The sequence below is a fragment of the Rhododendron vialii genome, chromosome 3a (assembly GCF_030253575.1).
Source record: "Rhododendron vialii isolate Sample 1 chromosome 3a, ASM3025357v1".
NCBI classification, from domain to species: domain Eukaryota; kingdom Viridiplantae; phylum Streptophyta; class Magnoliopsida; order Ericales; family Ericaceae; genus Rhododendron; species Rhododendron vialii.
This window is the reverse complement of record NC_080559.1, coordinates 30,097,779-30,231,233: the sequence shown is the minus strand read 5'-3', so window position 1 is coordinate 30,231,233 and position 133,455 is coordinate 30,097,779. Positions and strand designations below refer to the sequence as shown.

The window sequence follows — 133,455 nt, the reverse complement described above, 5'->3', positions numbered from 1 at the left end:
TTTTTCTAATTCAATATTTCAAGGTGATTGATATTGGCATTCTAAAAATTGATGCAGAGATTTCAAAATTAGTATGATTTCAAAGCCACTTTCCTTTATTTTTTGAAATGCCTCTATTAATTTTTAGAGTGCCAATATTATTTTCGTATTTCAACCTTCGCCTAACATTGCTCGTTGATTCAGATTCAATTTTTTTTTATAACACAGATGTCTGGACCACCATACGCTTATCTTGACTGATCCTAGGACTTAATTCTACCTCCCACGTGTGTGGAGTCCAAAATTTTCAAGTTGTCTAAAAAAATCAGTTTAATCATTATTTTTAATTTATATTTCTAATTCTAAATAAAAAATTAGACAATTGCCGTTCAGAAAAAATTAAACAATTAAATCAGTTGGAAATTTATTCAGATTTGAAGACCATTAAATGAAGGAATGAATAATTGATTGAAGCGCTTATAATTAGTTCATTGAGTTAATTTCTTAAAGTAACTTTAAGAAATTATTTGACAATTCAAATTCTTTGTGTGAGATCAAAGGGGGGCGAATAAGGGGATCAATACTTCACGGACCCACTCAATTTTTGAACGGCTCCGTCGGGACTCTAAAGGGTGATTTGGATTGAAAAGTAGAACAACAATATTTTTTTGTCTCTATTAAAAAAAATTGCATTTATTAGTTTTGCATCAAACTTTTGTGAATTATTGATTCGTTTCGGTGAGAAGAATCGAAAAAGTAAAAAAAAAATTGACTTATTGACTTATTTTTGTCTTTATTCAAAAAATTATGAGTTTCGATCAAATTTTTTTACTTTTTCGATTAAGTCACAAAATTTTGACACAAAATAAACAAATGCAATTTTTTTGAATAAAGACAAAAAAAAATAAGTCACTCAACTTTTTAATCTAAACCCACCCTAAGTGACCTTACCTGCCCATCGGTACTGTATGAATTTCGCCAAAGAAATTGATTTTAGCACTCCAAAAATTGATGGACAAACTCCAAACGATGATATTTGTGTATCAACACAGTTTAGTTTTGAAGCCCCTCTATCAATTTTTAGAGTGTCAAAATCACAATCCCTTCACCAATTCACTTAGTAGTATAAGATTAACATGAAAGTAAAGGGTATTGTTGTCAATTCAGAAGGAAGAGGGCATGTTTTAAATATGGTAAAAGAAGACAGAAGACTGGGGCTATCAGTTGTACATCTAAGAATGCTACTCAGGGAAAAAATTGCTCTCAACCCTATCTCTCTCTTTTCCTCTCTCAACCCTAGCCACCACATCTTCTCGATCTTCTCCCTTCCCCTCCCCCCCCGGGTTCCATACACGTGTGCGGCGGCGAGAGGGGGAGGCCATGGTACTACCGACTCAATTTCTTTGTGTTTGTTTTTGTTTTATTTTTTTCATTATGTCTCTCCAGATCTACGACTTGTCGTCTGATCTGTGAGAGTTTTGTCTTTCGTTCAACGAGAGTTATTAGTTTCGTCGTCGGACGAATTTTGTCTACAGATCAGATTCTCTCAATCGAGGTATTTTCACAACGATATCTATATTTCAGCGTTTTATCCCTACATGATGTCTTTGGCGAGGCAACCCGTGGCGGCTTGGCAGATTTGTAGTTCTTGGGAGTTCATTGGTGCGTTCATACTTGGCTGGAGTGCATCTGATCGTCTGGGTATTTAGTGTCTTTTGTCTTTAACTTTGCACTTTTTCTCGTTTGAGACTCCTAATTGGTTGTTAGGCAGTTTAAAAGTGTCGCTATTGCGTCAGGCTATGTCTGGGTTAGGATGATAAGACATCGATTGCCTTGTGATTTATTTGTTTTCTATTTGTTAGACGATTAGTTTGGCTTTGTCCAAATTCTTTGTAATGATCTTCGTTTTGTAAGTGTCGCTAGGCGTTTAGTAATACAATCTTCTCACTTTGTCAAAAAAAAAGAATGCTACTCATATAATGATTCAAACACAATAATTTATACAATCTTTCATATACATGTGAGATTTATATATAAGGGGTGTTTAGACAAATAAATTAAAGTGGCTTATTTTTCGTCCTTATTCAAATTTTTTTCGTATCATTTGACTTATCCTCATTTTTTTGGAGATTATTACATTCTCATGACGAGAGGAATCTAAAAAGTATAAAATTTTGATCGAAATCCAATATTTTTGAATAAAGACGAAAAAAGTGGCTTATTGGCTTATTTTTGTTTTTATGTGGTTTATTTGACTTATTTTTAACGGAAAATCCAACGTCTTTATTAAAAGAACAACCTCATAATAATGTGTGTAGAACCCATATATACGTAAGAGATTGTATTTGATGTTCTGTAGTATCATTTTTATTATGCATCGGTGGACGAGAAAGTTTAATTTTAGTCATAACAGCGCAACCGTTTAAAAAAATACAAATGTCAGACTTCAACACTTTAATGATGTACCTAAAGGACAACCAAAGTCAGAGTACCAGCCCTCTCTCCCATTGCAGCAAAAAATTAAAATATACGGAACTCTCATTCTTAAGCTACGCCCATTGGGTTGACGTTAGCGGAACCGAAGGATAACAGCCACTCAACTTTAACTCCAAAATAAAGTACTGTAGCCAAGTCAATGCCACGGGCAATCCAAAACGTAAATTGCTTTTCCCTCCCCGAACCCACGCCAGTTTACCGGAAATACCCCACCCCCTCTAAATACCCCCGCCTTTTTAATTTCTTTCTTTATTTAATTATTTTTATTTTATTTATTTAATTTCTATAAATATACCCTTTCTATATTAAAAAATATAATTCAAAAATTAAGTGCTCCAATTTTTAATTCAGTTGAACCGGGGCGAAATCGTAATTTTTTTTATCATTTATTCTAAATGGTCATAATGAATTTTTTGCTCTAAAACCTTTCAACAAGCACCCTAAGACTCATTATTTAGTTTCAGGGTTCTCTTAGGATGTCCATGGAAAGGCCTTGGAACAAAAAATTTATTACAACCATTTAGAATGAAATGATCAGAAAAATAACATCTTTGCACCGGTTTAAATGGATTGAAAATTGAAAGACTTATTTTTTTTAATTATATTTTTTAAAATATATTTATATAGGAAAATCAAGGAAAAAAAAGTCGGATTAATTTTTAACTATATTTTGTAAAAATATATAAACGGTGTAAAAAATAAGTATTTCAATTTTCAATCCATTTGAACCGATACAAATATGTTATTTTTCTAATCATTTTATCCTAAATGGTCGTAACTAATTTTTGGCTCCAAGACCTCTCAATGGGCACCCTAAGAAAGCTTTAAAACTAAATAAAGAGTCTTACGGTGCTTGTTGAAAGGCCTTAGAGCCTAAAATTTACTACGACCATTTATAATAAAATGATCAAAAAAATAACATCTCTGTACCGGTTCAAAAGCATTGAAAATTGAAATACTTATTTTTTTAACTATATTTTTTAATATATATAGGAAAATCCAGGAAAAAAAAACAGTCGGATTAATTTTTAACTATATTTTTTAATATATAAACGGTGCAAAAAATAAGTATTTCAATTTTCAATCCGTTTGAAACAGTACAAAGATGTTATTTTTTTGATAATTTCATCCTAAATGGTCGTAATAAATTTTTTGCTCCAAAGCCTCTCAATGGGCACCCTAAGAAAGTTTTAAAACTAAATAAAGAGTCTTAGGGTGCTCGTTGAAAGGCCTTAGAGCCTAAAATTTACTACGACCATTTGTGATGAAATGATCAGAAAAATAACATCTTTGCACCGATACAAACGGATTGAAAATTGAAAGACTTATTTTTGTAACTATATATATAGGAAAATCCAGGGGAAAAAAGTCGGATTAATTTTTAACTATATTTTTTAATATATAAACGGTGTAAAAAAATAAGTATTTCAATTTTCAATCCGTTTGAACAGGTACAAAGATGTTATTTTTCTGATCATTTCATCCTAAATGGTCGTAGTAAATTGTTGGTTCTAAAGCCTTTCAACAAGCACTCTAAGACTCTTTATTTAGTTTTAGAGCTTTCTTAGGGTGGCCATTGAGAGGCTTTGGAGCTGAAAATTTGTTACGACCATTTAGGATGAAATGATCAGAAAAATAACATCTTTGTACCGGTTCAAACGGATTGAAAATTGAAATACTTATTTTTTTACACTGTTTATATATTAAAAATTATAGTTAAAAATTAATCCGACTTTTTTTTTCCTGTATATATATATATATATATATATATATATATATATATATATATTAAAAAATATAGTTAAAAAAATAAGTCTTTCAATTTTCAATCTGTTTGAACCGGTGCAAAGATGTTATTTTTCTGATCATTTCATCCTAAATGGTCATAATAAATTTTTTGCTTCAAGACCTTTCAATGGACATCCTAAGAGAATCCTGAAACTAAATAATGAGTTTTAGGGTGCTCGTTGAAAGAAAATAAATAAATAAAAGAATTAAAAATCAGAAAATAAAGAAAAAAAGAAAAAGAGAAAGATTAAAACCGGAAAGAAGGAAGGGGAGGTGTTGGGGTTAAAAAGGAAAAGAAATGTGTGGGGTCGGGGGGGGGGAACACCTCTCAATCAAAACCAATGGACATTTCAGGGGGCGTTCGGACAAATAAGCCAAAGTGGCTTATTTTTTGTCTTTATTCAAATTTTTTTCGTATTACTTGGCTTATACTCATTTTTTTGGAGATTATTGCATCTTCACGACGAGAGGAATCTAAAAAATATAAAATTTTGATCGAAATCCAATATTTTTTGAATAAAGACAAAAAAAATGGCTTATCGGCTTCTTCTTTTTTATGTGAATTTATTTGACTCATTTTTTTGCGAGAAAGTCAATAATTTTTTTTAGAAGGACAAGCCCTCAATAAAGGTGCAGTAGTCACATCTTTGGATAAGGTATTGAAAATGTGTAGTTTTGACAAGTCTCAAAATTGATTGAAAGGCATGTCCGAAAATGATTTGGGATATTTTCCCGGCATCTTGGTGGGACTTTGGGGGGCTGCTGTCCCAAGGGACAGCAGCGTACTGTCCCAGCCGAGGGGGCCTCGCTCCGGTCTCGTTTCGACGATCGGAAACGTTTATTTCGTAGAGCTCATTGAGTTAATTAAATACGTTAAAAATCAATTTGATCGGATATCATTAAGTACCTAATCGAAACCTTTTTGTCTTGAAAAGAATGGATCCGAAACACTGGATCAAATCTACCAGAACCCATTATTGACAAGTTATATGTGTTTCGATCAGGCACTTAGGCCCTGTTCCAGAAACCTTCTTAAAAAATAAGTAGCTTATTTCATATTTTTAAACTCAAAAATAATGTAAATGAAAAATAATTTTTAAATTTTTTTTGCACCGTATTAAAGTTCTTGATGAAATCTATTAAACAAAATCCATATTGGTAAGAAAATTATTTGCGTAAACACATTATTTTTGAGCTTGAATGCCTTTTTAAAAAATAAGTACTTATTTTACGTTCCGGAACGGAGCCTTAAAGATATCCGATCAAACTGATTTTTTGCATACTTGTTCAACTCGACGAGTTTTACGAAGTGAACGTTTCCGATCGTCGGAGCGAGACCGGAGCGGGACCCCCTCGGCCGGGACAGCACGCTGCTCTCCCTTGAAGGGACAGCAGCCCCCCAAGTCCATCTTGGTGGGGTTGTTTTGGAAAACCGTACGCTAGTGTTTCTTGATGATAATTTTTGCGTCTGTTTTAAGTTTGCACATGCTTTAACTAGTCTAGAACGACCAATCTCTATTATAAAATAGAAGGGTGTGAGCACAAATTGTTGGAACGGTTTAGATTCGTTTGATCCAAAGGTTGTAGTGCATTCTCTCACTTTTCAGTTAAGTGCCATGATTTTCACTTAAATCACACAACTGCCATCCCCTTCCAATCGGGATGCGTAGTGCCGTAGGCACGGGCTAACATTAGTTTTGGAAAATAGTACGCTAGTGTTTCTTGATGATAATTTTTGTGTCTGTTTTAAGTTTGCGCATGCTTTAACTAGTCTAGAACGACCAATTTCGTAGTCCATTAGCTGGGGCTCCAACTAAGTTTAGACCGAAGCTCTGCGTGGGCTAATCCCAAAAGAATCAATAACATCATGATTTTGAATCTAAAATTTAAGGAGGAAGCAAACTCCTGAATTATGGCATTGACCATCAGGTCCAGTATTGTACTATTGTTGCAGAGGCAGAGCAATTTATATAGATGCTGATTCCAGAGTACTCCGGAGTATTAGGCCCCGTTTCATATTCTTAAATAAGTATTTAAAAAATAAGGACTTATTTTCAAACTTAAAAATAATCGGTTTACGAAAATAATTTTTCAATATTTTTTGTAGGATTTGATAAATCTCATCGAAATCTATCAAATAATATCCACATTGCATTTATTTTTTAATTTTAATAAGCCTATTATTTTTAAATTTAAAAATTGTAAATAAATACTTTTTTTAAAAGTAATTTAGTCAAATTAAGGAGGGCCATCCCATTCCCACAAAAGTCTTGTTTGGGACCCAACTCAGATTCTTGAGAAGATGGGTTTGGCCTTTGGGTGGATGATTCCAAACACGTCATCATTTTGGGGTTTCAAAATTTCTCGACATGGTTTTTAATAAATTTTCTCTATCTCTCTCTACTTATTACTTTAAAATAATTCTCTTAAAACTCAAACCGAATAGGATCCCTTGGAGTATTATGTGGGTTCTTCCAAACTTTTTTTTTTCCTTTGTTTTTGTGTGTTTCGTTCGGTTTTTTTTTAGTTTGTGTTATGTTTTCTGAATTAATCATCCATCTCGACGAGATAAGTCTAAAGAGTAAAAAATTATGACTAAAAAGAAAAAAAAATCACTAAAGATCAAAAAAAATATCAAACAGCAGTTTTTTTTTGTCTAAAGTGTTGTCTTATATAATTTTTTTTAACATTGTTCATATTTTATACTTTTCTGAAATTAACTCTAAAAATAATGACAAAAAGCTGAACAAAAATTATAAAAAATAAAAAATACTGAAATAAATTCTAGATAAATAAGCTTACAAGAACGCAGTTAATGGCCCGTTTACTACTCTATACTCTCTTCTTCTTTTTTCAAAAAAAGGAGCAAAGTTCTTTGGCAATCCAATTACTTATCCGCCGTTTTTATGGCAAAACGAGTTTTAAATAAAATTTGAATAGCCGTATCACTATTTTGGACTGTTAGAATATTCGCCAACCGCCAGATATGTGATGATCATTTCGGATACGCTAATCTAATACTTATATTCGGTCAAACAAATGGGTCTGGATGACGGGTGGAAAAACAAAACTATATATATTAAGGCAACAAATTTGAAAGCAAAAATCCGTACAAATTTTTTATTCGTTATTTTTTACCGCTAGTTCATAATCTAAACGCAATCTCACATGATCTAAACACAGTCTTTAGTCTGCAAGTTTCTCCCGCGTCGTTGTCTCTTGATGTTATATGGTTTGATCAAATATAGAAAAACTGGGTAAAAAAAATTAGAAAATTTCCGAGGAAAAAGGCATGGATAAGAGCAAGGAAAATTAAGAGAAAAAAAAAGAAAGTCATCTTCACATGTTTTATTTTTTACCAATGAAAATGAAAATACATCACCATCAATCAATGTTTATAAGCGCTTTTAGTTGCACGTAACTACGTAAGTATCATGTGAGAGACATAATACTAGTAACAAAATAAAAAAAGTCAAAAGCGATGATGTCCGTATAGGCAAAAAATTGAAATTTATTTTTAATCAGAAATAGCATCCCTTCGGCCCAAAATGAATGATAATTTTTGAAACTCGTGTTATTTTTCATCGCTTATATCTTTCAATTTATAATGTTTTTCATGTGTTTGAAAATTTTGTATAATAGAACTAATCGAGAACTATCAAATAAGATTCATATTGCATATTTTTTGAGATTTATATTGAAAGATATAAGGAATTGAAATTGACACGGATACCAAAATTTGACATCCAATTTGGGACGGAGGGAGTATTTTATTTATTTTTAATAGCATGGTATAGAGAGAGTATTAATTTTATTAAATTTTTGATTTTGATCTGTATCAGTTCAAGTCTTCAAGAAGCCAGTATGGAAGTTGCATTCTAAAAAATCATCTAATAAGCGCTGATGAAACCAAACTTATGTAGATAGAATCAGTTGCCGGCTGGTAGATCGATCTAATTTTTTCTAATTAAAAGACTAGTTGAATTTATAAGTCAAGTCCTAATTGGGGTGTCGTTATTCATCCGAAAAAAGTCCTAATTGTGTGTTAAGTGAGGTATCCATCTTCGATTACTTGTAACAAACCTTGTTATAAAAAGATGATTATCTAGAAGAAAAGAAAATGCTTGGAAATTCAAGAAATCAACATTTTTTTAAAGTTTTTTTTAAAAAAAGAAGAAAGAAGTGACCTAATTAAAGCAACAACTAAAAAAAGTTAAAAGTAGGGGTGTACAAGGTCCGGATTGATCCGGTTCTCTAGAAAACCAGTAACCGGAACATTTCCAACGGTTCTAGGAAATTGGGAATGAGAACCTAACCAATATATGCGTGGAACCTAACCAGAACCAAACCGGAAAATCGGTCAGATTTTGGTTCGGTTTCGGTTATATCCAATTAGCATCCAAACACTTATTCACAAAATATAAACTCATAAAATAAAAAATTTAAAGCATCAAATAACTCATAAAATAATAATAGACATTTTATTAAGAATCAAAACCCAATATGGTTCACAAAATACTTGACACTTGACCGAAAAACATTAACGAAAACTACCAATAAAGTAGCCAAAATCACTTATGGAATAATTACAATTCAACGACAGAAAAACATTAATGACCCATTATATTTAGGACTAAAATTAAATCTATATCATAAACTATAAAAAGGACTAAAATTAAACCTATACTATAAATATAAAATATAGTAGTATGTCTTGAAGTAAAGAACATCAACTTCAATGCCCAAAACATCGCTTAAATTAGCAACATTAACTTCTTCCATGTTCAAAAAGTAGACCAATCTCTACACATATATTTATTTTTATATAATTATATATTAGTTCTAAACGGTTCGATTCGATTCTAACCACGGTTCTTTAATTGAGAACCAGTAACCGAACCAAAATTAACGGTTCTTATTTTTTGGAACCATAACCTGGCCGTAGAACCGCAGAACTAAACCAAATAGGACGGTTCGGACGGTTTTAAAAGTAATGTATGTAGCATTCATGTTATTCCTCATCCACTAATATAATTTGGGAACGCATATCTACGTTGGGAAAATAGAAATTTAAAACATGAGATCGGAACTCATAAATACAGCAATAAGTCTGACAATGTGTTTATTGATATTCGATCGACATTTGACAATGTGTTTATTGATATTCGATTGGCATTAGTTTTAGCATAAATCTTACTCGAAAGATTTGAACTTTTTACATTTCAGTTAAATTTTTTTTTTATATTTTTCTGATTCCTTTTGTTGAGATGAATGATTAATAAATTTTTTATTATTATAAACAAATGATAAAAATCATATTGCAAACAAATATATTTAAATTCCAAAGGGTTTAGTCAAGTGGGTATTGAAAAATTAATACTATTGTTTTCGATAAGGTCACCTGTTCGAATCTCGCAGAGACCAAACATTTCAAATCTTAAGGTAGCTAACTTTAGGAATCAAAATTAGTCGGGTGTGCAAATTGGCTTGATTATAAATAAAGGAAAACAAACATACAAATTAGTTGAGGCCAAATTCTATCAAATTTGAATCCAGGACTCGGCAATGTATGGCTGCGATGTATTTTTAATTTGAATCATTAATTGATGAGATTTGCGCCGCATTATAATTCTTGCAAGACGCTCCGCCTTCCTACAGGATCCCGGGGGTAATACGGATACGTGGGTACAGTCGTACAGACGTATGCCAAACCAAAAAGACTATTGCTGGAAGGATAGTTCACAGTCTGTATCTCTCTCTCTCTCTCTGTGTCTGTCTTCTGATAAACAATGCGCCAAAACGGTGAGAAGAAAGCGAAAGCTTATTAGAAAACAAAACAAGTATACAGTCAACAATAGTAATTAAGTAGAATTGCAAGTATATATAAAGAACCCACAAGAAAGCGAAGCAAAGATCAACAATCCCAGCCTTCCCCGGATCGCTCGCCGCACCGAAAAGGTCAGCTCTCTCTCTCTCTCTCTCTCTCTCTCTCTCTCTCTCTCTCTCTCTCTCTCTCTCTCTCTCTCTCTCTCTATATACTTTTCTGTGTATATCAATGAAGTGCGGTTTTTGTTCCAAATGCTTGCTTTACTTTCTTTACCCTTTTCTGGGTTTCAGTTTAGTTTCTTAATTCTTGTTCTCTGATGTGCATGGAAGCTCTGTTTCGTCGCTGAGAAAAAGCTCTCGCTATTAATGAACTGGAGATTTTTTATGGCTTGTGTTGTGTATTGTTCTAATAAATTGAGTTCTAATAATTCGAGATCCCTCTGTCGGCTGATCTTAAGGATTGTTGAGAGCATCTGAAAAAATACTTATTTTTTTAGGTTTCTGCATTTCCACCCCCCCCCCCCCCCCCCCCCCCTCTCTCTCTCTACACATTTTTAGGTTTCTGCATTTCCCCTCTCTCTCTCTCTCTCTCTCTCTCTCTCTCTCTCAAATGGGCGATTAAGTTTGCCAAATTTTTACCTCATTCAAGAATTACCTTTTGGAAAACAATTATGGGGACATAATTTTCTTTTGCAAAATAATTATCCTTTTTTCTTGTGTAAGACCAAATGATTAGTGCTTCGTTGATCCCCAGTTGTTGATCTAATTGTGTACTTTTTGTTTTCTAAAGAACAATGTCCCTCTTTAAAATTCTGAGAAGAAAAGTTTTGTGGTTTTATTGTTTTACCCTTTCGTTGTCGAATCAATAGCAATAAAATAAAATAATCTTTGTCCCCTTTCTTTCAGCCTCGATTCTCCTGTGTTTTTCTCGTTTACAATAGTTAGATGAATAGTTTTTTTTTATTTTTTATCACTAATGGTCCTTTTGAATCTTAATTAAAGCTAATGAGTGTATGAGATTGCCTAACAATCCATCTGCTTTTTCCTTTTAAGGTTTCTCCTTTGGTACTGTGTAAATGAATGAGATTTGATCCCAATTGGATTCACTAATTAATTAATTTATTTTCATTCTCAGAATTGCATATTCTTTTTTTTAATGCTCGAGTTACAGTCCCCCAGTTGTTTACATACTAATTTTTTAGGAGTTAGGAAAAGTCATACAAATTTTTTTTATTTGATAGGCTATAAATCGTGCATGGTTACGCAATCGCTAGCCAATATCATTGGATAAAATAATTGAGCAAAGTGTACAAGGATGTTAAAGATTTAACGTTGTTCGGCTAAAAAGCACATGTTCACGTACGAAGATCAAACGCAGATCCCATTATAGGTATAAGAGAATAAAATTAGCCGCCCGTGTCTTGTATAAAGTCTCACGCCAGTCTTGTCATTCACGCAATTCCCCCCTGCACTGCTCTCTGAGCCCTTTTGCCTGCTACCAGTTTCCCGAGGTGTTGGAAATCCAGACCACCTCAGAGGCTCAGAGCCGGAAAACCCTCCCTCATGTGTACTGAGGCTCATACGAAGAAGTGCGTCGGGTCTACATAATCGGGTTTCAGACAGGTTATAATCATAGTCCAGAGACCACTCACAAGCAGTCCTTGGAAACAAGGCTGGGTCTTAGGTGGTCATGACTTTTTAATAGGTAATTAGCCCACCAAAATGGACAGTACAAGTTGATTACGACTTCCACTTGTGTTTATTGTTTCTTCTTTTGTCTCTCATTTTTCCTTGTTTCTTTTTGTTCTCTCTCTCTCTCTCTCTCTCTCTCTATTGGGTTAATTCTGTATGCTTTATAAAAAAAGTTTGTTAAATATCTCTTGGAGGCGTAGAAGTCAGATGAAAACCGTTTTGATTTGTGTCAGTTGGCGAATTCCTCCTGTTTTTCATGTGAATGAGTAGGTTGTGTTGTTTCAGTCTTGGTCTCTAGTTGCTTTGGATAGCTTCTTGCTTCCTTAGCTAGCTTGTAACTGGTTGTTTGGTCTACCAAAAAGTCTTGATACACAACCATCCAAACACAACCCCTCACATGCATGTAGGATCCACACACTAGTGCGTGTGGGCCCCACATGTATGTGGGGTTGTGTTTTGTGTTGCTCTACAAGGGTATGCCATTGGTTCTGTTTCGGTTGTTTTTTCTTAATGGAAATTAACTTACCAAAAAAAGGGTTTGTTAAATTTTTCTCGAAACAGAAATATTAGTGTAGAACAAAGTCACAAACTATTCTCCACATATTTGTAATTGGAGAGAAATTGTGTACCTCTATGGGGAGCTGCACATATGTAAATCTGGCTAAGCCAGTTGCAGAAAAAATGCTTTTGTTTGGTTCAAAGGTACTACTTTGCAACAAGGGATAATGACAGTTTCTGAAATGCTTCATCAGATTGCTGTGTTTGTGGTGATAATGAAAGTCAAAGTCATCTATCAACTCATTCTTCTCATTGTATGCCTCAGGAATTGGATCTTTTGTATGACCTAACACTTGCAAGGGGGTGTGTTCAACTTTTGTTTCCTTGTCTTTTTTTGTACAAGAACAAGACCAATCCACCAATCAACTCATTGGAAATCGCTCTGCTTACTTAGACAGGAGCATATACGAGAATCTTGTTCTCTTTTCACCTTTGTAGTTCCTCCGGCCGCAGGTGTATTAGGTTTGCACCTGACGAGATTGCATGCCAAGGTCACACACACACTCATACTTACGTGCAGTTTGACCATTAAGATTTAGCTGTTCCTCTTTACGTCATGTTTAGATCATGGATTTGCGGAGGAATTTGGAAGTAGTAGGGAAACTAATGGGCGAAACAAACGCTTCTTCATTCCATTGTCTTCATGCCTTTTCAGATACCTTTACAGTCCTGCATAATCCGTCTACAAAGCTATTCCATGGCAATCTCAAATCTTGTTATTTTGATACTATTGTCTGATGTTCATTTAATAGTATTTGCAGATGTCCATTTTGCCCAATGTGATTTTTGAACTTTATCTGCACAAGAGCAACAGATTTGATTTCGTTTAGTTGACATCCTGTAATATAATCTTGAAATATTATGTGTCTGTTAATAAAATCAAATCACGAATAGAATGGTGCGTTTCCTAGAATTTTCATTTGTGTAAATACCTTTTCTTGTTGATTGGCATTGGCAGGTGGGTTTCTCACTATATGCATTAGCACGAAAGAAGAGCTTGTCAACAAAATCTCTACATGCTTTAATGGGCTGCTTATGCTCAAAGAACACTAGGTGGACACCCGGATACGAGGAGCCCACAGTTCTTGCGGCTGAAACACCTTGTGAGTATGCATTACTCACAAACATATTCTTTTCAAAGCGAAGGCGAATTGCTTGGATACCCATTTGCATAATTTTTGTTAAGAACAATGACGTTTTCTCTGCTATGTAGTCTTTGTTCAACTGATCTGAAATCGGATCGTAAGCTATCCAAAGTTCTGACGATCAAAACAATTTTATTTTCGTTCATATTGCAGTTACCGTGAGTGAAGTAGAGGCCTTGTATGAGCTATTTAAAAAATTGAGCAGTTCCATTATCAATGATGGGCTTATTCACAAGGTATGTCCATTATAGGCATGAGATTTCTGTTGGTTATTTCTATCAATCTATTTCTTTTACAAGTTTGATTTAACCAACTGAGATGAATAATTAGTCAATTTGTGATGTTTACAAATTATATTCATAAATTTTTTCTTTGCAACTTCGCAATTTTTTCATCAGGAAGAGTTCCAGCTCGCACTCTTCAGGAACAGAAATAAGAGGAATCTCTTTGCGGACAGGGTCTGTTTCGGCTCCTTCCATTTTTTCAATATTAAGTGAAAAGTTTACTGATGTACTGAATGTCATTCTGTTTGTCTACACTTGGATTATGTTTCCTATTTTGACTAGTATAGTCTCTATGTCTTGTGTATGCAGATATTTGATTTGTTTGATATCAAACGCAACGGGGTTATTGAGTTTGGAGAGTTTGTTCGTTCATTAGGTGTCTTTCATCCAAATGCATCAGTAGCTGACAAAACTACGTGTAAGGTTCCTTTATGTTATGGTTTCCTTTGATACTTCTTTCATGTGGGTTAACCCTGAAATTTGTTGCAAGAAAAGTCTTCCGTTTCTGTTCTAAATTAAGGATACTCATTTGCAGTTGCATTCCGATTGTACGATCTAAAGCACACTGGGTTTATTGAGCGAGATGAGGCAAGTATTGCGAACTGTATCTTCCTTGTTTCATTTCATTGCTTTACATCGCACAGTAATTCAGATATTCTTTCGTACATTTGAAGAGAGGGAGTTTGCACTTTTGCTAACTTAGGCGCCTTATCTTTATGTGATGCCAATAGTTGTGTGGTATGTGGCAGTTGAAGGAGATGGTGTTGGCACTCTTACATGAATCTGATATCGTTCTTTCGGATGACATTGTTGAATTGATTGTGGATAAGGTACCACTATAATTCTGCCTCGTTTCCCCCCTCCCCTTTCATGGTTTTTACACTGGATGATCCTAAGATGGTCTTTTGCCACAGACATTCAATGATGCAGATGCAAAAGGTGATGGGCAGATCGATCAAGAGGAGTGGAAAGAGTTTGTATCAAAGAATCCGTCTCTGATCAAGAACATGACTCTTCCGTATCTAAAGTGAGTAGCGATTTCATTGCTAGCTTATAATCAGTGAATTTCAACGATTTGGATTTGCTATTGTGATTCATTGCATTATCTTTTAAAAACTTGTTTTTGTTTACTCTCTGTCTCTAATTGGCCTCTTCCTCTTGATGTTTAAGCCAACTGTCAAGGTTTTTCCCCGACAAATGATCGTGTTGGGACTTTTGAATCAGTGGATCATGATTTACACCTGTCAGCAATATTGATTTCCCTTGTCATGCTTCGTTTTCATTTCGTTTTTTTCCAGGGACATAACTTTAGCATTTCCCAGCTTTGTGGTGAGCACTGAAGTTGAAGATTCAGATGTGTAGACAAATAAAAAACAGTCTATGAGTTGTTCAGATCCTTAGTTTCTCATGCGGTGGACATCTCGAGTTCGACTGGAGTGGTTCTTCTCTGGTTCTGATTGGCTATGAAGACACGAGAAAGAACTTTCCTCGATGACAGCTCAAAGCAGTGTCGTGAAGCCAGACTTATCTTTGCAGCTTCTACATGATGTTTGTTCTCCTCATGCAACAGCAAATATAAAGTTTTGTAAGTCCATGTCTGCGGTTTCAATCCGTTTTTGGAGTACTATAGGTTGTTTCGTTGGCTTCACCAGCAGTTTCTGAAATTAGAAAGTAAAATACGCCTATAATGAGACACGGATGTTCATGTTCTCGTTCTTTGATGTTACTGCACTTGATTTCCAACACATGATGTATAAAGTTTGGAGGAGTTGGAATTGATGCTTTCGGTATGCGTTGAGGACTCGTCAGAAATATTTCTGAGTTTCTTGATTGATCTAGTCTTTCGGATCTTTATGCAAACCTTCCTGCGCTTTGCTAGGCAAGGCTTACAAAGATAACGACCATATCACATTTTCTATATTGGTTACAATGAAATCAGCCGAGAACCTCACCAAAACTGGAGCTTGTGTTGTGAAGATAGAAAGTGAAAACCCCTCGGTGTTATGTGAACGCACGTATTTTCGGCTTGAAAAAAGGTTATTCCCGAGCCCACTTTAATCATCGGGACAATTCAATTTTTTATAAGTTATCCGCAGCATCAAGCATGTTGATCACATATCGTACGGTATGATTTCGGAACACATCCCAAAAAAAAAATAAAAAAAAGATTGAAATTGGTTTTGATCTACTGTTGAGATCTTTTTTTTTTTTCCCAAGATAAATGTGATTCAAACTCACATCAAATGATATCTTAATCAATTTTAAGTTTTCATGAGCTTGATGTTGTCAATAAGCATAAGGAAATGAACGGATCCATAATTGAGATGAACCTGGAAATAATCTTTTTTATTTGAGAAATTGTACAGTATTTCCAAGGATCGGAGAAGAGAGAGCTCGATCTATCATCTCATCATTGTAAATTTGTAATAGCCTTGGGAATCATTGTAATAGCCTTGAGATTGAGCTCCCGTCCAGTCTTACCTCCCCCTTTCAGTTTGGGCTATTTGTGGGTCTTTTTCGGGTTTGATCAGAATTATTCACTTTTTAGAGCTCGCAGAGAATATCAAAAATCATATTGATCGGGTACTGATTGATATGATTTGAAAAATGAATTAATCTTGTTAAAAAAAAATTACAACACTGAATTGCAATCCATTTGACATAATTTGGTCAATGATATATTGTTGGTGGGTCTCCTTCACCTGTGGTTGAAATTGGATCATCATGTTGATATTATGGAACACGTATCACCTGTGGTCCCCTTGCTAGCTTAGCCCATTCAAAATGTGCCAACACAGCAAATCCACATCTATATCTATATCTTACAAAAGCTATGATGATAAGAGGGAGAAATACGAAAGCTAGGGGGTGACTTCTAATAATAGGACTCGTGTACAAAAGATTGAGAGTATTCAATAACTCGCTTGACGTACTGTGATCGAAATTTGGCAACCTTTTTTCTTTGTGATCGAAACTTGGCATCGACTTATTATTCTGTGTCGATCGGTAAGACAAAATATATTTTCTTGTAATCTTTCCGTTGTTCTTTTTTTCTTTTTTCAGAGTAACTTTTACACTTCATTACCATCTTGTCGGTAACATTCTTCTCCTTTTTTTTGGGAGCAATATTTATTCATTTTTTCTTAATAAAACTTCATGCGATCACTTCTCACGATCTTAGCCACAAGTTTTTTTTTTTATTACTCAAATGTACGAGTCCAGCTTACGCACATTTCGATCGTAATTACATGTTCTTACTATACTGAATTAGTTCTAATCTTATTTTTATTTTTATTTTAGAAAGCGTGACTAATGTTGAGTTTAAGCAAGAGTTGTTATGAAACTGCAAATACATAAGAAATTGGTGATATAAAAAGATACATAAAAAAAAATTAACGAGTAGTAGATCACTACATAAGATAAAAGAATTTCCGGGTGGATTATCGAAAAAAAAAAACCTAAAAAGGAAAACTCCTCGAAGAAGAGTCAACAATAATTTTATATACCCATAAAAGATACTATCTCGAATGAAAAAACTAACGTTACAGATTCACAGAAAATCTGAGACGTTAATTTCTCCATTCGAAATATTTTCGAGATGCCTTTCATGATGGGTACCTAACATTGCGAGTCAAACCACTCAAACCAACCACTTTGCTCCAAAAACCCACGTGACAACCACATTTCACCGTGTTTCCTTTTTCTGTCAGTACTTTAAAAAACCAATATTCCGAAGTATCCAAAAAAAAAAAAACTGAGTACTTAAAAAAACCAATTTCCATTTCCTTTTCTGTCAGGCTTTTTTTCATAGTACTACGTAGTGTTGTCCCCTACCTATTTTTCTTCAATCCAAATCTCATTTTCCCCAAAAGTCGAAGTAGAATCATACGATCTCGACGTCTCCGAGCATCGATTCCCCGATACCCTTTTCCCACCCGAATCCCTCCGTTTCCCCACATACCGTCAAAATTTTCCATTCCCAAAATGGAATCTGTACGAAAAAATCGGATCCCTTTTCGCTTTCATGGCCGATCAAACCTTCCCCCTTCCCAGGTCCTTCGTCTTTACTTGTAAACACGCCTTTGTGCATGTGTATCTATTGCGTACTATATGGGCATATGTATTTTTTGTGTATGTATAATTGAATTCGGCTGGTTAATATATTCGTTGATTTGTTGCGGCTATCTGGTGCCTAATCGGATTGTTGTTTAAATGTTTGGCTATCAGGATTCGGTATCCTGTACCTTATCCGTGGAAATTCGTAGCTGGTAATGTGTTGTAATCAAATCATACATTAGCGAAAGGCTAATAATGGTATTAGGCTGAGTTAGTTTGCAAATCTAGGTTTTTATTTTGGGTTAGTTAAAACTTTATGGCTAAAATAACCTAACTTTGATTGCGCGTAAGTTGGTCCTGACACCCTAGTTTTTTTGGGGAAAAAAAAAAACTTTTTGGGATAAGGTGGGGTTTTTTCAGAAATGATTTAAGGGTGAATTTGATGCTGCCTATTGGAGTGCTTTAACTAATTAAGTTTTGTGTTCAATTTTTTTTTTTTTAACTCATTGTTCATTGAAATAAAGGGAGTGAGACTCCATTTGAATAGCTGTGGATTTCGATTGAAGGGATTCGACGTTCAACTTGAGGAGAAAGAAAGTGCTTTTTAATTTTATCTGTAGGTTGTGAAACTGGAATGAAAGATGGATTAGAGGTAGAAGAGATGCATCTTATTGGGATCCTTGAGTAACAACATTTCTTAGGATGGAGGTTTTTGATAACTCCTATAAATAGTCATTTCCAATCCAGGAAGATAAAGCTCTCAAACTCGATACCGGATTCCATGTGTATATTATATAACCTAACTTTAAGCTGTTGTTAAGGAACAATACGGGCAAATTGGTTGATTTGAATCCACAGCTATCCAAACGTAGAATGGGGTTTTGTGGATGGTCTAACAAGCATAGGCTTTGAGTAGTTATATTATGTTGGTCTCGTTTTTTTTAGTCCCAATTGATTAGTTATTAAGTTTCCCATTTTCTGGCAGATTCTTTTTTTGATAGGGGCTTCGTTTGCAAGGATGCGTGCGTAAATTGCTCAGTTTTGGCCACTTATTTCTAATGCAATCCACTGAGACAGACACAAGGAAGAACTTGAAGCGTTCGAGATCATTTGCCTGCGAGATGCCATTAACTGATACGACTGTTTCAAAAGCTCTCGATGATTGCATTCCTTTTCCTGTTGAAGAGATAGTGCAGTACCCGTTGCCCGGTTATGGTGCACCGACTTCCATCAGCTTCAGTCCTGATGATAGTCTGGTATCCTATTTGTTCAGTCCCGATTACAGTTTAAATAGGAAATTGTTCACATTTGATCTCAAGACATGTAAGCAAGAATTGTTTTTTAGTCCCCCGGATGGTGGGCTTGATGAGAGTAACATATCAGCTGAAGAGAAGTTGAGGAGGGAGAGGTTGAGGGAGCGTGGGCTGGGCGTAACCCGGTATGAATGGGTGAAGATGAGCTCAAAGAAGAAGACAGTCATGGTGCCGCTGCCTGCAGGGGTAAGTTTCTCTATCTCTGATCTGTCATTATTTTTAAGTATTATTCAATTATTATGATGATATGGCATTGTACTATCATCAATGACTTGGAGAAACCAAATATATTGGTTGTACGCTACTACATATATTAGTGTGAATTTGATATCGTTCATTTGACAGATTTATTTTCAAGATATGTCTTTACAACCAGAGCTTAAGCTTCCAAGCAAACCATGCTCTCCCATCATTGATCCCCATCTGTCACCAGATGGTACCATGCTTGCTTATGTGAGGGATTATGAGTTGCATGTGTTAAACCTCTTATGCAACGAGTCAAAACAGTTGACATTTGGTGCTGATGGCAATGTTCTGGTAAGCTTTAGTTTTACATTTCCATATATACTTGCTGGATTGCTTTCTTCCTGTTTGCATATCAGATACTATCAACAGCATTATAAAGTACAGATAGAGAACATGCCTTATGAGACTCTTTTAACAGATGCACATGTGTCAGTCTGTGAATCACTGAATGTTACAGTATGCCCATTTGTTTGTGTTCCTAGTATTTTAGTGCCTGAACAATTAGAAACATAATAGTTTATTTGTTGTATCTCTTCAATATAATGGTCTTTTTTCAGCCACCGTGTTTTTCTGAATATTTTGAAGTCGCAGGGTCTTAAGTAACCCAAATGAGAGTGGCAAAAAAGGGAATTAAATTTCTCATTTGAAATAAGATACTTCACAATCATTTTGATATTGTTCTTTTTTAAAACATGAACGACATGCGTGGTAAATCCATAGAGTTCTGATTAGCTTTTGAGGACCCACATTAAAAATTGGAACATGAAGACAAATCATTTCCAGTTCTGTTAGTTGATACTTTTCTTGGTTCCATTAGTTGTAGTTATTTCTTAGGAGTTGGAACTGAGAGAGTAATGGTGTATGGAAGTTTCGGCAGGATGATCAAAGGTTCCGATGAAAGATGATATTCAAGGAAAATAGATCCATTAGATGCTGACCTAGTCCTGAGTGAATGTTGTCAGCATTTGTTGAATGAGACATTGTGGAAAATGTTTCACCTGGCTTGGTGTTTCAAAAGTTAAATAACTTGGTCGAAGTTATTATGATATTCATATCCCGTGACGTGTTTGTTGGCATGTTTGTGGTGTTTGTGAGCTCTTTCATATTTCTCGCTGGATATGGCAATAATTTCTCGTTTTATATTTCAGACTCATGGTCTTGCTGAATACATAGCCCAGGTGCGATATTTACTCCCTCCTTTCCTCTTGTAACTTGTGGTTCCATTTTTTAACATCCTAAAAATGATGTACCTTGTTATTAAATAAAACTCTTCTCTTTTTAGAAGAAGAGTCCAAGAAAAATTCTGGAAAAAGAAAGAGAGCATTATAAAATTTACTGAGCACATGATTCCTTAATCAATACTTTATACATGTGTGTGCTGACTGTAGGAAGAAATGGATCGGAAGAATGGGTACTGGTGGTCTATGGACAGCAAATTTATAGCATTCACACAAGTTGATTCATCTGAGATACCTCTTTTTAGAATCATGCACCAGGGTAAAGGTATGGTTGGTCCAGACGCACAGGAAGACCATGCTTATCCCTTTGCTGGGGCTTCAAATGTCAAAGTCCGACTTGGCGTGATTTCTGCCAATGGAGGCCCTGTAACTTGGATGGATCTTCACTGTGGAGAAGAGAATCTTCCACATAACGATGAGGAATATTTAGCAAGAGTCAACTGGATGCATGAAAATATTCTCACTGCTCAGGTTTTGGACAGATTACATTCTAAACTAAAGATCCTCAAGTTTGATATCCAAACAGGTAAAAGAAAAGTTATAATGGTCGAAGAACTAGAAACATGGGTTAACCTGCACGACTGCTTCACTCCTTTAGACAAAGGGCTTACGAGATTGTTTTCTGGCGGGTTTATTTGGGCTAGTGAAAGAACAGGATTCAGACACCTTTATTTGCATGATACTGATGGTGCATGCGTGGGATCTATTACCGAAGGCGACTGGATGGTTGAGCAAATTTCTGGTGTAAATGAGGCTGCAGGACTTGTATATTTCACGGGAACTCTAGACGGATCTTTGGAGTCTCACCTTTATTGTGCTAATCTGTTCCCAGATGGGAGCTACCCGCTGCAGGCCCCACTAAGATTGACTCAGGGGAAAGGAAGACACGTGGTTGTGCTTGATCATCAGCTGCAGAGATTTGTTGATATTTACGATTCGCTAAATTCTGCACCTAGAATTTCACTTTGCTCGTTGCAAGATGGAAGCTTAATTGTGTCTCTATATGAACAGCCATTCCCAATTCCAAGATTCAAAAGTCTTCAACTTCAGCCCCCTGAGTTAATTCAAATACAAGCAAGTGATGATACGATTTTGTATGGGGCGATATACAAACCTGATGTGGAAAAGTTTGGACCTCCACCCTATAAAACCATGGTCAGTGTGTACGGTGGTCCCAGCGTGCAACTTGTAAGTGATTCTTGGATAAACACCGTTGACATGAGAGCTCAGTATCTCAGGAGCAAAGGCGTCTTAGTATGGAAGGTGATTAAATACTGAACATATATCTTAAAGTCTTGCTTTATTCTATTAAACTCTAGTTTAATGATCTTATAATTTGATTAGTACTTCTCTACCTTCAAGTTTCCTCCACGCACGCAACTTATCAAAGGCTGCAGATTTGGAGCCTCCATATATTTTCTGAATCTTCCCATTTGATTGGCTTGGGAACTTTAGTGTAATGCTATATTTGTGCTATTTGTTGCTTATTGCTGCTGGGCACTGTGAAATACTCTTAACTCCACTGTCTACTCCTTTGATGATGAACTGTTGAATTATGGAAATGTTGACGGTGGATCCTAAATTTAGTTTATCATTTTCCTCTTGTTCTCTACAAATATCTATGATTCGGCCTCTGCCTGCAACTTGGTTGGAAAACTGAAAGAGTCTTCATCCAAACTTTGCATTTTGCAGTTAGATAACAGAGGAACTGCTCGGCGCGGGCTCAAGTTTGAAAGTGCCCTGAAGTACAATGCCGGTCGCGTTGATGCTGAGGATCAACTGACCGGAGCTGAATGGCTCATCAAACAAGGGCTAGCAAAAGTGGGCCACATCGGTTTGTATGGATGGAGCTACGGCGGATACCTCTCTGCCATGACATTAGCACGATTTCCTGACATCTTCGCCTGTGCTGTTTCTGGTGCCCCTGTCACATCCTGGGATGGGTACGACACTTTTTACACAGAAAAGTACATGGGTTTACCCTCGGGAAATAAAGAAAGTTACAAGATAGCCTCAGTGATGCACCACGTGGACAATATCAAAGGCAAGTTGTTGATCGTGCACGGAATGATCGACGAGAATGTGCATTTTAGACACACAGCGAGGCTGGTGAATGCGTTAGTGGACGCCAGAAAGCCTTATGAATTGTTGATTTTTCCGGACGAGCGGCACATGCCTCGCCGGCTCCGCGACAGAATCTATATGGAAGAGAGAATATGGGACTTCATAGAGAAGAGCCTGTGAAATGGTCTCACGTTTCTGCTGTGTTTGCTTTCTCCTTGGAGGCTGGTTCCCTTGAGGCTGAGAGAAGAGCCTGTGAAATGGTCTCACGTTTCTGCTGTGTTTGTTTTCTCCTTGGAGGCTGAGAAGATCATTACAGCTCTCATTCTTTCGAGTGTTCAAATTTTATCGAAGTTTTTTTTCGTTTTTTCCCCCCCAGGTATTTTGCAATGAAAACTGGAAGTTCGTCGTTGTGACTCAGTTGAGTTCTGCTTGTCCTAAATGGCTTGAATCTCATTCTCTTGTTACTTGCTCTGAATTGTACAGAAAAGTAGTAATCGAGATGTACTTCTGATGCTATGTCCAGATTAACGACATTAGCTGTTCTTTTTCTAATGCCTTTAGTACTTCATCTGACTAAAGGATCTGAAGCATATATAATGAACTTCAATGTGTGCAAAAAAGCAGTGATTTTTGTGGATTGGGGATGCTGCCAAGTGGTCTTTGCCAAGCGCTATACCGTCCACAAGTGTTTTCAGCGGTCCGGATTAAAAACAAACTCTTCAAGGAAAGAGTTTATTCAAGGCCTTGGAAGAGTTTGTTTTCAATTCGGACTATTGATTGCAGAGATGGACGGTTTAGATGCGCTCAGCAGGGCGCTTGGCAGCATCCCGAGGTCCCTTTTTGCACTATCTTTTTACCGTCTCCACTCTTTTTTTTTCTTACTCCGGTAAACAAGTATGCTACATACAAAACAATAAACACAACCTTTCACATACATGTGAATAGTAAAAAGAAAAGAATACAAAAATAAATTCTCGTGCCAAAAAAATATACTCCTACAAGCTAACAGATATTTCCCGAATTACTCTTACCCGAAGTACCTGAAGAAGAATCAGTTTTCTTTTGTAGATTTTAGTTTCCACCGACTAAATTTACAGTGTTGGCCACCCTCCCCGTGAGTTTTCAAATTTTAGTTTCCACCGACTAAATTTACAGTGTTTGCCACTCTCCCCGTAAGCGAAAACTCGTGGGAAATACTTAGTTCGAAAGAGTTGTGAGATGGAGTTTGACTTGTGGTGCGGCCACGCGATTTAAGGTTGCATTGTTGAGATTGGTTTCAAATTATCGAAACAAAGTAAAAACATTACATTCATACAAAAGACACAATTTTATAGGCCTTGTTTGGATAAACCTTGCGGTTAACTTTTAAATTTAGTTTCCAAGTTTTGTATAGGCAATTCAGTCAATATTCTACGGATGGTTAGTGGGTCTTTTTTTTTTTCTTTTGACAGAAGATATTTTATTTATTTATAACAAGATGTTTGAGCCACGTTGCGAACATCTCAACTAATTTAGAGGCTCCGAAGTTAACAGTAGAAAAGCTTAAAGGCTTAATACATGTAGAAGGTCAAAAAAGATAACCTATTGAAAAGAAAGTTGATCCAAACAAGGCCATAAATAGGAGATGCTGCCCAGCATCGCTGCCAGTGCCGAGTGGCCGGGCCGCTCGGCCGCTCATCTCAGCATGGACGGTTTGGATCTAATTTGAATGGATAAAAATCCAAGATGTCCGTTACTCGGATGAAGATCCGAACCGTCGATTGTCAAGATGAATGACTGAATTGGCCACTCGGCACCGCTACCAAGCTGGCTACTTGACCTCATCCCCGGTTTGTGAAAGATGCTCTCAATTTCACATAAGTACCTTTTTTTGCATTGTCTTCGTCATCACTTTGCTTCTGTCTTCATTTTACAATTTGGTGACCCCAGACCTTACTAGATGAGCATTTCGATTTGTTGACCTCCACTACTTTGTGGTCCTGAAATAGCCCTTTTGGACGGACCATGGGCTGAAATTCCAGAACAAGAAAAACTTAATGGAAAAAAACCAGCTATTTAAACGAAAACTTGTACCGAAAACGACTAATGTGGCCTGCCTCGATTGGGGACCATGTGGAGGGGGTTATAATAATTTTATTAGGACTAGCGTCCAATCTCAATCCAACATGTCACTGTTACTCTATGGTTCAAATTTAAATTAGCTTGAGTCAGCCACGTTGGAAACATTATTCATTGCTCTCGGAGCACGACCAAAGACATTTCACAATAATTTGCAGAGTACGATACGTCCTATAGTAGTGCTTGTGTCTTCTGCCCTTCCGGAAGGAGAAATTATCGTGCAAGCGAGAGGAAATTTCTCCTTCTGGAAGATGGCCATTCCTGCAAAATTCTCATTTTATAGCAGCAACAAACCAGCAAACGCCCAAAACCAAATGTGGAAAGGAACAAAAACCCAGCAATATATACAAGACTACAAGTAATAAATGCCTCTCATTTTCACCATCAATATTCCATGCGAAAGGTTTGTGCAATATCCTATTTACAATTAGAGGAAGATGATTAATACTACTAAACACATCGAGACCTTATTATTATTCTTCAAAGTTCTTTCAGGATGGTTGTCGCCAGCTCGTGTCGTAAGATTTATTTGACACCAATTGTTAAGGGAGGAAGACAATGATAAACAGAGTTCCCAAATCCAATTATGGATTCAGAGTATCAATAATCCCCTATATGTGTATATCACATTTCTAAATCAAAATTTTTACACCGATAACCCGGCTATGAACGCCACCCCCGTGGAGGGCAACCACGACGACCCGTAAATAAATTTGGCCACCGTGAACTTACTGGCCTCCGAGGCCAATGTGATAACCTGGTACCCTGGCCACTTTACCCGTTGGCTCACCCCCGCCCCGGGTCCATTATTCATGTACTCGCCGTAATATAACGTGTCAAGGGCAAAATCGCCATTCCACTCCAGCCACCCGCGGGGGTCCACGTGGCCACCAATGGAGGACAACATGTACACGGTCCGAGAGTACTTCTTCCAGGGCCGGCCCAGGTAGGTCTGGACGGCCCCTTTGGAGGCCTCGAGGTCCGGCGTGGCGAGGATCTTGCACGCGTGGATGGAGATGCCGGTGTTTTGGTTCGGGTCCTTTCGGTTTTGGGCCGTGATGGTGTTCTTCTGGGAGGCCATGGGCTTTCGGGAATATATGTTGCAGTTTTGCAAGACCACTGCCGCGTTGCCGAATATGAAGTCCACCGTCCCGTAAATGTCGCATTCGCGATAGAACTGGCGCTGGGAGTGGACGTAGAGCGTGTCTTGGTATCCGAGAATTTCGCACCGGTAGACCACGGCGTGGTCTGCGCCTATGCGCAGAGCCACGGCTTGGTGCTTGCTTGGTCCAGCGGAGTTCTCGAATGTCATGTCACGGGCTATGAAACCGTTGCCTGTAGCCGCTGTAGATCAAAACAAAAAAGAGACCAAGTACTGAGTTAAGATCGAGCTAAGTGTTCTAAGTCCGCACGTGAACGTACGATTGTAAAGTGGTCCAGAGTACCACGTGGCGGTACTGCCGGATTATTGAATAATTACTCAAAGAAGAAGTAGATTGATTGGTGTGTTTCATTTGTATGGTAGTAAAATACCAAAACCTGTTGGTGTTAGCGAAGACACGAATTTATTTCTTTATTTCGGCTGCGTTTGGCTTAAAAAGTCACGTGACTTTTTTGTTCGTTTTTATTCATATATTTTTTTGTACTTGTTAGTTTTGGATCAAACTTTTTAACTTAGGAATCGGAAAAATACAAAATTATGATCAAAACTCATATTTTTTTGAATAAAGATAAAAATAATTCAAAAGGACATTCTTCTTTTTTTTTTATACTTATTTTTGTCTTTTTGAAAAAATTTGTGAGTTTCAATTATAATTTTGTACTTTTTCGATTCCTCTCGTCAAGATTAATCAATAAATTATAAAAATTTGACGTAAAACTTATAAATGCGAAAAAAATTTAAATAAAAAAGAAGAAGTTAAATTGACTTTTTAAGCAAAACCCACATTCATAACACTACAAGTCAAAGCGCCGACAGGTTAGGTGAGATTAAAATCCACATGACCTTACGGCGGTCAAAATACTGAACTTGGCCCGCATGACTTCCGCCCGAACAATGGGGCATTGGTTATTTAGAATGATTGATGTTCTTTATGGAGTTGCAACAATTTATGCGGGGCCGCATTCTGGAAATAATCATTCTACCATCACATTCAATTACAAACTTAATCACATATCTCTATTTCAATAGGAATAAAGCTCGTACACACTATACATTCAGTGTATATAAAACCCACATTTATTGTGAGTGTGTGTATTTGGATATATGTATAGTTGAGTATGGTGTTAGAATTATTGTTCCGGAAAAAATGCCAATGGAAGTCATGGAAGATAAGGAGATAGGAAGATATGTGTCAGAGAGAAAGAGAGAGAGAGTGAGGGGATATGGTTTTGAGAATGGAAAATTGGAAGGGCAGTTATTTGAATCAGACAAACGCTAAATTACAGGATGTGGGTATAAAGAATAAAAGCAACCGACAATCTTGAAAAATGACAGGCTAAGGAATTCTTACGGAAAAAATCTACTTTTGCAGGGATCTGGATCCTCTATACGAGGATTCTTCCATGTGAAAGATCGTATAAGAGTTTTCAACCAAAAATTTTTTTTTTCTTAAGTAATTCTATTCACAAGCTCGTCTGTAACGTATTTACTATCGAAAACAACTTGTTATTTCTCAACAACTTATTTACTGTCGAAAACAACTAACAACTTAATTGCGAAAAATTCTCTTAACAACTTATTCATTAGTGGAAACACCCCCACTCAATATATGATAGTCGATGGAGGAAAAGTTCACTTTGAACCTAGGTCACATAATTATTTTCAGTAGTATTTTTCTGCTCAGGTCGTAGTTCTCGTTTTATGGAATTTAATAGTGTAAGGTATTTTTAGACAACGCTCTTTCACTACTCGCCTTCGCTGTCGCTCATGCCCTTTGACATATACACATTATGACTTAAATCTGAAAAAGATTAACGTTTTCTTTAATGAGACAAAAGATCGGAGAAATGAAATTTACCGAATGACGCAGTGCGGAATGTCGTTATCTTATCGGCTACACTTTTGCCGCCTGTAATGACGGTTTTGCCCTTTCCATCCCCTATAAACATCAAGTTGGTCTTCTTTCTCCCCACCTTCAAATCCTCCTCCTCATATCTGCCCAACAAAAAAAAAAAAAAACAAACAAACATTAATGAGTTTGTTCCATCTTTTTCTCGGCCGTAGTAATTTGACTATTACGAAAGAAAAAGAATTTCGTGCCACTTGTCTTATAATAATCTTTTACTATGATGTGAATTTTTAAACCTAAGTACTTTATACTATATTACTAGGCAGTATGTACATTCTGCACTACAGGATCCTTGGCTACGTAAAGATGACTATATAGTTCACGTGAGATTTAAAAAAAATTCCACAACAACCGATCGACGTGGAGTCAATAACTTAATCGATGGATTCGATGCGAAAGCGAATATTAGTACAGTATATCATAATCAAGACTTTATGCCATAGTCCAAACTCAAATGAGGATTCGGGGGGGAAAATGATCGGTGCTATTTTCATCCTTTCACATCGCCAAAGGGAAAAAGAAGCATAAAGGTCAAGTAAACAATATTATCTCCGTCCTAAAATATTTGTTCGGTTCATAAAAAAGAATACTAAAAAATAATGTATTTCTTTAAAAAAAAAATTCAATTTTTTTTCATAAATTAAAAGAAGTTATTGATATCTAGTGAATTGTTGAAAAAAAATTAAAATTTTCTTGCAAAAATTATATTATTTTTACGTCTTCATTTTACGGACCGGACAAATATTATGGGACGGAGCGAGGAGTACAATATTCCCACTTTTCACTTACTTTCCTGCCTTGACGTAGATAATGGTCCGCCGATCGCTATGCTCTGGAGCCTTCTTGATCGCCTCCATGATCGACGTATACGTCCCGCTCCCGTCCTTCGCCACCACTATATCCGCCTGCACCTCCGCCGCCGGCATCTCCAGCAACGCCCTCTCCCTCCTCCCCAACCACGCCGGGAAACGACGTTGCCCCTGATCTCTGGCAGAACTCATTAGTCTCCTGCGATTCTGTGTCGGGATCCCGACGAAATCCTCGTCCCCGCTCGCCGCCGCATAAATCGCCAGGCTATTGCTCACCAGCTCCGACAAGTCCTTCAACCTCTCCTCCATTTGCTTCTTCACGCTCCCGCTCACCTGTTGCAACAGTTCAATGAAGCTATATAATTTAGCATATTTTGACCATCGTAAATATATCGAGGTTTAATATCTTTCCGTTATGCCATTAGACTTTTGGCCTAACCGTAATCTAACTATTCAAGTACTGAATTTCGTTGATCTCAGGAAACGATAAATGGAAATAATGATTCTAACGTCACCTCTTCCAACCCTTCCGCACACGTGTCTTGGTTCGTCATTGCAGCGCTCAACCACGTCACCACGTCCTCAGTCGACCCGGTCGGCTGGGCATTGCCTTCGGCGACGGCGATGAGGGAGCGAGCAAGGTGGTCGACGGAGCCGTCGAGGAGGTCGAGGCAGTCGTCGTAGGCGGACCGCACGTGGAGGTCCATGGCGAGGTTGTTGATGTCGGAGGAGGCGGAGAGCGCCCGGCCGACGCGGCGGAGAGTCATGTTGACGGAGATGTGCACGAGGTCGTGCTCGTCGGCGGAGGTGGCGCCGGGGAAGTCGAGGAGCGAGTTGATGCAGAGGCTCTGGTACCGGGTCCTGCTGCAGGTCCGGGATATGGCCACCGTCGGTTTCCGGTCGCCGCTGGAAACACCCGAGGCCCTGGCCCGGATCCCGACCACAACCGAAACCGATACGGCCGACGCGACCAGGAAGGCCAATGCGAACACCAAAAGCAGCTTTATTCTGTACCTTTTCGCAGTGGTTTTCGGTAGTGACGTGGCGTCGTCTTGTTGGTTCGGGAGTGGCTCTGATTTCGATGAAGTAGGCTCGGTCTTCCCGAGCCTGCCGTAGTCCATTGGTTGCGCTTAAATTATTCAGAAAGTATATATAAAAATCAAATAAAAGGCAGGGAGGGAAATAGTAGTAGGAAGACTGTTGAGAGAGGAGAGAGAAAGGAGGGGAAGGAATAAGGATGAGGAATGGGCAGAGAGAGAAGTGGGCTAACATATAGGGGGCGGTGGATAGCTAGGAGATAGAGAATGGACATGAGAGAGAGAGAGTGGACTAATGAACCGATGATACAGATATGTGTGCACAGATTCTCAAACAAACATAAGGGTGTTTCAAAATTATTCGATTCAAGCATTAGAGGATTTCGAAAACTTTTACATGTGACGGACAGTGTCGAATACATTTGTGTTCGGATGTCCGCGCAAAAAGTTATGGACGCGAATGCTTTGGGATTAAATTAGGGTTAATAGGAGGAGGGGTTGGTGTGGAGTCAATGTCGAGGACATGAGCTGTACTCTACTTTATGAGGCACTAGACATTGGAGCATTGTGAGATGAATGGATGGATGGATAGGGAAGTATCTGTTCTCTGTTCTCTTAAACCAACCTCAAAAATCAAAAGCTGGATTGATTAAAGTTGGAGAATTTAATATTCCGAAAAACCGGAACAAAACGCTAATCAAGGACCAAATGATTCGGGGATTGGATTCCGAAGCAAATCTACCTCGGGAATGATGTTTGTTCCCCTTTTACGTTTTTGGTTTAGGGAATTCGATTAAACAATGATCAGGATTGGGAAAATTTAGAGCTTAATTAAGCTCTGATGAAAAGGATACGCGCTTTTACTTTATTATTAGATATTATTATTACTAGTTTTCTGCCTTTTTTTTGCTCTTTAATGTGGTTATAATTGTGAATAACGACCCAATACCTAACTTCTACTACTTCCACTTGGCAACTTTAAAAGCTTCTCGAGGGTGATGATGTTCTCTCTCTCTCTCTCTGCGTAGGAATCATAGTCGTAGATGTTATGGGGAAAGTGAAAACATAGATAAAGTTTTAAAGAATGATTAGAACAACGGTAATGTTACGGACACGGAAATGAATAATGACGTTTTCAATTGACATTGGATGTGTTAAATTTTTTGGAAGATTTCAAACTAAAACAAATTGACAATAGGTGAAGTAACCTTTAGATTATATGAATCATGTTTGAGTGACTTAGATGATGAGCGATGTGGGACAAAAGTCTAACACTTCCCCTCACGTGCTGTCCGAATGCACGTGAATTTGTGAATTGAGTTGTTAACATAACATTAAGAAATATTATGTTGCCATATTTTTTAAGATTTATTATTATGTTTCCAGTTTAGACAAATTATTATTTATGTTTCTTAGTTAGTCTAAGTTTCCTTAATATACATATTTCCTTATTATGCATCTTGTAGCCTATATAAAGGCGTGCTAGGTTATGGTTTGAACATAAGCAATAATACATATTTCACCTTTATTAACATGGTATCAAAGCTATAAGGTCTAGATCCTGTGGAATTTTTGCTCTCAGTGAGTAGCCTAAACTTCATTGCCATCTGTCGGACACTCGTAGTAATATGTAACTGGCTCGTACACTCGAATTTCACCTCAAATCTCTACTGTCATGGCTTCTCTCGCTCATGGCTGTTTTTGGCTCTCCTGGCCGTTTCTCTTTCATGGCTTCTTCTAGTTTCTCTTGGCTTGGCATGACTGCTCCTAATTTCTCTTGGCTTTTTTCAAATTCAAGTTGATAGACCTACTTGAATTTAAGTGAGATGTTATTTATGTTTCCTAGTTAGTCTAGGTTTCCTTAATATGCTTATTTTCATGTTATGCGTCCTGTAACCTATATAAAAGTGTGTTAGGTTATGGTTTGAACAGAAGCAATAATACATCTTTCGCCTTTCTTAACATGATGATATGATTGTTCGATTTGTGTTCCCAGCTTCTTCTTCTTGTTTTCTTTTTTTTCCACAATAAGAATTGTTAATCGTTAGGAACTTTTACGTTAACCTTGGTGAATTGTGTTCAAAGTTTATCACCGCGCTCCCGAGCATTTTTTAACCAGCTGATAAAGCGTAATGAAGGTTAAAGAATATGCACTAAAGTTGCAGATAATGAGAACATGGAAAATATTTGGGAATGGGTAGTGAGAACGAATCCAGGGGAGGTGCTATGCAGGTTGAATTACCGAACGGACGGTTCAGATGCCGCACAGTACTGTGCTGTGCGGCTGATCGGTGCACAACACCATCCCCAGTTTGATTGGGAACTCGCAGTGGCACAAAACACCAAAGCCCAACATGTGCTGAAATGTGCACGACCAAAATCTGTAAACTGTACTTTTCTACTCGTAAGTACTATAGAGATGCTAAGGGTAGGGCACTGCGCTAAGAGCATGTACACTAAAATAAAAAGTATTTTAGCTACCTAATAATCTAATCTCTTTTTTTAATTTACTTACTTAAATCTCTCTTAATCTTACACCAATACTTTCTATTATCATCTCTATTCTTATAAAATACTATTCAATTGCAATACTAATTTTTTTCCCCCTCTCTCCACCGTTCTCTGTCCAAAATCAGATGACCTAAACCCACAAATTGACTACCATAAATCAATTAACCCAAAATTTGAGCTGTACAAAATTATTCCTTGCAAGGTGGGGTTAGGAAGGGGGAGGTGGAAGTGCTGTCGAAGTTGAAGTTTCGTGGGGGGGGGTGTGGTGAGGGTATCATTATGAAGTGAAGGAATTAAGGGGAGGTTGGGAATTTTGGAGATGGAGATTTGTTGTGACAGAGAGAGAAAACTACTGAAGAAGAACGAAGAACAGGAGAGAGAAAGAGGAGGAGAGAGAAACAATACGTAATTGTTTAAGGAATTCTTCATGAACAGTGACTTGGTAATAATACCGAACTTTTCCATCTAAGCTATTATACCTTTGTCTTTTTCTACTCTGGTGTAGCTTACTTTTGTCACTTTCATTCTTTATTTTAGCTAATATAGCCCATATACCCATACTGATGTACATGCTCTAAGGGTGCGTATTATTCCACCGTAAAAGCTATGGGTAGATATATAAGCTTGTACATACTATGTATATATATGAATTCGTGGGGTCCACCCTCGGGTTGCACAAAGAAAATAGGGTATAGCTTTGCGGGGAAAATGTATTAAAAAAAATGTACGAGTACATACTAAACTTGTATAAATACTTTGATTTTGATTGTATCTTAATCACCGCTTTTGGTCAGTCGTTAAAAGGGTCGTCAAAATGTCACTCCCTTAATGTTTTTTTGATAGGCCAGGCATCCCTTACTTAATGTTAAAGTCATGCGTTCCATAGAAGTACATATCGGCCGGACACTCACTATTGCATTGAAAATTAAACCAAATGGGAAAACCATACATGTGACATGCACAGCCAAAATTGCATCCTGAACAAGTCTGTGTTACTTCGAATTGAAGTCAACAAAAATAACAGTGGAAGCCATGTGACAATCAGCATCAGCATTTTCTTATGGACTTTATTGCCTTTATGTGAAGAATTTGGTACAAAAGAGGGCATTTGCGAAGCCACTGCCTAAAGAAAGAAACACAAACTTACCAATGAAGATTAATCGAGGTGCATGCGCGTAAATTGAATCGAACACCTGAGTTATGAAAAAAGAAAAAGAAACTTCTGGCCAATCCTTGTACGTTGATTTTGAACCTTTAATAAATCTCAACCTTTCAAGAAAAGGCATATGCAGTTGCGATTCCGCCACGTTCTTTGTGACTAAAGAAAGAAACACAAACTTACCAATAAAGATTAGTCGAGGTGCGCGTAAATTGACCCAAATTCCTGAGTTATGAAAAAAGAAAAAGAAAAGAAACTTCTGGCCAATCCTTGTACGTTGATTTTAAACCTTTAATAAATCTCAATCTTTCAAGAAAAGGCCTATGTAGCTCCGATTCTGCCATGTTCTTTGTGACTAAAGAAAGAAACAAAAACTTACTAATGAAGATTAGTCGAGGTGAGCGTAAATTGACCCGAACACCTAAGTTATGGAAAAAGAAAAAGAAAAGAAACTTCTAGCCAATCCTTGTACGATGATTTTGAACCTTTAATAAATCTCGACCTTTCAAGAAAAGGCCTATGCAGCTGCGATTCCGCCACGTTCTTTGTGAATAAAGAAAGAAACACATACTTACCAATGAAAATTAGTCGAGGTGTACGTAAATTGAACCGAACACCTGAGTTATGAAAAAAGAAAAAAAAAAAAGAAACTTCTGGCCAATTCCTGTACGATGATTTTGAACCTTTAATAAATCTCGACCTTTCGAGAAAAGGCCCATGTAGTTGCGATTCCGCCACGTTCTTCGTGACTAAAGAATCAACATCGATCCCATCTGCCAAATTAGATTCTTGAATTGACTGGAATACTAAAGAGCCACCAAAAAAGCGGTATGCAATAAAGCATAGATCGAATCAAGTTCAACAAAAGGCTATAATGGAAAGTTTCGTGTGAAAGAAAAAAGAGAAGAAAAAGGTTGGTGTTGATTAGTAATTTAACCTACAACGTTGTCTCGTCAACCTAAATAATAAACAAAAAAAACATCAAAGGGGAAAAGACGCATCTCAATGGCGGAGCTTAAATTTAGATCTGACATAAATAATATTAGTCGGCAAGAAAAGAGTAAAGCGAAATGAGGTAATTTAACACAACCACCACGTATTTAATCTGAGTGGAAAATAATTTCTTGCTCCCAACTATATGCTATCAACAATTCTTTAAAAAAAAATTACCAAAAAAAAAAAAAATCTTTAAAAATGAGTGGAGTAAATTTTCGGCTCTCATTAATTTTCTGAATCCGTCACTGGGTGTAATACTAGAAAGAGAACGAGTGGGAAAATCTCTTGATTAACAAAAATGAGAAACATGCACCTCGGTCCCCGTAATTCGTTAAGGCGTGCGCAAGCTGATCCGTCCGCTTGATTATAAAAACAGAGAAACAAGAGGATGTAAATGCCCAACGAACACATTAAATAGACATGTGATGGGGGACAAAGACTAATAACAAGTCTACTAGCCCTAGCTGTATCACATGCATGGTTTGTGATACACATTTCTTGTCAAGTACTTCTAAATTCATTTCATTTCAAAAAAAAGTACTTCTAAATGAATTTAACTATTGGATACAGTTCCCTAATGTGGACCCTATAGTCATTTTCTTCTCTTTAAAGAAATGCATAATTTGATCAGACAATGATAATATCTGATCGACTTGATTTTTTCGTTACACACGATCTATATACTAAGATCTATATAAAACGACGGTTTAAATTGTTAAAATTAGGATTGATCTGTATAATTATGTGACACACTGTTACGCTCGTGAAAGCCTTCGCATTATGTCTTAAAAATATTTAATTGTACGAAAATTCCTTTAGGTTCATTACACCTCGATCCAGTTATCAAATTCATGTTTCCTTATTCATATATCCGTCGCCTTTATATTTTTTTCCCTACCAATTTTGGTTATGTTTGGATAGTACTAGGTAAATTGCGACGTGCAAAGCACGTTTGTCATGCCCGTTGTAGAGAACAATTTTGTGTGTTTCTAAAATCATAAATGTAGTGTAATAGAAGTTGTCCACGTAAGTTTGAGCCTCTGTAGGAGAATTCAAATTTACTTGGATCACAGATTCCGTTCCCATTCTACGCACTTATTAGAAAGGGCCGGAACTAAGCCACAGATATGGTTAGAGACTGGAAAATAGATGCTGATAAGGACATTACCAGAACTTCAATCAATCAACAACAATAGAGGATTCAATGAGCTGTTTTAAGTATGAGAATGATATGATGGCACTGCAGTAATGCATGGGATGGTACTGCTTGACAACTTGACTAATCAAGAACTTGAGACTTGTAAGCTGGATTCTAGTATCTAAATTTTTTCCAAATTCTTCAGAGTAGAGGATGTTTCCCATGTTAAGAAAGGTAAAAAGAGTGCGATTTAATAAAAAAAAAATTGGAGAACAACATATTAAAGACTGAATATTTTGAGTTAATTGTGCAAAACAAACTTGCTTCAGTTTAATAATATAGTGTGCAGTTCTCTCACCGATTTGATTTATTTCTCGGTCGGCTGATAAGATGGAATTCTGCTAATAAGTGTTTTGCTTCCTCAATTAAACCTATCCCAACACTGGAGCTCAATCCAACTCTTGCCTCCAAATTCACCTGAAAAATTCAGCCTCTTTTAGCATAGTCAGGTTGTCAATAATTTTGCATTTTACTACGAGGTCAAGGGTTCGAATCTTCACAATTTTCACAATTGCATTTGACTGTTATTTTCTTTGTACTTATTTCTCCTAATAATGGGGGCTAGTAGTTGGGTTTGGCTTATAATGATTGAAAGTTATTTTCAGTTTCATGTAATTCTTATATTTATATTTTCCTACAGCATAACAAAAAAAATGAGCTAAAACTCATAAAAATATGTATTTCAAAAAATGTCATTCTCCTCACATGCATCAACTAAATGTTCATTTAGTGGAAACAATTTGTCTAAAGTTCTTAAACTATAAATATTTTTTTTAGGAAAACTCATCCATACTTAAACAAGAAAGTTTTACGCTTGCGCTCTAGCACCCCCTCTGTCCGCGCATTATGTGACTTAGGGTTGACCTCATATTTATGCCCATTTTTTAACGATGACAAAAAAAATAATCTAAAAAGTCATGAATTATTTTTGTCTTCAATGTTTTTTTTTAGATTTTTCTCGCGGAGACAGATCACTAATCCAAAAAAATTTGATACAAGACTCACAAATATGAAAGAAAATTGAATATGCCCCTACATTGATGGCCCTTAGACAACATAGATTAAATAATTCAGTCTTGGCATTCCCAGTACACGCAATCTTATTTGCAAAAGTTACTTTCCTCTGGAACTCACAATAGGGCCATAGGCCACTCCACCACAAATCGACTTGTTCGATAAATCTTTTTTCTTCAAGTAAGTTTCAAATCGCACTGTTGAATCTCATTCAATAAAGATAAGGTTCCTGACCGGAAGGGATACCGACCAACTCCCGACGGCACGCCAGGCCTACTCCGGCCACCAAACAGCTGATTCGATCCGTCCAAAAATTCTATAAAAAAAATGAGTGGACCCACGCAAGAATCAACAGCATCCGATGTGTGTAGGTGCTCGATCTAAACACTTAATTTTTTTGTATATACACATATATTAAAAAAAATGGAGTGTTTGGATTGAGTACCTATACACATCGAAAACTATTGATTCTCGCGCAGGCCCACGCTATTTTTTAAAAAAAAAAAATTGGACGGATCGGATCAGCAGTCCGATGGCCAAAGTGGGCCTGGCGCATCGTCGAGATCCGGTCTGTATCCCTTCCAGTTGGGAACCGTAGCACTATTGAATCTCATTCACCCCAGCACACCACGTAACCAAGTAAATGGAGGAAGCCAAATGACAATTTTGCCCATCTAGCCAAGAACAACTGTCCAACAATTGAGGGGCACAATTGTTCAATTAAGTCTAAAATTGGCTAGTGAAAATCTGTCCCAACCAATGTTCTGAATACCGTATCGGCTAGGATACCAATTTTTTTACTAGTACGGTACGGTACCGGTCAAATACTGGATACCGTTTCGGATTTACCGCAACCACAATATATATAATAATTATATATAATTATAATTCAAAAAAATCTCTCATGCCATGTAATTCATCATAAAATACTTATATGTTTGCCTCTTATCCTACATTGCTTAGTTATAAAACTCTTTTCCATCTTAAATGACTTTGCACATTAGTAGGCTTGTGAATGAGGACCCAATAAGAGGTCTTGCGCGCTCAAAAAATAGGCCGTGGCCGAAGGCAATTTAGAAAGCCCGTGTTTTGCTAAAATTCTGAAAGGACAACCTTTTTTTTTAACGTGACCAAAAAAAAAAACGCTCTGCAAAAACGTTTTTTGTTTTTGGGTTAAGATAACGTTACAAAAAAAAAGAGGGTAAATTGAGTAGGAGGACATACTATAAAAGTTTTTGCCATGATAAGGATATAAATATTTTTCTCTAAAGTTTAAAGGACATTGTGTCCAAGATTTACAAATAACCCCTTCCAAAGTTGACCGGCGTTGACCAAAGTTGACCGGCGTTGACTGACATTGACCGGCGTTGACCATGGTTGACCGGTGTTGAAAGTGCCTAAAACCCTAGGGTATCCTATGAAAGTGTCTAAAATCTTAGGGTACCCTATATATGAAAGTGCCTAAAACCCTAAGGTACCATATGAAAGTGCTTAAACCGCTAAACCCTATAATAGGAAAATGAACCCTAAAACCCTATAAAAGTGCCTAAAACCCTAGGGTACCATATGAAAGTGCCTAAAATTTTAGGATACCCTATATATGAAGGTGCCTAAAACCCTAAGGTACCCTATGAAAGTGCCTAAACCGCTAAAATCATATTATAGGAAAATGAACCCTAAAACCCTATAAAAGTGCCTAAAACCTTAGGGTACCCTATGAAAGTGTCTAAAATCCTAGGGTACCCTATGAAAGTGCAACAAGATCGAAAAATACGAAAAAAGACATTTTGTATTAGCCAAACAAGACCCTTGTCTCATTTAAGATCATTTAAATTAAAAAAGACATTTTTTGTGTTAGCCAAACAAGGCCCTTGTCTCATTAAAGGCAATTTGGTCTTTTCACGGACCTTAAACTCTAAAATATTTTCATTAATAGACTTTACACATCACTGAAACTTAAGCTGGACTAAATCTAATTTGGGACCTCTTCTTTTGGACTTTATACCAATTTGCTGAAAAAAAATACGCTCTGCAAAATTCCGGCCGAAAATCCCGGTAACCTTGTCTCGACCGGTATTTTCCGAAATGGCCAGTACCGAGCGGTAAGGACCGGTATTGGGGGAATGGAATTGAGGGTTAGGGTATCGGTTATTTGTCAAAACGGTACGTACCGGCCGGTACGGAACGACATTCATAACTATAGTCTCAACTGGTTCTTATTATAGAGGAGAGGAGGAAAATTTTGTTGAGGGAAATGGAAATAAAAAGAAATATGAAGCAAAAAAACTACTTTTGCTCTTGGCCGCAAAGAATTACTTTTTGCCACGAATAATTACTCTTGGCCGCATAGAATTCTCTTAGTCTCGAAGAATTGCAAGACCATAAGTCATTCTTCGCTGCCAGGAGTAATTTTTTGCGGCCATAAGTAATTCTTTGCGGCCAGATGTAATTCTTTACGTCCAAGAGTAACTCATCACGGCCAAGAGTAATTCTTCGCGGCCATAAGTAATACCTCGCGGCCAAGAGTAATTTTTTGCGGTCAAGAGTAATTCTTTGCAGCATGAGTAATTATTCGTAACCAGAAGTAATTCTTCGCGGCCATAAGTAATACCTTGCAACCAAGAGTAATTTTTTGCAACCACGAGTAATTCATTGCTGCCAAAAGTAATTTTTTGCAATAGGAGTATTATTCGTGACCAGAAGTAATTTTTTGCGGCCATAAGTAATACCTCACGGCCAAGAGTAATTTTTTGCGGCCAAGAATAATTCTTTGCGGCAAGAGTAATTGTTCGCAGCCAGAAGTAATTCTTTGCAGCCATGAGTAATTCTTCGCGGCCAGGAGTAATTTTTTGTGGCCAAAAGTAATTCTTCGAGGCCAAGAGTAATTTTTTGCGATAATGAGTAATTCTTCACGGCTAGGAGTAATTTTCTTTGCGGTCAATAGTAATTCTTCACGTTAGATTCTTTTTCTTTTTAACTACTAGGTAAGAGAACAAAATTGTTGTTCAATACAATTTGAACTATTGGTTTAGATAATTTGGAGTTTCATGATCTGTTTGGGATTGAAAATTGTAGGTTTTTTGTTGGAGCCTTTTGGGTAGATAAAGTTTCAAACTCTACTCCTTACTTGGTTATAAATAATCTTGGAACTATTTTACTATTCTATTTTTCTAGGTCAGTTAAAGAAACAAGTGCGATAGGGGTGTCAATTTTGAGTGAGTGGATGTTCAGAAAATTGAATTCAAGTTGGAATCTCGTATGATCATACATTCTTAACATCTCTGATGATATCCATGAATGCAATTAACGGAATTAAACAGATTTGATAACATTTGTTGTGTTAGACTATTTTATGAATTTGGTTAGATGGATTCTGTTTGAAATTTATTCTTAAAATGAGATTTTTTGATAGATTTTATTGGGAGAAGATTTTTTTTCTTCTAATTCACGGTTATTTGTAACGCTCCTCTCGTATGAGATGGGACAATATGCATATCCGAAACTCACCTTATGTAAGATGACGTTAAAAATAACCATTATAGTATAAAAAAAATCTTCAAAAAAGTAAAATTTGATACTTCATGAAAGCACAGACAATTACTAGTAGATTTATATGCTTTACTTATAGAGAATGGCAACGACTTCAAAAGTCTTGATGCGGAATGGCAATGACTTCAAAAGTCTTGATGCGTGCAAGAGCTCCATAAACTGATGAAATTATTACTCTCCGTCCCCAAATGTTGCTCCATTACGAAATACTATCATGTAAATTTTAGTTAAAAATTAGAGTATTTATGTGCATAATTGTTTTGTCTTTCACACCAATTAAAATAGCGTATTAAGATCTTTGATTTCAGTTATTTTATCTTTTTCGAAAACTACAAATTTCTTTTGTAATGATCAACAATATATGGAACGGATAAAATAAGAGAAACTTATTCACAGCGGAGCCGTTAATAAATTGTTTTTAATCTGGATCGTCGAAAACACTTCTGGACGGCCGAGATTGAGCGCTGTAAATCTTATTCACAGTTCCTCAGCCGTAAATAAGATTTTCTCCAGATAAAATATGTCAAAATAATCACTTAAATCACTTCATTTCCAGAAAACAATCTAGTTTCACCTTCAAATAAAGCTTTTCGGTCCCCTTTAAGGGGCCAGTCGTTAAGTGCTATGGGTTTTGAGGAAGGGTTTGTGGTCTTTTTAAAGTGATGACTCTCTCTCTCTCTCTCTCTCTCTCTCTCTCTCCTTTGTTCGAAAGATCAATCAGGAGACTAGGGGCCACTCCCATTTAGAAAATTATAGGTTACGTCCTCATGTCATTTTGGGCCTTGTTTTATTATATATTAGTACTAACCCGTGCCTACGGCACTACGCATTCCGGTTAAAAGGAGATGACAGTTGTGTGATTTAGGTGAAAATCATGAGCACTTAACCGGATGCACTACAACCTTTGGATCAAATGAAACTAAATCGTTCCAACAATTTATCCCCACACCTTTCTATTTTATAATAAAGATTCTTGATGTCTAGCTTACTTCATACGCATCTCCGTTAATTTGTAAGGAAACAATCACACCATACTTTATCATCGATGGGGCATTTAAAGCCAACCAAACTCTCGTAGGGATTGACCCCACTGTGTTTAGACATGATACTCCATCTACGATATATGTGAACGAAACAAGATAAATTTAATGTTCGCCCAAATTACCTGAACATCTTTTTTGAGGTGTGTTATCCAACTTTCGGTTGGATGTGTTTGTGTTTTTAGGTGCCTCTAAGCTCTGTAAGCTTAGATGTTTTCCCTCGATGTAACCCCTTCGAGTTTTATAAAATGTTTCGTTTTCTGAGAAAAAAAAAATTACCTGAGCATACTCTTTAAAAGAAAAAAAAAAGTTAGAGAGAGAGAGAGAGATTTCTGAAGTCTTGACTCTTCTCCGTTCGGCTAAATAAGCCACTTTGGCTTATTTTTTGTTCTTATTCAAATTTTTTTCGTATCACTTGGCTTATAGCCAATTTTTTTGAGGATTATTGCATCCTTACGACAAGAGGAATCTAAAAAATAAATTTTTTTGATCAAAATTTAATTTTTTTTAATAAAGACGAAAAAATTGGTTTATTGACTTATTTTCGTCTTTATTCAAAAAAAAAAAAATTTGCCGATGAAAAAAAACAACAACATATATTATCCGATTTTACAACTGAGCTTCATTCTAAGTTCAGTCAAAGCCCTAACACATCTTACGGGTTTCAACTTCAAGCTAAGTCACGTAATTCGTGCGCGCATGTGGGAACCCGATCAAACGTGAAAGCATCTTAAAAACACATCCCAAACTACTAAAATTCGTGAGAATAACGATTGAGATCGCGAGTGTAGTGTGAGGATTGAGAGCAATAATAGCCCATAATATTTTGAAGTATCATGTGACTAAAGGGTTCGAGTCCAGAATATAGATGTGCCTGAAAAGGGGAGTGATCTTCGCACTCCCCCAATTGTTAACCATTGTTAACCGCAATCTTCTTGGAAGTGCGAAAATCAAGTCCAAATTTAATTTATGCACTCTCCCGGGGTGCGGTTAACAATTTCGGAGTATTTCGCTATCAAGTCTTGGGCCCTTGGCCCATTACCAGCTAAAATGAATCGATGGATGCTCTCGGACGTACCCAATAGGGGCCCATTGTGTGTACCATTTTCTAATGATCGTTGCATTATTAGAAAACAACAATTTACCATCTAAAGCCAATTTTATCTCCACTTTCCTTTTCTCATTTTCTTTCCTATAGAGAAGATGGGTATATTTCTAACTCCCATTTTACACAATCCGTCCAGAATTATGCATTGGGTCATTATCGGTATATCTATATCTATATGTGTGTGTGTGTGTGAGTCACATTCACCTTTTTAGAGCAAAGAAAAATATCATAAATCACCTCCACATATTGGCACTAGTAAATGCTATAATCATCAAAAAGTGCGGCATAAGGGAGGGGAATATATACACATATCTATCATATATATTGTGAATTTAACCCCAGGTTTTCACGGGCTGATTTATCTTTTAGGTAAATTGTGAACCGTATAGTATTATAGGTTTGTTTTTCAATTAGGGGGAGAGTTTGTGAAAGTGCTCGGGTGATATGAGCATAATAAATTCTACAGAAGAATTTTGTTGGTGGAAATATAATTAGAATGTGAATAGTGTTGGTGGAAATATAATCAAAATGCGAATAGTTCATTGAAAGGTGATTTTTGGATTCCCACATTCTATAGTTCATTTTTTGTAATGCATTTGACTGAATACTTGAATCATTGTACGGTTGGGGCCCTGTAGCTCAGAGGATTAGAGTACCTGGCTACGAACCATGGTGTCGGGGGCTCGAATCCCTCCTCCCCCAACCTTTCCAAAAGGGAAGGATCTTTCCCTCTGGGGGTGGGAGTAGGAAAACCATGATCGGGATAGCGGACCAAAAGCTCTGGAACTTGGGCCACGTCTTTTGTCGAAATGGAATAGCCTAACTTCTTCTTTTGATTTCTTATTTTTTCGTTAAGGATAAGAATCTTTAAACAAAGTCTCCACTGAATGGCCTTACTTCTTCTTTTGATTTCTTATTTTTGTTAATGATAGAATCTTTAAACAAAGTCTCCACGGCCCATCCACGTTTTTTTTTTTGTTTTACGCCCCATGACTCTGCCTCAACCAAGCTTGGCAGAATAGCTGAGCAAGTACAAGTATTAGTAGCATAACAAAAAAGTCTTCCTCATTGTCAATCATTAATATGTTTGCTCACGGTAATTGTGGCCTCTCGGGAGAATCGAAAACTACTACTCCATAACCCTGTGACAAGTAGAACAATAAGAAGCTATAACCCAAATGGTAGCTTGCTCAATAACCTTCTGTTTTTTAAAACGTAATTCCGTATAATGAACAAAAATCCCGAAGTCATAGAATTCAAAATAATCATTCTTATCTACTTACCCCAAAGGAAGTACCATTTCTCCATGAGTCTAACACCGCAACAACTCTCGGTGGTGAACATTTCCTGGTGAGCAATTTTTGTTGGCAAGTAAGCTCCATCGTGTATGGATTGTGCAGCAGGTGTTTTCTCTCTCCCCCTCAATTCATCACCGAGAGTATCGAGGCGACGAACATTTCTTAGTGTGGCAATTTTTGTTGGCGAGTAACCCTCATCGCATATGGATTGTGCAGCGGGTATTTTCATCAGTTTGATTTGGTTGCTTGGTGAGCGATGATTTTCATCACTCCAAGGGGTTTATTTCAATAATTAGATTTCCAGATATATACAATTTCGAAAGATGCAGATCGCCCTTAAGCCTGCACTTGTTAGCAACAAAATATAGACCATTGCTTGAATCAAAATCCCTAGAGAAGCTGTTGCCAGTATCTGCTTTGCTACTTTCTTTCTTGAACACTCCAGTTAAAAAACTTCCAAATCACTTTATTGTTTCCTCATTGCGAAATCTCCAGATATCGTTGTTTCTCATTGCAAGAAGAAACTTACAGTGGCTATCATCCTGAGGAGATTTCTTTGCCAGCGCTTCCAGTTTAGTCCATGTCAAGCTCTTTAGATTTGAACTGATCTTTGTTATGATTCATATTGGCTTTTGCAAGTATAGATGCTTGCTCCATGATCCGCTCGTCATACACCAAATCAAGGAGCAATCTTTCTCGAAGACTCGTCAAAAGTAGTAGCCTGCAGTCACAAGTCATAATGTAAGATTACATTTCAGAAGAAAAGAAATTGGCTCAATCGTCCTCCATCGATCTTCACGGGAAAGGATTGGTAAATAAGAGATCAATTTTTCCAAGTTGTGAGGTGAGGTGTAGTGATAGGTGAGGTACTACCGTTCGTGCATGATGCTCCTGGTCTATCACAACAAGGTTTCTTTTTTGTATCATTTTTAATGATACGGAAATCCTTTCTTTGCTGATAAAAAAAAAAGGGGATCTTTTTTTCTGTTTTGCAAATCTGATAAGGGTATTTGAATGTCAAAGGCTAAAATAAGCTCAAAACAAGTCTAGATGGTGCATCTTTCCTAGGAAAAATCTATGTAGAAATGAGTCTTAAACCACAATCTGCAATTTCTTAAACCAAAGATTCACTGCGTCATAAACATTAAAATACAAGTTTATCCAGAAAAACATTGCCACAGCAGAAAAAAATAACCAGAATCATCACTTACCTGAACTGGTGTAGCTTGAAATCGTAGTCCATATCTTTCCACCATTGGTGAATTCCATGTGCTTGATTAAAACCCTTTGTGGAGCTCAAATTAATAATCAGATAGGCTGAAGGAAGGAGATGTGATGCCTCAGATTCCCTCCCCCGCGCAACTGAGGATTGACTCCGACCACTCAGCGACGAATTCTGCTTCGCAAACCTTGCAATTGCTCCACGGGCAATCTCCATCATCTTCTCCCTCTGTTTGAAATACGTAATGTACCCCGCAGATAAAGGATCGGATGGATTCAAAAACAGGTACGGAACCCATCCGGCAAATGAATCATCTATTTGAGCCCTTCGGCGGTGGCCAGATAGAGCAACAGCAACTCCAGCTGTAATGGCGCTTGCGCAGCGAACCCCATGCTTCAACTTTTGGTTTTTGATTTGCTCTAGCGGATCAGTTGGGAACGGAGGGTTAAAGAGGTACGTTTCTATAAAACCACCCATCTTGACCATGTTCTTTCCAGCTAGCAGTGCTATGGCTGAACCCAAGGAATGTCCGGCCAACCAGATATTTGTACATCCAGCAAAGAAAACCATACTTTGCACAGCTTCCATTGCGAGCTTAAAGCGGGAGCTCTGTTGAAGTCTATCTCGGACGAACTGGAGACCCAACTTAAGATCCTGAGACCGGGAACCTGGTTTGATAATCGTTCCACGAAAGGCAATAATGTATCTTGGAGGCTTTTGGACCAACTGATAGTTATTGTCGGAAGGTGGAAATCTGAACTCGTAAACAGCACCAAAGATTGATAGATCGGCATCGTCGACCAATATTCGGATCAACTGAAAATTAAAGAAGTCCCACCAGGGAGGAGCAAGGGCATGACGACCTTGGCGTTTCTCCTGGCGGTCACGTTCTAGAATGTATACTCCCTGAACCAGGCTGGCAGCAACAGATCTCCGGTGGAATGGATTTTTCCTACAAGAACGTGCATTTAATATTTGTCTCGAAACCACAGACAGTGAAGGTAATTTTAAGAACCTTGAGGAGAAAACTTTGAAATAACCACCAACAGGATGCTCAGGTAGAGCTCAGCATTGGGAGCCTTTGTCCGTACTTCTAAGTTAATCGAACTCCATTCTCTAGGAAAACCAGGCTGGAATATTGGGCTAGACCACCATAAATGGCAGACTTTCCATTCACAGATTCATATTGACCATTAAGCCTATTGAACCAGTACCATTGTAGAAGAGTTACACAACTAAAGTATCTTAAAGTATATGGGTTAAACCTCTTACCAATCAACAAAGGTCAGCTCTAACGGTCCCGATAGGCCAAAATTTTGTCTCGCAGATGCCATAAGCCCATATGCTCCCTTGCTCTCTTCCTACTAGTCCTGCAATAGAAATCTCAAAGATTAGTGGGCTACCATCAATTACTTATACTAGATAGCTCTATGTTCCAGGTCGAACTGGCAACCATCCACTAGAAGAAGAGACGCCATGAAACCACGACGCTAAAGGTATGATGGCATCAGATGCATCATGCTTACAACAGTAACAAGTGCTGGTAAAGATACCATTACAGATGAGATCACAAGATATGAACATACTCTTAAAGAGGCAGTCACACACACCCCAACAGGAAAAACCGAAACAAATGTTAACACGATGGAAATGGAAGGAAACTAAATCAGAATTGGAGAGGGATACTAAACCAGCCAATCTGCCTACCTAAATTAAGTGCAATAATTCAAAGCAACGTTCAACAATCCCTCAGTATGGGTATGCTTAGTATCCTAAGAGATTTTGCGAACCCACTAAACATCTTGATTCATGACAACCAAACCAACTAGGCATGATATCGTACTGAAACTTAAGCCGCAGATAACTTGAGATGCCAATATCTGTCATAAAGGTAGAATCATATCAGTCGGGAAAAACAAATTCTCCACCTAAAATCACAAAAGATATAACGATGATAGAGAAAATGAAACTAGACTATATTTAAGGTTAGTTCCTCAAACAAATGCTGCTTTCACATACAAAAAATTAAGTCTAATTGATTTCCATAACAATGAAGCATCCAATAATAACCAGCACAAGATAAAAAAATGACCTGAAAATCGACAACCATAAACCACACTAGACAATTGCAATCATACATACTCCCCCATCTAAATCTAAGCAGTTAGCAAGAAATTATGTCGAATAAAAAGTAATCTGAACCTGTCAAGGCATTAGCCGATCCAACAGAACACTCTCCCCACAATTCAGATTATTAGACTCCATTCAAGATGCATGGATATCTTAGTTGCCACAACAAATATTCATCATTCAAGTTGAATTTATCTTTCTGTTACAACAACGATTTGACCACGTGGCTATGCTGAATACTGATTAGAATGGGTGGATGTCCAATTGCAGGTTATCACGATTACTTTTACCAGATAGCTGATTGCTCTATGTTTCAGTTTGAACCTGACAACCATCCACGAGAAAAAGAGACACTATGAAACCATGACACCAAAGGTATGGCATCCTGTGTATCATGTGTTAACAAGAAATAAAACTGGAAGTGCTGGTAATAATACCCTTTCAGATGAGAGCACACGATACGAACGTACTCCTAAAGAGCTGGTAACCCAAACACGCGTGCGGACACACACACACATCAGCAGGAAAAAACAGGGGAACACCACAAATGTCAATACGAAAGAAAGTGAAGGAAAAGAACTGAAATGGAGGTGGAATAATAAACCAGCCAATCTGCCTACCTAAATCAAGTGCAATAATTCAAAGTGATGTCAATAAATTGGCAGAGCTTCACTTCATCTGTCCATACTTGAAACCTAATGAGATTTGGGCTGCCTTTCCCAATCCCTCGGTATCGGCCAAGAGATTTTGCAAAACAACTAAATATAGTGATTCATGACAGCCAACTAGGCTGATTGCAGGAATTCATACTGAAACTTACGCAAAAAAGCGTATAACTTGAGATGCCAAAATCTGTCTTTAAAGGTTGAAAGGTATCCATATCATGCACAGGGAGAACAGATTTCCCCCTCAAAATCATACAGATGTCAAACCACGAGGAAAAAAAATAAACTAGCATATGTTTGAAGTTAGCTCCCCAAATTGATTTCCATAACGATGAAACATATAGCACGAGCTGGCCCGGACATCCGATTATCAGAGGACAAAAAAAAAACAATGAAGCATCTACCACAATAATCAGCACAAGATAAAAAATGGCTTAAAAATCAAAAGTCATAACCACACTAAACAACTGTAGTCATACATACTCCCACATCCAAAACAAAGCAGTTTGCATGAATTTACGTCAAATACAAAGTAATCTAAACCTGTCAAGGCTTTCGCCGATCCATCAGAACACCCTCTCTCTCCCCTATTCAGATTGTTTTTCAGCTATTGTGTGTGTGTACACAGGTATATAGTATACTATCTGTAGAGGGTATCGCGGGCAGCAGTTTAAGGAACAGGTAAGACCACCAGGATTTCCTAATAAGTACTTGTTTTATGGAGTACGTGAGAAGATTAAAAAAGACAATTGCACCGGTAAGCAAGTTTTTTTTTTAAATCATTCAATAGAAGAAATCATTTCATCATCAATGAAGTACAAATTACAAACCCGGAATACTAATACATCAGAGAGCTCACGAGACAACCAAACTCAACAACTCAATAAATACAATAAATAAGCCGGGTAGAAACAAAGAAAAAAAAGAGGAAAAGCTTATCGTGTAGGTGGAGAGATTCGAACTCCTTGTGAGATGCAAAAGTACTGGCCAACTGAGCTAGGTGGAGAGATTCGAACTCCTTGTGAGATGCAAAAGTACTGGCCAACTGAGCTAGCCAAGTTGGTTCGGTAAGCAAGTTCAGAAGTTGTGATTTTCAGAGCGAATTGGAATCCTGAAACACACATTGTTCGAATAGTATATATGGATAAAAAGACCAAGGAAGAGTGAAGAGAAGATTCGGGATTCGGGAATATGCATTTAAAAGGGAACAAACGAGGACCTTTCCAAAGGTCCGGCCCGGAAAATGCGTTGAAGTAGTACTCGTGGTAGGATAGTAAGGATTCGGACTTAAGACGAGGAATTTAAAAAGGAAGACGAAGTCTGCTGGAGATGAAGCAGAAATATTCCACGCCTACCAGCTTCAGCTCCTCTCCATACCCTTGGGCCGGTTTTCTTGTAAACTACGCACGGAGATTTTCTTTCATTTATGTGTTTTTTTTTCGTCTTTTTTGAATTTCTTTTCGATTGAAATTATATTTGTTTGATTAATCATCCGTTTTGATGAGAGAAGTCTTAAAAGTATAAAATTATGACCGAAAATAGAAAAAATAGTTTACTAAAGACGAAAAAAGTTTTGAACCATTATCTTATTTGTTTAAAGTGCCGTTTTATTTAAATTTTTTCAACATCGGTTCATGTTTTAATATATTTCTGATTTGTTTCGTCAAGACAAATGATTAATATCGAAAATTACGATGAAAAACTAAACAAAATGTAAAAAATTCCAAAATAAGTTTTAAACTTTTAGGTTTACAAGAACGTGGCCTTAGTTTTGGTTGCGCTCTGCAACACTCGAACAGTGCACATTCTCCCTGAGTCCACAACTGAAAACCTTGCGTAAATATGTGGTGTCGGAGAGATCTAAGCACCATGATAACGGTACTTCGGAACTATTTCTAAATAATTACTCTCTTTTTATTTTGTTGGCATTCGTGAGCTATGATAACATATGATTGGAATCGTTGCAATGGAAGTAATGAATACCAAAATTCAGTTTGGTCAAATCTCAATTGAATAAGATGCATTTTGGTTTGTAAATTGGAAAGCGTTGGAGGATCTCCCAGCGGAGAAGAGAAAGTTTACATCAAGAAAAGGTGGGAGAATTTCAAAATACTCCCAAAAATTTACACCTCAATGTCTAATGGATTCCTAAACTTTCAAAAATATCAATTTTACTTCTAAAGTTATCTTCTTCTTCTTTTTATCTATTTTTGTTTATATAAATAGCACAATTTAAGACGCATAAGACAATAGTTAAAGGGTAATGCTTGAAGGATCTCCACTAATTCACACCCAAAAATGATTCTTTTCAAAAAATAAAAAGAGGTTGCAAAAGACGCCTTGAGATGCTTTTAGAACTTTTGAGGGTTTTTTTTTTTGAAAGGTAAACTTTTGAGGTTCTTTGTTTTCCTTTTTTGGGAATTGGCAAGAGTTAATTTTGTTTTCAGATCAATCTCTTTCTGTTTTTTGTCACGTAATTCTTCAGTAGGATCCTTCACTCTCGTTATCAACATTACGGTCCCCTTTTTGACTCCCTGCGAATTTTGATAATTTAGTATGTTTTTTAAAAGAAGCTTTCGTGCTCAAGTATACACCCCCGCTTGCTTCTATAAACAAAAATGATACTCACACAACAATTCAAACACAACAACTTACACAACCTCTCACATGCATGTGGGCTCTACACACACTACTATGTGTGGGCCCCAGATATATGTCAGAGATTGCGTAAGTTGTTGTGTTTGGATTGTTGTGTGAGTAGCATCTTTGTGGGTGTTTGCTTAGGGCCGAAGATTTTGATTTTCTATGGAGCCCTAGAGTTCTGTCCATGCCTCCATGGTCCCGCTGGAGGAGCATTACAAAAGAAATTAGAAAAAGTTGGAGCCTTTTTGGCAAGGAGCTTTTGTAGTATCTTTGTAGCTCAATTAATGTCATGAAATTTTCTTTTGTCCACAGATCTAATCACATAAATTATCCCCTTTTTGTGTTTGTTTATTTTTTGTGATGTACTTTTGTCAGTTTCTATATCTCGTTTTGTACGGTCCAGTTTGTTCAATTTTTTTTTTATTTGCAGGCCATGTAAAGTCCATCTTAATGATCCGCGTTCATGTTATAGAGCTTGGCGAGACGAGTAAACATGCAAAAATCGTCCTGATCGGATCTCTATTGGTCCTTGACCGATGTTGATGTGAAAATGGTGTTAGGTAGAAGAACCCAATTGTTGCAAAAAAAAAGGAATGCTCTTAATATATAGAGTCACGAATTTGCGCTCAGCTTTTACATTAATGATCACATTTAACATTTATACTTATTTTTTTTCGGTCAATCTCATCATACATAAACGATCAACTCATTGCTATACGGATGCATTTGATGGGAAAACACTTGTCTTGATTTTTTTCTTAAGGGTACAAAACTGAAAACTGAATGTTTGGATCAACTATATATGTTGCTATTCGATTGGGTTATTTATTAAATAACGAACTGAATATCAAATTTGTATAAAATGAACGGCTGCAATACTTAAAATAGAAGAACAATGCCAAAGGTCACACACATAGTAGCTAGTAATGTTCGCCTGCTTATTATTATATATAATTATTTATCTCTCCTTAAGTAGAGTAGAGTGCGGCGGGTGCCACGGGTCTTAGTGTTCGAGATACACATGGCAGGAAAAAGATGTACGTAGTTGTGAAAGAAGTTACCAAAGCGGATGAGGAGAAAAGACAAGAATTAGGGATTGGAGGTGCGGGGAATCGAACCCCGTGCCTCTCGCATGCGAAGCGAGCGCTCTACCATATGAGCTACACCCCCTTTTGTGACTCTCTTCTGCAAATTAAAGATAATAATTATTTAATTTTACAAACCAGCCCCAGTTACCAAAATAGATGCGTCTACTGTATTTTGAATTTTTCCCAGTAAAATACTAACCAGCGAAAACACGTCTTCTAGATCTCTCCACTGCTTTCTCTCGCTCTTTTCTTCCCAAAAAAAAACCCTAAACCCAAATTCTCTCTATCTCTCTCAGACAATGGCGATACTCTCCGAATACGAAGAAGACCAGAAACCCACGAATCCATCCTCATCGGCCGGCAAGCCGTTCAACGCGGTGCTCGATCCATCGAACCCTCTAGGGTTTCTCGAGACCGTCTTCGACTTCGTCTCCCGCGAGTCCGATCTGTTCAAGAGCGACTACGGGGTCAGAGACGTCACTGATTTGGTCCGTAGGGTGAAGGAGAAGGTGGACAAGGAGGAGAGGAAGACCAGGGAGAAGGAGAAGGTGAAGGCCGAGAAGGAGAAGGAGAAGGTGAAGGCCGAGAAGCGTGCCGAGGAGGAGTCACAAGCGTCGACGAGCGCGGGGAAGGCGGCAGCGAGTGAGGAGACTAAGGAGGGAAAGCGAGGTTAGTGTTCTTGGTTTTCGGAATTTGACCAGTTATTATTATTATTATTATGTATTACGTAGTATACGCCCGGGCGCACGTGATGGGTGTGCAAATCATGTTATCCAAAAGAGTAAAAGGGTAGATCTTCAATTGAGATTGAACCTGTCGCATAAATTGTGCAATGATCTAAAAATCGCTAGGGCTAGTCGGGCGGAAAAGGGGCTCTTGGGCCAAGTGCCGACTAGTTGGCCGCCTAGCGCCTAGGCAGGGACTAGGCGCCCGACTAGTTGGCTGCCTAATCTAGGCGTTGGACGAGCGCCTAGGCGGGGCCGACTTTTAGAACACTGAAATTGTGTTATGCAACACAACACAACACTAACATAACTCATCTAGTCCCCAATCATTTTGGGTAAGGGTGGGGAGGATTGGAGATAGACCTAATCTCTGGCGCACAAAGTGGTTGCTAGCACAAATTGTGTTATGCAAAGGAGGAAAAGTGGAATATCTTCAATTGGGATTAAACCCTTAATGAAATGTAAGATGTGAAAGTAGAGAAGAGAGGAAGAAAATTAGGTTTTTTCTTTTTTCCGTCTTGATAGTTTCTTTAGGCGGTTAAAGTGTAGTTTGGGAAACTAAAATGTGAGCCAGCCTCCAAAGTGACTCTTGCACCAAAAGGGGTGTTGCCTTTATAATTGACTAGACGCCCAGGCACACTGCCACACGCAATGAGTTGTGCATGTGCGGATCGCATTATGCAAAAGAGGGAAAGGGGAAAATTTTCAGTTAAGGTGACAGTTAATTTTCTCTTTCTTTTTGGCAGTTTTTATAGGCAGTTAAGGGGTAGTTACGAAAACAAAATTTGAGCCTGACTCAAACCTGATGTTCACACGAAAAAGATGTTCCCTTTATAAGAGTTATAGGTTGTAGATAAATGATAATAGATGTATGTTACTGTGGGTATGAAGATATCTTTCTTTTTGGCAGTTTTTATAGGCAGTTAAGGGGTAGTTTACGAAAACAAAATTTGAGCCTGACTCAAACCTGATGTTCACGCGAAAAGATGTTCCCTTTATAAGAGTTATAGGTTGTAGATAAATGATAATAGATGTATGTAACTGTGGGTATGAAGATATCTATATGTATCTACATCGTTGCAGTCGTTATTTTACTCGCCTGTTTTGTTGTGAACTTGAGGTGTCAATATGTGTGTATTGTGTTGAGGAAATTTGAGTTGCATTGTGAACTTGAGGGGTCAATATGTGTGTATTGTGTTGAGGAAATTTGAGTTGCATGTGAATTTGGTCCTGGTTTGTAGTATTGCATTCAGTTCATAATACTTGGCTTTGCAATCTTTGGTACTTGAGATAGTTTGGGGGAAAGGAAAGCTCATAACTTTGGATTGGCTTGTATTTGTACAATTCTGCTGTTGTTTGCTTGTTCCATAAGGTAGACGACAAAGTGAATTGGATTTTGCCTAGTTTTCCCTCTTCTCCATCCATGCAGGGAAAAAACCATTTAGGAGGCCAATCCCGCATCCACCCCGCAGTTTAGCCCTTATGCACCATGGCATTGGAAGCAGGGAGGTTATGTGCACAAAGGCTAAAGCAAAGGGGGCTAAACCTCTGCTTATTTATAACAATCGTCAATATGTTGTCATCTGCTTAATCTTTTTTTTCTTGCTTATTAGGAAAAGAGTAGAAAAATAAAAAGAAGACTGAAGTTGCAGTAGTAAACTTTTAGAGACAGAGCCTCAGTTGAAAGCTATTTTGCTCAGTCTGTGACCGATTTTAGCAAATGATCTGTGAATATGCATCAATAGCATTTAAAATAATGTTTTGTACAGAAATGAATCACTAATCCGTATGACATAGCTTAAATTTCTGTATTCTTGGAGAAAGTTTGGAGCTTCAGCAGAAGTATTAGATTTTCTAATAGAGGTTGAATTGAGTTTGCAATCTGGAGTAACCTAAGGACAATAGAAATTTAGCAAGGTACTGGACCCCAAACATAAAAAGTTCTAAACTGGGTTTTAATGGGAAATGTTTGAGATGGAACGAAACCCGTATGAACAAATAATTCTTGAGTCTTTAAAATTTGGTTAAATGTTGTGGGAGTTTGACATTGGTTCTGCCTAAAACATGGATCAAGTTGGTACATAGATAAGAGAGTGGAATGGCTTTTAATCCTAGTCGGGGCGTGGAGTGCCAGCATGGCAAGAAATGAGTCCAAATACCTCTTCAATGCTTCTGATGTGCGAGTTGTTTGGAATCCTTTATACACATGATGTCAAGGTTTTGTGCAAAGAGGTTGGCAGGAATTTTATACATAGTAGTTTAGCAGAAATACATTTCCGATACTGGTGCTATTCCTGCTTGCTCAAGAGAACCTTCCGAGGCAATCAGAGTTTTCCCAACTCCCGTTAGACCATCATTCTTCGCTCCATCGTAACAGGTCTAACGGCATGTAGCTGGTTATTATATGCCTGAAGTTATGGATTCGCCATATAATTTCTTCTTTGTGCCAGAAGGCCCAGAACTGTTATATTATTCATGTTGCTATTGTGCTAAGGGGGCGTATTCTCGGTATATTGTTATGTTTTTGTTTTTGCTAAGGTCTTAAGTGGGGTGATATTTTTTGTAGCTAATGTGTCATTTTAAATGTCTTACCAGTTCCCAATAAAGGCAATGGTCTCGACCTGGATAATTATTCTTGGGTCCAAACATTGCAAGAGGTTACGATCAATATTCCAGTTCCTCCTGGAACTAAATCAAGGTTTATTACATGTGAGATAAAGAAGAACCATATAAAAGTTGGACTCAAGAGTCAGCCTCCAATAATTGATGTAAGTAATGTTTTCCGGTTCATTTGTAGATTTTTGGTGTGGTGGCACCACCCTTTCAAAGTTTGTTCATTCTGAGTCGGGTTCAAGCCGGTTGTTTCTAACACTGACTGTTGGTCACTTGTAGGGTGAACTGTTTCAGTCCATCAAGGCTGATGATAGCTTCTGGAGCTTAGGTATGTTTTTACACAAAAGCAAAACCAAGCACCAAAGCACTGCACTTGCACGTGCAAGGAAATACACAATTATCAAATACTGTGCTTGCATACACCTTTTTGAATGTTCTTCACCATATTGTTTTTCCATGATTTACTGTTCTGTTATTTAATTTCCCTGATTACCAAAATCTTACGCAGAGGATCAGAAATACATCTCTGTGCTTCTGACCAAACAAAACCAAATGGAATGGTGGAAGTGTTTGGTGAAAGGTGATCCTGAAATTGATACTCAGAAGGTAGAACCTGAAAATAGCAAGCTATCTGATCTGGACCCAGAAACGCGCTCCACTGTGGAAAAAATGATGGTGGGTTGAGGATGCCATTCCTATCCTCTCACCTCAACTTTGTTTATTAGTAGAATGTGCCACTATTGCGTGCTGTTTTCTTTTTTTGTGTTGCTATAATATCAGTGGTCCTCTGTTGAGTTCTGATTTTTTTTTGCCTTTTACTTGTTCCCTGGCAGTTTGATCAGCGACAGAAGTCCATGGGCCTTCCCACAAGTGATGAGATGCAGAAACAAGACGTTCTTAAGAAATTTATGGCTGAGGTGAGCTACTAAATCCCCCTCCTCTGGTACCACATTTGTCAAGGCCCAAACTCGTGGGATAATTTTCAGTAACCAATGTGTAACCCTAGGCCTAATTTATGAAAACAATTTGGGAAATTTTATTTAAAACCTGCTGATTAGAACAGTATCGAAAACCGTGCCTGAACTTTTTTTTTTATTAAAAAGTGTGGAAAGGAGAAACCTCTTTGTTTATCTTCTATTTGCTTCACAAAATATCACAGTTCTAAGTGTGGAATTAAAGTAAGTGCCTAACGGCACCAATATACAAATCTGTAGTAATGTCATGTCTGGAACAACCCGGATTCCAATAATGGACTAAACTTTTTGTGTGTGTATTCATGCAGCATCCAGAGATGGACTTTTCGAGGGCAAAGATATCTTAAAGATCGATTCCTTCTCTTGTAGAATGTGCTTCACAGAAATGTTTGCCTTAGCAGGAATGGTGTGTGTGTGTGTTTTGGTTCCCCTGTCTGTGTTTTGGTCTCACCTTTTTCCTACTTTTCTGATGAGAACTCTGTTAAATAACTTAATATGATCTCCATTCCCGATTATGATACCCTATAAATATTACCCTTGCTTTTTGCAAAAGAAAATTTTGGTACAAGGGATTATCGATTGGCTGTCGTCATTGTTTTCCCAAGGTAATTGTTCTTGATCTTGTGTCATTTTTGTCTTTCAAAGAATTTGAAGAAAATAGCCATTTAGGCATCTTGTGAAAGCTATTTTGAAAACCTAGACCTCTCATGGTTCATTACTGTGGATGGCTATGTGAAGGGTGTTGTCTCCTTTTGGGGGGAGTCCAAACTATAAGGCAACACAGGGCGATGGCACTGGACGTTTCCAAAATAGGTACTCTAGGGTGGGGTGAATTCAATAATAGACGCCTGTTGGCTTTCCAGCCTTACTTCGCCTTTCTGGACCTATCTGAAAGAGAGTTCAATAATATTTCTTGGTCATGAATATTCAAATTATTAGCAACTCAAGTAGGTATCGACATGTGCCCTTCTCAAACGCCATAACAGGTCGTTCTCCACTGAAAGGTTCCTTGGAAAGGTCCCCTCTGAGGTGCGACTCCAAGTATTTGTTCGCTTCTGGGGACGGTTGGTTCATTAGGTACCAAGAAAGATTGCAGCTTATACACCCTGCAGTTTGATTGTCCCATGCATTGTATAACTGAGGGGTTCAATGAGAACTCACCATTATAATTGTACCGATCATCCATACGGTCTGTTAAGATCATTCTCGTTGATCCAATTTTGGTAGGTGGCTAATTGATTCACGTTCTCTTTTAGAACAAAATGATTAGTGATACGCCTATAGGGTTCGGATCGGATCATGGAGGTGGGACTCGTAGTGAGAGCACAATGTGCCAATTGTATACTACGCGAAATTATGACTAAAGACAATTATTTGATTCTCAGTGTCACCTGGTGTCTTAAACTCTTCATTCTATGAGAAAATTTTGGATACAAAGATGAAATAGAATGAGACGAGTGGCACCAGAAGACACCTGGTCACACATCACCAATAGTCCAAAATGAGCACACATAAATTGGACCTGGACGTCTTATCTCACGCGTGGGCGATGGTCCTACTGCTACACTAACATTGATGAGGAGTCGACGAGCATGGGCATCAATGTTATTTGGGGTGGTGACAAGCCTCTAGGGATTTTTTATTATTATGTAATTTGGGGTGGTGACAAGCCTCTAGGGATTTTATTATTATTATTATTATTACAAGTAAATCGCAATCATATCATTTCAAAATGTCAAACTTACGGAGAAATTACATGTCCATATTTAGCAGCTCCTTCCACTTTTAGTGGAAAACATATACTCATAGTAGATACTGTAGAAAGTCATGCATGTATCTTCACTCAAGTTGGCGGAGCCAGAATTTAGATATGAGGATGACATTGTTCGATGGGAGTCCACTACTACTATTTTTCACATATTGTTCGTCGAAATATACAAGAGAAAAGGAAAACGTAAGTTCAAGCATTGTCATGGGCTTTGTTTTTAGTTACGAACGAATGAAGGATTAGGTGAACTACCTTGTGGTCTTTAAAAAAAAACCTACCTTGTGGTCATTAGATTAAAGTCATCAAGATTTTATTTTTGAGATCAGAGCTATTTGTTTTCTAAAATGCTATTTTATCATCATTTGTGTAAAGAATCAGGTTATTCATATACTGATAAGTAGAGGTAGCAAATGAACAGGTTTGGGCGGGTTGAAACAGGTCGTAGATCAAATATGGGCAGATCAAATATGGGTCAAATAGTTAACGTGTTGAAAACGGATCGGGTCAAATATGGGTCAAGTCAAACCCAAACCCGCCGACCCGTTTTCTTCTTCTTCTTTTTTTCTTTTTCTTTCCCTTTTCTCTTCTCCCCCGTCCCCGTTTCCCCCTTCCTTTTCCTTCTTTACTGTCTTTTCCCCGATATGGATTGAAACACGTTCACACAAAAGAGTGGGAATGACACAAGAGTAGAGGTGGCAAATGGACGGGTCTGAGCGGGTTGAAACTTGTTTTGTTTGTTTTGCGTCAAACTTTTGTAGTTTATTGATTCGTCTCAGCGAGAGGAATCGAAAAAGTAAAAAATTATTATCGAAACTCGTGATTTTTTGAATAAAGACAAAATAAGTAAAAATAATAATCTTTTTTTTTTTAAATTCTGAGTTTCAATAAAAAAAATTTACGTTTCCGATTTCTCCCGATGAAACAAATCAATAAGTTACAAAAATTTAAAGAAAAATTAACAAATCCAAAAAAAAATTGAATAAAGACAAAAAAAAAAAAAAATCATTTTGACTTAACAAGCCAAACTCATATTAAAATCCCATATAGAGTACAAACGATTCCCTTGTTTTTGTATCTCTCTCACTTCTGTATCTATATAGTATCCAACAAAATACAGTCCAAGATGGAAGAGAGAGAGACCAGTGAATAAAAATAATGGGATTGAAAATAACGCGAGCAGATTAAAAATAACGGGATTGATGAGAGAGAGAGATCAGTGATTAAAAACAACGCGAGTTTAGTTGTGAAAATCAAAATAACGACTAGTGGGTCTTTTAGTTCCAACCCATATTCAACCCATTTAAATTCATACAAATATGGGTTTATATGTGTTGAACCCATATAAACCTATTATATAATATGGACGGATTGAATTGAGTTATTAGTGGACGGGTTAAAAAATATGGGTTGAAATTGCCAATAATATTTTTTTTAAATGCCAAGCTGGACATACTGTTGTACGTGGCACTTTCACTGGTCCACAACTCAGTTTGCTAGATTCCAACTAATCCAATCCAGGTTAAAAAGTAGTACAACTTGCTAGGTCCAAAACCCACCCCAGTTAAAGCTAGTACAGTACAATATTGGGTAGTACAGTACACAATGGCCTAACTTATTAACTGGAGATTCATTTATTTATATTACTTCCTTTGTTTGTTAGTAATAAGAGAGATTGAGATGAATCCTTTAGTTTCATTTTAAAAGGGAACTTGTTTATGTGAGTGTTGCTATATGTACCGACCACGGGGAGGGAAAACGTACCGACGGCCGCCGGCGGGCCGTCTCCGGCCACCGGACGGCCGATCCGAGCCGTTCAAAAATTCTAAAAAATAAAACCGAGGGGGTCAACGCGGGAATCAAGGGCATCCGAGGTGTTTAGGGTGCTTGATCAAAGCACCCTTTTTTCGTGTATATATGTGTGTGTACATATATACACGAAAAAAGGGTGCTTTGATCAAGCACCCTAAACACCTCGGATGCCCTTGATTCCCGCGTTGACCCCCTCGGTTTTATTTTTTAGAATTTTTGAACGGCTCGGATCGGCCGTCCGGTGGCCGGAGACGGCCCGCCGGCGGCCGTCGGTACGTTTTCTCTCCCCCAATGGTCGGTACTCATAGATTTTTCGCTTGTTTATTACAATAAAAATACCTTTTTTTTCCCCTTACGTGTCACGGTGATGTGATATATTTTTCAAGTATATAAGGATCCGTTTGGTTTGGTTTCTCATTCGCTTTATTGTTGTGTTTGGTAGAAATCTAGCTTGATTCTTCGGTTGCGTATAAGATCACACGTGAAATAAGCAACTTGTGTAGCTTTAGTACCCAATATATTAAAGTTAACCGGAAAAGCAATGGAGTATAAAATATGGGAAATGATTTTGCCACTTCCTTTTTTGTTAACGTCACTCTCCTGCAAGTGTATTTTTGCACCAAAAATACACTTGCAGAGGATTGACGTTAAAAAAAAAAAAGTAACAAAATCAGCAGCCTAAAATATTTACAGGGGTTAATTTATGTTTTAACAAATGTACCTCTCTTCAATTATGGTATACTGTTCTTGGTTCTGCACTTTCTTGTTTTTCTTCCTCCTCACTGTACAAGTAACTTAGCCATATAATACCTCTAGTAACGAAAAAAAAAAACTAAGCAAATGTTATTGCGTCATAACCGATATTATGTTCTATCAAAGAGGGAAATTATTCAAGATGCTTCGCTAAATTCTCAAAATCGCTAAATTCCATTTTTGTGAAGTATATTTGTCGCTATTAATATATCCACGGCTATAAACGTGTAGATACGTGCACATACCCAATCGTGTAGGACAAGAGGTACCTTGTTCGTTCTCCTGATTGGAATGGGGAGCAAAAAGTTTGAAGCATAATTGGAATCACAAATAATGAGCATGTTGAGATTGACATTCCCTAAATGCTTTCCAAAAAGAAAAAGGCTCAAATTGCATAGCCCCATTTCTGGATTCTCAATAAACTAGATTCCAACCAATCAGGGGTTTGATGGCGGAAACTCAAGACCTGGTTAGACGAGGCACAGGAAAGAGTCACCGTAGCCATTTATTGGGGCTAAACATAGTCTTAGGATCATCCACACGTGATGAAACTTTAACTGCCTCAAAATATGTGAGGAAGGTTCCCTTAAGAGAGTGGTGTGCTGCGGCAGGTTCTTATATTCCAAAAAAAAGAAGATAAATTGGGTTCCATGCATTCAGCCAACCAAATGTGCCTTACAACTACAAATAGGGTTTTTACAAACAAAAAGCCATGTCACTACCAATTGGCATTTCACTCCTCTTGTCAATGTCAACTAGTTTAGACACCACTCTCAAGTCTCTAAACCCTTCTCTCTCCTTATGGCTTTTGTCTGGACTCAAAAGAATACAAAAAAAGTGCCTTCAAGTTTGGGCCAAATTAGGGAAACATGGGGGACCCAATATGCCAAAAGCAACTTCAAATTGCACCAGCAATTCGGCTAGAAATGGACAGGGCATTACAAGACAATTCCCACTCCAGCTGTTTTTCTTTTTCAGTTCTTTTCACATCTCTTCTATACGGGTATCTCTCTTTCTGATAATTCAGTATGCGGGCCAGCTTATGTGTAACTCGGCTTATTTTGAGATACCACTCTCACCGTTCACTTGCGGGTATCTCTATTAAAGTTAGAGCAAAACATTATATGGACTGACTCTAAAGGAGTTGATAGCACTTGAATATACAAGTATCCCTCTAAATTCTAGCAACCCAATAAGAGTTTGGTTATCCCTCTAAATTCCAACAACCCGATAGGGGTTGGCTTACGAGAATTCTTGCCCAATCAATTAGGGGGGAAATTTGTAAAATTCAATCACCGATTTAATTGCAAGAACTACACGAAACAGGATTTTGAAGTGAATTACAAGTACATTTACTAGAGATTTGTGATTTTGTTAAAGCCAAACGTTGGAAATTGGTGGAGTTAGGAGCACATCAAAATCGGCAAAAGAAAGAGAAGATTTTATTACCTCGAAACACACGGAGTACAACGAGATAAAGAGAAAAAAACCGAGAAGGGAAAGTCGGCAAGATGCCAACGAAGAACAGCACCAAGCAAAAATAATAGTATCGAGCAAAGACAACCTATACAACTCCACACCTCCCCAAGGAGACAAAATCATTTTCCTAACACAAATTATGTGAATGGGAAAAAGGTTCCAACTGAGAGAAATATGCAAATTAAAAGCTTCCAAAAGTGACCAGATTCACTTCATCAAATATGTCCTTTCCTTCTCTTGAACTCAACCGGGGCGCTTTCACATTTGGCTCTTCTTTTTCTGTACTGGAATGGGAATAAGGACCTTTTCATGAATACGGGATGCTGCAAAGCAACTCTCTGTAGAGTGCTGGAGGACACATCCAGACCGTTCAAAAGTGTTTTTAGCGGTCCGGATTACTAACAAATTTGTTTTCAATTCGGACCAAAGATTGCCGAGATGGACGGTCCTGATGCACCCTACAGGACGCTCTGCAGGGAGCTGCTTTGCAGCATCCCGGGTCCCCTTTTCATATGAGCCAAAATGAGATTCACCACGGTCTCATTTGGCAATATGTACAGTTCATTTTGTAGACATGATTTGCAAATTACCCGAAACAAAAAGTCGGCCTGGTTAGAAATCGAATCATGGTGGTTTTAAGAGCTATGGACGAGCAGACTCTAACCACTCTTAACAAAAATGAGATTCATTCGAATAAACACTGATGCCCGATCAACCTCCAAGATGAAAGGTTCAAATTGTCACATAACATGATAGGATCTTGATTCACACAAGGTATCCTTCATAGGCCTTGTTTGTTGAACCTTATTCAGCTTTAAATCAAATAATCATATATTTTCAATCTGTGTGCGATAAAGGGATCCAAAAATCATTTTGAAAACCACAAGCCCCGAATTTTTTTAAAAAGTATACACAGATTTATGTTTTTTTAATCTTTTACTTCTCGAAAAATAAAATTAACAAAGTTATTTTCCTTTGATTAATCCAAAACAGGTATTTCCCTACCGTCGATAAAATCTGGAAAGGAATAAAATGGCAAAATCATTGCAAACAAAAAGATGTATTAAAAAGGAAAAGAAAAAAACTATCCCCAACTTCCTTTGGTTTCCTATTTAGGATTACTAGGGTGGTGTTAGTACTTATTTTGTCCCATGGGACATCCCCAAAGTGCACATTCCATTATTAGACATGAACCTGCAAAGTAGATGCAGAGCGGCCGATCTGATTGTTCGTATCGATAATTGATGGCTCAAATTTTTTTTGCGGCTCAAATTTGTATGCGCTCAGATTCAATCCAAACCGTCCGTGCCAAAATAAACGGCCGAATTAACCGCTTAACACCGCTTTGCAGGATGCCGCTCCGCAAAATCCCCTATCCTGAAAAAAAGTGGGCATAAACCCAACTCTTTGCTTATTGGGCAGCCCCTTTGAGATTCTTCTCAACCTTTTCACCACTAGCTTTACAGCCAAACTCCCTCCATTGTCCATATTCCTCCCATATATTTCTTTCCAAATTGAAAACTATTTGACCCTCGAATTATTCATTTCTAGCTCTGGGAAGGAACCCCTTAATGGGTTTTACCATTCAATTATAGTATTAATCAAGTGCTCCCCTTTTTTCTCTTGAATAAAACTCGTAGATTCGACTTGTGTTCAAAATATTCATTGAATGCTGAGCGCGAATACATAAATTTGACAACCTACTAAATAAGTTTTTCAAATACGAATAATATACCCACTTTCTCCCTTGCTCTAGTCTGAGATGGGGTTCGATCTGGTGAAGATGTGTAGCAAGGGTGGCTTGGCTTAGCTCCTCTGGGAAATAAGTCTTCAAATACAGCGCGTGACGGATTCCGACAACATCGTCTACCGCTCGAATTTTCTTTTCCTCGTATTTTTTTTTCCGTTTCCTTTTTGTTTTTTCTGTCTCCGTTAGAGATTCATTTCTTCCCTTTGGGGAATTCCCCTCTCATTATTGGGTGATTTACTCCCTTCCGGGGCGTACCCATGGTGGGTTTTTAGAGTTTCCATTTGTGCTCACTGTTTCTGGTTGGAGTTTGTTCACCTTCTCATTGTTTGGCCACCACTATATCTAGATTATATTCGGTTTACTTTGCAGTATGTGATGCTTTGGTCTCGGTGATGTAGGTTTTTGCTATTTTCTCTAGTTCTTCTATGAATTTCCTTTGTAGATGATGTATGGTTTCTGATGTTTAAAAAAAAAAAAATTCTTTTTACCAATGGACAAAACTTAATTAACTCCTATAGATGCAATTTCCACAATAATTTAAAATAGGGTACATATAAACAAAAAAAAAATGATCTTTATATATATAAACAAAATAATCTAGGGAAAGTCTTCAATACACACCCTTTTAAGGTGTGTACCATATGTACCTATTGTGTGCTTCATATTGTGCCACCTCATAAAAAATTACTTGTAGGACCGGTCATTTATAACATTTTATTTCGTATCGTAACTTTTATACTAAAAATTCGTAACTTTTCAACAATATGATTCGTAACTTTTTAGCAATAGATTCGTATTATTTTGGGATTCATAACATTTTGGTGTATTTTAATAAGAGTGCATATGATACACACCCAAATAAAGGGTGTGTATTGTAGCACTTCTCCAAAATTATATTATTCTAACAACCAAATTACTCTGCACAACACATGTCCGCTAAATTTGTCGAAAACGACAAAATGTATGCGTTGGAGAAACGACAAAAAATTTAATGCCTTTTTCTGAATGAGTAAAGCTACAGTTCCCCACCGGGAATCCCGATCGGAATCCTGACGCCTCGCCGGGCCCACTCCGGCCACCGGACGGCTGATCCGAGCCGTCCAAAAATTCTAAAAAAAAAATCCAAGTGGGCCCAGGTGAGAATCAACGGCATCCGACGTGTTTAGGTGGCCCATCCAAACACTCCATTTTTTGTGTGTATATTTGTGTATATATACACAAAAAATGGAGTGTTCGGATCGGCCACCTAAATACGTCGGATGCTGTTAATTCTCTCACGGGCCCACTCGGATTTTTTTTATAGAATTTTTGGACGGCTCGGATCAGCCATCCGGTAGCAGGAATGGGCCCGGTGGGGCGTCGGGATTCCGATCGGGAAAATGGGTCGGGAAGTGTAGACTTTCTGTTTCTGAATCCCAACTTGCACTATGGAGAAGTACAGGCCTCACCACATTCAGGGAGAATTTAAAATACTGTAATTAGTTTTACCAGACCCGCAGCGGATTCTCGGAAGGAGACTCGAAACTCATACAAGGCATAAAAAGACAATAGACAAATCATGAAATTCAAACGGAAGCAAAAGGAGGAGGCGTCGGCACGCTTCGAACTCGCGACCACATGAGAGCCAAATTCAATAATAAGAGTTAACACGTTGCTATCTTGACTGAATATTTTACACACTTGAGAGAGAAAGAGAGAGAGAGAGAGAGGATTTTGAATATAATATATATACTAGATTAAACTTGGCAAATGGCACGAGCACCTACTCACTTAAACTTATCTTGCAATTATCTAGTAATTCCTTTTCAATCCCTCTTGTATTTTATTTAATCCTCATTTCAGCACCACTACCTAAGTGCAATATCAATCACGTTTTTAACCTATAAGGCGCCGCAACAATATTTGCCAATAGAGATTAGAGACAAGAAATTAAATTAATGATTCCTAATTAAATTAATGATTCCTGCTGAAATCCACTCTTCAACTCCAATTCAAACAAAAATTGATTCAGGTTTTGGCAGGCGTTTGTGAATGTTTACCTTTACCCCAAAACCGGATCCTCTGATCTTTTGGAGTAGAACAGTTTTAAACTTGTATGGAATTTAGAAAGAAAGAAAAAAAAACTCTTTATGGAGTACAAACAAAGAAAATAGTGTATCTATTAATCTCATACGATACAACGAGAAAGCGAAGAATGTATGCATGTATAACATGAACCGGAGCGGGAGCTAGCACGAGCGTAAAAGTGTCTTTGAAACACACATCAAAGATTGAGTTAAAATTCGCGAGAGCGTTGATTGATAGCGCGAGCGCAGTTTGAGTTTTGAGAACGAGGAGGACATATCATTTTGAAGAATTATATGACTAAAAATCCATGTTATTAGGAAAGAGAAAGAGAGGGTAGATCCGACCTTTTCACTTTGGCTACCTAACTGACAATAAAATTAAAATAAAGCAAGGGAAAGTCTAAAAAAGATTTGTCATTTACTTAAAATAATACTCCACATCCCCCTTTTGTATGGCCCAGAGTCTTTTTATTACCAAAAAATAAAAGTTTTTTTTTTTTAATATAAATTGCATCGGTCCCCAAGTCAAGTACGAAAACTCCAGGAAGCAAACCAAGTGAAGTTTCCAATCTTGTTAGTATAAAAAACAAAAATAGTACTACTAGAAGTTTTCATGAAGTATTCATATTGTGAAGGCCTTTGGCGACTCCAGGAATATTGTTTCATAGGATCGAAAAATTTTCTCGAGTTTAAATTACATTCAACCGAAGTCTATAATTGTTAAATATAGGTCAATTCAATTTTTAAAAAGGTTTCTTTAAATAATTCAATTCTAAATTAGCTCTTAACCAACAAAAATAATAGCTCTCAAATAATATGCTGGATGATTAAATTGGTCTCAAACAAGTAGATAGGAGAGAAGATATCGATTTTGACGTTACATACTTCTATAGTGTATTAGTATTTTTTAACCCAAAAAATTCTCTCCAATCACAATTGTTCTCATACGCACTTGAAACACTAAATTTAGACTAAGATGCCTTGTTGTAAATTTAGACTAAATTGTTCCCCCTTTTTCCCCTAATCCCCTCCTCCTTCCGGCCCTTTCTACTGTTTCTCACATCTCCGTTCTCAGTTTCGTCCTCTGTTGAACTCGGCGCTTGGACTCCGGCCATGGCCTGTGGGTTTCTCCGTTCGGTTCTTGCGGTGGAGACTCAGATCTGGTAGTTGGTAGTCGGTGAGGGGTTCAAATAAGGTGAGGTGTTTTGGAGTTAGGGTTTTCGACGATTTTTTCGTCTCCTCTACCGGCTGGTTTCCCCCGGATCTGGTGAGGTAGTGGTGGTGGGCAAATAATCTTTTTTTTCCGTTCTTGTTCTGGTTTGGTTTGTGGATGGGTTTCATCGGATAGTCTGCCTAGCGGTTACCAGTCGAGCAGTCCATGGAACCGGAAGGCTGCCTATTTGGGTGATTTCCGTCAAGGGTCGGCTTGCGCTGGCGAAGATGGCTGCAGGTCAGGGGCGAAGGAGGTTTTGGTCTCCGACCGTCGAGCTTCTCTTTTCAGTCGACAAATGTTGGGATTAGATTCTTTTTCGCTTGAGATCTGTTGGTTGTTTTCTGATTACATCTGTTTTCATTGTTTAATGGTTTGTACTGGGATGTCGTTTCGATTTTCTTTCTGCCTAGTCCCGGACGGGATTCTCATGTCGGCACCTAGTGCTGATTTGCTTTTGCAGGGTGTCCGTTAATCTCGGAGTAGGTAGTTTTGGTGCATTCCTGTATTTGCGATGTAATCTTCGCCTTCGGGCTTATGAAATGATATTGACATTTTCAAAAAAAAAAAAAAAAGTCAAAACCTATTTTTTCTTCACACAACTAGTTTTAAGGCGATGAAACTTTCTGCTCTCTTTGTTAACAAAGGTGTTGTTCCCTCTTAAGGATTCAGGTTCGAAACCTCGTAATTAAATGGAGTATCAACTCTTATGGGTCGGTCTACATATACAAGGCATTGCCTTGACTTTAATTAGGCTCTGTGCGAGGAGACGGTTCAGGACCTGTTCCGGAACGTAAAATAAGTACTTATTTTTTAAGAAGACAATTTCAAGCTTGAAAATAATGTGTTTACACAAATAATTTTCCTACCAATATGGATCTTGTTTAATAGACCTCGTCAAAATCTTTAATACGGTGAAAAAAAATTAAAAAATTATTTTTTATTTACATTATTTTTGAATTTGAAAATGTGAAATAAGCTATTTATTTTTTAAGAAAATTTCTGGAACGGGGCTGAGTCCCCAGAAATTTGTTAAAGCGTGCGTAACCGTGCACGAATACCTTGAGTAATATATAAAAAAGAAGAAGCGGTGAAGTGTGAATTGTTTTAACAAAAAGAAATTGCCCAGTACCTTTCAGATTGCACACTAGCTGCGATGGGGTCATCAACAAATTTTAATGGGTTCATTTCTTGACCAACATAATTGTATAGAATAATATTAGTAGTGTTTCCATCTCTTCGCATGGGTCACTTACATGATTATATTAAGAAATGCTTTTGCATATAACAGCTACAAAATCATTATCTACTGGGTTTTATACAATTATTTTACGGACCGGGTAATGATTTTCACACTCTTTTTTCACAGTATTAATTCCATTCTATATAGCATTGGTTTTGCCTGTAAATTATCATTACTACCCTTGCAGGTGCAAAAAAGTCTACACTTAAAAAATATAATATGTAAATTCTACATGCAAAAGGAAAAAAAAGTTGGACAATTATAAAAAAAAAAAAAGAGGTGTGAAAATCAGCTACTCTATTATATTTAGGACAATGATTGGAAAACATGTCTCCACATAGATCTGTTCAAAATAGTGTGTAGATTCCTCATGCATTTTGTATGGTCCACGTAGATTGGACACTCAAGATGTATCATATATATTACAAGTTTGTGTACATATCTATGTTCGCATCATGTGAGCTTGAATTTTTCGAACAGAAGATCCTATCAACTCCTCTTGCGGGACTGGATGGTCCTATCGATGAACTTTGTGAGTCCTTTTCAAGTCCACTTCGATCCTCGAAACCGTTCACTTGTTAGAATTTATCGACTCCATCAAGCAAGGAAAAAATTATGTTCATCACAGAACAACGAATAGGTCTCGCAAGACATTTGTGCTACAAAAAATATGTTCCGATTCAGTGATTTAAATTTTGTTTTTCGTACATAATGCAATGGAACATCCTTAAAAAGATATCAACGGATATCCAATAAATATGATTTTTATCTTGTTTGACGATCTGGCAAATTCTAAGAAGTGATCAATTTTTATCATTGAAATGCATTCGGAGAAAGCCCACATACCAAAATTTGTTTTTCTTACTTTTTGCAAACGCATTTAAAAAATATATCAACCACCATAAGATTAGTATAATTTTTATCGTGGTTGTTAAATTGACAAATTTAAAAATAATACTAATAATTTCGATCACGAGACAGAGCCGTTAAAAAGCCCATAATATCCTTCTATTTTACATGAGCTTTGTTTAGAACCTATGGAAAGGAAAAGAAAAGAAAGGAAAAGAAAATGAAGGAGAAAACAAATTGAGTAGGAGGATATACTATAAGAGTTTTTGCTATAACAAGGATATAAATATTTTCTCGTAAAGTCTAAAGGACATTTTGCCCAGGATTTACAAAAAATCCCTCTCAAGGTTGACCGGTGTTGAAAGTGCCTAAAACCCAGAGTACCCTATGAAAGTGTGTAAAATCTTAGGGTACCCTATGTATAAAAGTGCCTAAAACCATAGAATGTCCTATGAAAGTGCCTAAACCGCTAAAATCCTATCATAGGAAAGTGCACCCTAAAACATTATGAAAGTGCCTAAAACCCTAGGGTACGCATGAAAGTGCAACAAGATCGAAAAATACGAAAAAGACATATTTTGTGTTAGCCAAACAAAACCATTGTCTCATTTAAGACAATTTAAATGAAAAAAGACATTTTTTGTGTTAGTCAAATAAAACCCTTGTCTCATTTAAGACAATTTAAATGAAAAGCAATTTTGTCTTTTCATGGACTCTAAACTCTAAATTATTATTTTTAATAAACTCTACATATCACAGAAATTTAAGCTGAATTAAAGTTTTTATGGGGTTTGTTTCATTTGGACTTTATATTAATATGCTGTTCAATAAAAGGGCCGTTAAAAAAATAAATAAATAAAAGAAAATTTTCTTTTCTTTTTCCTAAGTTCCGAATGGAGCCTAAATTCTGAACTCTCCACCTCAATGGAATTGTAGAGGATTCCGGTCCTTTAATAGTACAGTATTTTACATGAGCCTAATTTCTCTCTCTCTCTCTCTCCACATGACGGCTGTATCTGCTACTCTGCTACTCTTGTTTTTTAGCTGTGCGAGTGTCTATAAAAGGACGACTTCTCCATTGAAGCATCCCTTGATTTCAATCTCTATTCCTAGAGAGAGAGAGAGAGAGAGAGAAGAGATTGGCAAAAGGAATGATGTACGCGGAGACGGGGCTAATGTTCCCTTCCTTCCAGAATTTCTCTCTAGAAGTGAATCAACTCGAAGACTTCTGTCGTTCTCACAAACCCAATCTCCCAATGGTGAGAATTCTCTCTCTCTCTCTCTCTCTCTCTCTCTCTCTCTCTCTCTCTCTCTCTCTCTCTCTATACTTTCTTAATCTGGTTTTGAATTTCATCTGACTCCGTTCTTTCTTTGGTTCTGTTAATTTGGTTGACCGACATTAGTTCGATCAGCTTGAATGCAGAATTTTAAGCTTTGATTTGATTGCTATTGCGTATACAGTTAGGGTTTCTGATTTTCTTCCGATACTGAATTATTGTCTTATTCCGCGGCCGAATTGAATTTGGATACTGAAAGTTCATTTCTTTGGGACTGTTTGACTAAATTTTGCTGGGATAAATTGGGAACAAGATTAAAATGCATAAGTTAATTATTCCGCTTCTGCTAATTTTAGTAAATACACTACAAAAACACCTAGTAACATCTTTAATTTTTTTCCCCCACCAATATAGAAGAAAGGAAAAAGGGAGCAATGGACGGGAAAGAAACAAGTGTGTGTGTGTGTGTGTGTTTTTTTTCCCCCTTTTATATTTGTGTGTATGTAGAAAAAAGTTTCAAGGCAACCGCTGCTCTCTAACATGATATGGGTCCCATGTGTGGCTCCCGTCCCAATGTGAGAGAGATGGCCGTTGTATTGAAAATTTTCTCGTGTATCTTATACTTATTTTTTCTCGTTTTTTTCCCTGCATGTTTTCGAAAACGTAGATAGTTCCGTGTTGTATTATGCTTTTCTGCAACGGAAAAAGTCAAAAAAAGACATGGGTCGGTTTCTCTATCTCAATCCCTAGGGATTTGCCATTAATAGTTCACTTTCCACCCCACTGATTAACGAAAAGCTAAAGCTAATATCACCTTTTATTGCTGTGGCATATGTGTGTGCAATTTCAGGTTGAAAGTTGAAACTGTATAAGAAATAGAGAGATACCCTTAGCAAAACATTCAGTTGATCTCTGTCTTTTTTATTTTTTTAAAGCGGGTGTTTCCCTTGGCAAATAGAAAAGAAGAGACCAATCCCAAAGCCTCCCAACTCTTATGAGAGACTGGCCCCACTAGAGTTGATAGGCGTAGAGGGTTCAGGGTTGCAATAGAGGGAATTAGGGCTAACTGAACAGCATAGGCATCTCAGCCAGTAAATCTTTGGTCAAGTATCTGAATAGCTTTTGGGAGTGCTGCCTTTTGATTCTGATTTCTTGTACAAGTTCTCTTTTGCATCAGATTAGTGGTCATATTTGGGTAGAAAAATGCAGTTACCACTTTTATTGTTCGCTCAACTTTTTGCGCAAAATTTTAACTATAGAGAATATTTAACAATCAACTTTCCTGAATGTTTTCATGATTTTGCTATAATTTTTGTCAGTGTTTCTTGGAACTAGCTTGTTTTCTCTACTCACAATTTCTCTTTAGTCCCTTTTTGGGGCTTCTGTTTCTTTACTTGTTTTACCCTGTTGAGAATATATACAAATAATTACCTTTTCTTTAGAATAGTTGGTCAACCATATGATATTTTATTAGAGCATACAAAAAATAGTAGTTAAAACCTACTGCCTCCCCGATATAGTCCTCCCCCCCATTCTGGTCCCCTTATGGAGGAAGAGAGTCTGACCACGTGAGGAGCATGTTGAAATTATGAATAAATTACCCTTTCTCTTAAAGAATACTAAAAATTATGGTACCATGCTCAGGCTGACAGTTGTCTGTCACTTACTGGAGCGAAACTGGTTTTAGCTCTTGGCTTTTCGTGAACATTTGGGGAAGCAATGACGCCATTAATCTTTTTTTTCTTCTGCTTTTTACCATGGTATCAAATCATTTTAACTCTTCACTGCAGAAATTTACTGCTGTCCCAACCTTCGGGAGTGTTCTGGCTTTAACTTGTGATCTTTCCAGTATAACAACCATTCAATTATAACCAGAAATTTCTGGATTTGACTAAGCTTACAATACATGACTTCAACATCATATTTCTGCTATAATCTTTGGTTTAATTATTGCTGTGCATTGGACTATTCTGTTTTTCCTATATCATTTTTCAAGCATTGTATTAAAAGGTACTCTGATTCAAAACTAAAAGTTTACTCTTCACTGTAAGGATGTGCATGAATGGTTGCACCCTCTTCAATGGTTGACCGGTTTCAATTTGAATAGGTGAGAGAAACTATGTAACATCGTAAAGATTTCTTGCAACCTAGAATTTATAAGTGAAATTTTCTTTACACTCTACAAGCATCTACTGAAGCATGTCTCCTTGAGTCAGAAAGAGAACCAAGATGCCAAGGTTAATTCAACCTAAAAAGTCTCTTCCCCTTCTCAAAAAAAAGAAAAGAAGATACCTAAAAGTCTCGTTGGCAGAGTATTGGGTTATTTGTTGATTGATTGATTCGAGTCATTGACTTCATGTTGATTTCGGAGTGTGGTGAATTTGTTGACAGCTCCCAATCTCACCTTTAAAAACAGTTCTACCATGTCTTGTTTTTCATCCCCTAGATAAATTTAGGGGAGAAATTACTTTACCCCCTTGTTCTTTGTTAACTATGCGCATATCCATTCCGTAGGAAAAAAACATAAGCACACAACTCCTTGTGGTCTTTTGACCGGCAATGTAGAACTGCACCTCCAATTTGAACATAAATTGTGACGGTGCAATCTAGTTCAGAATCATAGAGACTTGTGTGTATATATATGTGCACCTCAAGGAGTTTATATGCACATTGACCATACCAAAGGGGCAGGTAAATTTCATGCTTTCTTTAAATTGACTCTTTTTTTAGCCATCAATCAATGGTTGTCGAAGATGATCTACTATCTGGTAACATATGCCATTTGTCGATATAGACTTCTTGAGAAGGCCAAGTATTTGAAATTTCTGATAGGAGACAGCCTTGAGCTAGTGGATATTGTAAAGCCTAAGCTGCTTATATTATGTTCTATTTTGAGGACAGTGGTTCTTTTACTTATAAATTTCGCTTGTGTTGTTGACATGTTGTCCACAGAAAATTGTGTCCTGTATAAGATTTGTTTCCCTTTGTTTTGTGGAGTTGCGGTGACGGGTCTGAAATTCAAACTTTTTCCATATGGAATTCTATGCATGTATGATATGTAATGGCTAAACTTATTGCATGTACTATTTCATTGCATCATATGCATGTAATTTAGAATATTGTCCTTGAATATTTGCTATGTTCTGTTGAACTTTTTTTATCTAGCAGATGCATGTAAGTTCATCCATGATTTCTCTTTCATCTTTCGTTTCCTTTTCATTTATTTTGAGTAAATATAGCTACTTCTGTTTTAGTTATGAAGATCATTTTTATTCTGGAACTCTTCTTCGATGCTGTCTTGCCTCGTCACAGTGTGCTTTTTCTGCGCTAGTCAAATATTCTGATTGCCTAAACAGAAAGCAAAAACCTGTTTGTGATTGATTCCTAGATAATGCTCGATTTTAAGTGTTCACTTCATTGATTGTCATAGGAATGAGATGCTGCTTTACTTGCTTAAAGTTTTGGGAGCATCATCTATTTAAACTGGAATCTGGAGATGATTTAGTAGTTTTGGAATACTGTCTCTCAACCCAGTTAATTTCTAGTGTCATCCCATTTGTTTTCTAAGTCTATCATTTTGCGTCTTGTCAGGACTGACTGAGCACATGTTATACCTCCGTGCCTCTTGGAATCTGTTAACATTTTGCTTCTATTGCAGGGAAACGTGGTTCATACCTCCACCATATCAGAGTATGACTTGGGGGGAGAAGGGGATCTATTCAAAGCTCCTGAAGCTATTATTGAAGAACCAGCGGTTGGCTTTGATCCCATGACAGCTACCATTTCAATGATGTCGTGCGGGGAAAATATCATATCACCCCAATCACTCAAGGTTGCGGACATTGAATCAATTCAAAGTGAGCAGCTTTTGAGTGAGGTTTTCTATGAATGCAAGAAAGATATCTTGGCAAAAGACGCTATTGAAACACCTCTCTCTGAAATGTTGGATATCAAGATTCCTGTTTTGGGGACTGTTGAAACCCCTATTGCAGAGAACAGGTTGATTGCTCCTGGGTCATTTGCAAAGAGTGTCAGCTTGGAATGTTTAAGCTCAATGGACTGGATGCATGGTTTGTCAGTGAGGCCAGATTTTCTGGATTTTCACGGAATGGACCTTGGTGATGTGTATGGGATGCGGAGGTCGTTCAGTGAAGGTGACATAAAGGTCAATTTAATTTCTCTCTCTCTCTCTCTCTCTCTCTCTCTCTCTCTTGTTGCTTCTTACCTATGTCAATTCTTTCAATTTATATATCTCTGGTTTGTTTTTGATTGGCGCCTACTACTTGGTTTCCTAGGAAATTTGATAGCCTGTTATGGTGGTAAGAGTTTAGGAAATCTGGGAGACTTCATGTCGCTGGCAGGAAGTTCACATCCTAAATGTAGGGCATGTTTCGATGATCAGATTTCCATTGAGGCGATTTGTTATTTCACAGGACGAGTTATTCTACCGGACTAATAGTGAGGGTACTGCCAATACCACGCCCCCATGATATTGTAGATCGTTGTTTTGTGGGATTGTGGTCCAACAGATAATCTTATCCCGCTATCAAAATTGGAAATGCAGTTCCACTGGATTTGTAATCTCATCTCATGTCTAGTCCGCCCAATCAATCAGGCCCATATATGTTGTGTGTAAATATTTCTACGCAGCTAAGCGTGGATATTAGGCGATGTCTAGAAAGTAAGGGCTCACTATAGGGGACTCGTTTTTTCTGTTCATCTGTCATGTCGCATCAGGTCCATGCAATTTATATTCTCAATTGAACCCTAGCCTGTATTTAGTTTTGTGCTAAAGAATACAAACTGAGAAATGTTAAGATGTTTCTGGCCATTTCATCAGGATGGGCTTAGTTTATTGATACTGAGTTTTTTGTGGCAGACTCTTGGTAATGGTCATGTGAGTCTCATCCATTCTCCTTGTGGGCCGCCGCAAATTTTCAGCAACTGCACCACCGAAGACCGCCAGCAAAAGCTTTCCAGATACAGAAACAAGAAGTCTAAGAGGAATTTTGGCAGGAAAATCAAGGTAACTTATAACTAAATGTTCTTTTGCTTCCCCATGTTTTGACTAACGTACCAACGGCCATCACCACGGAAAGGCTCATGACGGGTAGCGGTATGCCTCGACATTCGTGTATTTTGAGATTCGTACGACATCATCCAGTTGAGTTGATAGTGCATTGAGACGGTGGGATAGATATTTTTTTGGGACGGAGGATCCTGTGTGCAGTTTCTTGTGGCCAATATGCTTATGGCGGGTATTACTTCAGTATGCTTGCAGGAAGGCTCTGGCTGATACTCAGCCTAGGATTCGCGGAAGGTTTGCGAAGACAGAAGAATCTGACGTTTCGAAGAATTAATAACTGTCAAACCCTAGCTGTGGAGGAAATGTAGGAATGAAGGAACCAAATGCAAGTGATGAATGAGATTAGCATAGCAGTAATGAAGGCCTGGCAGAAAGTTAGTAGTTTAAAAACAGGTTTTGCGGAAAATAAGACAGGACCCCACCAAAACCTGCAAATTAGTTGGTCTTTTGTGTTCTGTATTAATGTATGTAAATCAAAAATTGTCCAAATGGGGTTGTATATAGTGTTTGTGTAATAAAAGAAGTCAAAAATTGTTGTTTATTTACATCGTATGAACTCCGTATAGCTTGCCATGGTATTCGCCCAGTAACCACAAATCAGGTATGCCGTAACTAACGGTCTGTTTGGAACTTGAGAAAAAGAAAACCTTTGAGGAATGTGTGAAAGAAAATCCATTGTGCTTAATTATTCGTTTTGTTATTTTCCTCTCTGTTTCCTCTCAAACCAAAAAAGAAAAACTAAATTTTCCTTTTTTTCTTTTTCATAGGTTCCAAACAATAGTCCTCTCTCTCTCTCCAATTGTTTTGTTGGGGAATCACTCCCATGTTTCACATGGTCAAAGCGTTTTAGTAGTACTAGCATTCACTTAAAGCTGCCTCTCTCTCTCTCTCTCTCTCTCTCTATACTAGAAAAGCTCAGATCAGGTTAGATTCCTGCAACGTCCAAAGAACTCCCATGACAATCTTGCGAGCAGTAAAAATCTGCATAGCTGTAGGAAGAATCTGCTGGCCCGGTAGATGAACCACTTTTTTTCTTTTCTTTTTTTGCTTTTAGGGAGAAAATAGAGAGCAACATGAAGCAAATCAAGGTCAAGGTCTGGCAAATGTAATTTCTTTTACTTTAAGTGGTAGGCTGTGGAATCTCTCTCTAAACTGGTGGCGGAAGGTACGAAACTCATCACTCTGTAAATTCCATGTAGTATTTGTTGTGCAGAAAATTTGTAGTATTTCCATGAGCCTACCAAACTCGTTAAAGCCCATTTTAGACCGCCGCCGGTGCCGCAGCCACCGCCGCCGGTCACACTCGCATATATCCTCGTTATTGCTATCGGGACACTGAATTTCCTCACCTCATCTCTTTATTAACCCGACTTGAAAGACCCACATGCCGAGAATTGAGCGGAAGAACAATGAGTGATTGTACCTATCTCTAGTCATTTGTGAAGTCTCCCATCATTTTCAAAAGGAACACCCAAATTTGGCACCGTCTTCTTCCAGCCCAAAACCCTTGACTCTCTCGTTTTCAGCCCACAGACCGAAAAGAGAGAAAGAATCATTGGTCAACGATTATAAAAGGACAAAAATTACAAAGACTAGTCGATACAAACAACAAATAAAATAGGGGAAAACTGAAAAAATACACCATTTCATATTCTCTAATAAGGACCCATTTCTCTCTCTCTCTCTCTCTCTCTCTCTCTCTCTCTCTCCTAAGCATGTAACAGCACCCATGGTCTAACAGAAATAGTACCACGTAGCCTACCTAAGGTGCAACAACGGGGTTAGCAGAGACGATGATCTACAGAGTCTGCATGTATGGAGGAGTGAATAATCACCAAAATCTCTCAAATTTAACAAATCAAACTATTTAACAGATCTCAAAAGCCAAACGTGAAAATGGTATACTAGAAAATCACTTTAATCTACTAAACCCATGGTTGCAAGCTGCGATGCTCTTCCACCATATAAATTTGTAAAATCCCGACAAATAATCACTTGTTAATTAAAAATCTACCTAGGCACACACCACGGAAAAAAAAAATCCCAGAATTTTAGCTCTCAATCTCTTTTTCTGGTCCTTGTAAATCTTTTGATTGTCCCACTCACCTCTCTTCTTCCGGACGGTGAGATTGAGAACGGTGAATGTATTTTCTGTCTTCTTTGGTACGTGTCAGGCCGACCCGCTTCTCTCTCTCTTAACACCATTTTTCCCTCGGGTGAGTACTTTAAACACCCATTTTTGGTCAGACAAATTTCTTCTCCTCTCTAGAAATTCCTCCCTAGGCCATCGTCTTCTTGAACTCAACCCAACCCCACCATGTCTGATATCCAAGAACCCACCCACCATGTCTGATATCCAAGAACCCACCCACCATCTCTAGCTCCATTTCCTGCCATGGATCCCCCCAGCATCATCTCAGGGCATCCATCGTTGAAGAAAACCTGTTACAAGGAATCCCTACCAATATATTCATCACAAATTTGTAGGCCAAAAAACAAAGCTCGAGATTCTTAAAAGTGGACCCATTGGGCCAATTAAGGAACCCGAAAGCCCGTCTAGTCTACCCTTAGAAATTGGGATTTCAACCACGTAAAAATCATAACTTTAATACTCCTATACACAGCTTCTAAATGAATAATACTACACCCACGAAAAATCTCCACAATAAATTACTACACCAAGAAATTTTTTTCAAAATTTTCCATTTCCCACCATCACCTTACGCAAAACTTTAATGAACTGGTATCGAATTAAATTAAATTAACTAACTTTAATTAGTACTAGAACAGAAACCCATTTAAATTAACCAACCCCAAAATTCAAAATTTGGCTCCTATTGCCTGGCCTCCAAGTTTCTTGCAACAAAAGCTCCATTCTCTCTCTCGAAATCGAAGAGAGAGAGAGAGCCTCAGAGCCATGACTCTACTGGTTAAACCCAAGCCCGTGCCTCGACCTGATTTTCCACTTCACACGCAACTTCGAAGAGAAATACCACGTCAAACACACAAGTTTTGTTCGCCCAACGTACAACTACTACTATTGCATTGCAATGATAACGCCGACCTCCCCCCCCAACCCCAAGTCAGTCATCCTTATTCCCCCCCCTCTCTCTCCTCTCTCTCTCTCTCTCTCTTAAAACTTTCAGCACGCACGCACACATGTATCTATCTGTTGTATCTATAATTCTACACATACATACACATATTATATGAACCTCGCCAAAAAAATTTGCTAAGATTTCACGTTAAGTATTATCGAAAGTCCTTATTTTATTTTAGGATTATTGATTTTCCCTTTTTATTATTAGTATATATCTTCGTCGCCATCGACTCGAGAGCAGTTAGAACTTCGTCTCGCGCAGCAGAGATCCCTATTTTCAGAAAACCTCCGCGCCTGATTTCTCGATCCTCTCGATTGAGGAGATTTTTCCTGCTCAATTCTCTGTCTCGTGTTTTGATCCTCATTCCAGTCCCTGCTTTTCGTTCGTTGCAGAAAATCCCCTCGCTCTATCGGTTTGGTGCTAAGCTTCTCTGCTTTCAGTCTGTCTCAGAAATTAGGGCAAAATTAGGGGGTTTTCTGGGTAATTGTGAGGTCTTTATCGGGGAATTCGGATTGGGATTCCATTCGGTGGTGGGATGATAATCAAGCGCAACTTGAAATCGGCAATGCCGGCACTGAAGCGGTGCAGAGCCGGCGATTCAGGCGGCGAAGACGACGAGAGCTCGGCCAACAGGAAGAAGCGAAAAGTGAACGGTTATTACCCCCTGCATCTGCTCGGGGAGGTCGCCGCCGGCGTAATTCCGTTCAGCGGCCACGGACTGCAGCGGAAATTGGGCGGGAAATTAGGGTTTGGTTCGTGGTGCACGGAGGATTCGTGCTGCCGCGACGACGTCGTGGAGCCGAAGGTGAAGGTTGTTAAGGAGGGGAGTAATAATAATTCGGCAGCACCGGAGGCGTCGCGGCCGCCGCTGGTGAAGACGACGCGGGGACGGGTTCAGGTACTTCCGTCGAGGTTTAATGATTCAGTTCTTGATAATTGGAAGAAAGAGAAGACAAGTAGTAGCAGTGGTAGTAAACCTAGTCCTTTAGATTCGTGTTTGGAGCCGGAGTTTAAGCCCGTAAAGGAGAAATTCAGCTTCAAAAGCCCTGGAATTCGCAGTCAATTGGCTAATCGTAGTAATGGAATCCGAGGCCAAATCGGTGGTAGTAATAATGGAATTCGTGGTCAAATCGGCAGTAGTAGTAATAGAGAGCGTAGTGAAGATAAAGTTAGTTATCAGTATCTTAAAGTGCCACCATGGTTGGGTGAGTATGAGAGGTCGAAGAACTTTAATAACTTTAGTAGGAATTATTCTAGTTCGCGTAGTGCACTAACTCCATCGCTCCATGAGCAAGTAAGGGAGACGGGAAAGTCCCGAGTTGGGGAATTGGAGGAACCGGTAGTAGATTTGGCCGGCATTGGTGGATTGGTGGAGGAGGAGGGTAAGAGGAAAAGTGGGTTGTTGTTGTATGGGCTGGATGATGAGTTTGGTTGCGGTGATATAGTTTGGGCCAAGTCAGGGAAGGACTATCCCGCGTGGCCAGCTATTGTTCTTGATTCTACAACACAAGCTCCACAACAAGTTTTGAGTTTTCGGGTTGCCGGTGCTGTTTGTGTGATGTTCTTTGGTTACTCTGGCAATGGAACACAAAGGGTACATCACGCACTCTCTCTCTCTTAAACTTAGCTGCTCTTAACTTCACTAATCATGTATTTAATGTTTTAACCATAGACTGCATTTAATGATGTCATCTGTATGTTATGATGAGCAGGATTATGCTTGGGTTAAACAGGGAATGATATTCCCCTTCATTGATAACGTGGACAGGTTTGTTATTGATAGTTTTGTTGTCCTCGTATTTGTGTGGTTTGGAACTTGTGCTTAAGACTTTGATTGGTTCAGGTTTCAGGGGCAGACCGACTTGAATGATAGCAAGCCCAGTGATCTTCGGTCTGCTATAGAGGAGGCATTTTTGGCGGAACATGGCTTCACTGAGATGTTAATGGTGGAAATTAATGTGGCGGCTGGGAATCTAGATTATTTGGAATCCGTTCGTGGAGGGTTCCTGGAAGCTTCTGATTCGAATCAGGAGCAGGAGTGCAACACCCACAAACAGGCTAGTAACTTTGACATTCATGCTTCACTTTTCTCTTCCTTAATATTTGAGTAGCTTCACGAACCCATCAGTGACCACAGAATATGGTTTTATACTTTTGCGGGTTTTATCGTTGTATATCTAGCTCTGGTATTGGATCTTGGGCATGGATTGGTGGCCCCCCCCCCCCCCCCCCCCCCCCCCCCCTCTAATTTTGGTATTGTAGTTTGTACATCCTTACTTTCTGTTTTGCACCAAACTTGATCCCTTCTGTACAAGGGTTGTTTAATTTTGTTTTCCTTGCGCAGAATGCCTTTAAAAGGAAAGAGGAATGGTCTTGTGAAGGCTGTGGATTGAGTCTTCTATATAAAACTTCCAATGAAATTAAGGCTTCAATTCCAGGATGTCGTCTGTGTGATTCCTGTGCTAAGGTTTGTATCTTGCGCAGGGTTGCTTTTATTGTCGTATTCTCTTCCAAAATGTTCCAAGAAGCCAAACTCTGAATTTATGCAATTTTATTGCAGTTAAAGAAAAATAAACATTCATGTGGCATATGCAAGAAGATCAGAAATCATTTGGACACTGGCAGTTGGGTGAGGCATACAGTCCGAAATGATTTATAATTATGTTTCGCTATAGAGGATGTATATATGTTTAATTGTTGATTTTTTTTGTTGGATAATAACTTTTTAGAATTCGCTTTAAGATCAATTTAATATTTGTTGTTATTCACTGAATTAGGTACGCTGTGGGAGTTGTAAAGTCTGGGTGCATGCAGCATGTGACAAAATGTCCAGCAATTTTTCCAAGGTATGCTCATAGATGCTCTAGTATAATTTTAATCATCTTCATGGTCTTTAGTGATGATGGATAACTAAGTTACATGTATATGCCAGGATCTGGGAGCCGCTGGTTATTACTGCCCTGAATGCAGAGCTAAGTTCAATTTTGAATTATCAGATTCAGAAGACTGGCAACCGAAAGTCAAGTAAGACATCTATTGCTGACAATTTCTTAGGGCTATTGGGAACGAAATTGGATATCTTTTAATGGTATTTATTTGTGCAGAAATAACAAAAAGAATGTGCTGCCTGACAAGGTTACAGTAGTCTGCTCGGGTGTGGAAGGCGTATATTTTCCTAGCCTCCATTTGTAAGCATCCTTATGTCGCTTGAATTTTAGGTGCTTGGATACTTGGTGCCGTCAGTGGTTATTATAATTCCCTTAAAAGGTTCTTAGGGAGTACTAATATTTTTTGGGGTATGGCAAACGACTAAAGAACAGAGCATGTGAGAACGATAATGCAATTGATCTACTACTTAGAATAATATGCAGGAAACCATGTGAGATGAAAAGTCTAGGATTTTATCATTATTTGTTTTGAGTTTCTAGTTCTGATGGCTTCCAGAAATGCACAAATAACATGACATGAAAATGAGAAATTGTCTTTTCCTTTCTTACTCTTGTGTCCTTGAGTTATTATTAAAGTATTAAAGCAAAAGACATGATATGTTATTCTTCCATGAATAAAGAGAAGTCAACTTGATTTTTTGTCAACATACTCTAATTTCTGAGCTGAAATTTTGTTAGTTTTTACCCCTTGTTTGTCTATGTCTGATTGTCTTCAAATGTGAATCCAACTCCGTTTCTATACTTTTTGCCTCCTGTGGCAGAGTTATCTGCAAGTGTGGGTATTGTGGAACTGAGAAGCAGGCACTTAGTGAATGGGAGCGACATACAGGTTCGAAATGGAAAAATTGGAAGACTAGTGTCAGGGTGAAAGATTCCATGTTACCACTGGAACAATGGGTATGTGCTTAAATTGATTTTAATGTTTCCTGCATATTGTTTTCCCTCCCCACACCCGCATTCATCTGTATTACTTTGTCCACATATGCTTGTGCACGTGTCTGTCTGCATGAACCGTTGATAAAGAAGAATTGCTTCATCTTCAATAAAATATCTTACCAACCAAACCTGCTGTTCAAACCCAATTTCTTAATTGGGGGTTTGGAGGTAGGTAGTTGTTTTGTAACACTTCATATCTGTTTGTTTGTCTATAGTGTGACATCAGCATCTATGAGCTATGCCATGTTACATGGACTTGGGTTGGGTCTGTGTCTGATTGGGGGATGCATCTTGCTCTCATATTATTGGTGAAAGATGCCTTGCTATATGAATCTTGGCTGTGTTTGACCACTTCTTACAAGAAAGATGCATCTAATCTAATCAAATTTCATTTGGTTTTGCAGATGTTGCAGATGGCAGAGTACCATGCACGCACAGTTGTTTCTGTTACTTCTCTTAAACGCCCTTCTATGAAAGTACGAAAGCAGAAGTTGCTTAATTTTTTGCAAGGTATGCTGACATCTAAACATGTAGTTTTGCAACCTGGTAATCTGGTACATTCGTCTGCATTTTGGTCTCACTGCTGAACTGATTTCACAATATTTTTATGTATCAGAAAACTATGAGCCTGTCTATGCCAAGTGGACAACAGAGCGGTGTGCTGTGTGCAGATGGGTTGAAGACTGGGACTACAATAAAATTGTTATATGCAACAGGTTTTTGTCCATAAGAAACATCTCTTGTCCTAAATATACTGCAAAACCTGGTGAAAAGTTACTCCTATGCAAAAATTGAAGGCCAGTGTTTGGAAGCCCATACTAGAGGCCGAGGGGGTGAAATGTAAAAGCACTCTATTCTGCTTTTTCTGAACGATCCATGGATGGTTTTTTGCTAGCATCTGATGATCTTTTCACTCTTAAAGAACTGAAAGGGAATGAGAGGTTTAAGATTCTATCAACCCTTGTCACCATTTCTTGGGAAAACTTCAGGAGATTGTCCGTGTGGCATCTCTGTTCCCTTTATGGAGTACATATCTGTGCAGGATAGTTTCTGACTCATGCAAAAGTGTTACCTTGCCTTCACATCATTAGTTCAACCTTTTGCAAAATTTCTGACAATTGAAGGGAACTTAGCTTGTTGCCTAAACGTCATACTAAATTATAGTACATTGAGCACATGAAAAATACTGCTTACATATATTTTTTTCTATCAGATGCCAAATTGCTGTCCACCAAGAATGCTATGGAGCAAGAAATGTTAAAGATTTCACTTCATGGGTTTGCCGAGCATGCGAGACACCTAATATCAAACGGGAGTGTTGCCTCTGTCCTGTAAAAGGCATGGTCCTAGACTGAATTGAATCTCATGATTCATGAATGTTTAGTTGTTGTTTCTTCTCTTTTTGTTCCAGTTCCCGTTAGAGAAGCCATTAGGAATTTTCCCCACAGAACTCATGCTTTCTTTGGTAGCTTAATGTGAAACTTTCTGTTCACAACTTTGTAGTTGCAAAGTGCCGTCTGGAGGATAATTTGTGCCAGTTTAGCGAAAGTCTTCATCCTTGATTTTTCATTTCCTATCACTTTACATTTTCCTATTTAGCCTTCATCAAAGTTTTGATAGTTTTGTGGGTGGAAGGTTTGGGGTGTAGTTGAAGCTGAAATTACTTCAAAAGTAAAAGTTACTTTGAAAGTAAGAAGAAGGAACCCTGTTAGCAGGAACTAATCTCACTATACTAGGGCCGGGCATAGTTCCGAATTCCCATTTATTATTTTCACTATATTGGTGCCACCAGTGGTCCTCAATGATGGTCACTGACTCACTGTCCTTTCAGGAGATTCCTTTGCTCTTTCAGTGAATTGTGGACCTCATAATTGTCTAGAGTGTTTGAAAAACATGTAAGTTCTGCAAATTGTTTTCTCCTATCTTATAATGGATAGTTTGCTTTTAAAGGGGGTGCTCTGAAACCTACGGATGTTGAGTCGCTGTGGGTTCATGTTACTTGTGCTTGGTTTCAACCTGACGTTGCTTTCTCAAGTGATGAAAAGATGGAGCCTGCTGTTGGAATCTTGAGAATTCCATCACACTCTTTTGTGAAGGTATACTTGTTTATTATGGCTGTTTTAATGTACCTTTGTTTAACTTCCTCGAATGTAGAATTGCTTTTCTTCTTTTTATGTTCTTTATATGTTTTAGATTTGGCAAGTTTATGCATCTATTGGAGTATTTAATATTTATTCTAGTATGGCGCACAGGTACTGGAACACCATCATGATCTATCCAATGTGAAAGTACCAACAAGAAAGACCTCTCTCGTCCATTCGGATTTGATGACCTAAAGTTGTCAATGTTTATCACTAAATTATCTTCTGAAAGAGATAATGTCGTAGAGTTGTACTAAGTGGAGCTGTGAACAATTAGGTTTTCTTTTTCTGAGTTTTATTTTATAGTAATGGACTACCAGAATTGATCCAGAATGCAGCATTTGATAACCATGAAGAAACTTTGGATCCTTAATGGCTCTTTTTAGTTTTAATTGTCAGCATGATGGATAATGGTCATGGGTTATGATGTACATGAATCATTCAATGGTGGAACGGGAACCTAACTGTATCTTGTTTCTATGATTGTCAGATATGTGTTATCTGCAAGCAAATTCATGGTTCCTGTACACAGTGTTCCAAGTGTTCCACTTATTACCATGCAATGTGTGCATCAAGGGCTGGGTACCGTATGGAGGTTAGTATATGGTTCTGTCATGTTTTGATCCTTATTACAGCATTTTTCCTGTTTTAGTCATTACTTTTTACTTTGGGCATGGCTCATGAGAAGCTCATATTTCTGCATGTTGAAGACGTGTTTGTAAAGATCTCTTTACGTATGGAGCTTCACAAGTTTGTTTCTTTATAATTCTCGATGTACTAGTCTCAAGAGTTGTGGCCATGTGGGAATGCATATTCAGTCGATTATAGTCTATTGCATTAAGGTAATGAATGGCTTTTGAATTGCAGTTGCATTCCTTGGAAAAGAATGGGAAACCAATGACAAAAATGGTTTCATATTGTGCTTATCACAGGTAAATAATCTCTCTCTCTCTCTCTCTCTCACACGCGCGCGCACACACACATACTTGCAGACAGTTGCGTTAGATCCCAATTGCCTCTCTTTTGGTGGGGTTCAACCAGAGTCTCACCCTGCCTAGCATCTAGCACAAGCATTTATGTTTGCATCTGCCTCTTTGTGTTAATAATGCCAATGATTAAGACAGCTTCCAGTAACCTCTACCTAAACCACCTTTGTTAGATGAGCTGTAAATTTAAGTGCCATTTTTGTGTTTTCTTTTGTTTATATGTTGACTTTTTTGTTTTTGTTGGGCATAGGGCTCCAAATCCAGATACAGTTCTAATCATACAGACTCCTTTAGGAGTTATTTCCACCAAAAACCTACTCCAAGACAAAAAGCGCACTGGTTCAAGGCTGATTGCGTCCAACAGATTAAAACTTGAAGAATGTTCGACCATGGATGTCAATGAGATCGAGCTAGTTTCTGCTGCAAGATGTCGGATCTTCAAGAGAACGAAAAATAAGGTACCTTGGGAAGTCGCATGTCATTACAGATGTTGCAATTCATTTGAATATCGTTTGGGATGCTTTGTGAGAGACATAAAATTCAAATGACACGGTAGGATGCCCACCAATTGTGGTGATCTTACCAGGGTCCTACCCTTTTTTTATCCCTTCCTGATTTGTCTCTCTCTGTGATCTTTGTTCTGTAGGTCAAATAGTTTATTTGTTTAGTGCTTTTGCTGAAGTCAGTAGGCATTCTTTTTTCATCACAAAAAAGAATGAATTGTTTGTGTGCAAAAAGCCTCTGAACAGATGCTGGGACTGGGTCTGTTTTGTATCACTGCCAACACTAATTTGTACTTTTCTGTACTCTTTGGAAGATTGTATGAGGCTTGTCTTCGATCTTGGACTAGCTGTGATTTTTGAGTATCTTTGCTGGTTATTTATTGGATGCCTTGCCTTTAGCCTTGTAGTTTTTAGTGTAATCAATTTTTGTGCTACATACTGCTGATTATCGGCGCTAGATAAATTAAAAAGCAAGAGAAAACAAGCTGAACTGCTGAAGAACTATTCTTGGTTAAATTAGCACTGGGTTTTATTTTGTCTTGTTCGCTATTCTTATTATGTTAATGTGCCATGCTATTTTCATTTCTGACCCACTGCTTTGGAAGTAAGGCTGCATGCATCTGACTCTCCCCTGGCCTCGTAATGGTTGGAGCCTTGGTTGAGAAATCGGCCAAACCAACAAACACACAACGCGTAAGAACAATCAAGAAAGAAACAAAGAACGCAAGACAGAAATTTTTATGTGGTTCCCCAACTGTGTAGTTGAATGAAGAGATTACAAGTTACATCGGCTGCATATAGTATCTGAATCAGGCTTCACAAGCCCAACAGCCTGGGGCATATGGCTACCCTTTCTGTTACTGCACTATTCTGGCTTTGTTTTTCTGCATATATTTATGGGGCTTTGACACGATTTGACTTTCGGATGGATATTCTCATATTCATAAGCAGAGTTGAATTAGAACCAAGCCAGAGAAATAGAATAGTCTTCTTACAAGTTAGCTGAGTTATTTGTCTTGCTATTATAGCTTCAACTTTCTACTGGTGTCTGGTTTTCCAAAATTTTACTTGATTTTTCATCTTTACAAGAAAAAGTTCATTCTTTTGGTTTCTATGCTTCTAAGTAATTGCTTTTTCATCCTGAATGACTAATTTTTTTTCCCATTCCATTTAGGCAAGAATTTATCACCATTACTAAATTTTCATGGTCTTATTGTTATCATCTCTTTTTCTACTTGATAGAGGACAGGGGAACATGCCGTTGCTCATCATGTGACGGGACCTTCCCATCACTCTCTACGTGCACTACAAAGATTGAACATTTTTAGAGTAAGTTTCGTTTTGTCAGTGTTTCCTCACCCAGGTTGATACAAACTCTGAGAAAAACAAGAAGAGCTAATATGCTTGCCTTTTGCTTTAAACAGGAAATAGAGGAGCCTAAAGCCTTTTCTTCTTTTAGGGAACGGCTTCAACACTTGCAGGTAAGTTTTCATCATCTTGCCATTCTCTTCTTCTTTCTTTTTTTCTCCTTTTTCTTTTCCCTTTCTTACAATTATGTAATAGTGGCGGTTGAGTCCCAACATTTGAGATATCAACCAACTCACCTACCTTGAGTACTGGTGGAGCACAATGTTTCAGTCATTATTTGAATTATATGCTATTTCCTAAATTGATTGTTATGTCTTCTTGTTTCTTATTTTTTTATGAGTCCAGAGAACGGAAAATGATCGGGTTTGCTTTGGGAGGTCGGGAATTCATGGATGGGGGCTATTTGCACGTAGGAACATCCAAGAAGGAGAGATGGTATGTATTTGCTTGTCTGTTTTTAATGATTATAGTTATCTTTTGTATTTTTGTTCATGAAGTGTGTAAACAAATCCTAAGGCACCACTATGGATGGACTTCCCGAATGATCAGTACGAGTTAACTATGCTTGGAAGTCCCCAATCAATATGAAACCTCTGAACAGTGTGTTGTGGACTTCTATATAGCATCTGTAGGAAAAATTACATGCTCCAGATTCACACAATTGTAAAGTTTGAAATGGTTGTGTTTGAACACAATAGCAATGTCTTGTGAAATCTAATCCTACGTGTCATAGGCTGCTTTTTTTCCTGGGAAAAGAATCGTGCACTCCCTTCTAATGTTGGATAAGATTCAGTGGAATGATTAATTACAGGTGACCATCTAAGCAGTTCTTCTGTAGATTTTTGTCATGTACAGTTGTTCTTTAGAAGTATGCTAGGTTTGTATGTATCTGGCATTGCATGTTCTTTCTTTGGTAAATCCAACATTGCGTGTTTCTCTTGTCAGCAGGTTAGTTACTATATGCTTAGGTCCTTGGTTACATTAATACATCTCGTTTAGGTGTTTTCGTTGTATGCTAAAATGCAAAATGACCAGAGTAATGTACCTGTGTTTATTTTTTGTTCCAGGTTCTTGAATATCGTGGTGAACAAGTTAGGCGTAGTGTTGCAGATTTGAGGGAGGCACAATATCGTACAGAAGGCAAAGATTGCTATGTAGGTCTATTGCCTTTGGAGCTCATCACCATCTTTTGCTTTCTTTCTTTTCCTTTTCTTCTCCCCCATTAACTGTGGTGGAATTTTTATTTGCAGCTGTTCAAGATCAGTGAAGAAGTTGTGGTAGATGCCACAGATAAGGGGAATATTGCACGCCTAATCAACCATTCAGTAAGTTTCTCTTATTGAGATTTGGTTCATATGTGCTATACAAGTGATTTTCGTTTTCTTGGCAACTGCTTGCATTACCGATGACGTTGGATAACTTGGATCACATTTCAGTGCTTGGCTCGTGTATGTCTTTATGTGTTGACGTTGGATAACTTGGATCACATTTTGGTGCTTGGCTCATGTATGTCTTTATGTGTTTAGATGTTTCGGACGTCTTTCTTATCTCTTATCTCGTAATTTGTAGTGTATGCCCAACTGCTATGCTAGGATCATGAGTGTGGGTCATGATGAGAGTAGGATCGTGCTTATTGCCAAGACAGATGTTTCTGCCGGTGACGAGTTAACGTACTTCTCTCTCTCTCTCTCTCTCTCTCTCTCTCTCTCTCTCTCTCTCTCTCTCTCTCTCTCATGCGCGTGCGCGCGCGTCACTTGTTCTTGTGATTTTACATGTTCGCTTCATAATTCGTTTTCTGGGTTTTGTGCACATGACAGGTACGATTACTTGTTTGATCCTGATGAGTGCGACGATTTTAAAGTCCCCTGCTTGTGTAAAGCTCCAAACTGCAGGAAGTACATGAATTAGGTTACATACAGAGACGGTATATAGCCATTGTTTCTCCGCAAGGAGCACTAATCCAACCCCCCCTCTTCCTAGTGGGACCTCACAGTTGAGTTACTGAATTCGTAGTAGTTTTGCTAATTAAAGAAGTGTTAACTTAGTTGGTTATTTTGTTTTTTGATAGATTTTCAAGCATAATAAGAGCTGTAATTTGCCGCAGCCCGTTTGGCTCGAGGCATCTTGTATAAATTGGTTGATGGATAATCCTCTCTTTTTTTGTTACAATATCCATCCAGAATTCACCCCAACTTAGAAGGGTTTTCTTTGCCCTGAGCGATATTAGCCTTGTTTTAGCGCGTTGTAATTTTCCAGAGATTGTAAACTGGGTGTAACGCCCTTTCACATGCAGTGGGTTGCATATGTGAGAGGAGCGTTACAACTGTTGTATGGAAAATTTCCTCTAGAAGAAGGGGACAATGCAATTTTCTTTGTTGCCATAGAATTCCTGTGCAATTACTATACTATACCGTATGCGTAGAACATGTTTCCAGGAAGATACTGTATGAGAGAAGGTTTTTTGATAAGCAAATATGAGAGAAGGTTGTCCAACAGGGATCTCCTGAATAGAGGTAGATTACGGCTGCGTTCTTTTTAACTTATACAAGTCTGAAATTTATTTCGGTATTTTTTATTTTTCGTAACTTTTTATTTAGCTTTTCATTGTAATTTTTGGGATTAATCATTCGTCTCAACAAGACAAATCGAAAAAGTATAAAATATGTACCGATGTTAAAAATCTTCAAATAAGATGATTTAACAAATGAGATAGCTGTTTACAGTAATACTTTTTCTGTCTTCAGTGAACTTTTTTTTTTGCTTTCAGTGATAATTTTGTACTTTTTAGACTCCTCTCGTTAAGATGGATAATTAATCTAAAAAATATCATGCAAATCTAACAAAAATTCAAAAAAGACGACTAAAATACACACAAAATGAAAAAATAAGTTTTAAGTTGATAGGAACGCAGCCTACGTATTAATCGATATTCGATTGATTGGTCTGAGGTTATCAACAAAAGAGATTTGTCTAAATCACTTGGTTCTTTTTGTCCAAGTTGTTTTTCTTTTTCTGTAAATCACTTCCTATTTTCTTTGTGTGTTGCCGAAAAAACTCCATCCATGGTTCCGAGGTCTACATCTACCAATTCAAAGGTCTGAGTCACCGTGTTCAACAGAATAATCGCACGGTTTCCCTCCAAATATAACAAGGGCTTCTCTCTGGTCGATCCTATGTGGGTGGACAATAGCTGCAACAAGAAGACTGTTTTGGCTCCCGAAAAATGCAGAGTGAGATGTTTTCACGGGGATTGTAGATCACAAACTGAAACATAAGGCACTTATCACAAAAGAGCTTGTCGATCAATAGAGAATTCAAAAGGGCGACTCGCAGGGACGAGGGAGAAAGAAGAAGCCATAGGGATCCAGACTCAGGTGTGCCCACATGTTGTAATAAAAGCCTACTTTGTTGCTAAATATTTTGATATTGCCTAATTTTTGGGGGAAAAAAGAAAAACTAATTCTTTCCCGACTGGCCAATCGGAGCGTTGACATTACCCTCTTTTTGTGTTTGAGTAAATATAGTAATTTTAGCCAATCGCCAAAAAAAAATTAAAATGTTCATCCGCTTTTAGTCTGAGCAAACAAAATCAAACTCATTCCAATTTCCATAGAACCAACTAACATCATTTTTCCTTTATGTTTTTTTCATCTAGTATTTGATAGAAAAATTCGAGGAAGAACACATGCACCATTAGAGCAGAATTGTCGGAGTGATACTCTAGGCAACATTTGATTCCATGGGCTTCTATTTTTGAGATTATGAGGAACAAATTAAGATTGTTAATTCCTGGACATCTAATCCCATGATGAAATTTTGGCTCAAAATGAATCTTTTCTTTCCTCCATCTAATTACTTGGCCTGCGATAAGAGTGATGACACATTATGACTTTGGAAAATATGGTCTGGAGATTAACAAAATCAATCCAGTATATTTGACTAATCCCATATAGTCATATACCATATAAATTAATCAGGCGAGATAATCTTAATCCAATTAAATAGTATTACCACAATATCACTCCTAATTCCACTTTTGAGGGGGGATAAGAGAGGTGGGACTAAGGAGAGGGATTTTAGAGTACGTTCATTTTTTTGTTTGTTTGTTTTAAGGAGTCCGGTGTTTGTTTGCATACAGGATTAGGTTGAATTGGCCAAGAGTGGACTATTTGTCCGTTTAGTATCCCATTTGGGGATTAACTAATATCCGGGGAGGTGTGGTATTAGCTATTCCCTTTCTCCGAATTATTTTTCTCCAAATCCAACAATCGAAAATAATCTTCATCATCTTTATCTCACATTTATCTCACTCTAACAGAAAAACAGTACAATTAATCCCAGTATTTATATAATCTCACTTATTATTCCGTAGATCTCACTTGTCCCCCTCTATTTTCACTTGTCAGCTACTTAGACACAAACCTTGCACCGTCGGGAGAGGAGTAGGAATACGCGCGTGAAATGTCTCTCGAAATAATCTTAACCTACTAAAAATTTATTAGCGCGAGAATTGAAAGCGACACATAGATTGAAAATTAAGAGTGAGGGCAAATGGTCCGTTGGAGAATTAAATGTGACCTTGGTCTCGCCTTAAGTCACATAATGCGTGTAGCGCCAAGAACAAAATCAGAAACAGAAATGAAAAAGCCTCTAAACACATTCAAAGCTATGAAAACTTGTGAGAATCGTGAACGAAAACAAACGAGAGGACCTAAGTCCCAACCTTAGTCACATAATCATAGTATCATTCAATATGGCCTTTCGCTCTTGCTTCAATTTTTGAATTCTCTATATTTTGGACCATCAAATTTGTACATAGCTGAGATTTACGGGTAGTAAGACTAGAATTATACTTGGAAAGAATGAATATTTGGAAGAAGGATAAAAGAAAAACTAAAATTAATGTTTCATAATCTTATTTTGATTCCTTATTTTAGAATTTTTCTTACTTTCCTAACAGTTATCAGTCAAAAATGATTACTGTGACTGTCTCTCTCTCCCTCATACGTTAATTTCAAAACAGATTCCAATCTTGAATCTAAAAATACTTTCTCTCTCCGACATACGTTTAGTGCTCTCTCTCTCTCTCTCTCTCTCTCTCTCTCTCTCTCTCTGTGTGTGTGTGTGTGTGTGTGGGCCCTGTCATTTTTTGAAATGTATTTAGATTGCTAAATGTTTAGTTGGTTGAGTGATTGAGGGGAAAAACTGATTAATTATATATTTGGTTATTTAATTCATTGCAATATGTTGGTGACAGCAAATGTATTGTTTTTGTTGTATCTTGATTCTAAGTCATAGTTTCATTTTCGCCTTCATCGGGTTGAAAGTTGAAAGCCAACGAAAATATACATATGTCTGTATTTCCGCATTGGAGTTGATTTTCTTATTTAACTCAATTTTCTATAGTATATAACACAAGGGTGTAAAGTCCATACATAATTAAAACAAAATACAAGTTGTGATAATTACTTTGATCCAATAGTTTAGACTCATTCTCCTCATTTCAGTAAATTGCTCACACTTTTTGTACATATTACATAATTACCGTGTGAGTTTATTTACTCCAAACAACTGTACATTAATGTCTCTATGATTTTTCAAAAAAAAAGAAGAGAAAAGAATACCAAAACTTTTCAAATTATGTGCTATTTTGAAGAATATATATATAGGGGAGGGGGACACAAAAAAAGATACTTTATCTCAATCATTGAAACCAATGGCTAAAATTAGAAGTTCACAAAGAATTACTATTGACCGCAAAGAATCCCTTAGCCGCAAAGAATTACTCTTAGACGTGATGAATTATTCTTGGCCACAAAAAATTAAATTTGGCCGCAATGAATTATTCGTAGCCGCGAAGAATTACTTTTGGATGCATCAAATTACACTTGATTGCATTGAATGACTATTGGCCGCATCGAATCTTGACCGCTACAAATTGCACTTGGCTGCGTTGAATTACTCTTGGCCGCATTGAATTGCTTTTGACAGCATCTAATTGCACTTGGTCTAGACCTGGGTAACAGATCGTGTCGGGTCGTGTTCGTGTTCGTGTCAGTCGGGTTCGTGTTACAAATCACCCAACCCTAACCCAACCCATTTAGAATTCGTGTTTCTCGAGTCGTGTTATTTTCGTGTTTCGTGTCAGAAATGCTCAACCCTAACCCGTTAACTTCGTGTCCGGTTCGTGTCGTGTTATCGTGTCTGTTGCCTAACTCTATATAGAATTGCAGATATACCATATATTATGTATATATGTTCGTGAAAATGGGTGACACAGATTCGTAACCGTGTTGGTCGTGTCAATTTCGTGTCTCGCGTGTTCAACCCGAACCCGACCCATTTAGAATTCATGTTCTCGAGTCGTGTCATTTTCGTGTTTCGTGTCAGAAATGTTCGACCCTAACCCGCTAACTTCGTGTTCGGTTCGTGTCGTGTTATCGTGTCTCGTGTCTGTTGCCCAGCTCTAACTTGGTCACATCAAATTACTTTATGATCTCGCAATTCTTTGCGCCCATATGCAATTCTGTGCGGCCAAGTACAATTCAATGTGGCCAAGAACAGTTCTTTGCGGCCATGAGTAATTCGTAGCGGTCAGGTGTAATTCTTTGCGGTTAAGTGCAATTCGTAACTGCCAAGAGTAATTCTTAGTAGCTATGAGTAATTTTTCGTTACCAGAAGTAATTCTTTGCGGCCAATAGTAATTTTTCACTTCAAATTCTTTTTCTTTTTAACTAATAGGTAAGAGAACAAAAATGTTGTTTAATACAACTTGAGCTATTGGTTTAAATGATTTAGAGTTTTATGATATGTTTGGGATCGAAGATTGTAGATTTTTTGTTGGAGCTTTTTGGGTAGACAGAGTTTTCAACTCTACTCCTTACTTACTTATATGTAATCTTGAAACTATTTTGCTTTTCTATTTTTCTAGGTCAGTTAAAAAAACAAGTGTGATAGGAGTGTCACTTTTGAGTGAATGGACGTTCAAAAAATTGAATTCGAGTTGGAATCCCAAATGATTATACATTAATATCTCTGATGATATCCCTCATGATATCCCTGAATGCAACTAACGGAATTAAACAGATTTAGTAACATTTGTTGTATTAAACTATTTTATAAATTTGGTTAGATGAACCATGTTTGAAGCTTATTCTTAAAATGAAAATTTTCGAGAAGTAGATTTTGTTGGGAGAAGGAAATTTTTTTTAATTCACAGTTATTTATAATGCTCTTCCCGCATGAGATGGAACCATGCGCATATACGATACTCTCCTGAAATGATGTTAAAAAGACGGCTGTATAAAATAAAAAAATAAAAAAACCTTTCGAAAAAGTAAAGTTTGATATTTTATATAGTCTATTCAGAAAACATTGCGCAGTGTCTCAAGGCATCATTCAATATGGCCAAATATCGCTCTGGCTCGCCCAAATTCCAGTAATTATTCCATCAAGGGAATGACTTTGGTGTCTCCGATCATTTTGGAGACACCGTAACTTTTGGCATAACAAAATCACTATTAGCATAACCAAAATATATTATGAGTATAACCAAAACCATTATAAGCATAATAAAACCATAACAAGGCATAACTTGATTGTTATGCCTTGGTTGGGTTTGGTTATGCTTTGATTGATTTTTTGGATATTTCTTGTTTGGGTTCTGTTGTGGGTTTTAGTTATGCTCATAATGGTAAAGTTATGCCAAAAATTACGGTGTACCCAAAATGACCGGAAAACCATAGCATCATCCTTCAATCAATATATGGGCCGGCCTTGACACTCGCGCTGCTGACGTAGACATGCGAGAGACTCATGGCGAAGCGTTTCAAGCGTTCTCCCACACGCAACCCTCACACGCTTCTTCTTCCTTCTGCCAACTGCTATATATTACTCCTATTACGTATACTACCTGTATCTGTATGTACACCCATGTCCTCTCTCCTTCCTTCGCTCTCTCTCTCCATCTCTCTCTGGTAAGCTATCATCTCCTTTAATTTCCTTTAACATCTTAGTAATTCTGTTCGGTTGCCTAGATTATGTAGGAAAATGGAATAAAATTCCAGAACTTTGAAGATCTCGAAGGGAGCCTAATAATAAGAACAACTGTAAAACCTCAGCTGGACTTGGTCTAGCTTAGGTGTGCCCCAATTTCTCAGTTTAGGAAGCCTAAACACAGTAAAAGAATCGAACTTTGAATTCTCGTTGTTTATTTTTTATTTTTCCCGCTGTTTGTATCACGAATTGTACGGAGAAGGCTTTGATCATTTTGTTTGCAAGCTCAGAAAACGCAGGAAATGACAGAATTGGCTTGTTTGAAATTTTGGATTTGGGGACAAATTTTAGTTTGACCTAACACGTTTACTTGGCTTTGATGGACTTGGACTACTGCTGTATGCACCAATTTTGATGGTTTTTAGTGTTGCACTGTTTAGATTTCGTCAAAATGGCATTGTGCGGGATTGCCCGGTGTCCTAATTGGGACAGGGCTGCGATACCAATTCAAAGTTTTAATTCGTCGACAAGACTGGTCAGACTGACTTTTGGTCCTTTGATGGGCAAAATTGGTTATTCAAGTCGGATTCTAAGATCAAGAATTAGATTTTCAATTTCAAGCAAGAATGCTACTCCATTGGATTCTGAGGAGAGAGCCAGTGACACTTTCTCTGATTCTTTCGAGGAAGAATTGGGGCATGTGATGAAGTTCAAGATGTCTGATTTTGAAATTTGTGATCGGGTTAGCATTGGTCTGAGTGGGCGGGTATGACGAATTTAAATCTACTTTTTTAAATGATTTTCGTAATGTTTAGATAGGATCTTTATGATATTCGGTTGTGATTCTTCTTTTTAAAGATTCTTGCAGGCAGATGAGGTGGTTTTTGAAGCAGTTGTTAAGGATGTTGATAGGTTAGTTCAAAGTATTTGGGCAAAGTAGTTTCAAAGTATTTTCAAATATGGTGAATCTGAGTGTTCAATTATATGATCTAGCCCTTTGCATAATTCAAGAGTCTTGCTACGACGACTTACCAGTGCTCAAGCTCAGCGTAGAGGGAAACGTGCAATTGAGGTTGTTGGATTGTCTATGCTGAAATTGTGGTTATTGGGTTAAATCACCATTGATTCGTGAGAACTGCTGTGACTTTTGTCTTTTATTACTGGCGTGTCTTGTAGGTATTAAAGAAGCTAGCTCGCCGTAGGCTTATGTATCATTCTTACTCGATGCAAGTTCATGGCTATGTTGACCCATCTTCAACTGGTGATTATGGCTCATTTACACTAGTTCACGGGGTAAGTCCTTCCATAAATATATTTAAGGCATCGTATGTTCTTGTTGTCTGTCTTGGAATTTTGGGGTTAGGGAAATCGATTAGTTAGCCATGACAAGTCCTAGAGAATGATTATATCTTATTTCTATTACATCTTCTTGGCAGTATCACGGTAGCTTTTCTTTAAGGCATTGGCTCCAACAGTCAGATTGGCTTCCGACATTGGAAGCTACTCTTGCTTTGGATGAGGATTCTGTCAGGAGGGTGGGAGATGACACAGTTGGAGGACCTGCTGTTTCTCGACAATTGCGACTTACTCGAATTTTGATGAGGGATCTCTTGATTGGAGTATGCTCAAAACTACCATTAGTATTCTCATGTTACGTGCAGTTCAGAGTCTTTTTACTTATTTGGAGGATCAGACTGGCTTATGGCTTTTGTTGTTTTCCTTTCTTAGGTGAATTACTTACACAGCCATGGACTTGCCCATACAGAGTTGAGGCTTGAGAATGTGCATGTCAGCCCTGTGGACAGACATATTAAAGTGAGTGCTATGCTTTTGTTTTGGTGTGCTGGAAGTACGATTAACTGCTAAGACTCTAACTAGACAGTTGTTTCAGTATTTAGGATTAGTCACAAATCTGCCTAGCCTACATCTAGAATCTGAAATATGATTTTTGTCAATAAGTTTCCTTCTGTTCCTTGCCCACTGTTACCTTTATGTTTCTTGAGCCTTATCAGGTAGGTATATTAGGAAATGCTGCTGATTTTTATGATGACAATCCAAGTAACAATTCAATGGATGCTAACATGGATAGGAGACAAATGATGATTGCCTTTGACATGAGGTACGTGTGAGGAACAAACTGAAATTGATTAATATTGAGGGTTATTAGGTATTTATGATCCTCCTATATGTATATTGCACAGGTGTGTTGGATTCATGATGGCAAAAATGGTGTTGCAGGAACTCATGGAACCATTTATATTTGCGAAGTTCAAATCATTCTTCACAAAGGTACTATTTGACTATGATGGTTTTCATTTCGTGTTGTAATTTCCTTATATTTTTTTATGCATTTTCCCCTAGTGTCAAGCATTTCAAAATTTACTTCTTCAACTATGGATTCATTAATAGCTATGCAGAGATGTGGAAAATAAAGGAGATTTTTAGAACAATGTGTGCTAGATGAATGGTGGTGCATGACCACTTTCCTCATTCGCTGGACTTCACAACTTACTTGAGAGGTGGATCATGTGTCCAAATTGCTGCTTTGGGCACGGAGAATTCTGTGGTAATTTCCCTTTTGTTTGCAAGTGTAGGGATACGATCCATCCTGTCTGCGCGAGTATCTGCTGCAGAGTCTTGGTAGGAATTCATCATCTGGGAATGCTGGACTACAAGTGCGTAAATATTCCTTGACTACAAAACGAAGTGATATTTGTCCCTCACTTTTTTCTTTTCTTTTCTTTTTTTGAAGATCTAGTAATCTACTGCCATATTATCCTTCTTGCAGATACTTGACCGGAACTGGGGTGCAGGCTGGAACCTTCTATCCTTACTTCTTGCGTCCAAGCCTTCTGAGAGAATAAGGTATTTATGTGGATACCGTATTGTGGATGCTTAAGATCGTATATGTGGAGGAATCCATTTGGTAGATATTCTGGTATATTGCAAAGATGGCTGATTAATGTTCTCATAATGCTTGGAAGTGATTGTTGCACAGCATTGATGTTATGTGCAAATTTAGGCTTAAATGGTTAATTTTAGATATTGATTAAACTTGTGTTCCAACCATTTAGTGTTCTACTGGAGTTTGCAGTTGTTTAGATGCTTTGAGACACCCATTTTTGTGTGGACCAAGATGGCGAGTGGAACCATCTATGGACATCATCAGATGGGGTCTGGGTTCGACTGCTGTTCGGATTACAGAGGAATACATTTATGGCCCTCAACAGGTTTAAATCTTCTTCTCTCTGAGTCAAGCTGATTATCTGTTTCTATCAACAATTTTAAATAATATTAGACAGGATGCTAATCCTAGATTTGCACAAGTTGCTCCACGTTTACCGGTGAAACCTAGTGAATAATTTGTACACATAATAACTTGCGCTTCACTTTGTTCATTGTTTCGAATCCATCTCAGACTGTGTAACTGGTCGATTTGGCTTTACAGTCGCCCTGCCCAAAATTTGTCGGATGAGAGAGACATATCCCTATTAGTGAATAGCCAATTAGCTCAGTAATTTATTTCCTTGCTACTAGTTCTGTGCTCAGTACTGTTTCAAAACTGAATAAAATAAGTACGGCCTCCGTCCCAAATTGCTTGTCTCCTATGAAAAGTCGTGCAATTTTCTAATAAAAAACTAAGTATTTCCATGCATAATTTTTTGAATTTCTTTGTACCAAGTTAAAGAACTCATGAAGTAATCTGATTTACAATACTTTAGGGAGTTTACTGACCTCTGTTGATTTTCCTCTTTTAGCGTAGTAGGCTGGCCCACTTCATCGAATTAATGGAGATGTTGAATCCACATTCAAAGCCAAAGGTAAAGTATTCTTCAACATCATTCTTTTCGTTGTGATTATCATTTATTACCTAAACTCTACTAGTGTTAAAGTTGATTAACATTTGTTGCTCAACCTCAACAAGTTTTTATTCGTATGTTCTTCTGCTGCAGTGTTTTATCATGTATGTAATGGCGATTTTGCTGATTATTCTTATTTACATTATTACTGAAACCTGCAGAATTGGCGAGGTTTACTGCTCGGAAAATGGCGCCTCTTGTACTCCACTGGAAGGCACATAGGGTTAACACTTCGGCAGCCTCCTGCCCGAGTCCTTATTGGTGATGTGCATCTAACTGTAAAAACAACATCAAAGTTTTGCACAACCTTTTCCTTCACCTCTGAAATTAGTTTTACGGTGTTAATTGGCCACAATTGGCCCCACGACAAGGCAGGAGTAGCTGGGAAATTGGGAGTGGACTCTTGTTTTAGATTAACAGCCGGGAAACGGCAATATCTCAAGGAAGAAAAGGAAACAAATTTCCTCCCATCATCATCAAACACCGCAGATTCCATAGTCAAAAAGCTCTCTGGGAGAAGGTGGAGGAAAGCGATTCCTTTTAAGGAGTTCCCTTCAAGCCTTCCTGTGGCCAAACTTGTCTCTAATGAGATTGAGGTTGCAATGAGTCTCAATGATCCGTTGGCGAAGAATGTCGATGCTGCCAAAAATGCAGTTCATGAGGTCAGGACACAAGTTCCGCCAGAAATGTTTGATCTCTCCAAACTAGTTTGTGGAACATATGTGGACAGTCGCCTGCTGGTCCTTCGCGGGGTGAGTGGATCGGCTCTCTTCTTTACTAGAACTTGTGCAAATGAGCTGTAGATGGCAAGTTTCCCATTGGTTTTTGTGTTGGTTGGGGCAATCAGTTTGTATTTATGTTCCTAATTTCTAATGATTAATGATGTACAGAAACAGAAAAATCAGACAAGGATTAACTTCATTTTTGTCGGCCGACAAAGCAAAAGAAACAAACTCATCTTTTTCACTTGTTTCCTCGTGCTTTCTGTTTTCCTTTCTCCATAAATCTCACTTCCCCAATCCATCACCCAAAAACAGTCTTAGGCCTTGTTTGGGTGCCAGATTATTGGATTATGAATTATGCATTTTTTTTAAAAAAATTTAAGCGTTGAAGGGCCATTTTTACAATCCATTCTATAAAAGTGCATTGTTAGAATTAGAAATGAACCGGAAAGTACAATATTCATATACTCCCTCCGTTCCATTCCTGTCTCTTGTCCTATTCCAACCGGATAAAAAAATTAATTATAACTTTTAACCATCCCCATTCTTGTCATCCCTATTCTTGTCTCGTCCTATTCCAACCGGATAAAAAAATTAATTATAACTTTTAATTGGTAATACTTTTATATACAATATGAATATTGTTTGATAAATCTCAATGAACTCTTTTAAACGATGTTTTCAGAATCACCTAAAAGCTTATAGATTACTGTAAGATATAATCATTTGAAAAGTGACAAACTTCCAAAAGGAACTAAAGAATTAGGACGGAGGGAGTATCGTCTATAAACTTTTTAGATTCTGATTATATTTCCCTCACGAAATCCCTTCAAAAAATCTGTGTGCACATGTCAAGTTGTCAACTAAACAATTTTACAATGCTCATTATAACCCAAAGCTCTGAAAAAAATGGCTCCCAAACGCCCCTTTAAGGAAACAAACCCAACAGCCCTTCCGGCCACCATCCTTGGGCAATGGCTAGACATGATCTGAGATAGCATCCACCATGATTTTCGATATAGATCATATTCTTGGGCACAGGCCATATTCTTGTTTGATAGTTGGATGAACAATTGATCGGACCTGCAATTTATCACTAGAATTACGCCTGAGAATTGCAACCAAGCTCATGATAATTATCCACCCTGAAACATGTTTCAGTGGATTTCAAAATGACCATACGAAAACGCACATAAAAAATGCATTGTAGAGATGAAATTGCGGTACACCGAAACAATTAGCACTCCATATTACAGCACTAAATAGACAGAAAATAGAGTACGGTACAAATGTCATGTACCGACATAGTCCCTTACTCTTGAAACTCGAGTCTTAACATCACCAATTGACTGATCCATTTTTCCCTCTGGATTCAAAGTAGAGGGCCATTATCTGGAATAAAAATCAAAGAAAAACCAAATTTAGGTGTTCAGAACAAACAATTAGTGAATTTCTGCACTGAAGAAAATAGAGTGATCAAATGATTCCAGGAATACTGCTAGGTTTGTCACCATTGCTCAAAATAACCTACATTTTGGACTTGACGATCACCCATCGGAAGACATAAGCAATATCCGCTGGACTGTTTATTTAAATTAGCCCCTGGCGCTGCAGATCGGTATAGGTCTTCTTATTATAAATGTTGCCCTCTTTGTCTTCATATTCTTCTTCGAGTTCTGGTCGCCACTTGTTTACTCCTTGCTTCTCTTGTATTCCCTCCCAAAGTTCCTTTGCCTCCTGTGTAGGAACACAATGAAAATTGAGTTTCAGACTACTAATCATCATCGATGAACTGATAGGGTTCCACTACTAATCATCATTTATACAGCATGATCCCACATACTTCTCAGCCTCATGCACAAAATGCCAGTAAACAGTTTGAAGCTTCTACCGAAATAACCACTTAAATGCCACATGTAACTAACAAATCATCCTCTATATCAATGAGCTCATTGTTGGAAACAATGTCCTAAAGTTCAAATGAGAATGTGCAATCATTTCGTCTGTACAAATCACGGGAGTTTGGGTTTGTGTGTGTGTGTTTAAAGGGTTCACTCTACCTCTCCCTAGTCAGCAATTGCCTTGGTGAGTTTGGTAGGTGAAATTATCCTCTTGCCCTCCCTAAAAAAAAAACTAAGTTGTGCCCACCCGTTGTGGAGGGATCCGACCTCTGGTGTAGGCCCCTTGGGCCCGTTGTCGTTGTGTTGTGTTTCGCGGCGAGGCTCTTGGGCCTGCGTCAGTTGGGCTGGCTCCCATATCAGGAGTTTGGGTTTGTGTGTGTGTTTAAAGGGTTCATTCTACCTCTCCCTAGTCAGCAATTGCCTTGGTAAGTTTGGTAGGTGAAATTACCCTCTTGCCCTCCCTCAAAAAAAAATAAAAATCACAGGTAAAGCGAATAATTCCACCCACAATGAAAAGATAAATACGGGACTATTACAATGCAAGAACCACAAGGACAGAAATATACAGATGAAATCACATTCACATGAATAAAGTCCAACAGAGAGATGAACCTCACTGCAAACGAAGGAATAAACAACAAAAAGAATCAGAGAAAAGAGTACCTCTATTGATGTGATTTCATTGAAGTTCTTAGTATTCGGAATGCCAAGGCAACGCATTCCATGCTGATGTCGCCATTCCTTGAAGTGCCGTTCGTAGGCTCTACGGCCCCAATAACTGTGATTTCCACATATCTCACATTTGAATTCCTGAAACGCAGTGAAATAAAAATCTTAAGAGTTCGCATTGAACCAACATGCTACTTTCATCCAAATTCCAGAAAGCCTTATTAGCAAGAACGTCACTACAGCAAAAATACCACAAGTGCAAGTGGGTATTGGACCGCCATACCAATTTCTACCCATGCAAGTGAAGAATATATATTAACAAAAGGGAAAATTTCAGTTTGACGCCTCATGGTTTGGACCGGGTGCGGATACACCCCTCCCCCTTTGAATATCATCACATAACACCCTGTGGTTTATGGACTGATGTGCACATCTAACTCTGTTAACAGAACTTGTAAAATGATTATAATGCCCTTGTCTTCTTCCTCATCCCACCACTACCCCAGCTCTCTCTCTCTCTCTCTCTCTCTCTCTCTCTCTCCTCAACTCAATCTGCTTCTCCGTTCCACACCACTGTCTCAATTTCTTGAATTCAACAGATCACTCTCTTCGGGATAAGTTTCTCCCAAGGAGTTGAAAGCCAGCGCGAAGCAGAAGCAAACGGCCCAGAGGCACCAACAGAGTCCTGGAAATTATCACCATCATCGCCATGGTCATACCCAGTCCCCGGTTCACCACAAGAACGATGGTGTAGCCGGAGCTAAACGATATGAAATGTACTCGGGCCACTGACCTCTTGATTTGAGATCACTGCGTAGATTCTTGGCGCTCACTGTAATTTACGAGAATATTTTTGTTACAGCTGAATTAATTAGGCATATAATGGCGTGTCATGGTATAGATTTGCAGTATTAATGAGTTCTCTAATTTTGGACTTGGCGTGTAATGATGGATTGCAAGATTAATTTGTTAATTTGGTGGATCTCGGCGACAGGTGGGGGAGATGTTTGGGCGTTTTGGTTACCCGTCGGTTGCTCTCCTGGGTGGAACCGGTCTTCTGCCTAATGGCTTAGGATTTATCAAGCGGCTGTTGTGGTGTGGTTCTCTTTACCCGACCGCTGTTGCTGCTGGCTGTTGTGGTGTGGATGTTGGTCCATGGGGGTAAGGGTTTGGGTTTACACCAGTTTAGATGAAGAAGATGGAGGTGGGTAGGATGGCACTTGTGTAATTTTGGGGATAGGTTAGGGTGTTTTGTTTTAAAATTATTGTCATACTCACAATCACTCTCAAAATAGGCGAGTGAATCACACCTCCCGTTAAATTAGATGGGAACTCTAACTGTGCATATCAATCCACAAACCACAGGGTGTTATGTGGTGATATTCAAAGGGGGAGGGGTGTATCCGCACCCGGCCCAAACCACGAGGGGTCAAACTGAAATTTGCCCTTAACAAAAACCCATCAAGTACCTAAAGAGAGAAAGTTCTTCACACAGTTAAGAAGAAAAAAACTTAAGCTTTGTTTGGTTACTAGAGAAAGAAAGAGAAGAGGGAGGATTAGAGGAGTATAATTAAGAAGGAAAGTTGTTCTGTAACAGAAAAATTACTTTTTTATTTGTTCACTTTCTCCAATAACCCAATAATAGAAGAGAAATTTTCTAATTTTGCCTTCCTCTTTTAAGTTAAGAAGGAAAGTTGATCTGTGTCCAATAGTTTACATTGTTATTTGTTCTCTTTCTCCAATAACCAAATAATACAAGAGAAATTTTCTTACTTTGCCTTGCCTTCCTCTTCTAAGTTTCAAACAAAGTTATAGGGAAAGAAAACTTTGTGTCCGTTCCTAAATGAAATCGGCATTAGAAACTAATAAAATTTCAAGCGAACATAACAGAACAAAAAACCTCTGATGACAAGAACATAGATGCGTTCAGACAGAGCATACCTGACCCAGACCATGAAGCTTATATAACCAGTAAGGAATAGGCTTCCCATCCCAACCCATTGGCAACTTCAGGGGATTGTAAATCTGCTGCTCCTCGTCATCACTTTCAGAGTCAGCTTGTATATCTTCCTGATTACATTTTGAAACGAAAAAACTTTTACAGTTAGAACGCATGTTAAACCAATCAAATCAATCATCGCATAAGAGGAAACAATTGTTCTTATTTGGGATTGCAGTAATTTGTTTTATTCATGGTTTCAATGACTCCTGCCACAGTAACACTGACACTGACACCACTAACATTATTGATAAAACATGGTACATCTAGAATGATCGATGGCACAAAGTGACAATAAAACTAACACATGGAAAAACTGCAACAATGATGCATAAACAGGCAGCTCAAAAAGTGTCAGAACAGTGAATAGTAAAGCCAGACAAATTGCTCAAGTTCAGACAGACATTTAATTGAAGAACACCAAATCTGGGTACTTCATGGCAGCGTCAAATTACAGTAATTCTTGCAATCTAAGATTTTCGGATTTAATTGCGCAGTTTAAAAAAGCTTATATGCTTGTCCTTTTTGGTAATTTTTATTTTGTTAGGTTTGCCTATTATTACAGGCTGGTTGAACTGGAATAGTATGTGTTTGGAACTTAGGGAAATAAATAGAAAATTTTAAAAATTTCCCCTCCATTGTTTGGTTTCCAAGAGAGTTTAGGGAAAGTTCAAAAAAAACTTCAATTTTCTCTCCAATTTCTTCTTAACTTTCCTGCCAATTTTCCTTTTCATTATTTTCCCTTCCTTTCCCTTTCCTTACCCAAGTTCCAAAAAGTTTTGGGATGACTGGAGAATCTTGTGGATATCTTCCCCTAGGTGCAGATGCCCGGGTTTTTCTTCTGTAAGGAGCAGATGCCTAGTGTTTTTTCCGTCACTTTAGAGTATAGATAACAAGTGTTATTTTTTCCTTGATTGTCCTGCATCACATAAGTTCCATAATAACCAACTTCCTAGTAGCATAAATCGATTGCAAAGTTCAGGTTGTTAAATCAACATACAAACTGAAGCCGTAAAACAGTTACAGAAAACATTAACTCCTATGAGAAATCCGATAAGACATCACAGAAATAACAGCAGAGAAATAGGGATGAGGAGAAACAGAATTAAAAACAAGAAATCATTTATCACCTCCTCACGCTCTGCTTCCATTTCCTCATATGTCAAAGCCTGTTTCTTCTCAACATTCTCTTTCGTTCGAACAATTGTCTGCACAAAGTCACAGAAAACCTCATCAAATTGCAATCACCAGATAGTTTACCCTCTTTAATATACTCGCAGGGATGTTTCAGAACACATTGATATTTGAATGTAAGCTAAAACACGAAGAGAAGCTAGCTTGACAAGTACTTTTGTTTTTGACAAGTTCATTTACGTTTTCCTTGCATGTTGCAAGTTGCAACACATGTGAATTCATAATTCATCAAAACCTACCTCGTGTAGCAGATCACAAAGTTTTATAATCTTTGCTTCCGTAAGTGCAATTGCTTTAGAACTCTCAGCTTGTTGTGGAGTTGCAGCGAAACCATTTTGTTCTGCTCCACGTGAGCCCTTGGCAAAATGTTTTCTGTCCAACTGTTCAAGAGGTGTATGCTGCAAATATAATGGAATGAAGACTTTAAGGTGAACATCTTGGTCAGAGTTGATATAAAATTCAGAGCTCAATAGAAATTCACAGAATACTCACACTCAAAGCATTTAAGAAAAATATAAGCACATCTAATTATGGATATGGAGAATGCTTTTCCAATATCAAATCGAAGCCAAACAATGTAATCCATTGCCAAAACATGACCTTCGAACATTATAAAGCTTCAATTTGGGAGGTCAGAGGTCAATTTGCTAAGTCATCCCTTCTTCTCAAGTCACATCCTATAACTTCAATTTACCATGACTCTCTTATTCTAGTTGATAGTTTTGGTTATGTCAAAAAGTAACCGCTGTTTGGGGCGTCCCCAACCTTGTCTATCTAAGGCATAAACAAACGAATACCCTTGTGTCATGCACAGTTATTTACAGATTATCAGGAATTGTAAGTCTATAGCATAATACTTCTTGAGACTTGGGAGCCATGATTCAAATCATAAATTATCAAAACAAAAGGCAAGAATAAAGATCAAATACCCCCATACATATATTAGAACACACATAGATGCATGGTTGAAGTGCTAAGCTTGCATGGTTGTGCCAATATAAAAGGGCAATTACAAGTAGCACGAATTCAAATCGACACCAACTTAACTAGGAAAAGGAGCTAGTGTAATCACCTTTGTTAGGAAAAGCCTCTCTGCCCGTTGCTGAAAGGTACCACCTGTCTTCAGTCCTAGTGCTGCCAAAGCCTACAATACATACAATCAGACGGTATTAGCCAACTAATGACCACAAATAAGAAAGACACCAAGCCTAATACCCAAAAAAAAACTTCTTAACACGCATGTGAAGTATAACAGAAACATAACTTTCACTCACATGGTACCCATTGACCCAATCAACAAGCCCAACATAAAGAGAACATGGCAACAACTCAATAGGTATTTTATTCAATGTTTTGACATCTAAACTCAATTTGAACCAACACGGAAAATTAAATTAAAGTAGGTGTTCCATTGATTTTATCCTGAAACTCATTGAATTGCTTAGAAGGGCGATGGCTATGATAGTTGGCAACTTGGCAGAACAGTTAACTTTGCTGATTCTAAGGTGGAAGCTTGTGAGTGTATGAGTCAACCATCTCATTTATTTGGTAGGCTCTTTATTTTATACCTTTTTCATCATGGCAGATTTATTACCATCACTTCACTGTATGCTCTCCTTGAAGGTCCCACCCCCTAAAATAGTTACCTACAGAAAATTGATTTTAAAAGCATGTAGTATCTCTCACTTTTTTTCTGGTGTATGATTACATATTAATGAAAAATGCTTGAAATCCAATACAAGCTAGGAATTTTCTCCATTGGAATTGATAATTTGATACAAGCTATAACAGTCAACCCTACCTCCTTTAATCTCTCAGGCCCAACTTCCATCAACTCTTCAACTGTACTATAATAATCAAGATCAATTCCAGAAGGCTGAGCTGAAACATGCCCATTCTCTTGACCTTCATTGTCCCATCCTTGCACCTTGCCATCAGCCCATTCCTCCTCAAATTCAGCAATTACCTGCCACAAACCAGTCATTTTCCCAGAGATATAACATGAAAAGGAATCCTAAATATGAAACAGAAAATCAAGATTATCTACAGACAACAAATTTTATTCTTGGAAAATGACAACAAACTCAGTGACAACAGTTGATTATTTGGAGCGGGAAGGGAGAAAAAAAGATTGCCACTAAATGCAAACCTTCGAGAATATTCTTTCAAGATCTTGCAAAGGCTCCGTCCGCTCAAAGAAATATATCAGATGCTCCAGTAGTTTCTCCAAATACTCCCTGTACTGCCTGTAGAGAAATAAGGTTAGAAAAGGCCTTAACTGCCATATAGACACATTACAACTAGAGATTGAAAGAGAGTTTATTTTTTTACTGTTACCTAGTCAGCTTCAGTTTCCGAGAAATCTTATGTGGTTGTGAGAAAACATCAAGGTAAGCAGAGTATTCAATGGGCTCTGCAAATTTAGAGTTGATGTATTCGTTGTACAATTCGTGCATGTCTAGGTACCTCCCCATAGCTTCCTGGATATGTAATACACATAAGTTAGCAGAATAAAAGCTACAGAAAAGGAAAATTGAATTCCTAACATAGCAAGTTTCATGATTAAAGAAAACGCCATCGCAGCATCGCTTGGATTAAAATTCCTTAAATAAAGGAAGAAAACCACTTAATTTTAACACAATTCAAAAAGCAACTTTTAATTGGAATTTTCAAACCACAAGCAAGAAGGCTTACGTTTGGGCTAAGATTATCGAAAATGTGCTCAAATTCCTCATACACCTTGAATTTCAGAAACAATTGTACCACAATCTTCATCGACTTGATGCTACTGTATAATTATTGTGCAGGAGATACCATATAGAAAACACATTAAAGGGAATGTCACTCAATACAAAGAAAAAGACAAAGTTTTGATGGTAGTTATTCATGCTGAGCGTCAATCTATTCCTTGTGTAAGCTTTGATGCCACACATAAGAACAATGTTACCATGAAAATGAAATGGAGCAGCAGCAACTCAAATTCCCATATCCGAAACTAAGCTACAGTGTCATGAAACATACTAAATATTGACTATTCGTTATCGCACCATCTACTACATCAAACTGATGTTAAAAATTATTATTAATAGCTCTCACAATCAGTGCAATTTTATTTATCCAAAATGACAATGCAAAAGTTTGTAAACATACTATCAAATATCACCCACAGAAACAAACAGACCAACAAATAAAAAGGGGCAAAGAAAGAGCGTCTACCTCCCCAGTGAACTCAATTCGCGGTTCCTCTTTGAGTAGCTCCTCATGCTCTTCATTTGCATCCACAACACGTGCAGCAGGATGACGTCTATGGTACTCGCGAATCTGCACATATGGTACATATTGCATCAACCTTTTGTTAAAGGGAATCCCATGGATGTACAAAAAGAGGCCAACATACAAGAAGGCCCTATACACGGCCTAACGAATCAAAATCCCCACAAGATTAAAAATAGTAACTGGTAGAGTAAGGGTTAGCCGACCAATCCCTCGCTTCCCCATCATACAAAAAGGCAAAAAGCAGGTTTTTAATCGATTCAAGCAGCATATACAAAACAACAAACTTTTTTTCTCCATGTGATTCTTCTTCTCGATACAAGTAGCTTATTTTGACATTAAAACATCCAACAAGTAGAGTTCTCCAAAGTTGAAATCATGTAAACTAGTTATAAAAAATTCAAGGAAAAGAGAACGAAAACCCTAAAAAATATAATAAACTGGCGCTAAAAAAGTACCTCCTTTAATCTGTCATAAAAAGCGCTAAACACGTTCATTCCGGTGGCAGTCTGGCCTCCTAGGGCGGCAATCTCATCCTTCCTCGCATTGTCCTTATCTTCGTAAATCTCGACCTGTAGCAAACAAACTCCGTTTTGTCAATAACAAAGAAACAAAAGGAATCAAAAGCATTCTACAGAGAGAAAGAAAGAGGTTACGAGTTTAATGGTGGTGGTGGTGATTTGGTCGATCATGTTGCGGACGCGGTGGCTCTGGAAGAGGCGGTCCTTGCTGGAAGCCGGTTCGTTTTGGAAGTCCTTGACGATGAGTCGCTCGAGCCGCTCGACTTCCTCGTGACCAGCTCGAGTCACTTCCAGTAGAGTCGACGACATCTTCTTCCGATCCTCTCTCTCTCTCTCTCTCTCTCTCTCTCTCTCTCTCTGTGGTCTGTCTAGGGTTTCGCCTCTCCGGAAGTTGCAGTGATGGATGGGACGTCTATATGACAAGATAATATACAACGTGCTGTGAAAAGGGCTCGATTGTATGTTGTATGATCCGTACAGTACGAAATTAGATTATTCATTATATAATAATATAATTCAATAAAAGTTTTTACAATTTAAGGAGTACTAATTTAGTTTACAAATAAAATAATTAATTTAATATTTATTAAAAATAAAAAATTATTTTTTAATTGTTTTAATTCAATTTGTGTTTTGTTTAATTCCATTTCATTTTTTTAACGATGGGTTCTACGAACCATAATCATATTTTAGTATCTTTGATCTTCTTCTATAACAATGTCGATATCTTCCATCTTCAATTTATGTTAATCATCAAATTAAACTTTGTGGGTCTAATATTAATTATGCTAATTAATATTGCACATCAAGTTTTATGCTGCGTATCTCATATAAAGCTTGAATGACTATATGCTGACAAAAAAAAAAAATACTTGAATGATATGCTAACTAAATGCAATACCCCACTATTATTATGTTAATATACATAATAAAATGAAAAAATAATGATGCAGTCCCACTGCCCACCCCCTTTAATGGGTAAAGGGCATAATAATTCTTTCAATAAAATTAGTCGATTCGGGTCACACAAGTGAATCATTAAATGCTTGCGACAAATCGATTACTCTTTTTTTAATCACTTTGGTATTATCGATAAGTTGATAACATAGAACAAACAAATCACCCCGATGACTTTTTTTTTTGGTAAGTTAATTTTCATTAAGAAAACCAACCAAAACAAGACCAAGGGAATAATACCCTTGCAGTCTAAAACAATCTAGTTACTACTAGCTAGGTACTATCAACAACCAAAACAAGCGAATACAGTGAATCAAAATGACAGATAAAAGATGTGACTTAGACAAAAACATGATAAGGCAGAATGTTCCAATCAAGCGGTTCTCGTATGTTTTTTCGACCGTCTCTCCATGAAATAGAGCACGACCGCAAGTCAGTTTTGATCTTGACAATCAGGTCCCCATAACTACGCCTCTGATTCTTAAAGACTCTGTAATTTCTCTCACGCCAAATGTTGTAGACCACAGCAGCCAGCGAAAGTTTTAAAACTGAGTGCTTAAGACTTGAGCTCCTGCCATGCTGCCCCATCCAACCTATACCTCATTTTTGTAATAGGAATACTAAAGCCAGTCCTGGTGAGACCATTAACTTGGAGAAAGTGAGCCCAGATTGTAGTAGAGTATTCACAGCTTGAAAAAAAGGTGATCGTGTGTCTCCAATACCAAACCAATTGGGACTAACTTAGGTGGTCAAGACTCTTGCATCTCACTAGGAGGTTAGGGGTTCGAGTCTTTTTACCTGCGTGTAGGTGTTTTTTCCTTTGTACTTGTTGGGTTATTTCTCCCCTTAATTGGGTTTGTAGTTGAGTTGGGCTTATAGTGATTGTGGTCCCTTTGATGAGTTTTTTTATTCTGTTGGTTCAGTTGTTAGGGTTGATTATCTGATGGACTCTTACACAATAGATTGGACTTGATTATCTCGTGGACTCTTACACAATAAATATATGGGAAAATGACGGCTAAGGACGTGTTTGATAATTAATACTCTCCAAGGACATTTTCAGCATTAACAAATGTTCTCAAATGTTCTCAGCATGTCCTTGGCGGGTATTAATTATCAAAACACGTCCTGGGCCGTCATTTTCCCTAAATATATTGTTCCGTGATTATACTTTGTACTTCATATACATGATGTAATGATCTCTCTTACCGATTGGAAGAAAAAAAAAAGTCTGTCTTTGGTGGACAATCTACCAAGGAAAGCAATCCATTCATTCAATTATTGCCCATCTGGGCACACAATGTGGATACCAAATTGCCTTGCACCAAGGCACAACAGGAGCTTTAGCTGTGTTTGTATTTAGAGCCCGTTCCAGAAACGAAATAAGAAGGTTGCTATTTATTTTGGAAGAATTTATATAGGTACCGACCGGCCGGGGAGGGAAATCGTACCGGCAGCCGCGCCCGGCCGTCTCCGACCACCGGATGGCCGATCCGAGCCGTCCAAAAATTCTAAAAAAAAATATGAGGGGGCCCTCTCGAGAATCAACGGCATCCAAGGTGTGTAGGGTGCTTGATCCCAGCACCCCTTTTCCGTGTATATATGATCAAGCACCCTACAGGGAAAAGGGGTGCTCGGATCAAGTACCCTACACACCTTGGATGCCGTTGATTCCCGCGTAGGCTCCCTCATTTTTTTTTTTAGAATTTTTGGACGGCTCGGATCGGCCGTCTGGTGGCCGGATGCGGCCCGGCGTGGCCGCCGGTACGATTTCCCTCCGCCGGCGCCTATTATCATAGCAACAGTCTTATTTTTTGTATAAGGCAACTTCAAACTCAAAAATTATGTGTTTACGCAAATAATTTTCCTACCACTATGAATCTTATTTGATAGATCTCATTGAGATCTTTAATACGGTGGAAAAAAATTGAACTTTTTTTTTTTCATTTGCATTATTTTTGAGTTTGAAAATGTGAAAGGAACTTTTTATTTGAATTTTGTGGAATGGCCCTTCTTATTTTTGAATGAGAAGTGGTAAAATAAGTACTTATTTTTTAAGAAGGTTTTCAGAACGGAGCCTTAGTAGGTTCAACCCAAACTCGATCAGTCAAATAATTGGTAGTATCAACGGTAATCAACCGCAACCCATTAACTGCAATAATTAATATAACTATCCATACGCTTTGGTCATATTAATATGTCCTGTTATTAAATTTCACAGTGCAATGCATAATCGAAGGAAGATGAGCGCATTGATGATATTGTTCATCTCATTTACCATTTCTTTTAGGCCACCTTCGCCAAACTTTTAGGCGACTTTTTTGTTTTTGATTGTTTTCTCTTAAATCTTATTAAAGTGGAACTCTCTCAGCTTGTTTTTGTCGCAACATGTCGTTGAATTTGACGGGCGACGACTTTTAAATGTGTTAGTAATATATAAATAAATACGGTTTGTAATTCGATAGTCTCTTCTCGTTAAACCAATCATCCGTCGGACGACCTTATTCTAAAAGATTCCGAATTTCCATACCCAATCAACTGGTTTTCTCTAATCTGATTCTCTTGATTCAGAATCTCAACCAGCCAACGGAAAAGGATTCATGCGGTAATCAAAAAGATACTTGAGAAGTATCTTTTCAGCAAAATGACACTCCTGCAAAAATCCTTAATTCAGAATGAATTTTGCTCAAATTGGTTTTGTTCGTTTTGGAGTCTCAAAATTTCTAGGCACGGTTTTCAATAAATTTCTCTCTATCTCTCTTTCTATTCATTACTCAAAAAAATCTCCCTAAAACCCCTAACCGAACAGGGATAAATCTCGAGGCATGATCATATCTTGATTGGGAATGCATTAGGCTTGAGGGACGGGAATGCCATAGAATCCCGCAAACAAATTTACGTGATAGTAGTAGTTTCCTAAGGATAAATAGCTTCATTTGCTCATTCTACTATTTTGGTATAATGAAACAGCCGGGTGATGGAGGTGGTATGCTTTGTATGCGGTAAAATGCGTAAAGTTTTTAGTAGTATGATTTTTAGGCAATGATTAGAGGTTAACCTTAACCCCCATTAAAGGTATTTTTAATCACTTCTTACTTATAACGGATGTATGTTCTTCTTCTACTTTTAGGTTTAAGATCAAATAATCTATATCCATAAAAGACAAATCACAATAGATACCCAAAACGTAAATGGAGTATTAACTTGAATGAGTAAAGCAGTTCGATTGATAGGATGAAAATAAAAGCTCTTGATTTTGCCACTCATTTTTTTTTAACGTCACTCTCCTGCAAGTGTATTTTTGGTGCATACACTTGCAGGGGAATGACGTTAACAAAAAAAGGGAGTGGCAAAATTATTTTCCAAAACAAATTATGATAAAGCATATTATGGATAAACTCATATCAGAATTCCATCCATATTAATTTATTGAGCCAACAACAATATGCCATGAAAACGCATAGAGAAATACCAAATTGATAATATTGATCAATAAAAATTGTGATTAATAATAGTAGTGTTTTTTGGATTTGATTCTGGATATTTCTAAAAATATTTGGATAAAAATCATAAATTTTTACTTTTTCTATTCGTCTTGATGATACAAATTAATAATCCACATATGTTAGACTCAAAACTAACAAACGCGGATTTTTTTCAAATAAATACAAAACAAGAAAAAAACCCAAATATCCCTTAGCGGAACTTAACCTTACTTGTTTTGTAGGTTGAATCCAAACTCGATCAATTGAATAATTGAATTTTGTGGTATTGTCCTGTCACGTTAGTATCAACAGTAATCAACCGCAACCCATTAACTGCCATTAACTACCCATACACTTTGAGTCATACTGTTGTGTTCTGTCATAAATTTTCACAGTGCAATACTCAATCAAAGGAAGATTATATTGTTCATTTCTTTTTCCATTTCTTTTAGGCCTCCTTTGCCTAATTTTTTGGCGACTTTTTTTATTGTTTTCTCTTGAATCTTATTAAAGTGGAACTCCCTCGGCTTGTCTTTGTCGCAAACTCTCATTGAATTCGCTAATTGGATAAGGATGACGACTTTTAAATGTGTTAGTAATATAAACACAGTCTACAATTCATGCAATCCAACCGACCAACAGAAAAGGATTCATACGGTAATCAAAAGATACTTGAGAAGTACGACTTGGAATTTTTCAGCTCTGCGAGATCGAGTTCGAGGTTTCGAACCAACAGAAAACACCAAAAACCAGATTTAAAAACATGGGAAATTGGAAACTATCCCGCTCTGTTTCCTCTTTTTCAACGGACCCTGAAAAGATACGGTTTTGCTCGATTCGATTCGTTTGTCTGCAGGAATTCATTAAATACCCGTTGTTTCGTGTTTTCGAGATGTGACCAACAATGTCTTTAGCTTCGAGTTCTCCTCTTCAGGCTCGAACAAACTCGGCTCTGTTCCCATCAGTTACAAAGCCTTTTGTCAATAGCCAGCTGCGGTTGAGCCGGATTGGTGCGGCCATAAGGCTTAATGGCTGGGAGAAGAGATTCTGCGGAGGAGCGCGGTTGCCATCGCTTGGGGGCGAAAGGAGAGTACTGCATCTGTGGCAGTCGGAGGGGCCCTGCCGTGGTCCGAAGCCCAGAGTGGTGGTGCGATCGGCACTGTCTCTGGTTCCTGAGAAGCCCCTGGGTCTATATGATCCGTCGTTCGATAAGGACTCGTGTGGGGTCGGATTCGTGGCTGAATTATCCGGCCAAATGAGCCGAAAAACGGTGACGGATGGGTTGGAGATGATGGTGCGTATGTCCCACAGGGGAGCTTGTGGGTGCGAGGTTAATACTGGTGATGGAGCTGGTATTCTCGTTGGTCTTCCTCATGAGTTCTATAACGAGGTACATTAGCGTGCATTCTTGTAAACTTATTTTGGTATCTCTTAGTATTTTTCTGTCAGTTTTTTTAGTTTTTCGTTGTACTTTTAGAGGTTAATCGTTCGTCAATTGGAAAAGTTAAAAATATGGATCGATGTTAGAAAAAATTTATATAAGACGACACTTTAAACAAGAAAACAGCTTTTTGATACTTTTTCATCTTTATCAGACTTTTTTTTTTTGCTTTTGGTCATAATTTTTTATTTGTCAAACTCCTCACACAGAGACTTTTAATGATTAACTTTTTAGTTTTCGATAGTAACTGCATTCTTAATTTTTTAGTTTTTGATACTAACCGCATTCTAAAAATAGAGTGTGAAAATCAAGTACTGAAAAGAAAGAAATAAAAGAACGACAAGGTGAAAAGAAAAACCCATCCAATTTGTCGGTTTGGGGTTCCAAGTCTGAAGCAATTGGTTTTGCTTGTTCTCTTGCTGTTGGATCTCAACGTCCTTTTTATCAACATTTTTCCTTTTGCCCCAATAGGTTGGGGGGAGGGTAGAGGTTTTTTTTTTCCCCTGATAACTTGGGGTCCAAGCCAACCTATGTGCATCTCGACTAATCCTCATGTGCATTCAAATCCTACGTAGCGTAAAACGGTAATTTTTGGCATCCTCCCTTGATCCAACCCTAATGTCAAATAGAGTGTCAAATCCAACACGGATTTGGCTCCACAACATTTGTTTTAAATTTGACTCCTCGTGCGAATCTAGTTCTGGCATTTTAGAATTCAAAAAAGTAGGTGCTTTGCACTCTGTTTTTTTGCAGAGGTGTTTTGCACTTTAATGCTTAGAATTCAACATCAAGTTTGGTGACGAAAGTTTGATGATGCCAAAATGTCATATAAGTCATCAAAATTTTGATATCTCCATTTTAAAGCCATGGAATGGACTAGTCCGACCCTCCGATATAACTGGAGCAGGGGCCAACGCAATTCAGTTTCCGACCTTCAGACTATCCGCTTAGCTCAAATTTGGGTCTCCAACTCTCAAAGTGGTTTATGAAACCTTTTGATATTTATCGTTTTCGGTTCTTCCATGTCAGGTCGCTAAGGATGCGGGGTTTGAGCTACCACCGCCAGGGGAATACGCTGTGGGCATGTTCTTCTTGCCTACCTGTGAAGATCGAAGGGAGCAAAGCAAAATCGAGTTTACAAAGGTATTACTTTCACTTGCCTTGCTTATGTGTATGTGTTAATTGAGAAGCGAGTTAAGCTCTATTATGGTCCTTTCCTTCACGGTTAGGTCTTGTTGTGTTCAGTGATGTCTCCTAAGCACGATTCATGATTGTTTTCCCAGGTTGCAAAATCACACGGGCACACGGTTCTTGGTTGGCGCTCTGTGCCGACAGATAACTCAGGATTGGGTAAGTCTGCAAAAGAGACTGAACCTGTTATTGAGCAAGTGTTTCTTACGCCCACTACTAGGTCAAAAGCCGATTTTGAGCAACAGGTACTTCTCTAATTTCTTTTCAGCTATACTCCGTATAATCCATGTTCCTTTTCGGTCCATTCTCGTATGTGGTTAAATTGTGAGTTCCCCGCTTAAAATCTGATAAAGAAGCATCAATGGATGAGTGTAATAATTGCTTGTCATGGTGAGATTGGTATGTGAAAAATGGAGCTTCTGCAATGGTGCAAGTGTGTTTGCCGAATCAAATTGGGTGTTGAAGTTTTACTCTAGACTTAGTCTTTGTTACTTGTATTCCATGAAGTCCGCCAATTTTTACAAAGTTTTCCCTTTCCTTTACATTTTCTGGCAGTTATGGATATTGAGGAAGCTTTCGATGGCAGCAATTAAAGCTGCATTAAACCTTCGACAAGGTGGAGTAAGGGACTTCTATATAAGCTCTCTTTCCTCAAGGTCTGTTCCCCAAAAAGTCTTGTTGTTTCTCCAATTAAAGTATTTTAGCAGATTTCTACAGTGTGGTCATATGACAAACCTTTCCTAGTTTTGTTTTAGGACTGTTGTCTATAAAGGTCAACTGAAGCCCGATCAGTTGAAGGAATATTACTATGCAGATCTTGGAGATGAAAGGTTTACGAGCTACATGGCCATGGTAAATGTTTATTCCATTCACTTTTCCTCTTTGTCATCTGACAAACTACTTCAACAATGAATAGAATGGGATCGACCAGTTTATTGAAGAGATGCAAAGGTTGAGGAATGACTTATGAGGCGTTGAAGTATGAATGATCTCTTAAGTTCTTCCTTTCCCTTGATTACTACTCCATTTGAGTTTGAATGCTGGATTGGATTCTTTGGGTGAGTTCATAAGGAACCTCATTATCAAGTGAATCGTGTTTGCAGAAACTTGGTGGAGTGTTCTGTACGATTAGTTGAGGATAAACTTCCATTTTAGTGGCGAAAGGAAATTGTGTATGGTCGATGGTAGTTTAGGGTTTCTGTGATGTGTTGTGTTGGCATCGAAAGTGCTCTTAACAAAATTTATTGCTTGCACTAAAGAGTTAGATTCATATCGTTAATGATGTGGATTAATGTCAAAAGTTTGCATCTTTATTACCCTTTGCAGATATACTCAAGATTCTAAACTTCCATTTTAGTGGCGAAAGGAAATTGTGTATGGTCGAAGGTAGTTTAGGGTTTCTGTGATGTGTTGTGTTGGCATCGAAAGTGCTCTTAACAAAATTTATTGTTTGCACTAAAGAGTTAGATTCATATCGTTAATGATGTGGATTAATGTCCAAAGTTTTGCATCTTTATTACCCTTTGCAGATACACTCAAGATTCTCAACTAACACATTTCCTAGCTGGGATCGCGCTCAACCTATGCGTCTATTAGGTCATAATGGGGAAATCAACACACTTCGTGGCAACGTAAACTGGTAAGTTGTTGAGCAAGTGGTTGATTAGATAGTTGTTCCTACACATGGCTCATTTAGTCATTTCCCCCTATTCCTGGAAGAAATTCTTGGCTTCTCTGGGGGCTTTAAAGGATAATTTTACAATTGCCCTATGATATAACATACCAAATTTTTGGGATCACCCTCCAAAGAAAACCTCAAGGTCCATTATATGTGGAGGCTCGACTCTAGTAGTTGTATGCCAAGCATTTCCAATTGTTAGGAGACTCAAGTTCTTTTCTCTTTTTGATGTGCTTTAAAAAAGTTAATAGTTGTAAGCCTTCGCGCTCACTTCAGGTTCATAATCGTGTTCTATGGACAACATCGCTTTATGTATTATGGACATCTTACTCTATTGATATTCCTGCGCAGTTTTTGAGCCCATGATTTGATTATTTATTTGACTTACGTATGAATGATGCACATTGGGAAACTTTAGGATGAAGGCACGTGAAGGCCTTCTGAAATGCAAGGAGCTTGGCTTGTCAAATGATGAGATGAAACAGCTTCTACCCATTGTAGACGCCAGCTCATCTGACTCAGGTTGGTGCTTCTTTTTGCATACACAGATACGTATGAATCCCACATGCGCTAAAAATGCTAGTGTAATGAGGAGAAATAGAGCCACTTCTCATTCTTTTTCTGAATCTCCCTTTTCTCTTAGGGGTTTTTGACAATGTTCTTGAGCTTTTGGTTCGAGCTGGTAGAAGTCTCCCTCAAGCGATGATGATGATGATACCTGAAGCCTGGCAAGAAGATAAGAATATGGATCCTGATCGGAGAGCATTGTATGAGTACTTTTCAGCCCTCATGGAACCATGGGATGGGCCTGCTTTGATGTCATGTGAGTTCTAATAATATCTCATATTAACTTCCTTTCATTGCCGCATCTTGTTTATGCTTATTACACATAATTTACAGTTTCTGACGGCCGTTATCTTGGAGCTATACTGGATCGAAATGGATTGCGTCCAGGTCGATTTTATATCACATACAGTGGACGAGTTATAATGGCAAGTGAAGTTGGAGTAATTGAAATTCCAGCTGAAGATGTACGTGTGAAAGGAAGACTTAGCCCTGGTATGATGCTTCTGGTGGATTTTGATAAGCATGTTGTTGTTGATGATGGAGCATTGAAGCAACAGTATGCGCTTGCAAAACCTTACGGAGAGTGGATTAAAAGGCAAAAGATAGTGCTGAGTGACATAGTAGAATCTGTTAGCGAATCTGAGAGGGTTCCTCCGGCTATAGCAGGAGTTGTGCCTGTGAGTGTAACGTCTACCCAATCTTTTCTTCTGCTTCTTTCATGGGTAGTTCTAAATTTTTTTTAATGCGGCTATTATTTTATGTGACCAGGCATCGAATGATGATGACAACATGGAAAATATAGGCATTCAGGGTTTATTGGGTCCATTAAAGGCTTTTGGGTATTTATCTCTTTTACCTTGTTCTTGCTCTTTTAAATTCTTTCGACTATTGCAATAATGTGAGAAATAAATTCAAATGCTGGAATCTTATGCAGTTACACTCTTGAATCCTTGGAGATGTTGCTACTACCAATGGTAAAGGATGGTGTTGAGGCCCTGGGTTCCATGGGAAACGATACACCTTTGGCTGTGATGTCCAACCGGGAGAAACTCACCTTCGAATACTTCAAGCAGATGTTTGCTCAAGTTACAAACCCTCCTATTGATCCCATCAAGGAAAAGATAGTCACCTCCAGGGAGTGCATGATTGGTCCAGAAGGTGATCTCACTGAGACTTGTGAAGAACAATGCCACCGCCTCTCGCTAAAAGGTCCTTTTTTATCCATTAAACAAATGGAAGCAATAAAAAAGATGGATTACAGAGGATGGCGTAGCAAAGTTATTGACATAACATACTCTAAGAAGCGTGGTAGGAAAGGTTTGGAGAAGACCTTGGATAGGATCTGTTTAGAAGCTCATGATGCAATTAAGGAGGGCTACAAAATAGTGGTGCTTTCCGACAGAGGTATGTCTTATCCTACTAAAGCTATTGTTGAACCTTAAAAATACGAATTGAAATAGGATACGGTGCTTCGGTGTGTGAGAAGTGTGTTGGAGTTCTAAATGTTTTGTCTCTTTTTGTCCCTTAGCTGATGCAAATGAGCATTGGTTAGCATAACTATAGAATGTTATTTGTTTGACAAAATAATTATTAACATGTCATTACTTATTAGTATACTAAATTGAACTGTTATTTGTTCGATTGCATAGCCTTTTCATCCAATCGTGTTGCTGTAAGCTCCCTTCTGGCTGTGGCTGCTGTCCATCATCATCTAGTCAAAAAGCTTGAACGAACTCAAATTGGCTTAGTTGTCGAGTCTGCTGAGCCCCGTGAAGTGCACCACTTTTGTACATTAGTTGGATTTGGTGCAGATGCAATATGCCCTTATTTGGCGATAGAGGCCATTTGGAGACTGCATGTTGACAGAAAAATTCCGCCTAAAGCAAATGGTGAGTTCCACTCAAAGGAAGAGCTGGTCAACAAGTATTTCAAAGCAAGCAACGATGGTATGATGAAGGTTCTTGCCAAGATGGGGATATCTACTTTGGCCTCATACAAGGGTGCTCAGATATTTGAGGCACTGGGCCTCTCATCAGAAGTAATGGAGAGGTGTTTTGCAGGAACTCCAAGCAGAGTTGAGGGGGCAACATTTGAAGTGTTAGCCCTTGACGCGCTTCAGTTGCATGACCTGGCCTTTCCTAAAAGGGTATTCCCTCCTGGTAGTGCAGAGGCTGTATCATTGCCCAATCCCGGGGATTATCACTGGAGGAATGATGGTGAGGCACACCTGAATGACCCCTTTGCTATAGCTAAGCTGCAAGAGGCTGCAAAAGTAAATAATGTGGAGGCCTATAAAGAATACTCTAAGCGCATACAAGAGCTAAACAAAACTTGTAATTTGCGGGGCCTATTAAAATTTAAAGAAGCAGAGGTGAAGGTTCTTTTAGATGAAGTGGAACCAGCCAGTGAGATTGTGAAACGGTTTTGTTCTGGAGCTATGAGTTATGGATCGATATCATTGGAGGCACACACCACCCTTGCGATGGCTATGAATAAGATTGGAGGGAAGTCAAATACGGGTATGCTCTCAGTTAGCTTATTTCATATTCTTTTTATAATTCTCTGTTTCACATAATGTACTCAATGCAACTCTTTTCCAGGTGAGGGAGGTGAGATCCCCTCTCGTATGGAGCCTCTTCCAGATGGTTCAATAAACCCGAAAAAGAGTGCAATCATGCAGATTGCCAGTGGAAGATTTGGCGTTACAAGTTATTACCTCGCGAATGCTGTTGAGATACAAATAAAAATGGCTCAGGTAAATTTTGATGACAAACATTTGGCATGAAATTTATTTTGGAGTTCAAGTTTTGTGAATGGATTCTATCATTTATTCTTTACTACCGTGTTGCACAGGGGGCTAAGCCTGGTGAAGGTGGTGAACTTCCCGGCTACAAAGTTGTTGGACCTATTGCTCTCACTAGGAATTCAACTGATGGCGTGGGACTCATCAGCCCACCTCCCCATCATGATATTTATTCAATTGAAGACCTCGCTCAATTGATTTACGATCTTAAGGTAAATACAAGCACTGTTGATTCTAAAAATTTCTATAGACTGCATGATAATTTTGTATATATTGCCAAACCCCTCAATAGACTAGAGATTTGGGAATTGGAATGCATTTTCCAAAGCATGTAACATCTCCATTCCAAACCATGAGTTTAGCATTGCAAAAACATTCCCTTTTCTTTTTTTCCAATTTATTTGTTTAACTTTGAAGTTAGGAGTAAAAAAGTTAAATTGTGATTGATTACAAGTCATGCAAAGTAGATCTTTTGGAAGAAAGACGCAAAAAAAATAAAAAAAACCATTTTACACGGAGGAATGTGTTTTAAAGGGAGGTTTACAATATATACTTTGTGCCCTTTTCAATTGAAATAAGTGAATGTTGATGTTGTACTCTTTAGAATCCTAACCTTATCGTACCACAATTTAGTGCAAGTGTCGTACCAAGCCTGTTACCGATCATCGTGAAGGAGCAATCTACATTCCATATAAACTAGCATTTGATCTCATTTGGGGCCCTATAAAGGCCTGCTTATATATGTCTCTATCCATATGTTAAAATATTAGGAGTTGTACAGCTTAATTTATATAACTTCTTTATCCTTCATTTTGTAGAATGCCAATCCAAGGGCTCGAATCAGCGTGAAGTTGGTATCTGAAGCTGGTGTGGGAGTAATTGCAAGTGGAGTTGTGAAGGGGCATGCCGATCATGTCTTGATCTCAGGTCACGATGGAGGCACAGGTGCTGCCCGATGGACTGGGATAAAAAATGCTGGTCTCCCATGGGAACTTGGTCTTGCCGAAACCCACCAAACCCTAGTTGCTAATGACCTACGTGGCCGAACAGTACTCCAGGTAGATGGCCAACTTAAAACTGGAAGGGATGTGGCCATTGCTGCACTTCTTGGTTCAGAGGAGTTTGGTTTCAGTACAGCTCCCCTCATTACCCTTGGTTGTATCATGATGCGGAAGTGCCATAAAAACACTTGTCCCGTTGGAATTGCTACCCAAGATCCAGTACTGAGAGAGAAGTTTGCCGGAGAACCCGAGCACGTGATTAACTTTTTCTTCATGCTAGCAAATGAGGTGAGAGAAATCATGTCTCAGCTTGGGTTTCGAACCATCAACGAAATGGTTGGTCGTTCGGATATGCTTGAAATGGACAAGGAAGTGGCAAAGGGAAATGAGAAGCTAAAGAATATCGATCTCTCACTATTACTTAGACCTGCTGCTGACATCCGCCCAGGAGCCGCCCAGTATTGTGTACAGAAACAAGATCATGGTTTGGACATGGCTTTGGACAACAAGCTCATATATCTATCCAAAGCTGCTTTGGAAAAAGGTTTACCCGTGTACATTGAAACACCAATTTGCAACGTGAATCGGGCAGTTGGAACAATGCTTAGCTATGAGGTGACAAAGCGCTATCATCTGAAGGGGCTTCCTGCTGATAGGATCCATATCAAACTATATGGGAGTGCGGGCCAGAGCCTTGGAGCTTTTCTCTGCCCTGGTATTACTTTAGAGCTTGAGGGTGATAGCAATGACTATGTTGGTAAAGGTCTATCAGGTGGCAAGATTATTGTTTATCCTCCAAAAGGAAGCAAATTTGATCCCAAGGAAAACATTGTGATTGGTAATGTTGCTCTTTATGGCGCAACAAGCGGGCAGGCGTATTTTAACGGAATGGCGGCAGAAAGATTTTGTGTACGTAATTCTGGGGTTAGAGCAGTTGTAGAAGGTGTTGGTGATCACGGTTGTGAGTACATGACTGGTGGGACCGTTGTTGTGCTTGGGAAAACAGGGAGGAACTTTGCTGCAGGCATGAGCGGTGGTGTTGCCTATGTTCTTGATACGGATGCCAAGTTCCCATTGCAATGCAACCTTGAGCTGGTAGATCTTGATAAAGTTGAGGAAGGTGAGGATATTATGACACTAAGAATGATGATACAGCAGCATCAACGTCACACAAAAAGCCAACTAGCCAGAGAAGTGCTTGCTGATTTTGACAATCTCTTACCTAAATTTATCAAGGTATTCCCTAGATATTATAAGCGGGTTCTTGCAAGCATGAAGGAAAAGGTAATTGCCAAAGAGGTTGATGTCGCGAATGCTAAACAAGCTAACGAACAAGAAGAGGCAGAATTGAAGGAGAAAGATGCGCTTAAGAAGTTGGCAGCAAAACTTAATGAGAAAGATGCTTTTGGAGAGCATAAGAAGCTGGGAGCTTTGTCATCTAATGGGACAGGCAGTCAGGTAAGTTGTCATATTCGTTTCTTGCAGAATTTCATATGTCAACCTTTGTTTGGTTAAATCTGCAACTACACATACATATTGACTAGTGGTATATATAAGAATAGTTTTGGCTCTCTTTTAGATGAATAGTTTTTCTTATTTACTACGTAATTTCTTTAAGCCGTTGATGACATCCAGTTACAAGTGTTTCTTTCTTCCTTTCCGAAAGATTGTTTATTCATATGAAATTTTCTTGACTTTGGGTTTCTTTCTTTGCATCCCACACTTTCCCCTTTCAATGTACTATAGGCTTGTTAATCTCTCATACCCCGTAAAAGAGGTCTAATAAGAGTTTTGAAACTGCAGAAAGTTGAAGAGGTTGAACCAGTGAAAAGGCCAACTTCCTGAAGCTCCACAGAAATAGCAGGGAAGTAGGGATGAGGAGAAACAAAGAAGAAAAAAACAAGAAATCACTTATCACCTTGTCACGCTTTGCTTCCATCTCCTTATACGTCAAAGACTGTTTCTTTTCAACATTCTCTTTCGTTCGCACAAGTGTCTGCACAAGGTCACAGAATACATCATCAAATTGCAATCACCAAAAAGTTTACCCTCTTTAATATACTTGCAACTTGCAAGGATGTCTTAGAACACATTGATATTTGATTGTAAGCTAAAACATAAAGAGAAGGTGACCCAACTTGACGAGTACTTTTGTTTCTAACTTGTTTAGTTGTGCTTTCCTTGCATGTTGCAACACATGGTGAATTCATAATTAATCAAAGCCTACCTCATGCAACATATCACAAAGTTTTATAATCTTTGCTTCCATATAATGGAATGAAGACTTTCAGGCGAACATCTTGGCCAGAGTTGATATAAAGTTAGAACTCAACAGAAATTCACAGAATACTAACATTCTATGGCATTTAAGAAAAAATTAAGATACCTCTAATCTCTATTATAAAATAGAAGGGTGTGGGGATAAGTTGTTAGAACGGCTTAGATTCGTTTGATCCAAAGACTGCAGCGCATCCTCCCACTTCTCGGTTAAGTGCCCATGGTTTTCACCTAAATTACACAACTGCCATCCCCTTTCAATCGGGATGCGTAGTGCCGTAAACAGGGGCTAACACTAGTTCTGGATATGGAAAGAGTTTGACCAATAGAAATCAAATCGAAGCCAAACAATGTAATCCATTGCCAAAAGGTCCAAAACATGAACTTCAAACATTATAAAGCTTCAATTTGGGAGGTCAGAGGTCAATTTGAAGTAATCCCCTCTTCTCAATTCATATCCTATAACTTCAATTTACCACGACTCTCAATTTGAGTTGATAGTTTTGGTTATGTCAATAAGTAAGCGCTATTTGAGGCACCCCAACCATTTGTAAGACATAAACAAACGAATGCCTAGAGTCATGCACAGTTATTTAGGGATTATGAAAGGTAAAAAGCTTCATAGGAGTTGTAAGTCTATAGCTTAAGACTTCTTTGGGGCCCCAAGCCATGATTCAAATCATCAATCATCAAAATAAAAGGCAAGAAAAAAAAGCAAATACACCCATACAGATGTTAGAACACAACTATATAATGGTTGATATTTATGCTAAGCTTGCATGTTTGTGCCAATATGAAAGGGCAAATATAAATACCACTCAATCAAATCAATATAAACTTAACTTGGAAAAGGAGCTGGTGCAATCACCTTTGTTAGGAAAAGCCTCTCTGCCCATACCATCATATGTTTTTAGCTAACTAATGTTCGCAAATCAGAAAGACACCAAGCCTTATACCCAAAAAAATTCTTAACACACATGTGAAATATGACTAAAACATGCAGGAGGCCAACACGCAGGAAGGCCCTATACACAACATAATGTTATCAAAATTTTCCCAACATTAGAAAGAATAATTGGTAGGGCGAGGGATTAGCTGACCTTAATTGATTGACTTAAGGCTTTCTTTTGGTTTTGGAGGGTCCTTGGCGATGAGTCACTTCCGGTGTCGACAGCATCTTCTCTCTCTAGTCTGTGGTGAAGTCGAAGTTGAAACTAGGGTTATAATAATTGTGTAGATGGGCAAATCGCATGCGATTTGGTAGTTTTGAGTCTTTGGACAGTGATACGGCGCCGTGTGAAGTTCAGAGGAATGGTAAAGGTGATTAAAATTGGGCGCTGCTATTCGCAGCCCTCTATTTTCTCCCATAGCCCGTTAAAAATTTCCAATTATACTTGACAGTTCGTTATCGAAATTGAGATATATTTTCAACATCCAATTACTGAAATATAATATTTTTTTCAACAGATATTTACCGAAAATGTATGTTCGGCAGTTGTTTACCGAAAGTTGAACATATTTTCGACAAGTAGTTATCGAAATATAATCTTGTTTTCAACAGCAATTTACCGAAATGTTATTTATGATTTTCAACAACCATTTACCGAAATGTAATGGACTATGGGAGAAAATAAAAGGCTGCGAATAGCTGCGCCCAAAAATTGCTCATATTTTTTCTAAGGTTTTGTCAGTAAACCCCCCCGCGCCGAACTTTTCAAGGTGTTAGTTTGAGCTATCAAATTTACGTAATTGCGGGGCAAAAGCTTTATGTTCTGCTTGCGGGGGGGAGGGGAGGGAACAGAGGAAGTTTTTACTAATTTTTAGAATTTTACCATTTTTTCCTTCTCTCCACCCTCAAACCGAACAAGGGGAAGAAATTTTTGAACTTTCCCTTCTTTTATCTTACTTTTCACAAGTTCCAAAAAGAGCATTACGCTCTCTCTGTTTTTGGTTGCAGATTATTTTCTAGGTTAAATCTCGTACTTAGTGAAGTAACACATGATAATTTCTCATACCGAAATTTATGATTAGACTACATAGTTTCTAGCAATAAAAATTTAATTCACCATAAATCAATTCAATAAGATGGGAATATCGAGCTTCTTTAAGATTTCAACTCAACAATCTCATACCACAAAGTGGTGTTACTTAACAATTGAAAAAAAATGTGCTTTCTAGGCTATGTATATTACTAACAATGTAATTTTCAAGCTTAACTTGAAAAATCAATCAATTTCTAGGAACTGATTCTTGAGAATAGAAAACGAAAGAGGGCTTTGAAAGCATTAGTTCGGTTTGAATTAGTGCCATTGTCATTGCTCACTCAGTCATCCCGCTACCACTATCTATGGTAGGGGTGAAATTAAAATGTAAAAGTTGGGGTGGGTCATCTATGGAAATAGTCTTTAGAGTTGGGGTAGTTCCACAAATAAAATAACCTTGAAATTCTATCTCTCTTCCTCTCTCTCTCTCTCTCTCTCTCAGATCGCCCACTTCGCCTTGTTGTCCCCGTTGAGTGAAGAGCCACAGAGACAGTGATCTGCTCTAGTTAAACGCCATTGATGAGCGAGAAAACTCAATAGAAAAATGTGGAACCTGAACCAGTTGATTTCAGGAGGAGACGAAGAGCAACAAGACAACCTGTTGGGTGATACCAAAGGCCTCTGCTCTCTCTCCCCTTTGCAGGTAGTACCCTCTGAGCTACAACCCACACCCATCTCCAAAAAGTTTTCATTTTTTCTTTTGGGCTGAACTCCTTTATTGCCATTTTGGATGAGCAGAGAATTTATGGATTCGCTGCCTGTTTGCTCGCTGGCCTGGTTCTTATGTTTCTGGTATGACCTGTATTAATACCCCAAGAGATTTATGTATGCTTTCCTTGGACATGGTTGCCTTACTGTGGTTGGTTTGTTTCATTACTGAACCTTGAAGTGCGAAAGAAAAGCGCAATCTGATCGGCTTTGGTGTGAAAACCTCACTCAATGCCCGCCCTGTTTGTGGTAAAAGTTGTGGAAATCTAGTTACTCCACACGTGGAAGTTTTAGACTGCTTGTGCTGTTTTTAATTAGGCAGGAAGCTAGTGCCGAACCGGCATTTTCTTAGGCAGTGATTGTGACCCAGATGGTGTGTAGTGATGGACAATTGCTGAGTTTTACCCTTTTAATCGGATCTGATGCAAAACCACAATCAAAAGCAGTGAGATTGGGTAAAATTATCAAAACGAGAGGCCAGAGACTTAAGTACTCAAATTTGGAGAGACGTGTGATATCGGTTTTGAATCTTTTGATTAGTGCATGTGTAGTTACAACTACAAGACGTACAAAATACTTGAAATACAGAAAGGATCATGAAATGGGGAAAACCATATCAAGATACAAATTTGATCCAAGATTTCAAGTTTGTCTGGCAAACGGCAATTGTACTTTCAAGGAGAAATGAGTTCGTGCAAAGTTCATAAAAGCTTATTTTAGCTACCAAGTCAATGTTACATTAATTTCTGTCCCTGCAAAGAAGTCAAGAAGCTGTGGCATGTTCTGCTTTGCATATGTGTGGGCGAGTTGTTAGTCTACCAGTTAACACTGATTGATCTTTCTCTACATGAAAGTAGGAGTAGTACAGATGTTAGAGTGCTATGTAGCACTGACATGGACACGTGACATGGCACGGACCCATAAATTTTAGAAAACTGGAGGACACGACATGCTGGGGACACATTTTAAAAAGTATTAAAATGTTGTAGAATGGAAAACAAGGAGTAAGGCTCTAGTTGTAAATGTGTGACACCATATATACCTTAAAGGCTTAAACGATATTTATCATTACATCATTCCCAAAAGTATTACGACAATAGGCATTTCCCTCATTTATGACTCTTTATAATCAATGTAAACCATCATTCATCACCTAAAAAATAAGACTCTTGGAAGTTCTAATTAGAGTCTACTATTTCGTATAACTCCACCGACTTTATTTTAGTGTCCCGAGAGTGTCCGTAGCTCTTTTTAGAGTGTCCTCAGAGCGTCCAAACAAAAATGGTTGAGAAAAATAGGACACTTTGGATTTGAGTGTTTGACACGTGTCCGGAGAATGTCCGGAGATTGTTAGTATCCGACAAGTGTCCAACACTGGGAAGTGACTCCGACAAAGTATCTGTGCTACATTGTTAGAGGGTAAAATTGACGTTGTTTCCTGTTTTTATATCTGAAAAAGTTGGGTACTTTGTCCCCGCTTTTTGTAGGATGTCAAATAATCTATATGCCATTTCTTTATTTCATATGCTACTTAAATTCGTTGCAGAAGAAATTTAGCAAGTTACCAAGTATAGGATTTGTCAAAATTCAAAAAGGTAGTATCTTACATGACTTCTTTCTCTGCCAAGAAAGGAATCTCTCTCTCTCTCTCTCTCTCTCTCTCTCTCTCTCTCTCTCTCTCTCTCTCTCTCTCTCTCTCTCACACACACACACACACACACACACACCAAACTAAATCCTGTGTTCCGATCGGTTTGGGTACATGAATCCTTTTTTCTTGGCTTCTCTGTGTCTAGGTCCATGTGTTTAGTCCTATCTAGAAAGCTTCTTTCATTCTACAGTTTAGGTATTCCTGTCGCCTGCCATTACACAGTAATCCTATAGCTCTTTCTTAGTGCATCTACTTGCTCTGAAAGAAGAAGTAGGAGCTAACCATGGTGGAACTTGTAGCATTAGTGAGAAACGTCTATTGGTCTTTTTAGCTGACAATCTTTGCTTATTTTTGGGCAAAGATATAATACGCTATTGGAAGTCACATATTGAAGTGAAGGTTGCAGTTCTCATAAAAGAAGAAGAAAAAGAAGAAGTAAAGGTTGTCTTATTGTCTAGATATGATTTTCCATTGATGCCATTGACATTTCTTCTATCTTGGGTATTCTGCAGTCATTGATTGTTTTTGCCAAACCCATCAAGTTTGCATTATTATTCACCTTTGGGAACATGTTGGCTGTTGGAAGGTATGTTAAAAAGCCTAAAACCCATAAAATTTTCTTGTGAACTTTGACAACATGATGGCTGTTGGAAGGAAGCTACTGAGCTTTTTGGCCCCAGCATGGTTTTGTTCATTGCTGAGCAATAAAACATGTTTTTGTTCATTTAGCATTTTATACTTACGCGCATGCTTTTGCTTAATTAAGTGCAAACCTGGTTTTGATGAATTTCTGGGTTAATCCTTCATGGAAGTCTGATAACTCCAAATTTGTTTACAGCTGAATATTTAACTTTCCTTAATTGTTCTTCGGAGTTTATGCTTGAAACTGTGTGTGGCAGCACAGCATTCCTTATTGGACCTGAGCAACAAATGAGAATGATGCTTGAACCTGTCCGCATTTTTGCCACAGCTATTTACGTTGGGTGCGTTGTCTTAGCTCTCATCTGTGCTCTTTGGGTAAGTCTGTGATTTTGACTGAAGAAAAGTTTATTTGTATCGCCTTCATTTCCTTCAAGGAGATGTGATGTAACTGTGAGAGTGAGTGGTACAAGGTTATCCTAGCCAATTTCATTTTCTGCATCGTTCTTCTGGATTGTTATGCTTTACTTGTCCACATCAATATCCTCTTGGCTGCATTCAGAGGGAAATCTATATAATCCAAAAATGTATCTGCAGTACATCAAATACAGAAAGCAGAAAAAGAAAATAATTTAAATGGCTAAAAATCTCAAAAAAAAAAAAACCATTTGTTTATTTGCACCTTCTCTACTCATGGCCTTGTTCCTTAGATACGCGTGTCCAGCAATTTTGGCTATTCAATAGCATGTCAAATAGATCAGCTCTTGCACAATGTTTATAGTAACTCTTTTGGGGACATGTCTGTTGTCTTGCAGATCCATAGTAAGATCTTGACACTAATAGCTATTATATGCGAGATTTGTGCCCTCGTTTGGTGAGTACTTTCCACATGCATAGTTCTCGCTTGCTTATTCAGGCAAACAAGTTTATGTCCATCTTGCTTATGCAACCCTTGTTTTGGTGTTTCAGGTACAGTTTGAGTTACATTCCATTTGCTCGTAGAGTGGTTTCTGACATGACAATACGTTTGTTTGACACTGAGATCTAGACACGGCAATTTGGTGTGGGGGGGGGGGGGGGGGGGGGGGCTCGTATGATTCTTATTGTTCATTTTGTTCTTTGTTTCGTTCATCTCTGAGATTGCGTGAAAGGCGTTTCAATTCAAGTTGGTTTGCGCATTTGTAATTTCACAATTGTATACTACTTTGGGTTCCTGGTGCAATGCCATTTAATTTCTATCAATAATCTCTCTACTTTCTTCTTGATAAAGAATTCCAACTACTGCTGTTCTATATCATGTGGGATCTTTGGATGTCCGAATGTCATGAAAAGGAATCTTTTTCCTCTAGCCTTTTTCAACCAAACTGAGAAAGATAATCCCAAACGGATTAGGAATGGCAACGGAGTGGATATTGGCTTATTCGTACCCGATCCCTGAAACCAAAAGCCTATCCAAATCCGTCCTGATATCTGAACGGGGAGAAGAGGAATGAACCATAACCAAACCAAACGGGTTCAGGTAATCCCCGAACCAATTGGGTAACCGAATTTGCAGGTGTGTGTGTGTGTGTGTGAGAGAGAGAGAGAGAGACAAAGGGAGACGAACACACACACATAGAGAGACCCAGTTGTGAATAAGGATCTAACCAAACCCAGTTGTATTCAAAATCTACTTCCCAATAAATATTTGATGCAGGAGAACAAGGATCTTACCGGGAGAGCATGTGTTCAATATACAAACCCAGTTGTGAATTCCACATTTCAAAACTAAAATACAAAAAATCAATGGATGTGCAAACACACAACGAAACCCAGCTGTAGGAAGTGAGATCGACAGACGATGAGAAGAGACCGACGGCGATGGTGAGAGAGACGTCGGCGAGAGAGTGTGCAATTATGGGAGAGAGGTCGAGAGAGGTCGAGAGAGAGTCTGGGAGGCTTGGAGCCGAACACTTTGGAAAGTTTGTTTAAAATTTGAGGTACACGTAAGCTAACCCGAACACCTTGACCGTTGAACCCCCAAAAAAAAAAACTTTCCACCAGTTACATTGGGAAAACACATAATTCTCACTTTCAACTACCTTAATGCAAGTCTACCTACCATGCACATATAAGGAGTGTGCTTTTGGCATCAAGATGACTTGATCACCAAGTTTATGAAGCTTTCACATACTAGAGCCGAATGTAAAAGATTTCTGGACACCTTGGGCCCTGTTTGGGCTAGGAACATCAAGGAGAATTATGATGGGTTTCGACGGAATTATATGGTATCATTGTCAAAGTTTTTACGTCATTTTCCTAAATTTACTTTTATCAGATTGGCGTCAACTCCGGTCTCTTGTTTAGATTTTTTTGGACTTTTTTCAACTCCGGTCTCTTGTTTATATTTTCTCAATTCTTTTTGTCGGACGAGCATTAATAAAGGATTAATACGTCAATGAGGAATAACTAACATGCGTTCATTACAAAAAGCATGCAAATTAATTGCCTCTTATCGGATTTACTTTGAATAAACATGGATTAACCAAGTAAAATTTGGTTTGACCAAGGAAAAGAGTGGGCCCGGTTAAGTAACTGAAAATAAAAACAGCCTAACCCAAACGCATGAGGTTGCAACGGAAGTAAAACTCCAGCTTGGGCCTCTTCCTCTTCTCATAACTAATCCCCCACAATTTTCCTTGGAAATCGCGAACCTCCTCAGGAAAACCCTAACCGTCCTCGCTCCGATGAGTGCGTCCAGGCCGCCCCAGGCTTGCTAGAGAAGGCAAGGCTAGGCACACCGAAATAAGGGCGCATTTGGTGGTGGACCTTGGTCTTTCCGAATTGGTCGCGATAGCAAATGATCTCGAGCATGGGCAGAGGCACTAACAACACTCACTTTGATTTTCCACAAGAATATTTGATAGTTTGCAATCAAATTTTGCTTCTTTTTTTTTTTTTGTGGTAATTTAGCTTGAAATTAAAAAAAGTTAACCGAATGTAGAACTTACAAGGAGCATATCCCAGGAGAAAAAGAAAAGAAAAAGAAGAAGAGTGAAAAAAATGTGATAAACCATGCACAACCCGCATGGAGAGTAAAATAGAATAAAGTAAATAACAATGTGCAATGTGATTTGTTATTATACCCTTTTGCACTATCCATCCATAAGAAAGAAAGCACAACAGGGTATGATACAAAGTAATACAGTAAGGAGTGATTATATGAAAACTAACTACTGTCTAACACATTCCGCCAGGCTCAGTGTTGTGGATCATGTACCGTACCGGCCGGTATGTCCCGGATTTGTGAGATTCCGGTAAATTGACCATCTGATACCGTTCCGGTGCCAATACCGGCGATTACCAGTCTGTACCGGAAAATTCGGCAAATCTCGGCCGAGATGTCGTTACCGGGAATTTCGGCCAGTATTTTGCAAAGTTGGGTCGTTTGTAATTTCATCTGATTCCGGCGAGTTCCAGCCTTACTGGCGAGTCCCGGCGTTACATGCCAAAGAGAAAATAGGAGAAATAAAAGAAAAACAGAAAGAAGGGGAAGAAGACATGAAGTTATGGAGAACAGAGGGAAGAGGAAAAGTATTTATGGAATCGATTTCTGTTCAGATCTAGTCTTTTAGAGACATTCCGATGAACTTCTTCGTCTTCTTCACGCCTCTTCACCCTTCAGTCGGTTCCTGCCAAAGTTTTTGGTTTTGTGGTGCAGTGACGGAGTTGGTAAAGTAATACTAACAACTGTATAGCAGGAGCAGGAGGTGTGCAGCTGCACATCAACGTAAAATTCAATGCTAGAGTGTTTTTCTTTTCTTTTTTTTTTGGGTGCTGATAAATACAATTACGAATTTGCTACATGTAACCAATTCATAAGTGGAAATTTTTGGATTCATCCTTATAAATTGGCTACATCTAGTAAATTCGCAGTTGTATTTAGCTGGGCCCTTCTTTTTTTGGATTTGTAAGG

At 38.1% G+C, this 133,455-nt stretch overlaps 11 protein-coding genes, 2 long non-coding RNA genes and 1 other non-coding gene across 26 annotated transcripts; 9 read left to right on the top strand and 5 right to left on the bottom strand.

The window, feature by feature from the left end:
- The first annotated feature begins 10,047 nt into the window (after nucleotides 1–10,047).
- LOC131319804 (calcineurin B-like protein 4) lies at nucleotides 10,048–15,600 on the top strand. 3 transcript variants are annotated; one of them, XM_058350204.1, is made up of 9 exons: nucleotides 10,048–10,221; nucleotides 13,298–13,442; nucleotides 13,638–13,720; nucleotides 13,883–13,942; nucleotides 14,078–14,186; nucleotides 14,304–14,356; nucleotides 14,518–14,598; nucleotides 14,683–14,795; nucleotides 15,067–15,600. In XM_058350204.1, the coding sequence occupies exons 2-9, from the start codon at nucleotides 13,364–13,366 to the stop codon at nucleotides 15,128–15,130; spliced, it is 642 nt and encodes a 213-aa protein (XP_058206187.1). In that variant the 5' UTR covers nucleotides 10,048–10,221; nucleotides 13,298–13,363; the 3' UTR covers nucleotides 15,131–15,600. The 3 variants fall into 3 exon arrangements, with proteins under 3 accessions (XP_058206187.1, XP_058206188.1, XP_058206186.1); XM_058350205.1 differs by lacking the exon at nucleotides 10,048–10,221 and adding an exon at nucleotides 11,770–11,794; XM_058350203.1 differs by lacking the exon at nucleotides 10,048–10,221 and adding an exon at nucleotides 12,400–12,483.
- Nucleotides 15,601–17,467: 1,867 nt separating this feature from the next.
- Nucleotides 17,468–23,237, top strand: LOC131319803 (uncharacterized). Its single transcript, XM_058350202.1, has 6 exons — nucleotides 17,468–17,821; nucleotides 18,810–19,323; nucleotides 19,483–19,674; nucleotides 20,532–20,561; nucleotides 20,772–21,884; nucleotides 22,314–23,237. Exons 2-6 carry the CDS (start codon nucleotides 18,883–18,885, stop codon nucleotides 22,863–22,865), a joined length of 2,328 nt encoding a protein of 775 aa, XP_058206185.1. The 5' UTR covers nucleotides 17,468–17,821; nucleotides 18,810–18,882; the 3' UTR covers nucleotides 22,866–23,237.
- A 1,919-nt stretch (nucleotides 23,238–25,156) lies between these two features.
- LOC131319802 (probable pectinesterase/pectinesterase inhibitor 61) lies at nucleotides 25,157–30,173 on the bottom strand. The gene is made up of 4 exons (XM_058350201.1): nucleotides 29,199–30,173; nucleotides 28,664–29,016; nucleotides 27,824–27,960; nucleotides 25,157–26,147 (listed from the first exon to the last, which is right to left on the bottom strand). The coding sequence occupies exons 1-4, from the start codon at nucleotides 29,802–29,804 to the stop codon at nucleotides 25,450–25,452; spliced, it is 1,794 nt and encodes a 597-aa protein (XP_058206184.1). The 5' UTR covers nucleotides 29,805–30,173; the 3' UTR covers nucleotides 25,157–25,449.
- A 13,171-nt stretch (nucleotides 30,174–43,344) lies between these two features.
- LOC131319801 (GDSL esterase/lipase At4g10955-like) lies at nucleotides 43,345–48,892 on the bottom strand. Of its 4 annotated transcripts, none has more exons than XM_058350198.1 (4): nucleotides 48,830–48,892; nucleotides 46,088–46,185; nucleotides 44,805–45,767; nucleotides 43,345–44,314 (listed from the first exon to the last, which is right to left on the bottom strand). In XM_058350198.1, the coding sequence occupies exons 2-4, from the start codon at nucleotides 46,147–46,149 to the stop codon at nucleotides 44,167–44,169; spliced, it is 1,173 nt and encodes a 390-aa protein (XP_058206181.1). In that variant the 5' UTR covers nucleotides 46,150–46,185; nucleotides 48,830–48,892; the 3' UTR covers nucleotides 43,345–44,166. The 4 variants fall into 4 exon arrangements, with proteins under 4 accessions (XP_058206181.1, XP_058206182.1, XP_058206183.1 ...); XM_058350199.1 differs by lacking the exon at nucleotides 48,830–48,892 and adding an exon at nucleotides 48,154–48,350; XM_058350200.1 differs by lacking the exon at nucleotides 48,830–48,892 and adding an exon at nucleotides 47,018–47,089.
- Nucleotides 48,893–51,350: 2,458 nt separating this feature from the next.
- TRNAA-CGC (transfer RNA alanine (anticodon CGC)) lies at nucleotides 51,351–51,423 on the bottom strand. Its single transcript has one exon. It is a non-coding gene; the product is annotated as a tRNA-Ala (tRNA).
- Nucleotides 51,424–51,523: 100 nt separating this feature from the next.
- On the top strand, nucleotides 51,524–56,228 carry LOC131319797 (protein BOBBER 1). The gene is made up of 6 exons (XM_058350196.1): nucleotides 51,524–52,010; nucleotides 54,662–54,834; nucleotides 54,959–55,007; nucleotides 55,188–55,354; nucleotides 55,513–55,596; nucleotides 55,962–56,228. Exons 1-6 carry the CDS (start codon nucleotides 51,641–51,643, stop codon nucleotides 55,998–56,000), a joined length of 882 nt encoding a protein of 293 aa, XP_058206179.1. The 5' UTR covers nucleotides 51,524–51,640; the 3' UTR covers nucleotides 56,001–56,228.
- LOC131319800 (uncharacterized) lies at nucleotides 52,032–54,655 on the top strand. The gene is made up of 3 exons (XR_009198044.1): nucleotides 52,032–52,912; nucleotides 53,084–53,186; nucleotides 53,242–54,655. It is a non-coding gene; the product is annotated as an uncharacterized LOC131319800 (long non-coding RNA).
- A 13,284-nt stretch (nucleotides 56,229–69,512) lies between the features above and the next one.
- LOC131319796 (uncharacterized) lies at nucleotides 69,513–75,488 on the top strand. The gene is made up of 4 exons (XM_058350195.1): nucleotides 69,513–69,839; nucleotides 73,516–74,022; nucleotides 74,737–74,883; nucleotides 75,128–75,488. The coding sequence occupies exons 1-4, from the start codon at nucleotides 69,732–69,734 to the stop codon at nucleotides 75,215–75,217; spliced, it is 852 nt and encodes a 283-aa protein (XP_058206178.1). The 5' UTR covers nucleotides 69,513–69,731; the 3' UTR covers nucleotides 75,218–75,488.
- A 2,547-nt stretch (nucleotides 75,489–78,035) lies between these two features.
- LOC131319795 (histone-lysine N-methyltransferase ATX5) lies at nucleotides 78,036–89,292 on the top strand. 2 transcript variants are annotated; one of them, XM_058350194.1, is made up of 23 exons: nucleotides 78,036–79,638; nucleotides 79,757–79,812; nucleotides 79,888–80,101; nucleotides 80,389–80,511; nucleotides 80,605–80,673; nucleotides 80,822–80,890; nucleotides 80,977–81,068; nucleotides 81,149–81,232; nucleotides 81,754–81,889; nucleotides 82,333–82,438; nucleotides 82,545–82,644; nucleotides 83,142–83,266; nucleotides 83,879–84,024; nucleotides 84,560–84,664; nucleotides 84,937–85,001; nucleotides 85,306–85,513; nucleotides 86,801–86,887; nucleotides 86,983–87,039; nucleotides 87,272–87,361; nucleotides 87,994–88,080; nucleotides 88,177–88,251; nucleotides 88,496–88,596; nucleotides 88,744–89,292. In XM_058350194.1, the coding sequence occupies exons 1-23, from the start codon at nucleotides 78,580–78,582 to the stop codon at nucleotides 88,832–88,834; spliced, it is 3,345 nt and encodes a 1,114-aa protein (XP_058206177.1). In that variant the 5' UTR covers nucleotides 78,036–78,579; the 3' UTR covers nucleotides 88,835–89,292. The 2 variants fall into 2 exon arrangements, with proteins under 2 accessions (XP_058206177.1, XP_058206176.1); XM_058350193.1 differs by having other exon boundaries at nucleotides 88,496–89,292.
- Nucleotides 89,293–94,724: 5,432 nt separating this feature from the next.
- Nucleotides 94,725–99,747, top strand: LOC131319793 (probable plastid-lipid-associated protein 14, chloroplastic). 2 transcript variants are annotated; one of them, XM_058350189.1, is made up of 14 exons: nucleotides 94,725–94,902; nucleotides 95,362–95,687; nucleotides 95,790–95,833; nucleotides 95,915–95,993; nucleotides 96,098–96,214; nucleotides 96,358–96,540; nucleotides 96,650–96,736; nucleotides 96,934–97,040; nucleotides 97,123–97,210; nucleotides 97,516–97,596; nucleotides 97,710–97,786; nucleotides 98,016–98,151; nucleotides 98,680–98,742; nucleotides 98,943–99,747. In XM_058350189.1, the coding sequence occupies exons 2-14, from the start codon at nucleotides 95,373–95,375 to the stop codon at nucleotides 99,582–99,584; spliced, it is 2,019 nt and encodes a 672-aa protein (XP_058206172.1). In that variant the 5' UTR covers nucleotides 94,725–94,902; nucleotides 95,362–95,372; the 3' UTR covers nucleotides 99,585–99,747. The 2 variants fall into 2 exon arrangements, with proteins under 2 accessions (XP_058206172.1, XP_058206174.1); XM_058350191.1 differs by lacking the exon at nucleotides 94,725–94,902 and adding an exon at nucleotides 94,921–95,104.
- A 533-nt stretch (nucleotides 99,748–100,280) lies between these two features.
- LOC131319794 (splicing factor SF3a60 homolog) lies at nucleotides 100,281–109,487 on the bottom strand. Of its 4 annotated transcripts, none has more exons than XR_009198043.1 (14): nucleotides 109,196–109,487; nucleotides 108,998–109,111; nucleotides 108,483–108,587; nucleotides 107,604–107,746; nucleotides 107,416–107,512; nucleotides 107,068–107,232; nucleotides 106,339–106,410; nucleotides 105,506–105,664; nucleotides 105,203–105,280; nucleotides 104,015–104,143; nucleotides 102,068–102,214; nucleotides 101,035–101,240; nucleotides 100,820–100,895; nucleotides 100,281–100,586 (listed from the first exon to the last, which is right to left on the bottom strand). XR_009198043.1 is itself a non-coding variant. In XM_058350192.1 (12 exons), exons 1-12 carry the CDS (start codon nucleotides 109,367–109,369, stop codon nucleotides 101,094–101,096), a joined length of 1,530 nt encoding a protein of 509 aa, XP_058206175.1. In that variant the 5' UTR covers nucleotides 109,370–109,473; the 3' UTR covers nucleotides 100,677–101,093. The 4 variants fall into 4 exon arrangements, 1 of the variants encoding a protein (XP_058206175.1); XR_009198042.1 differs by having other exon boundaries at nucleotides 100,281–100,648; nucleotides 109,196–109,473; XR_009198041.1 differs by lacking the exon at nucleotides 100,281–100,586 and having other exon boundaries at nucleotides 100,677–100,895.
- A 4,728-nt stretch (nucleotides 109,488–114,215) lies between these two features.
- LOC131319792 (glutamate synthase 1 [NADH], chloroplastic-like) lies at nucleotides 114,216–124,421 on the top strand. Of its 2 annotated transcripts, XM_058350187.1 has the most exons (16): nucleotides 114,216–114,892; nucleotides 115,973–116,086; nucleotides 116,227–116,379; nucleotides 116,690–116,790; nucleotides 116,890–116,986; nucleotides 117,664–117,773; nucleotides 118,231–118,334; nucleotides 118,456–118,635; nucleotides 118,713–119,056; nucleotides 119,148–119,218; nucleotides 119,314–119,783; nucleotides 120,029–120,898; nucleotides 120,980–121,134; nucleotides 121,233–121,394; nucleotides 122,001–123,641; nucleotides 123,987–124,421. In XM_058350187.1, exons 1-16 carry the CDS (start codon nucleotides 114,407–114,409, stop codon nucleotides 124,026–124,028), a joined length of 5,100 nt encoding a protein of 1,699 aa, XP_058206170.1. In that variant the 5' UTR covers nucleotides 114,216–114,406; the 3' UTR covers nucleotides 124,029–124,421. The 2 variants fall into 2 exon arrangements, with proteins under 2 accessions (XP_058206170.1, XP_058206171.1); XM_058350188.1 differs by lacking the exons at nucleotides 114,216–114,892; nucleotides 115,973–116,086; nucleotides 116,227–116,379; nucleotides 116,690–116,790; nucleotides 116,890–116,986 and adding an exon at nucleotides 117,051–117,192.
- A 2,507-nt stretch (nucleotides 124,422–126,928) lies between these two features.
- Nucleotides 126,929–130,742, top strand: LOC131319789 (uncharacterized). Of its 2 annotated transcripts, XM_058350185.1 has the most exons (6): nucleotides 126,929–127,145; nucleotides 127,241–127,294; nucleotides 129,374–129,447; nucleotides 129,761–129,878; nucleotides 130,316–130,374; nucleotides 130,470–130,742. In XM_058350185.1, exons 1-6 carry the CDS (start codon nucleotides 127,047–127,049, stop codon nucleotides 130,546–130,548), a joined length of 483 nt encoding a protein of 160 aa, XP_058206168.1. In that variant the 5' UTR covers nucleotides 126,929–127,046; the 3' UTR covers nucleotides 130,549–130,742. The 2 variants fall into 2 exon arrangements, with proteins under 2 accessions (XP_058206168.1, XP_058206169.1); XM_058350186.1 differs by lacking the exon at nucleotides 127,241–127,294.
- Nucleotides 128,161–129,366, bottom strand: LOC131319791 (uncharacterized). The gene is made up of 2 exons (XR_009198040.1): nucleotides 129,155–129,366; nucleotides 128,161–128,660 (listed from the first exon to the last, which is right to left on the bottom strand). It is a non-coding gene; the product is annotated as an uncharacterized LOC131319791 (long non-coding RNA).
- Nucleotides 130,743–133,455: the final 2,713 nt, after the last annotated feature.

Excerpts from the sequence above, each read along its gene's own strand:
- LOC131319804 (XM_058350203.1), top strand. The coding sequence starts at position 12,415 with ATGGGGAGCTGCACATATGTAAATCTGGCTAAGCCAGTTGCAGAAAAA. Across the intron at positions 12,484-13,297 it reads TGCTTTTGTTTGGTTCAAAG|GTGGGTTTCTCACTATATGC; the intron begins GTACTACTTTGC and ends TGGCATTGGCAG. Across the intron at positions 13,943-14,077 it reads GGAATCTCTTTGCGGACAGG|ATATTTGATTTGTTTGATAT; the intron begins GTCTGTTTCGGC and ends TTGTGTATGCAG.
- LOC131319803 (XM_058350202.1), top strand. The coding sequence starts at position 18,883 with ATGCAATCCACTGAGACAGACACAAGGAAGAACTTGAAGCGTTCGAGA. Across the intron at positions 19,675-20,531 it reads GTGCTGATGGCAATGTTCTG|ACTCATGGTCTTGCTGAATA; the intron begins GTAAGCTTTAGT and ends TTTATATTTCAG. Across the intron at positions 21,885-22,313 it reads AAGGCGTCTTAGTATGGAAG|TTAGATAACAGAGGAACTGC; the intron begins GTGATTAAATAC and ends TGCATTTTGCAG.
- LOC131319802 (XM_058350201.1), bottom strand. The coding sequence starts at position 29,804 with ATGGACTACGGCAGGCTCGGGAAGACCGAGCCTACTTCATCGAAATCA. Across the intron at positions 27,961-28,663 it reads ATCTACGTCAAGGCAGGAAA|ATATGAGGAGGAGGATTTGA; the intron begins GTAAGTGAAAAG and ends TTTGTTGGGCAG. Across the intron at positions 26,148-27,823 it reads ATTCCGCACTGCGTCATTCG|CGGCTACAGGCAACGGTTTC; the intron begins GTAAATTTCATT and ends TTTGATCTACAG.
- LOC131319801 (XM_058350198.1), bottom strand. The coding sequence starts at position 46,149 with ATGGCATCTGCGAGACAAAATTTTGGCCTATCGGGACCGTTAGAGCTG. Across the intron at positions 45,768-46,087 it reads GAGCTGACCTTTGTTGATTG|GAAAAATCCATTCCACCGGA; the intron begins GTAAGAGGTTTA and ends ACGTTCTTGTAG. Across the intron at positions 44,315-44,804 it reads TTCAAGCTACACCAGTTCAG|GCTACTACTTTTGACGAGTC; the intron begins GTAAGTGATGAT and ends TTGTGACTGCAG.
- LOC131319797 (XM_058350196.1), top strand. The coding sequence starts at position 51,641 with ATGGCGATACTCTCCGAATACGAAGAAGACCAGAAACCCACGAATCCA. Across the intron at positions 54,835-54,958 it reads GTCAGCCTCCAATAATTGAT|GGTGAACTGTTTCAGTCCAT; the intron begins GTAAGTAATGTT and ends GGTCACTTGTAG. Across the intron at positions 55,008-55,187 it reads TGATAGCTTCTGGAGCTTAG|AGGATCAGAAATACATCTCT; the intron begins GTATGTTTTTAC and ends AATCTTACGCAG.
- LOC131319796 (XM_058350195.1), top strand. The coding sequence starts at position 69,732 with ATGATGTACGCGGAGACGGGGCTAATGTTCCCTTCCTTCCAGAATTTC. Across the intron at positions 69,840-73,515 it reads ACAAACCCAATCTCCCAATG|GGAAACGTGGTTCATACCTC; the intron begins GTGAGAATTCTC and ends CTTCTATTGCAG. Across the intron at positions 74,884-75,127 it reads ATTTTGGCAGGAAAATCAAG|TATGCTTGCAGGAAGGCTCT; the intron begins GTAACTTATAAC and ends GTATTACTTCAG.
- LOC131319795 (XM_058350193.1), top strand. The coding sequence starts at position 78,580 with ATGATAATCAAGCGCAACTTGAAATCGGCAATGCCGGCACTGAAGCGG. Across the intron at positions 79,813-79,887 it reads TTCATTGATAACGTGGACAG|GTTTCAGGGGCAGACCGACT; the intron begins GTTTGTTATTGA and ends TGATTGGTTCAG. Across the intron at positions 84,665-84,936 it reads GGGCTGGGTACCGTATGGAG|TTGCATTCCTTGGAAAAGAA; the intron begins GTTAGTATATGG and ends TTTGAATTGCAG.
- LOC131319793 (XM_058350189.1), top strand. The coding sequence starts at position 95,373 with ATGGCATTGTGCGGGATTGCCCGGTGTCCTAATTGGGACAGGGCTGCG. Across the intron at positions 95,834-95,914 it reads GTTGTTAAGGATGTTGATAG|CCCTTTGCATAATTCAAGAG; the intron begins GTTAGTTCAAAG and ends TATATGATCTAG. Across the intron at positions 96,737-96,933 it reads CTGTGGACAGACATATTAAA|GTAGGTATATTAGGAAATGC; the intron begins GTGAGTGCTATG and ends GAGCCTTATCAG.
- LOC131319794 (XM_058350192.1), bottom strand. The coding sequence starts at position 109,369 with ATGTCGTCGACTCTACTGGAAGTGACTCGAGCTGGTCACGAGGAAGTC. Across the intron at positions 106,411-107,067 it reads GGCCTGAGAGATTAAAGGAG|GCTTTGGCAGCACTAGGACT; the intron begins GTAGGGTTGACT and ends TATGTATTGTAG. Across the intron at positions 101,241-102,067 it reads ATGAAATCACATCAATAGAG|GAGGCAAAGGAACTTTGGGA; the intron begins GTACTCTTTTCT and ends GTTCCTACACAG.
- LOC131319792 (XM_058350187.1), top strand. The coding sequence starts at position 114,407 with ATGTCTTTAGCTTCGAGTTCTCCTCTTCAGGCTCGAACAAACTCGGCT. Across the intron at positions 117,774-118,230 it reads CTTCGTGGCAACGTAAACTG|GATGAAGGCACGTGAAGGCC; the intron begins GTAAGTTGTTGA and ends GGGAAACTTTAG. Across the intron at positions 119,057-119,147 it reads CTATAGCAGGAGTTGTGCCT|GCATCGAATGATGATGACAA; the intron begins GTGAGTGTAACG and ends TTATGTGACCAG.
- LOC131319789 (XM_058350185.1), top strand. The coding sequence starts at position 127,047 with ATGTGGAACCTGAACCAGTTGATTTCAGGAGGAGACGAAGAGCAACAA. Across the intron at positions 127,146-127,240 it reads GCTCTCTCTCCCCTTTGCAG|AGAATTTATGGATTCGCTGC; the intron begins GTAGTACCCTCT and ends TTGGATGAGCAG. Across the intron at positions 127,295-129,373 it reads GCCTGGTTCTTATGTTTCTG|TCATTGATTGTTTTTGCCAA; the intron begins GTATGACCTGTA and ends GGTATTCTGCAG.